Below are 115,563 nucleotides of genomic sequence, written 5' to 3' on the forward strand. Positions count from 1 at the left end.
ACAAAGGACTGGGCATGAATACTTGAAAAGCATTCAAGTATTCATCCAAGTGAAAGCAGTATTCCTGGAATAGAGAAGCACACTCCCTGTGAGACCATGTGGACAAGACGACACACTACTTCAGTGGAACTTTTCGTTTTAAGAGCCACTTCACGAGAAACTTGACTGGATTTTTGTAATCACACCCAATCCACACACACACACACACACACACACACACACACACACACACACACACACACACACACACACACACACACACACAGTCATGTCTCCATGACTTCAGAGGACACATTGACCCACAGACTCACATTGATTTCCTGGAGACTCACTCTAACCTTAGCTTGCCTAATCCTAACCTTTACCTAACCTTAACCTAATCTTAACCTTAACCTAAATGTAACCTTTACCTAATCTTAATCTGAACCTAAACCTAACCTTAAAACATGTCTTTAATGGTTTGTGTCATGGGGACCTGCTTCTTGTCACCATAAGGAAGATAATTTGCCATAATGTGACTGTATGAATAGATATTGGTCCCCACAACATGAGTAATACCTGTAACAAAATATAGTCTCAAGTGCATGCCAGAGAACACACAACCCTGCAACCCTTAAATGCAGTATTTTTTGGACATGGTGCAGTTTTTTGGCATGATTACGTCTTCATACCTTCATACAAACACACACAGACACACACACACACATCCTTGTACTTAGTGAGAACACTCATTGGCATAACGCATACCCTGGCCCCTTACTCCAACCTTAAGTACCACATCTAAATGCCTCACCCAAACCTAAAGCTAATTCTAACCCGAACCCAAGTCTTAACCCTCAAACAGCCCATTAAAAGTGGGTTAGAAAGTGAGGACCGGCCAAAATGTCCTCACTTTCTCAAAATGTCCTCACTCCGCAAGGTCCAGGCCCAAAGTTATTCTCACAAAGAACAAGTACACACTCTCAAATACATGTAACCCTAACAAAATATGATCTCCATTACACACACAAGCCAGGTGCATGGAGGCACACACACATCTCTGCAACCCTGACATACAGTATTTTTTGGACACAGTAATTTTGGCATGGCTGCTTGTGCACACCTTCACACACACACACACACACTCACACGCTCACAGACTCGGCCTTTGTCATTGCCGGAGCCCGGCTCGTTACATCATCCTGAGGGGAGTTTATCAGCGACTGATCAGCAGCAGCCTGAAGACTCTCAAAGACTGTTTTGTCTTCCTTTTACCTGAAACTCCCTCAACCCACAGATTACCTTGCAGCCGTGGGTATTTGTTTACCGCGGCCTGAATTTTATCATGGATGCCTGCCATCGCTGAGGGGAAGTGCTTCACACGCAGTTTATCGGTGCCAGGTGAGTCACAGAGTTCACAGGTAATCCAGGTCTTTACTTGACCAGCATTTAAGGTTGTTTATTCAGTCAGGACGTCGATGCATTATATGATACAGGTTATGATTTAATAATTTAATATAAATGACAAATGGGAGCCCAGGTCTTGTGATTTAGTGCAGTCGTCATTCATCCTCTTGCCAAATATACAGAGGGAATAAATCTGACTCATAGTTTCCTCGCAGCAATATTATATAGACGTGTTTCATTTTTCTGGTGCAGCTGAATGATGGAATCTGCCAAAGCTTTTTCTATAAATAATAACAACTAACATGTGTTCTCCATGAAAACCAGGACACAACTAAGGGAGAAAGTGAACATGCCTTGTGACCTTCTCGAGTTCATATGAGACTGAAACAAGATTTTCTGCTTCAAACAACAAAGCCAACAAAAACAAGTGACACATGAAAAGAATTAAGAGCCTTGTACGATTCTGTATTTGACAAGCAGCTACGGTTGGGTTGTCTCTCACATGTGTTAACACTGTTCAATTCAGTGCTGAGCAGATTTGACAAAAAAGTGAATACGTGGGACCTGCGGTGAGAAAACCAAGAACTTATCGCTGTTCAGGAGTTTATTTCCAGAATCATCGAAGACTCGTTCAACCATTTGGATGAAGAAAGGTTTTATAAGTTTAAATATGTGTAAAACAAGCTAAATATTAGTGCATTATTTAGTTTGAAGACATATGATATTGGAGCCAATCCCAGCGGACATTAGGCGAGAGGTGTCCTGTTCATCCTGGGCAGGTCGCCAGCGTATCTAATGGCCGACATACGAAGTGAAATAACCATTCACACTCACATTTGAATCTCTACGTCTTTTGACCCAGAGACACAGACACACCTGTGAGAACCGGCGTTTGAACCCTTGAGGCAACAGTGCTAACCGCTTTACCACTGTACAGCCAAGCATTTGGATTTACAGTGTGTGTAACTTGAGCAACTAATGAGTCGTGTCCAGTCATCATCTCTGTTTGGATTTGGGCAATTTAGGAAACTTTTGGCTTTGTGACTCTTGATGTGATGGTCGTACATGAGAGCCACAAACTGAGGCTACTAATATCTTGAAGGTTAGTTTTTCATTTTAACTTAAGTATCACTCATGGTCACTGAGAGTAGAACTTCAATTTTCATGACATCAGCAGGTTGACATTTTGATCTAAAACTCGCTGTTTTTTCGATGAATATTACATGTGTCACTTCCTGTATTTTTATTCCACTGCCAGTGAAGCAATTTCCTGCTTCTACATGCTGACAGCATTATTTCATGTGAGGATGTTCTTCTCTAATTCAAACCCCCAGTTTGTTTTTGGCAGATTACAAGGGGGTGTTTCACTTTCACAATCTTGCTTCGTCCAGCTTTTAAGGTTTCACAGCTGGCCAGGTTGCCTCGTCCTCTCATATCTCCGACCTGCTGCAGCCCCGTGAAGGAGATCGACCGCAGTATGATTGAAGAGGGGAATTTTTTCCAGGGGTGGAAATATTAGAAGCGTACACAAGGAGGGATGAAGGAGTTGGAGTGAGGCAGAGCTCACTGGACTGACTCCCAGTCCTCACCACTGTCATGCAGAGACCACACAGCTGCAAAATGTTCCAAAACAGTTGGGATATAGGGGATAAACTCAGGGTATATGGTGCTTTTAATGGTGCGGCAGTAAATTCTACAGTCGGTGCTCAAGCTACCTTCAATTAAGAGAAATGTTTAATGATGTGGACAACCTGCAATACATTAGAAAAAGACACAAGCATTTTTCAAGTGAAACAAGTCCATTCAGATTGTACACCGTCTCCCCCGGTTAACACAAACTTTGTTTCAAGTGTCATTTAGCAAGCAGACAGAGCAATTAAGAGAAAAGCCCCCGAGGCATCAACAAAAGCAAGGTTCTCAAAAGAGACGCAGCAGTGAGGAAACTCGAGACGAGGCGACCATGGCAGCACAACACGCATAATTCGTCTCAGACAGAAAATTCAGGATTCATGTTTTCTTTTCCCAGTCTGCAAAATTTCCTGCTTCACGCTGGATCACGCAGGACGACCACGGAGACGGGAGCAGCCCTCTGGAACTGCACCCCGGCCTCCTCCTCACCAGCACATTCAGACGATGAGCGCTGGCCAACCGCAGGATCCTGGCCGGTCTCCCAGCCAGCCCCGCTAATTAGTCCCCCTCTTCTGAGCTAATTGGCCGATAAAAAATGAGGATGGCCTCTTCACCCAGCCCGAGTGTTGTGCCACCAAACGGCAGCGGGGAGGATTATGCAGGCTTATGAGGCATGGTGACATTCAGCGACAACCACTCCTCCGCTATTAATTTCCCTGTCAAGAGGGTGTCCTCTGCTGTGTCACTTTGGTTTGTTAGTGGATACAAGAAAACTTCAGGCCGGGGTTGACTGTCAGCAACCTATTCTCATTACGAGCCTTTCACCTCCTCACTGTTTTTACTGTGTTGGTTTATTCATTTGAACAGATGCTGGGTCCTGTAGGCCATGAAAGCGTTTCAACATGTTACAGGGAAATTGCACAGGGCTTATCTTTCTTTAAGTGGTGTTTGGTTTTCTTTGCTCTGACAGGACCATGGGTTAGTGAATGTGGATTTCCACGAGAACCCGTTTGACAACAGGCCGTGGACCAGATGAAGTAAAGCCAATGTTTTAAAAGAGAGATAGATGGGTGTCCTGGTGGTCTGGGTTATGAGACACAACACGGTGAGACGGCAACATCCTCGGTTTGATTTTTAAGACCAGCCGTCGACCTTTGTAGGACGTAATACCCTTCCTCTCTTTTTCTTTATCTCTACTCATTTCCTGTTTGCCTCCACAGGTTTTCAATAAAAGGCAAGAAATACAAAAAATATGATGGAAGAAAATAAAGATCTAGAGCTTTTGCAAACTGTCAAAGAGAGAGAGAGAGAGAGAGAGAGAGAAGGAAATAAAGAGTTTGAGTAGCACATATTTAGGTTAAATGAGAAAAACTCAAGTCAATACATAGAGCTGCTCTAAAAACAAATAGGGTTTAACCATCAAAATTTAAATAAACTCATGTAAAATACATAATTTACTCAAGTACTGACGTTTTATACAATTTTTAGATACGTATTTGTCATCATTAACTATTGTTAAAGAAGTATGATGATACGTTTTGGGTTATTTAACACTCAGTAGCATATCAGGTTTTAGTCTTGGCAACATTTAAATTCTACTTTCACGTTGATAAATCTACACATTCCAATAATAACAACTTTTGTAAAGAGTATTTTAATATTTGATATTGTAAGACAATTGTATTGCTAATAGAGACTGGGTGATTAACACAATATTTAATTATAAGTGACAATAAAAATACATATCAACATATTCTTCACAGTGAGGAGGTGTAACACACAACTGATCTGTCTCAGATTGGTCAAATGTTTTAAAGTTCTAGTCATTCTCTGCTCATGAAGACAAATTTAAAACCACAACCTTTCACTCAGAAGCAAATGTCTTAGTCACACATACACGAATGCCAAGTGAACACTGTGGGTCAAAGTTCACCAAAGTTGAACTTCACACGAAGCCATGCTGTGATTTGTGCGGAGGAAGTGAATGTTTTATTCACTTCCTCGCTCTCACAGATGAGGAAGTGAACGGAATGCGACAATTCGCGACTGAAATATTCGCACCTGTACGATCGGGCCCTGAAACAGTAGAGAAATAACAATCTGATATTTTGTCATTCTTTTCATTTCAATCAACTTTTAATTTACCTCGAGAACATATGGGGGTAGGGAACTCTTTTACTATATAACCGAGTATTGGAAATAAACAATGCATTCAAAGACACCAAGAAAACACAGATAAACAGCAAAATCAAGAGCAAAAGTAAAAGCATTAGGAAATAAACACAGCTCATAAAAGCCAATGAATCACTGAAAACAAATGAAAGAACTGCTAAGAACAACTGGAGGTAAAATAAGGTGAGATATAAAAAAAAAAAAATTCAATAACCCTGGAGGGATAAATAGGAGTTGATCTTCTGGTTGTTCTGGATGTTGCACAATGAGGAAAAATGGATTTGCCGAGCTCAGGAAAAACAGCTGGCACCAGATTTTTAAGGTCTTGACCTTATTATGTTATGATTAAATGCTCAAAATTGAACTGAATTGAAAACCTTGTATTTAAGTTCATTGCCATGGATTTGTGTGAAGCAATTGCAACTTTTTTTGATTGGTTCTGTACAAATAAAGTTATTATTATTATTATTATTATTATAAACCAGTCTATTGAGCCCATTTATCGTGATAATTATCATGATTTGCCATAACACCCAGCCCTATATGAGACTTTTAATTAGCCTGATCATAAAGAAGGAACTTTAAATACCTCTTCTACCATTTAAAATCATATAAGATAAGATAAGATCAAACTGTATTGATCCACAGCAGCAGGCAGGTCAGAATGAGGTAGACAAGAGAATACAAAATATAAAGGAGATAGTGTGCAGATGACACTAAAGTGCAAAAGTATATTTCTCTGTAAGAATAAAAGTGTAGAGTGACATGAGAAAACACCAGTGCAGTATTTTGTTTTCTATCCCTGGTGGTGTCAGTGGGAATGAAGGATCTTGAACTGGGAAACTGGGAGTAAACTTCAGCTTCTTCTCCTTCTTCTTCTTCTTTCCCTTCTCCAAACACCGTCTATAGGCTCTTTGACAATTAGCCGGGGATCATTTGCACATGTATGCGGGGTGTGTGGGGTGTGGGGGACTCCGGTTATGAATGGGTGCATCTCCCCGCAGGTCCCGCCTCTTCCGCCCGGGTCTGCGGAGCCAATCGGCGGCGGCGGTGCGCATGGATGGGACGTCGCGTCAGCTGCCGTCGTGTCGGGATTGGAATGCGAGCGACTAACAATCGGAACAACCGAGCGCTCAGTGATCGGACGCCAGGATCCAGGAATCCCGTCGTTTTTTTTTTCCCGAGCGGGTTTTTCCTCACGTATTCCTCCGAGCGCGACCTCCGCGCCCGCGTCCCCCCCCCCCCACCGGGCAACTCGGCGCGGCTGCGTGGCTCACACCGGCCGCGGAGGCTTTTTCCCTTCAACGTGCGCGGAGGTTGTGAGGAAATAAGGAGCAGGAGGAATATGCAGGGATTCGTCCGGTTGCACTTGCGCCGCTGAGCTGCTCCTTGCTTTTCGCCGCCTCCTCTCCGCACGGGACCATGGAGCGATAGAAGAGCGGGGGAACCGGACGAATTCACCCCGAGGATCCGAGCCCGGCAGCGGCGGCGGCCACAGCCACACACCGACGGGGGCTTCTTGAGTTCCCCACACACCGGGGTTATCGTACCTTTCCGTCTGGGAGAGCCTCGGGGACCCCTGCCGCTGTTCATCTCCGAGGAGGAGTTCCCCGGACAGTTTCCCATGTGAACACCCGCTCTCCCCTCGCACGCAGGCGGGCTGAATGAGGCTGAGGGACGGTGCCGCTGCTTATGATTTTGATCCGCGAGGGTCCGGGCACCGCCGAGCCGTTTAGGTGCACCCCAGCCCCGCCGCAGGCTCCCAGCGACATGGTGAAACTCCACCGAAGAGGGAGGAAGGGGCAACACTTTTAAAATCGCCCACATGCACTGGATCACTTGCTGGATTTGGGAACCGAATACGCAGAAGGGGGGTTGGGGATCCGTGGAGGCTGCCGGAGGATGGAGCGGTGCAGCCGGGGTTGGTGAGCGCCTGACTTCGGGCCACTTTACATTTCTTCTTCCTAAACAACTCGCTCCCAGGACACATGCAGGCCAAAAAACGCTACCTGATCCTGCTCTCCGCCGGTGCGTGTCTGGTGCTTCTCTTCTACCTCGGAGGGATTCAACTTCCAGCGGCGAGCAGGAGCCGGCATGACCGCAGCCGGAATGGATACCGGCCCGACCAGCCCTGGCCCCACTTCTCCGACCCTTTACACCCGTTCCTGCACTGGGATCAGACGGACACCGAGGAGTACAACGTGCACATATCTCCCAACCAGAAGAGGGACGTCAACACCAGTGTTTACAAGGGCAAGCGGTGCCGCATGGACTCCTGCTTCGACTTCTCTCAGTGCCAGAAGAAGGGATTCAAAGTTTATGTTTACCCGCAGCAGAAGGGCGAGAAGATCTCCGAGAGTTATCAGAATATTTTATCCGCTATCGAGGGCTCGAGGTTTTACACGTCGGACCCCGGACAGGCGTGTCTGTTCGTCCTGAGCCTGGACACCCTGGACCGGGACCAGCTGTCCCCGCAATACGTCCACAACCTGAAGACCAAGGTGCAGAACCTGCCCCTGTGGAACGACGGCAGGAACCACCTCATATTTAACTTGTACTCGGGGACGTGGCCGGACTACACGGAAGACCTGGGCTTTGACATCGGCCAGGCCATGTTGGCCAAAGCCAGCATCAGCACCGAGAACTTCAGGCCCAACTTCGACGTGTCCATCCCCCTCTTCTCCAAGGAGCACCCGCGCACCGGCGGGGAGAGGGGCTTCCTCAAGTACAACTCCATCCCGCCTTTCAGAAAGTACATGCTGGTGTTCAAGGGGAAGCGCTACCTGACGGGTATCGGCTCGGACACCAGGAATGCCTTATATCACGTCCACAACGCGGAGGACGTGGTGCTGCTCACCACCTGCAAGCACGGCAAGGACTGGCAGAAGCACAAGGACGCGCGCTGCGACAGGGACAACGCGGAGTATGACAAGTAAGTTCAGTCGCTCAGGTCGTGCAAATGGGATTAAAGTGACTTTTACATGTTGCTCTTTGGCTTTTTACGCACGAAGCCGGTGCGTAAAGAGGTGTCAGACGCGGTGTGTGTGTGTGTGTGTGTGTGTGTGTGTGTGTGTGTGTGTGTGTGTGTGTGTGTGTGTGTGTGTGTGTGTGTGTGTGTGTGTGTGTGTGTGTGTGTGTGTGTGTGTGTGTGTGTGTGTGTGTGTGTGTGTTACCTCTATAGGACTTTTATCCAGTTTAAACACTGACCAGTGGACCTCATGGGACCACGGACTGGTTCTAATGAGAAAACTCAATTGCTGAGGTCCTGGTGAAGGTTAGTAGTATGTGAATCGTGGTTAGGTTCTGGTTTGGCATGAGTTGTTGGTCATGGTTAAGCTTATGGGTAAGGTTTTGTTTCGGCTGCTGATAAAGGACCAATTCAAATTCTCCTTCACTGTCTCCTTTCCAACTGGGAATAGGTTTTAACTCCTAAAAGTTGGAACATAAAGAATCACTTGTTTACATTTGAAATCAAAATCTAGATTTAAAAAATCACAGTCTCACACATTAGCGTAGAAATTTGGATCTATAGCAGATGAATATTGAATGACTGTGGGTTTTCTATAATGATCCCTGACTGCAGGTCATAGTTAACCAGCCCTTTTATGTGCCACTACATGACTGGTTTCTACCCTCCACTCCACCTCCTCACTCCCTCTCCAGCATGACATAAAAGATGTCCAGCCAGTCTATTAGCTCCCTGGACACCCCCATCCCCTCCCCCACACACACACACACACACACACACCTTCCAGCTCCCCTCCATGGGAGCGCTGCAGCCTTTCTCCAGGATATGCATGGACATGTTTGATTTTGCACCCTGTGATTAGTGCAAATTAAGTGAAAGTCGACGATGGGAGTTTTTTTTTCTTTCTTCTTCCATGACATTAGTATCAGTGTTGCTGTGACCTTGCCGTGATGTCACGCTGCTTCCCACGCTTTCAGGAAGTTTACGCAGGCTTGTGGTGCGTCGCAAGTTTGTCTGAATTATGAGTCGATTTAGTGCAAATAAACCAGACGTAATGGGTTGATTATCGCTTTCTTTTTCCAAGCGAGAGTGCCAGCGCCTCCACTCGGCTCCGAGGAGCAGCTGATAACCTGTAGCTTCGGAGGTATCCGTTTTGTCAAGGTGGTAATTAATGAGCCCCCTTCGGATCCACCGCCGCACCTGAATGTTTGGTATGTCTTAATATGGGGGGCGGCTTCGTCTGATGTTTACATAGCTGGATTACGCAGTGAACTGTGCTGTCAGGTTCACTGGTCTGTGAGTGACACGGGTTTGATCTGCGTTTATCAACCTGTGGATCCTCTGCCGCTGTAAAGCCTGGATAAACCCAGGCATGTGTTAACAGCACTTCTTGCATACATTGTTCCTAGAGGGTGTGTGTACCTGTCTATACACACAGCACGTCAAGGTTAAGTGAAAGGACGGGCGAGGAGCATGTGGAAAGTGAACCTGCACATCTTTCCATTCTGTCAGGTGGGAAGACAGAGAGAAGAAGTAGTGTGGGGAAGATAAAAAAAAAATGTGTCGGGTTTTTAACCCGACACATTTTGAGTAGAGAGAGCGAGCGACTCTCCTTGAACTTGAAATGAACCCAGAGACCTCCAGCTCCTCACAGTTGAACTGTAATCCCCAAAAAAAGGGAGCTCTAAGAAAACCTCACAAGCACGCACTTGTCCGTCCATTCGTCATCCCTTTTTCCCCTCTCACTCTAACACGCACACTCGTTCTCTCCCTCTGTCTCACTGGATGCCTTGGGCTCGGTGTCACCTGGAGAAGTATGTCATCCATTATCTGACATTCCAGTCATCTCTGGACGGCCCGCCTCCCGCTCACGGTTCTGTTTCTCCAGCCGCCCTGGCCCTTGTTTTCCCAGAAGTGGCCTCTTGTCTCTGGAACATCTCGATGCCACAATCAGCTGATTGACACAGCTGATCACGGCGGGTTCGTGGAAACCAGAGCTTTCACTTCCCACTCTTTCCACTGTGGTGTGTGTGTCACGGTTGATTTATTTTTGATCAATACCGCCGCCCTGTTAGTCATTTCATTTCCAACATCGATAATGCATTTGAGTTCAGTCCCCGCTAAAAGTCAATAAATCCAATTTTTTATTTTTACACAAGACTTTTACAGTGTTTAGCACAGGGTTCCCTTTTGGTTGTTGTTCTAAAACGTCTCATCTGACGTTTTCTTAGAATATGTTTGGTTGAGCTAAGTTACTTTTAGCATGAATCAACACAGTGGAACCATGACGTTTAAAGCATTTTCCCTTCAGTTATGATTTAGCAACCTGTTTAGATTTAATCAAGCTGATGGCTTTCATTTTAATCTAATTCAAACCCCATGTCGGTGCCAGCTCGCGCTTTTCAAAAACCCTGACATAGCTCTCTCTCTCTCTCTCTCTCTCTCTCTCTCTCTCTCTCTCTCTCTCTCTCTCTCTCTCTCGGATAAATGGATCTATGTACGCTGCAGGCCGGTCAGCGCTCCCTTTTCCAGCGGTGGAGGCAGCGCCTTACGGGGACGCTGTGGCGCAGACTCAGGAATGCACACACGTGTCAAAGCAGCTGTTAGCGTTTGGGGAGGGAGCGCTGCCAAGGCAGTGCTGTCTCGCTGCACAGTAAACGTACCTGGATGCTCCTCAGCTCGATGCATCGCCTGAACGCAGAGAAATGGATGCAGTAAAAACCCAGGCCGCACTTGTTTGCAGTCAATAGTCATCTACTCGCTGACCACCAACACACAACCACGCATACACACAGACACACACACACAATGCCGTGGCCGGTGCTGCGTCCAGGCTCATCTTTGCCTCCTGACCTTTGACCCTGTTAGCTTCCAGAGGAATGCTGCTCTGCAAAGGAATGCAGCAGCAAGAGGTGCAGACTGGAAGCTGGTACATAGGCACCTGAACGCACACGTACACACACACACACACACGCTGCCCACTCTATACACATTTATTCAATTGATTTTCTTAGCTGCAATAGCTTTCAATTGGAGTCACTCTGGTCCACTTCCATGGCCGAGCGCTGATGAAAGGCCCCATTCACTGCTATATTATCCACTCAGTTTTCAGGGCTGCAGACAATGATCCTGGAAGAGGGCAGTGAAAGCCTATTACGGGCTCGCCAACTGAAAATGTTCACATAAGGTGGGATTTTGCTGTAATGCGATGCCCTGTGGTGACCAAACCACCGTCTGTGACATTCCACTAATTTTAAATATATATTTGTTGCACCTCTCAATGCGATATCAGTTATGGGAAATCAAGTTGTCCTTTTTTTTCTTTTTTTAATAGGAAGTCACTTTTGTGGTCTGCTACTTCCTATTTTAGCGCAGTCACACTTGAAGGCATAGGTGGTTTTATTTCCCTATTATGCTGCTTTCAGACATGCACCCAAATCTTGATGTGTTCTGAAGTTGTCTGGAGGGGCTGGGCTGTATCTGAGATTTTCCGAAACTTTTCCTGTAAAACTTGGAAGGGGTTTGTTGATGACGTTTCTAACACGTGACGGACACAAAGCTGAAAAACACAAATTATTCAAATAGCTCCGGATGAAAAAGAGGTGTCCTACACGTAGAAGACGCAGAAGAAGATGGCAACTTTACATTCAAGGAACTTTTTGAACTTTTTTTGCTATAAACAAAAAGATTGAGCTTCCCACAGTGGAATATATGTCATGTTCTGCCTCCTGCAGCATGATCAGACGCAGTCAACCTCCTGCTGCATTCTTCATATGTAAGATGCAAACTCCAGAAAATATCCAGACCCAATTTAATGGACATTTTTCAGAGTTCATGTTTGAATTATGATTTCCTATCGGTGATTCTGACGTTCCCTTTATTCTTTCTCTGCGCAGCACAATGACATGGTGACTTCATATGTGTAACCCCCCACATTAAACCCACTCCGTCAGTGCTCCACATTCCACTTGCATGCAGATTATCCTGCAGATACCAAAAGTGCAGCCTCATCTCCTATCGCAAGTCAACTGCTTAAAGTACATCATTATTACTGTTGAGTGTTCCATTAAAGTCCGATGGCACACATTCCTCCTATTTGCTCTTTGTTAAGTGTTTTCTCGGGCTAACGGCGGCGTCATCATCCCCCCCATTTAATACTTAACCAGCTTTGTTGGCTCGTATTGACTTTGTACTTTAGCTACTTCACTGGCATCTGCCGCTCAAGGTCACCCGGGGGACTTGAAAACTGAAAAGAGACAGAGGGAGGTTCAATGAAGATAAGTAGAGGGGGAGATTTAGAGAATGAGCGAGAGAGTCAAGAGGAGATACGGAAAAGATGTCTGTGTTCGAGCGTGCCTGAAAGTAAGCGTGTGTGGAAGGAGGAGAAGAGCAAGTGGGTGTGAGATTGAGGGATAACGGCGCAGGGCGTACGTTGGAGTGTGCGGCACGAGTTGGGTTGAAAGAAATGGAGAGTCCAGAAAAATAATGTGTGAAGTGGGATTTTTTTTTTTCCATTAGGAGTCAATGATGGCAACACACAGCAGAGAGAGAGAGAGAGAGAGAGAGAGAGAGAGAGAGAGAGAGAGAGAGAGAGAGAGAGAGAGAGAGAGAGAGAGAGAGAGAGAGAGAGAGAGAGAGAGAGAGAGAGAGAGAGAGAGAGAGAGAGAGAGAGAGAGAGAGAGAGATTTCTATCCTCCCCCCTCTTTTTTGCATTTCTCTCTTTCTACTTTTCCTCCCCTTGTTTTCTCTCCTCCCCCTCTCCATATCCAAGCAACATGGAAACACTGATGTGATTTGGCTGGAGATGGCTCCCCGCCACATTTCCATCGCCGTCATTTTCTTCAGTGTTTTTTTTTTTTTTCAAGCCCGAGCTGTAGTCGACATTTTGTTGACACTGTGCCACAGAGCGAGAGCTGGTAAATGATCTTCTGGGCCAAGTGCAGAAAAACCAGCAACACTTCCTCTCCACCTTATCTCAGTAAAACACCATCATGAGAGGGACGAGGAGCAATCCCCCGAATGTCAGCCTGCTAGTGGGCTCCCTGGTGGAGGTCTGGAGCGGTGAACACCATCACGTCGCTGCACCTCCACGTTTGGAAGCACAGGGTGTCACACTCCCCGGGTCGCCATTGTTTGTTTGTTTTTTCTGTAGTCAGATTAATAAATCATGAATATTTCATGATAGCCTGCTCCCTCTTAGATAAAGCACCGCGCTCACGATGGAGAATGTTAATGATGTGGAGGATAATTAGTTTGAATGTGGTGCAGCTTAATTAGGACTCTTTGATATTTTGGTCTGTGTGAGAGAGAGAGAGAGAGAGAGAGAGAGAGAGGATTTAAGCCCATAACTACATAAAACCTCTGTTTGTTATTTTATCTGATCAGATTGTCTTTCCATCTCTCGTCCCCTCTGACTTTCACCGTCTCCTTCTCTTCTTAGTTTAATCGTCACAGTTTGAGTTGCTTCAGCTTCATTGGGTTTTGTCTGCGGTCAGTCAGATGGACAGGGGTCAGTGTGGAGTGTTTCCGACTCCTCCACATCTGGGGTTTTCTCAGGCTCTGGTGACAAACTTTAGGCAACATACAGTTTTGGTTTAAAATGCTTTACCTAAGTTTACGCCTTGGATCCACACTACTCAGTTTCTGAGCTCTTAAAATGGAGAACTTGCTGCTTGTCCAGTTTTAGTTTGAAAACTCGAATTGGCCGAAACAGTCGTTTTTAAAAGATGTTGCAGTCGACCACATTTGCTTTTATAACTTTTATATTTCAGAAGCAGAAACTGGTGATTTTAATTGATAATTGAAAACGTGCAAATGTTTGTCAGTCAATTAATCAGTTATTTCCCAAATAATTTCAGCTCTACTAATCTCAGCTTTCTACTCCCAAGTTTACTTTGCAACTTCTTTTCAGCTGTGGGTCTTTGTCTTCGTAGTACATGGGCGTGTGAATACGAGCGTGTGTGTGTGTGTATGTGTGTGCACACGATGACTCGCGTCCTGACCCCACTGTCTGTCCCCTCACTGAGTGACGAAGGCAAAGCCCTGCTCACTGACCCACATTCATTCAGGGATTACCAGCACAGCCAAGCTGCCCCTGACCTCGGAGGTGGTGGTGGGGAGCAAGAGAGGGACAGAATTGGGTGGGGGTTGGACGTGAGATCGACACACACATTGGGTCAGACGGTGAAGCATCCTGCACCCCCTCCCAGGCCAGCTGCCGGGCGAGTAGATGGAGAGAGGCTGATCAGCTGGGAGGGTTCCCCCAAAATGAAAATCGATGAGAGTATTAAAACAGCGGTGGGCCGGGCCCTGGAATCATTTCCTCTATTAAAAGCTGCTCGCTTCCACTCTGGAGGAAAAACTAAAACGGTCTGAAGGCTTGTTGTGCCGGTGGAAACGGTAATTTAAAGGAACGAGGAATAACAAGGCTTCAAAATGCCTTTTACATTTTCCATGACTGTCAGGAAATGTTTAAGAGGAATGACTTCAGGAGACGCAGGCACTGAAGTAAAAGTTGTACACCCCCCCTCCTCCATTTCTCTCTTTCTCCGCCTGTCACTCCTGAAGCTCTCTCATCCCTCACTAGTGCCGGACAGTGATGTAAAGTTTGTCGGCAGATCGGTGAGTGTGTGCTCAGTGTTTAGAAAGCTCTGACAGTGCAGAACAGACCGGAGCGAGGAAAAGAAGCAGATTGGGTCGTTGTGAGCAGAATTAAACTGGACAGGTATGTGACTGGCTGAGGCAGAAAGCGCTGATCAGGGCCGACACGTGATTGGCTTCTCATTAAATCCTCTGCTGAGGAGGAATAAAACGACGGTATGGCTGCTGTCTGCATGGTGAGCATGTTAAGTTCTGACATATGTGGGGGGGGGGGGGTTTGGAAGCAGAGAGATGAACTATTTAAAAAAAAACAAAAAAAAAAACAGGTCTCATATCTCAGCTTTCTCCGTGGGCATGGAGCATGCTGGGACGGGGCACCGCCGCTCTGAGCGTACATTCCCTTCTCCATCATTCCTGCATTCCCACGTTTAGCGGTGGGCTGCGTGTGTTTTGCCATCGGCCCCTTGGAATTTGTGTATTTACAATCAACAAAACGGTGTTTGCTCTATATCTAATTCAAACTATTCTGATCACGGCTGGTTTCCACTTTCTCTAATTGTGACGAACCCACAGATAATTTATCTGTAACATTAGCTCCATAGATCCTTTAAGCATCTTTTAGTTTAACTTTATTATCCTCAAACATCTTCGCCAGATCTTATCAGAGCCGTTTTTCGTGCCAAAATCACCTATTAGATGTCAGATATTAAGATAAACTCCACCGCCTGTATTCAACATAACATTAAACAAGATTAGTTTGCAGCAGGCACAGATAAAGTTCTAACTAAAAGAGGCAGTTTCTTTTTGTCTTCTTGTTAGTAAAGTCAGTTCTAAGTAAAGCTGTAAATGAATTAAATCACTTAATCAATTCCCTCTATGCACGGCCTGGATTTACCAGTGCAGTCGTCTTCCCTCCACCCGACCCCTCTCTCCTCTTCTTGCTCATGTACGACTGGTGCAGTGGTCGCAGGTTTCGCTTTGAGTGAATGAGGCTGTATTTATATGGCCGTTATCTCTTTACCACTGAACTGTGGAGCGCAGACTGGGTCAGTGCGTGAGGGGTCAGGGTCTGGGTGTGTGTGCGTGGTTGCCGCTGGTTCCAGTGCTCCGGGGGATTTGTCCCTCTTCCTGAATGACTCTGCGGTCCCCAGGCTGTGGAGCACCTGACCACAGTTATCTCATCAATGAGGGGCAGTGGGCAGAAACTCTGGCCTATATCTTTCTGCGGCTGCTGTGGACACAGGCGCACTCACGCAGAAAGCATCGTAAAAACACGGTCGTTTTCCTACAGATAAGAAAACTGTTTAGAACGTAGTCCATCGGCGTTGTCAGCAGCTGTTACAGCGCTTGACTCCAGTGAGCACTGTGACTCCCTCAGGGTGTTGCAGCAGGAAAGAGGGAAGGTGCATGGGGGAGTAGCTCGTTTTATGGCCCCGCAGAATGACAGCTTTTATGGCCCCAGGAGGCCGTTCAGCAAACACCTACCGACGGCACATCAATGGGACGGCAGATCTTTGACGTCAGTTTGCACGCTGACCTCCCTCCTTCACTTCTCACCACCACGAGAGCGAAAACAAACACTTAACCCCTCTGCTGGTATTCATATTCAAATAGTAATTGGCAGAATGGGGGGAAATCTGAGTTAGGGCAAAGAGGAGGAGGTGGTGGTGGAGCTGGTGGTGGAGCTGAAGAGGGCAAAAGCTTAAAAAAGCATTATGTCACTGAAGAATGTGTGCATGGCTGAATGTTTGAGGGGCCACGGCTTCGCGCAGAGAAAGAGGGTTTTGTTGGAGCAGATCTGGCAGCCTGGCAGGCTGATGGAAGGGCTCTTTTCTCCGTCTGGTTCATCATGCTTTATGGCTCGGTTTGACTTCCACTCGTGGGGTGTAAAAGTTGGGGCGGCCCCCGGGCTCTCCAAAGGGGTCCTTTTGTGCCGAAGTTTGCTCTCTTTCCAGAGGGAGTGCTTGTGCCTTGTTGACACCGCAGCCTCCCCATATGGTCCCCTTTTTACTCTCTCATGTTTCACCCCTCTCCATCAACCCAGATTCTCCTGCTGCTGTGGCCTCTCTGCCGCACGCATCTCTTTCCCTTTTGGTTTTGAAGCCTGGGCGACAACTGGCAGCAATGGCTGCTTGCACAAGCTCCAGCCATCGACAACCAGGGCCTGGTTTGGCAGATTCCACAACACTTCACGGATCAGCCACTAAGCCAGAACTAACGAAGGAGGAGGAGGAGGCGGCAGCGGCGGGGGAGATGGTTACAAGGGCAGAAAGCATCTGGTCGCACCAAGGAGAGCCTCAGTATAACCAGAGTGTGGGTGCATGATCGACCAGAGAGAGGAAGGAAGGAATCATTCTGGCTTGTCGTTATTTTTCCAAGCTTTGCTGCCAGCTTGGCGTCGCTGCTGCACGGTGTTTATTCACGAGTTTAACAGGGCCTCCTTTTCAGATAAAGTAGGAGTGCACGCTTGTTTTCAGGAGGCGATGTGGGACAGAGTGCAGCTGCTGGTGGTAATGCTGGATATTTTAAATTAACGCCCACTCTCCAGTCTCTTGAACTTCTTCCTGCCTTCCTCTCCTCCTCGGTTTTTCTTTTTCAAACTCACAATTTCTCTCCTCTCCTCTGCAGTCTCAAAGCCCAAAAACACAACTATTTCCTCATGCATGTGGAAAAAACTTGCCACCATTACTTTACATAACTCGTAACTCTGCTCTATCAAAGAGCATCTGTATGATTTCATTACATCATGGGTGGAAAGATTTTGGGGAAAAAGTACATTTCTATCTGTTTGAGTCATTTCCACAGAAATTCTGTTTAGATTCTAGTGGCACTTTCCAGCAGTTGCTCTAAAGGCAGAATCCATATTCGTGTAAACTGTATTTCATTGCTTTTTCTCCCTCCTTGTTTCTTTCTGTATCTCTGTCTCCGAGCCGTGGGACACTTTCCCCGTTTCAGGGGCCAAATTTTTTACCCGGCTTAAACCCTGACTGACGCTGCATCCCTGCACTCAAAAGTAAAACCAAAAAGAAAGTGCCTGAGTGGGACAAGCCAGCGATCCCGTCGAGAATCTGAAGCCCTGAGGTAAAAGGGAGGAAGTATAAAGACGAGATGGGAGGAAATATAGTGTTGTTGCAGAGGAGCATCCTGCTTTGTGGCGCTGCTCGACTGGGGGTATTGTCTTTTTTTTGGGAGGTGAATTGAAGTGTTTATTTCCCCAGAAAGATGTGACACAACAGCACTTTCTTTTTCAAAGTGTCTGCTAGTTGTTTGCTTCTCGCTTGATAACTTGTCCACCGGCTGTCGGAAGAGAGACGGGTGAAGAGCAAGGAGAAGATGCTGCATATTGTCTGGATGCTGTAGTGAAACCATCAAAAGTCAGATGTCCTGCTGCAGATCACAAGTGGACATGTGTGTGGTCCAGTTTGTATTATATTGGTTCTGAGGACACACTTTGAACATGGGCACACGAGGAACTTTACCTCCCATGGATTTGTGTGGCTCTTCAAAGTATTTTCCATCTTTCCCTGCTTTGGAAAGGTTTATAACGGTAAAAACACCAAGACTCAATCTTTCACTGGCTTCCCACTGATTGTTTGTTGAAGAACTCACTAATTGCGTCTGAACCCAGAAGTCTGCAGACGAGCTGGACGAGAGCTCTGCAGCACCTAGATGCCCAAACAGCCTTTTAAGTGTGTTGTAAAATGTGTGTACATATGGTCCACGAGTTCCTTAAAATGAACTTCATTAAAAGAGTTAGCCGTGTGCTCCAGATAAACCAGGGTTGATGTTGCTTTGGCACGTTCTCACAGTCGAGTGTCTGGCACATTCAAAATGCAAATTTACACCAGACGTGATGGTTCAGTTAATTTGAAATCTACTCGGATTCCAAAAGAGCTGTCTTCCTCATTACGGGTCTGCATGTTTGCACCAGCGAGTGTATTCAAATACTTGATTTTCCCCTCTTACATGTGTGACATCTGTAGTGGGTGTCTATAAAGACTGCGGTGCTCATTTAACCAGTTGCTGTTTGATATGCTTAAAGTGTTTTCACTATCATTGCTTCTACATCTGCTGTCAGACACTGATCATCATGCACAATCCATCAATTATCTAAACAGCTTATCCTTTGAGGGTCACGGGGGGTTGGAGCCAATCCCAGCTGGCATAGGGCGAGAGGCAGGGTGCATCCTGGACCTTGCAGGGCTGGAATATGCTGACATTTGTGAGCCCATGTGAGTTCGCAGCTAACAAGCGGGCGTGTTGACGTTTCTAACGTGCATCCGACAAAAAACTGGACGAATACATATTTCTTAAGATGGAAAAGAGGTGCCTCCAAAACCTTGTGCTTTCCGCAGCTGAATTTATATCATTTTAAGTCGTACCTCCTGCATGTTCTCCTGTTGTAAACATGTCTGACCCAAGACAATCTCCTGCTACGCTCTTCATATGTGAAAGGCAAACTCTGGGAAACCAGAGTTCATGTCTGAAAACGGCATACATACCATTGCTTCTATATTGAGGTGATAGGTCAAATTATCCTACGGTTCCCCAGGCACAGATGTGTGTATGTGTGTGTGTCTGTGGGCGAAAGGAAGCCCTTCTATTTGCTAGTGTGCCCGCTCTGGAGTTCGTGGAGTATCTGGTAACTTGGGAGTATTTGCTCACAGCTACATAACTTACTATCTATAAACACCGACTTATATTCTACAGGGACGCTGACTTTTCAGGAGCTTAAGGAAAGCATGAGTTAATAATGTCTGAATATACCTCGCTACTTAGTGTGTGTGTGTGTGTGTGTGTGTGTGTGTGTGTGTGTGTGTGTGTGTGTGGGGCAATCTTCACCTTTGTGTTTTGGTTTTGTGGATTTTGGCCTGTGGAGGATTGCTCCTCTGTCTGCAAAGTGTTTGCACTGTAGCCGACGAGGGGACAGACACAAATTCCGACAAGTATGTGTTACGTCTACTCTGCAGTCTGAGCAGTGTGTGTGTGCGTGCGTGCGTGTTAAATTGTGCGTCTGCATGTGCATATGTGCCTGGCACATGCTGCAAGGGCTGCATGTTTTCCCTTAAGCAAGGTTGTGCTGATTCAGTAGTGTGTCCATCTATCCCCACTTTTTTTTCCCCTCAGTGAGTGTTCTTCTTTTTGAGCCTTCAGGCAATCTTCCAGCCTCTTCCTCCTCGTCCACGTATGCAAACACACTCACACGTGCACGTTTGTAACCCCCCCCCCTTTCCTTCTCGCATACTCAGCAGCGTCTTCTTTGGCCGAAACCCGGCACTCTCTCTAACTGTGGCCACTCATGTGGAACACCCAGAAGCTACAAAACATGAATAATGCATCAGCAAGAAGAGTTTTTAGTCATGTAGCTTTTTTTCCTCCTCAAATTAAGTAGCATGTACACACACATACCTATGCAGCCGTGCAGTGTAGCGCTGCTGCCTCAACCTCGTCGTAAGGATACAGGCAAAACCTGGATTTCACCAAGATTTTCACTCAGCAGCGCGGAGGCATTGCACTTCCTGTACTCTCTCTTTGACAAGCAGAAAATTTCATTTGAATTTCATCCAGGATCAGAGAGTGACCTTAAAGTCCTGGTTTTTGGGCGAACGCTGAGTAAATTTACAGAGTTCACACGGTCTGAGGAGCAGAAGAGATTCATTATTCAATAAATTGCATTTAATGTGGAGTATGAAGTGCGACCGAATGAGCCTCAAAGCCGGCGGCATCTCTGGATGCTGATAAGCTTTTTAGAGGACGACACAGGGGAGGTTTTTGGGAACAGGAACAGACGGGCTACATCTCTCAAAAAATAGATGTGTTGCATTGGATTTCCCAGCTTCTTTTGGGACGGCTGAGGCAAGTAGATCTGAGAGCTCTGTCATTACTAAGTTTGCTGTAGCTTCATCATCGCCCCGCCTGATCTGCTTTGCATTTTCCATTTTCAACCTCCGTAAATAAATCAGGAAATCTCCATCCTCAGACAAATCTTCAGAATCTCCCTTTCTCCTTATATATGTTGTATGAACTTGATCCGCAGCCAATCTTGGATTTTCCCAGGGTTTGATCAGTCTCTTTTCCCTTTTTGATATTAGTGATGAAGATGTGTCCCTCTGCGTCGGCTCTTCTGTCACAGTGTTTCTGCTGCAGTGCTCAGCCATTTTTAATGTGTTTAAGCTGGGAAACTGTGGAGCAGACACTGTCGGTGTTAAGCAAAATCTTTACTGACGGGAACCGACACCCCATCACATCTGACTTTTATAATTTCATGTATCCCACACAGATCATGGTTGTTGTGTTCAGATACTGTGTTACACAAACATCTCCGAGCAGCTGTGAGTTGTTGCTCTGGGCTTGTTGCCCTCTGAGTGTCAGCTGAACGCTAACCAGAGAGAAAAGGCCGCAATCATCTTTATGACACGTTGGAAGTTTGAGGTTTAAACACACGGTAAAAAGCTCCTGCACCTTCTCATTTAACCAGTGCACCAGTATGTGACTCCTTAGTAGCTCCACCTAGCTCCTTCATGGTGTTTCTTAAAATCTAAATGTTCATCTTGATCTACACATGTGTAATGTCTGTTGTGTGTTTTCCTTTATCCCAGTTGATTTAGAAGTTTTGTTAAATCTTATTTGTTTTCACTTGTTTTACGTGACTTTGTTAGGGTCCATTTCTCTGGTGTGTTTTGCAGAAGTTGCTAACTTTGCCCGCAACTAATTATGCAATTTTATACACAAATGTAGCTGGATAGTTTGTGTGAAAGAAAGTACTGTAGCATAAAATGCTATTTGAAGAGCTGGAGGTGTATTGAGAAAATATTGCCACATCATCTGAGACATACTGATGCCTGTGTGTCCTTTCATCCATCTCTCCCCAAAGCATAAGCAGAGCCGCGTTAGCATTAGCTTCACTTTCTGAGCTAATCGGTGTGCAAAGGTGGGATTAGCATCCGTTAGCCCTGTTATCTGATAATCACTTCAAAGCTGCCCACATCCTCTCCAGTGCATTAGACTCTTTGTCAGGTCATATGTTGCTACATCATTGTGCACTCAAGAAACTATGCATTGCTTTTAATGTAATGCATATTTTAGATGTTGCTCTTTCACATACATTGACCTCTTTGAGATATAGGCTGGATGCATTTGTGATTTGCTTTTGTAATGCTGCTTGGTTAAAGCACTTTAGTAAAGACTTTTGATAGCTTCCTCTCTGAGAGAAGTTAGACTTTGATTTCTGAAACCTAAATCCGACCTGATCAGAGTGTCCTCCTCTTCAGGTCAGACCTGATCGCTGTCTAGTCATTGATTGTCTCATAACATTACCCAACGTAACCTTATCAGGGCCACATGTGTCAGGTTGTCACTCCTTATCAGCGTGTCACTACGTGGATGGACGCACATGTGCATACAAATCAAATAAACATGGCCAGAGAATAGAAATCTGGGCTGCAAATGAGTAAAGCCGGTGTGTTGTGCCAAGCACAGCTGGACAATGAAATACAGGTGGCCACGCACGACAGTTTGGAGGTGTGTTGTATTAACAGCTCCTGACTGGATTTATCTCTCCTTCTCTTCCCTTCTCTCTATGGTAATTCATGCAGGTATTTACTGCCGTGATGATGTGCAGATCTTTAGTGACAAAATGCAGCGGGGACCTATGAGCCTCTTTGTCAAATCACTTGTCTCCTCAGTGTGTTGTGTGTCTGTTTTCCTGCTGAACCCTGTGAATGATCCTTTTTTAACTCTGCACAACGGCCAGTGAGGTTTCTGTTGCGGACATTGTCCTGTTGTCGTGATCACATCTGACCCTGGACAATCTCGTTCTTCACATGTGAAAATTCAAACTCCACATTTTCTGTAGCTCCTGTCTGAAAACAGCTTATGTGAGAACCTCTGTCTATTTAGAACTGAGCTCAAAGCTCCCCTGTTAATATTAAAGCACTTCCCATGCAATTAGCTCTTCCCCTGTATGCCTGTGTGGTTGTTTTTTTTTATCGAGAAAGTTTCATTGCGCATAAGAAGCTTGTTCCATAGAGGAAATTAATGCATTATGTTAATGGGTCAGTTAATAGCCGATTGAAGGCAGGAGCACGTCAACCATTAATAAATCGATATGGCAATAAATAAGTGTGTTTCAGTGGAGAGCAGCGGCCGTGCTCTTCACCAGTGTGCGCTGTTATGGTGATAATAGAGAGACGTATAAATTCAATGTACAGAATTATGATTTGTTGTTTAGTCAGTGCACAGATAATTGATCTGCAACTGCTTTGACACCAAATGAAAATGTATTTTTCAGCTTTATTTGTTTTTGTGTGATAAACTGAGTCTATGAGACTCAAATATGAGACATTTGATTGACGTTCTTCATTAGTGTCAAACATTTTATCGACAAAATGATTGATTGATCGAGCGGGGGACAAGAAATTGCAAAATCTATCAATAAGGTGAGCCGTTCTTAGCTGCAGCTCTATTTGTCTCGTTTTCTTTCCCCCCATATAGTGATTTTAAAAATAACCACCTGGTATAAACCATCATTTATCAGTCTGTCGCTGTGGCCATCTTTAATACGATGGAACTTCCTCAATCACTTCAGATTCAGGCCTGTGTTAAAGCTAATCATTCTCAAAAATTTAGCAACTGATTGTACAGTCACCATCTTTATTAACTCCATGTTTGAACACTTAACGCGCCCTTCTTCACGAGCAGAGTCAAGGTCTCCAACAGGAAATTGGTAGCAAAGGTTAGAATCGGTTTCTCTTCCTTGTTAAATCTCATTTCCCCGTCGTGCTGTACTGATTAATTGCCATGAAGCCAATGTACATTAGGATCCATCAATCACGTACCTGCTGCGCTGAATCGGACAGATTGTGACGCAGCTAGTTAATCAGTGTATAGGAACCTGATGAGGGTTTAAACCATCACTTCACTCGTTAAATCACAGGAAAAGTGTTTTCCCAAAAGCTTAATAAGCCTAATGTTATATTTTATTGGCTGGGGGACTTTTTTTGTTAAATTCAGGCGAGGCAGGACACGTCCACTATAAAATACTGCAGTAAAACCCTCAGCAGCAGTGGACGATTTAAGTGTCCCGTGATGCTCTAAATACTGTATCAGTGATTTTCTCATCAAAATCTTTGGAGGGACATTGAAACTTTTTTATTTCAGACATAAAATGTGTCCGATTTGCTGCCAGGATGAACCAACAGTGTTTCTTCAGGACTTGACGCCGGTTTTATATCTTTTCGTCCCCTTCCTTCTCTGTGCCACATTGTATTGCATCTTATAACAATAGCCACAAATATCCCAACTATAAATAGCCTCCAGCTTCAGAAACCCATATCACTTGTTTTTTCTGTGTGTGAAGTCCACATAAGATATGTGACACTGGCAGCCGAGTGTATTCTCCAGCTGCTGAGATGCGGGTGCGGTTCGAGTTCCTCCACACGGCTGAACGGATTGGTTTTTCAGAAATGGGAACGGGAGGTGTGAAGTGGCCGGTCCTCGCAAACAATAGGCGTCGTGGCTGCTGGCAGGAAGGTGAACGAGTTTAAATCGCAGGTCCGGGAGGCGAAATGCCAAAGGAAATGGAGCTGATGCTCTTTTCTGCTGGAGAACCGCTCAGTGTTTGTGTTACGTTGTCACGCTAATCCCGTGGCTAAGAGTAGGAAAATAAACTTTACAGATTAAATCCTGCTTTTTGCACGAGACCTATAGGTCTGCAGCTATAGTTCTATATATATATACACACTGAAAATACCAAGATATTAGTATTTTGTATAGATAATGTAAAGATGGTTGTTGTCTTCCAGGCCAAATTACTAAAGACATTGATATACTTTTGGCAACCACCTCTTATAATGGTTTCAAGGAAAATGACCCAGTGACACAATGTTCAAAATAGTATTGGTTTGCAGCTCCATATTCACGAAAGACGTTTTCAGACGAAAACTACGGGAAAATGTCTGGAAACCTTTGTCAGAACATTCTTCAGACTTTGTCTTTCACATATGAAAAATGTCCGGAACATTCAGGTGAGGGGTGGCACCTGGGTAGGCCATATCTTTATGAAGTCCCGTGTTTTTGCTAACGACACAGGCGCTCACTCTGACATTTTGCCCGGGGGCTGGCAGGAAAAATTCTGCAGAACATCAGGAGCAACTGACTTTGACATCTGCGCTCTCACATACAGCCCCTCTGGAAAATTTCAGTAAAAATATTCACAGCCACCGTCTGAAAACACACCAAAGTAGTTTTTCTTTGAGGTTGTAACATCAGCCCGACTCGTCCCCTCACCTATCCAACCAACCCCTGTCACTCTCATCCCACCTTTTAACTGGATCCTGACTCGCACTTGGTCAGGGTGCAATTATGCGACGGAAGGAGGAAAGTGCGTCAGGGATTGAGATAGCTGAATGGCTCTGATGGTCCTGCCGTGGCCTGACGGAAGAACATTTGTGGCAGTAATTTAGCACATGGATGCTTCCGCTCCAGGGGTTATTGTATCCGTCACGCTCCGCTGCGACCACGCCGACTCCCGCTTGTGTTTTCAGGCCGACCGACTCCCCCGTAAACCCGCTGGCCTCCAACAATAGACGGCAAAATGAGACTCGCCAGACAGAGTCGGGAGGCAGGCGGAGAGACAGGGAGAGAGAGCGAAGGAGAAGGGGGGAATTGTAGAAAGGAAAAGATTAACAGGGTGAGAAAGTGAGTGGAGGCAAAAGAAAGGAATAAATTGAGGCAAGAGAGACGGACGGCACTCACACAAAACACATCATGAACCAATGACCTGGACATAACCAAAAACATGATTATCTCTGCATGTGCAGCCCCAATACAAACAGTGTTGGAGCAGAATCAATAACCCGAAGCTTGGAGGGAATGAAGGGGGGTTTAAAAGGGGGAGGAGGGGGGGAAGGTAAGGAAGTGTCATGGAGTGATGTGATGGGAGAAAGAAATGGTTTGCTGGGACGGCAGATTCTGTCCGGACTGAGCGAGGCCGACCACAGGAGGCCTGCGTGCACACCATAAACAGAGAGCATGTGTGTTACTGAGCCCAACCAGACCACAGAGGCTCGGTCTGCTGCCGACCAAAACACAGAAACTCTCTGTGTGTGTGTGTGTGTAAATATGTATGTATATGTACGCGTGTGTGTGACAGTGTTTGTTTAAAACCACAACATAGCACAGGCAAACAGCTGTTTCAGCCAGTGTGGTCAGCGCCGACCGCAGCCATGTCCAGACCTCATTTAACTTCATATTTTCAGTCTCTGGGGTGTTTTGTGACTTGCACCAGACACCTCTGCTCTGCCGTATTAATTAAGGGATTTCTCAGAAGAGTGCTGTTGATGTAAAGGCCGTGATATATGAGCGGCTTCGGGGACGTAATGAAGAACAGTGCCACTGCCTTCAGCTAGGATGGAGGCGAGGGGAGGGGAGGGCCGAGTCTAGGAGGAGGCTATAAAGAACACACGGGCCAAGATCAAGCGCTGTTGGCTGTAATTGTCCGTCTGCATCATCTTAAAATGTCACAGCCGCAAGATGTGATATATCATCTGTGTTTTAGCATTTCCAAGGGACGCTTGAAAAAAGTTAAAGGAGACATATTATATTCGTTCAGTTTTTCTTCCCCCTAGTGTGTTTTATATACGTTTTTTGCGGATGTAAAAGTTCCGCACAGCTAAAAAGCCCCCAAGTCCACAGTGAAGCTAGCTCCTCTCCCCCACAGAAAACTATTTATTTTATACGTATTTACATATTTTTCTCTTTCTTTCTTTGCACCCTTGGTACTTAGGCTAGGACCAAGAGTTGGTGGAGTGAAGTTTTCTTTCTCTTTCTTCCCTTGTTCCCCGATTGACCAGAGATGGGCGGGGGTGGGATTGTGTCCTGGCGTGGGACTTTCTAAATTTTTATGTTTTGAGCCCCTGGTAAACTGTGCTCCTGAAAGTTGACCGATCACAACAGAGTGGGTCAACTGGCCAATCAGAGCAGACTGGGCTTTATCGGGAGGGGGGACTTAAAGAGACAGGAGCTAAAGTGTTTCAGACAGAGGCTGAAAAGAGGAGCTGCAGCAATGGATAATTTCTGAACCTTTTAGCATGTAAACCTTTTGACGTAATTACACTTAAATTATAAACCTGAATGTTAGTGTTGTTGTGTTGACATTGTGTGTCCATACATTTGGGGGACAGAGATTCTGGAGGGGCACTGAAAGGGAAGAGTTATTTGTCTGTTGACATTTTAACTCAACATCCAACCATCCTCCAGAATCACTTCCTCCACTTTTAATGGGAGAAAGATAAACAGTTTTTACTGGATCTTCTATCTGAGCATGTTTAAGGCTATAATATAACTAAGGCTGAGGAATTAAGCTGAAATGAAATCCCTGACTGCCTGATTCTCATACCTATCATAATCATAATGGCCGGATGAGATAATTTCAGCGACTGGAGGGAAATTTTCACTTTACTCGCATAATGACTATATTTTGGAGTCTGCTCAGTTCAGCTGTAATTGTCCTGTAATGGAAAATTGATTCCACACAGGGTTTGTAGGTGAAACAGGCTGGAATAGCAACATAGAAACGCATGAATTCCCTCGTTAACACAACGCATTAGAAATGCACAGAAAGATTGTTCAGTTGGACCAGAAACATCAGACTGAGTCAATAATTTGATAACGCAGAATTAAAAGGAACCTATTAGCGGAAACTACGATGCTGCATTGTTTCATGTGCAAATTAAGTGCATTATGAAATTGCTGTGAGGATTAATGAGTCCTCGGAAAATGGAAGCAAATGTTTAGCTGTGCCAAGCTGCCAGTCTTCTGCTGCTTACAATGATGAAATAAAAAAAACTCAGGATTTATTTATTTAAACCGCCCCAGTCGGCTCGTTTTCCGCCTCTTAACCCTCCATCAACCCGAGCTTCCTGGGAGGGAAGAGGTGATGGCCCGGGTGAAGCGAGCAGTGCCAGGGACAAATTACTGTAGCTGCGTGTCTTGCGGGAAAAAGCGGAGGTGTGGACTTTGCCCCGGTTGTTTAGCATTTCAAAGGAAGTCTGTTGAGAAGGGAAATGAAGGGTGTGGAGAGGGACGGCAGCAGCGGAGAGCAAGAGTGGAACAGGCCGACATCAAGAGCCCTGACCCCGTCCCCAAGTCGGAGCCTTCTCCTATCGATTAGTTATGCCATGTCACGGCATTGTTCTCCGCTTGTCCGGGAATCTCTTGGTACAGTGCTTCCTGCAAAAGCCCCCGGAGACTTCAGACAATCCTCAGCCCTCCACCAACCCCCCTGTCTATCATTGAGGAAAAGCTTTCTAGCCGGCAGTTGCCAAGAAAGAAATGACTTGGGGTTGGTGGGGGTGAAAGAAAGGATTTGAAAAATGAGAATGTGCGCTGCCATTTCCCCCTTGTTCTTCTTCATCTCACTCTCTCACACACACACACACACACACACACACACACACACACAATCCCTTTTGCCGGCTTTACCCAGTCCGTTTCACCGGCCCATCACTCACTGTGCCGAAAAATCCGACTTTCTCCTCAGTCAGGGATCAAAGCTCAGCTCAGCCGACGTATGAGGAGTCACATTCTTGGGCTTTCGGCTGATCCGCGGGACGTTCCTCGCCGCCCACCGGCATAAAAAACCTGCTGCAGTTGCTGCTGTTTGTCGAAGAGAAAACACGTCTCGCACTCTACCTTTTTTTATTTTTTATTCCCTGACCTCCCCATCAGGTTTTCATGTAAATCATGAGTCATGCTCACAGACACACCTTGGTGGTTTCCAGTAAATGCAGTGTGTGTGTGTGTGTGTGTGTGTGTGCAGTGAGGGATTAATCCCCAGTGGATCACACATTGGGATGGAAGGGATGCAGTGAACTTACCTTGACCTCTTTGGCAAGAGAGGAAGGGGAAGTTATCGGCCTGTAAAATAGAAAAGAGGAATATCTCAGTCAGGAGTGATATAATGGGAGGACTGATGAATACAGAGCGTTTGTTATGATCCATGAGGGAGGGGGATGACTCCTCTTGTTCCACAGCCTCTGTTAAGTCCAGAGCAGATGATATTTATCAAAGGGAGGACGGCTGGAGTTTGGTTTCCAAGGTAAAACACAAGAAACGGGAGGAAAAAATGAGACGGAAAAATGGAAGTCATATGTGTATTTCAAAGACTGACCAATGATCTTCTGACATTTTTTTCTAAATTGCCTACATTTTATTCTGCAGTTTTCTCCCGTGCCCTTCCCCCCCCCCCCAAATGGCTCACCAAGTTTCCATCAAACTATCGAGTGAGTTTCAAATAAACTGAAATGAAAGTCGGGTGCGCTTCCATTTGTTTGGTTAAAAAAATAAATTGTCTTCCCGAACATAACTCCATCAGGAAAAAAACAACTGACATATTTCTCATGTTTTCCTCTGAGGGGGAAATGTGGAAACTTTGAAACTTCATGCATCACAAAGCGGCAGAAATTGGACGAGAAACCTGAAAAGTTTGTAATTGTCGGAGTGGGAGGTGAGGAAAGAAGAAGGAGGAGGAGAGTTTGGTCACATTTGCAGAATGAAACTCGCTGGGTTTCGTTTTCAAATGCACATCCACACTGGTCCGCGGCCTTTATCCATTTAAAGCTCCATTTCAAAAATCAATGTGTTAAATGGTTATCAGGTTCAGTTATCGATCCGACTGCGAGAGGCTGTGGGCTGGCTATAATGCAGCCAGTGGCTTCCTGACGCCGAGTGTGGGAGATGAGGAATGGTTGTGGTATTTTAGTTCGTTTTAATGTCAGCTTGGGTGTTTGTGCAGGCGCTGCCTGTTTATGCCGCCTTGGTGACAGATTGTCCATTTTGCTGAGTATCATTTTTTGGAATAAAACGGTTTAAGTTTCCCAGATCCTTAAGCCAGCGGGGAAATATCTTTCTCTCTCTCTCTCTGTATTTAATCTTATTTTTCTCATCCACAGCATGACATCCAGAAATAGACCTGGACAAAACAGTCTGCTTGCTAACTGCATGACTCAGAGACAGAGAGGGAAGGGAGAGCGAGGAGAGATGGAGAGGAGGCACGATGGAGGGAGACGGAGAGATAGCCTGCAGGAGAACGTGAGAGGAAGGAAGGACAAATCAAAGCAGAATAAAACTGGCCCATCGTGATGAACTCGATATTCTCAATAACCACCTGTTAGACCCGTTACCCTCAGACCAGAGAAAAAGGAAGAAAAAACCTCAGTATTCTCTCCATCAAGGTTGAGTTTATTATCCAAATTCGGGCAAATTACTGGAAAGAGAGAGCAGCTAAACATCTTTGCCGTTTAATTCAGAAACAGGCGAGCCAATATTTTTCTCATTAAGCTCTTTGCCAGCAGCGAGTCATTCACTGGTGTGTTTGTGTGCTTCTCTGCCAGTAAACATTACGGGTGCAGCGACGGCGATTCGCGTTTGGATCTAGAATTAGGTCGACCTCGTGATTTTTGGTGGCGTGTGTAGTTGGGCAATTAGTCGTCAACATGTATTTTCTTTTTCCCTGTATGAACTGTTTTGCAAATCTTAATTCATGCGTTGGTTTAGTGTTGGGTCACCGAGTACCCAGTCAGAAAAAAGCCCTGCGTCTGAACCATGGACGATAAAGATGGATGACACATCTCTACTTCCTCCCACTCTGCAAAAATGAAGCCAAAATATACGATCAAGATATTTTGGCTTAACTTTTGTGGATCTGTCACGTCGTCCATCTTTTTATACAAACTATGTTTTCAGCAATGCAAAGGCCTGTGTTTTCTGAGGGTTTGTTTTACTTCAGGTACCGATGAGAGATGAACTCTGATCCAACAAGTCGAGTGTGAGAAATAGATCCAGAGTTTGAAAACTCATCTGATGCCAAAACGCTGCTGCACTTTACAATATCAAGCAACAGTTCTGTATCTTTTGTTGCGATGACTGTAAAATAAACAGCGATACAGCATTTACGTTAAAACGCAACCAGGGATTTGTTCTTGCACCAATTTGATTGGCCAACGCAGCACCTTGCTGGATGCATTGCGCCAAAAGTGGAGCCTGATTCAGCTTTTTTGATGAACAACCCAGTGTTTCTTTCTTATATTATAATTTAGTTTTGCTGTATCTCAGTTAGACTTTTCTATTTTGACAACTGGAGCTTTGCAGCATTCCGCTCCCTGTTGTGTTTGCACTCTTCTGCTCTTTAACCTGCGAGATAACCCAAGCTGTCTATAAACATGTATTCATGCCACCCAGCACGGCCTAAAAGCAGCACATTTACTTCCAAGCCATTATGGCAGCAGCGTTTTCCCGACACAATGTTGTAGCTCTCGAGAATCGGAAATGTTCGGGGTGTTTGGGCACTAAGTAAATCGCATAAGCATCTTCTTCCCTGTTTCTCGAAGCTGCATGTTAAATGGCAGATGAAGAAGACGACCGAAATCACAATTGCAGGAGAATCGACAAGAGATTTCTAGCCAGTGATGGATTGAGCCCCTCGTGGATCCCTAATGCATTTGTCCATCCTCCTAACCTTTACTCAAATGTGTATACGTGTGTGCATGGGCAGGTTAGTGTGTAAATCCTGGTGCGACCACATATGTTCACCCCTCAAAGATTAAGTGTGAATGCGAGCTTGAAGAACATGTGAACGCACGAATGCATTTTTGTGTGTGTGTGTGTTTGTGTTGCATGAACACCAGGGCGACAAGGCCATATGGCACACGCAGCAGACAATCCGTTCCAGCAGCTCCTCAGAAACAACCGAAAGTGAACAGGTCTATCTTCAGGGAGGGAGCCACAGAGCATTCCCACGGAGCCTCATTAGGGACTCTGGCAGTGAGGAGGAGGAGGTGCGAGGAAGAGGCAACGAAGGCAGATGGCGGTGGAGGAGGGCTAGAACAGAATATATAGGTATCTGGCAGTGAGAGAGCAGAGACAGAGGAAAATGGATCTCGGGGGATAATCAAATGATGAGCATCCGCTGCTTCTCCTTTCTGCTGCATCCAAAACCGTTTGGGTTTTGTTGGCTGAGGGGGGAGAGGGTAACAGGAGGAAGATGGTGAAAGCACCTCTGGGCCTTTCCCTCTTTACATTTCTTACATTCTTAACTGGCTTTCTCCTTCCCTGCCCCATTTATTACCAGCTTTCACCCCCCCCCCGGTTCCTGGTTTGTATGTAATACCCTCGTCTTCATCAATCCACTTTTCTCCTCACACTTTCTGCTGCACTCTTCCCCTGTTTGTTGTTTCGAAGCCGTGTGATTCGATGGCTTGTTCGGCGCTGTGGGATACTCCCTGCTGCCTATATGCTCACTGCTAGATCTCCCGGCGTCTTTACAAACGGCAGGCCGGCGCTCCTTAAAGGGCGAGAGGGGATCAAACACACAGACTGGCCGCATGACCGCTTCACTGCAGAGAGCGAGAGAGGTGAGGGAATGTACAGAGGTGAGGGGGTAGTGAAAAGGAAGGAAGATGGTGCCACCTCGCCCTTTGTTGGCACAGAAATGGTGCCGGGTTGGTGCAGTTCGCCTGGATATTTTGTTTTCATATTTTGTATCATGATCGGAGCGCTGGTAACATGCACCCCCATTTTTAGCGGTTCAATTCCTGCCAATTTGGCGAAACCAGACCTCAGGCTGTTCCAGCTCGCAGAGGTAGAGTGGAAGGGTAGCGTTTACTTTAAATAAATACAGGTTTCACTTGACCCTCTGATCCATCCTCCGACCTGCTGTGAGTTATTTCAGGGGTTTGAAGTTTGACGACAGTCGAGCGCCTTGTTCAGCTCATTTTGTGGCTGCTTGAAGTTCCCACCGGTTCCACACATATCGTAAATACACGCGTGTCTGTTGCCTTAAGTCTATTTTGATTCTGGGGAAAAAACTGAGGGAGCAACGCAATCTGCACATTGTGATTGTAATTTAAAAAAAAGTCGAATAAACAAATCAGGAACAGCCTCTCTGTGGGGACCTGTAATGAGCCTGTGTCTTCCTCTTTGGCCTCATTAACTGCGATCTGCATTCATGACAATATGAGTCGCTGATACACATTTTAAACCCTTTGTCTGCCCGGGAAAACAAATCAATCTGCATTAGGAAAGTAATCACCAAGGCTGTGTCTGAAATCACTTCCCTTACATCCATCCATCCATCCATCCATTCATTATCTTTACCGCTTATCCTTCAAGGGTCACGGGGTTTTGGAGTCAATCCCAGGTGACATTAAGGTGAGAGGTGGGGTCACCAGTCCTTCACGGGGCCAACATCACGGGGCCAACATAGGCTGCTATCTCCTGCTGTGTCTCGTGAAAGACAAATTCTGGAAAATACAGACCCGAAATTTCCAGACATGCTCCAAAGTTAATGTCTGAAAATGGCTTTATCGAGACATAACTTGATGTATGATAGAAACGCAGTAGTTTCCTCCATACTGAGCAGTAAATTGAGATCTCGCTACTCCACACTGGAATATCGTAAAAAATATTGAGAGATTTCAGTCACAGTCCAGTTTTTATTGAGAGTGAAAGACGATGTCATGGTTGCTGCAGCACAAACGTCCCCTCTGAGTTATTGTCGACCTTTTCACTGTGAAAGGTTCGTTATCATAGCAATTTTTTCTCGGCTACAACCACAGAAACCTCCCCTCCGAAACAGATTGACTCTTTAGTCTTAGTGTGTGTGTGTGTGTGTGTGTGTGTGTGTGTGTGTGTGTGTGTGTGTGTGTGTGTGTGTGGTGTGTGTGTGTGTGTGTGTGTGTGTGTGTGTGTGTGTGTGTGTGTGTGTGTAGTCGGACTTCAAAGAGGAGATTGTGTGTTGGAGAGACCAGAGGAAACTTCAGAGCAACGTAGCCTTCACTTTTAATGTTGTGAGAGACTCGCTGCTCTGCCGCCGCTGTCGGTTCTCCAGGACCTGAACAGCGTGAGGCCAGATTGTGTGTGTGTGTGTGTGTGTGTGCGTGTGTGTGTGTGTGTGTGTGTGTGTGTGTGTGTGTGTGTGTGTGTGTGTGTGTGTGTGTGTGTGTGTGTGTGTGTGTGTGTGTGTGTGTGTGTGTGTGTGTGTGTGTGTGTGTGTGTGGTCGGTTGATGGGCTGCAGAGAGCTTCACCCGCTTTGTGGTCGCTATCTCTCTCTCTCACTCTTCTCTGTCGCGCACACACACACACACACACACTAACCTGGACTAATCCTCCTGAGGAAAAGTGGCCAAGCGAGGCACAGTGGGGGGAAGCATGTGGTCAGTATCCTGGATGGATGTATCCTGTTCTCCGCTTCCTCCAGCTCCCCCTCTGTGCTCTGCTGTACACACTCTCTCTCTCTACCTCTCCCCCTCTCTCCCTCTCTACCTCTCTCTTTCCTTCAGCAGACCACAAACAAGGTAAAGGCAGCACCATGCTTCCCATGGAGGTCATTCGTTGGGGGGGGTGCCACAGCTCACCTGGTTCAGCTGTTCCCACATAATTTTTTCTCTCCCCTGCTTCTCCGTGCGGTGTATATGTGAGACGAATGTAAGATAAATGACCCGGGCCGATCACTTATTCGTCCAGTCAATGGGAAACGGGCACAATACAAGGAAAGAATCAGCATCGCTCTGCACAGCTGAATGGAGTCTCGCACAGATGTGAATGGAAGGTGTGAGACGGACAATCGCGGCGAAACAATAGGCGATGGTTTTGCCGCAGGAGGAACGTCAACGCAGGAAAAAGAAAACGGGTGATCGCCGACTCTGTGGCTCCAGTTAAACTGCTTCTGTTGAAGTACTTCGTTCAATCTGCAACTGTTTTACTATAGAAGAGGCTGAAAATGTCAGGTTTCCAATTGATTATTTGTTTGGGTGTTAAAGAAAGAAAGGAGGAGGAGGAGGAGGAGGAAGCCCATAACAAGACGAGCACTTTTCTCTTGTCCTGCATCCTATTTGTTTTGTACGAGTTTGAGATACAACCCTGGTTCTGAAAGAGAAGGTTTACTACCTCGCCCAAGGAGTTGATGTTTTCACTCTGCAGTTTGTTGGTTGGTTTGTACATTTGTAAGCAAGATTACACAAAGATAACTGAATGGATTTCTACAAAACTTGGCAGAAGGATGGGGGAACGGCTCAGGGAAGAACCAGTTACATTTTGGTGCAGATCTGGATCAATAAATAAAGGATCTAAGAGTCTGATGCTGAGTAACAGAGTTCTGTTACGGATACATCCTCCATATATCAACCAATTATTATTGGCCAACCGATAAATCGTTTGGACTCCAGAGTTGATTATTTCAGTCTCTTACCAACAACACATTTTCTCCTGAACCTGGAGCGTTTTCAGACGACTCAAAGCTGCAAAATCCATCAAAAAGCTTTGTGATGAGAGTTGTAGCAACAAATCCACAGAGAATTATCTCCCAGTTTCTTACATCCAAAGTGTTTTAGTGCTTTTTTTTACAGCTTCATAACTTCATTGTTAGTTTTGTGCATGAAAATGGACAAAACCACTGTAAGGAACTGCCCAGCACAAAAGATAAGGTTAGCAGCTATAGCCGGTGAATGGAGCATCCACATATTTCCCTCAGGAGTTAATAAAAAACAAAAACGGAGCTGAAACTAGGTTGAATATTGGGCGTGCAGCTGTCAGAATCATTTTTAATGTGCTAATACAAGGTAGTTGTATATAAACCTATATTTTTGGGAGGCAGGTGCAGTTTTACATCCTCACTTTTATAAAACAGTAGTGATGCGGAGGGTCAGCGGTAAATCTTGGGACAACAGCTGGCTTTTATAATCCACTGTGCTATTTCTCTGCTGCGGCTGCAACTGCTTATTATATTAGGAGCTCCTCGTGTCATCTTTCTTTCAGCAACAAGCAAACCACACAGTTTAGACTCCAACACAACTTTTACTGTAAAATAGGACACAGCAGTTTAAGAGGAAACGAGGTGACCCAACTACTTCACGCTGTATTAAAACCTCCTGTAACTTCGAAAAAAGGTGCTAATGCTGCCACAGATGATGTGATTCCCACCGGGGCCACGCGGGCTAAAAAAAGGATCCTGTGCTGTCAGACACTTTGGATAAAAGCACCCTAAATCTGGTGTTTGAGACTTGAGTGCTAAGAAGTATGTGTGGAGTAAAAATACAAATGATGTAAAAGATGGATGTATGTTAATCAGAGGGATAAATAAAGAGATTTCCTCGCAAGCCAGCTTGTTGGTTCGGGCTATTTTTGTATATTTCATATGTGAAAATGATGTGTTGGTGCGTCTGCATCTTTGTGGGTACAGGTTCTCTAAGACCTTTTCCGGCATAGACATTGACTTGGTCAGGACCATTGCACCTCATGGGGACCAAAGCCTGGTCGTAATGAGGCAAAACTTACTTTCTGAGGTCCTGGTAAAGGGTAAGATGTGAATTGGTTAATGAGAGGTTAATCCCTGTGAACAGATTCTTCACGTGAATATGCAGAATCTGAAGCCCTCTGGTTTCCATTTCTAGTTGGAGTGAGCACATCTGAGCAGGCTTTGGTTGCCTGCAGGTAAACAATCCGTGTGAAGAGCAAAAGAGGCAAAATGCAAAGTTTTGGTTAGGCTGTTCACAATGAATGAATGTCAATGCAAATCCTAATAAGGATCTGTGCAAACCGTGTGTGTGTGTGTGGGTGTGTGGGTGTGTGTGGGTGGGTAGCAGCAGCAGCAGCAGCGTTGCATGTAAACCAGTCCATGCGTCACATTTGTCGGTGTTTATTCTCATGGCTGCTGACAGCCACCACCTCTCAAACAGTCCGGCTGGGGATTGACTTTGAAATACCACTTTGATCTCAACTCCCCCTGAACCCCCCTCCCTCTCTGCCTCCCTCCATCCTTTTCTTTCCTCCACTCGCGGAGCCTCGCCCTTTCATCACGTCGATATTTAAAGCCATCGTCCGCGCTCCCCTCCGCTGGCTGTCGCTCTTTGTTTTTGCAGGTTTGTGTGCATGTGTGTGAGCTGAGGCCGATATTGGTGCTGACAGGTCGTGTTGGCAGGTCCAAATGTGTTGCCGTGCTCAGGTGTCTAATGCGGTGGCTGACAGCCCGCGACACTGGAGGCACCTTTGTGTGAGTTTCTCAGGATTTCTCACGAAGTTAAACTCAGTTTGACGTCTCCTTTGTGTGTTGGTACGTCTCTTTGTGTTTCCTCTTGTTCTGTGTGACCCTCATTCTTCCTTTACACACATTCAGAAAGGGAATAGTTCTCCTGCCAAGTCTATGAAGGCCCTTTTTAAAGCCCCAATCTAAACCCAGTGCTCAGTATCACATTTCAGACTCGGCCGTGATGTGAATATCGAGGCAGTGGTGTCGTACACACACTCACAGTTTACTTTCCTAGCGCTTTCTTCAGTTGATGAAGGTTCTGCTACAAAATTCAAACATTGCTTTTATCTTTCCAGACAGTTTCGCCTTTATCGACAGGATATTAAGTGTGAAATGAGGAAGGAGTCGTAACAACTGAACCCGTGGCCACAGCAGGAGGCCTCTAGTGGGCGCTCCAGGGCACAAACCCAACATTTCTCTCCAGCTGGCTTTTATTGTGAAACAGTCACAGGAAATGCAAGTTAAGACTTGATGGCTGCTATGGAAACCCGCTAGCTCACCTAGAAGCGCGGATTCCCTGCATCCGGAGGCTTGAGTCCTCCAGCAGAGGCCGCGGGTTCGATTCCATCCCAGCCATTTGCTGCCGGAGAGTATTTCCCAGCTCTCTCTCCCTTCTTGCAGTCCACCGTCATTTCAAAAAACTCTCGCTGTTACCATGGTCACCACGGCTAACACCAAATTAAAGTGTCAGGCAGCTAAAAAGAAACCAAACATTTTATCTAAATAAAAAGTGGGAACATTAAAAGCAGATGTGCCGCCCACCGACCCGCCCCGAACACCTTTCCCCTCCACCTCGCTGCACAAAGTCCCGAGAGCTTCGCCACTGGTCGTTTAAAAACCTCTAATTTCAAATGAAACAAACCATTTGAACAGTAAAGTTTTCATTGTGCTGGTAAATTAAATCAAGCGCACCTTAAGCAGATCAGCCCATTTTTCCTGAGCACATCTTTTTATTTCCCGTGCGCTTTTTGCTTGTGCGACTGTGCTCTGACCTTGTTTGAAAGCCTGTGACTCACTGTGGGCTATTGTCAGTCTAATCCCCGCCAGCTTTATTTGTGGGAGCATGTGTATGGCCTCCGTCTGGGCTTAAAGCGACTTAATGCCGCTGAGAGCCCAGCCACTTCTCTGCGTTTGATCCGCTGGTGGGAGCGACTGCACAGTTAAGACACTCAAAGACCACACCATCGTCTTCGGGAAGTCTCACACCCCCGTTTAGCCCCCCCCCTCTCTCCTTCTGACAATGCACACGCACTTTAATTCTAGAAAAACCCGCCTCGCTCTCCTCGCCTTGTTCGTTTCTGTTTGTCTTTATTTTATTTTTGTACAGTGACAACCTTTCACATGCTGCTAATACCACGTCTCAGTGTCTAAGTGCGCCGAACCGTCCCAGCTAATGCTATGTGGTCGGCCGGTTTTCATGACATAAGCAGACGGTGACGGAGAGATCTATAATTTTCTCCCTCTCGCACTCTTTTTTGAGACTTCCTCTCCGTTTCCATTCCGTCGACAGAAACTGGAGCCAGGGGCGATGAGGGAATACCCTGTGTTTATCCCCTGTTCTCACAAAGATGGTGCTGCTGTATTTACAGATTTGTTTGCGTCTGTGTGTGTGTGTGTGCGTGTGTGTTTCTCTGAAAGCTGAATCCATTCCTCTAAACAGAAGAGATTTGCACATGCTCACCTCCGCACACCACAGCCCGACATATACAGCTCCACCATCCCGTCACCGAGGCGGTTGCTTATACTTGCTGAGTGTAGCGTTACAACCGGAGTCTTTTCGCTGCGTCTCTGATGGAAATACCACAACGAGAAAAGTAGTACTAGAAAGGAAGCAGTGTCATCATCTCACGTTACCCCTTAACTCTCTCTATATGCAGCGGCCTCACACGCTTTCTCTATTTTCATCTGCATTCCTCTTTAATTTCATCTCCACATCTCTCATGCTGCTGCTGTCACTCCCTCTCCCATGTGTTTATGTATATATACTGTATATATATGTGTGTGTGTATGTATGTATATGCACTATGTATACGTGTGTGTTGGTGAATGTGAATGTGAAAGTATGTGTGTCCATGTATGTACAGTATGAGTGTGTGTGTGTGTGTATCTATCTACATACATATTTGTAGCTATAGATGTGTATGTACATAATGGTGTATACACATATATGTATATAAATAACATCCTCTCCTCTTTTCTGCTATTCTCCCTCTCCCATGTACATCTCACTGTTTTCTTGTTCCGTCTGTTTTCTGACTCTCTGCCACACACTCATACTCTCTCTCTCTCTCTCTCTCTCTCTCTCTCTCTCTCCACTCTCCTCTCCTCTTTCTCCATATGTTCCAATATTCCCCTCTTTATTCGTCCCACTGTGCATATATCACCGCAGACTTGGCACACCCGGCATAAAGCCTCTTTTCAGTCTGATTACTCCGGCCGTGCTCCAGAGTTTGTTATTCCCCCCCCCCCGGTCACGCTGCCCGGCTTAGCCCCTCCACACCGATTAGTCATTCGGTGTTTTAGCGCTACACGTTTATTTTTAAAAATGCTTCCAAGTTCCCTTTACATTGGCGCTCCCGGCCATTTCTTCACCCATGCCAAGCGGGCTGAGGTTAGAACAGGCCAGATGATGTAATGATGCTGATTTTTTTTCCCAGCGCGCCTACCTCACGAGTCAGTCACATGGAAACAGGTTACGGATGAAGAAAGCGCACACAAGCAGAGAGGCCAATGACTTCCAAGTTCTACATAAACACACATGCTGATGGGGTAATGATGTTGTGTATAGCTCCCGGATGACGGCACACAACACACATCTACACGTATACATACATTAAACATGAATCTAGTTTTACGATGCTTTTATCCTTGAATGCAGCGAGTCAGTCAGATGCTGTCAATCTGCCCCCAGTGTGTGTGTGCGTGTGTGTGTTTATACCCCCGACGGAACAGGCAGTCCACTGTGTGTTGACATGTGCAGTCAGCCTTTAGCTTGTGTGTTTACCCACGACCACAGAGCATGACCATAGGCTGCCGCGCACGTGTTCGTGGCCAGAGCCGGTCACTGGTGCACAATAGGAGCCGAGTTTGTTGGCGTAGGTGTCTGTGACTGTTGGTGTTCCGGGAGACGAGGTCATTAGATCACAGGGAGAGCAGGTGGTCGCCGCCGCCTTCTTTAGCCTCGTTCACCCCCCCCCAACCCCCCCACTCCTCTGCCTGCGTACAGCCGGGGCCCCTCCCTCTCACAGTGGTTGGAGTCAAAGGTCAGGCCAGGAAAAGGCTGCTGGTTCGGAGCCAGTGGCATTCTAGCATTCCTCTGCATGCTAAATCGGAGCCAACATGGCCTCTGCCTGGGGATCAATGGGCCGCAATGTTATTTAAATACAAGGTGACCCCGGGGGAGGAGGTGTCAGGGGGTGGGGGGGTCACAACAGCCGCACTTCTGACAGGAGACACCCTCTGCAAAGAAAAACAACCCTCCTTTCTACCTCGCCCCAGATGACACCCCTCATCAGGAAATCTGTCTTAGCTCATGGCTCTGACTTGACAAGTTATTAAATCATTTACATCCTCACAAAATACTGAGATTTAACACCCCCCATCTCTCCCCACAGAATATTTAAAATTCCCTTCAGTCCCAGCTGAGTTTTTAAAAAGAGACGATGAATTATTCACTGTGATCCGCTTGTCTCCCTATCCAGAGCCAATAAGGGGAAATGACTGAAGCTAAATTCCTCACTCCTGGATCTTCTGTCAGGGACTAACTGCAGAAGTGACCTCAGACACACCTCGTGGTTCTCATTCTTTTTTCATGCAGGTTTTATAAGTCGACTAGAATCTCTAATGTTTTTGATGAAGTTGAGGAAGGGAAGGTGTTAATATCAGAAACCAGGGGCCCTGCATGGGCACCTACAAGGGTTCAAGTGAACATGTAGTGTAACTGTTCTACAGCAAACTGGGGCTATAGCAATGTTAGAGAGTCACACATGTCAGATTCTGATGTGTCAGTATATTGGTACTGATTAAAGGAGACTTGCTTTTTTAGTAGTTTGAGGAAAGGAATGTGTTTCCTGAACATTAGAGCATGAAAACCTTTTATAGTCACATGTCTCCCTCCTTTCGGCACATGTGGGCAAACAAACAGTGACACCGACATCTCATCGAAAGGCTCCCATTGGCTGATTTCATGGGGCCAACCGATAAGCAAGTAAAAACAAGCTGGGACAGAAACAGGATTTTATGGAAGCTTGTAATTCTCACTGTAAGTGATGTTGCTGTCAGTTTCTGCCTTCAAGTGATCAGGTGCTAAGTGCTGCTAATTTCCAAGTTGCTCATTTGTGGTCATTCGTTGTGGTGTTTTTCAGAAACATTTCCTGTGGTTTCATTTCACTCTGTGTCTCTCGCAGTTGCTTCTTTTGATCTGTTCCGTTCTCCGTCCTCTGTAATTTGCTCGACCACGGTGGTTATCGCCGCTCACAGTAACTCTCCAGCTCAAACCGCAAGTGTTGCTGAAAGTCTTAATGCACCGGAGGACTTTTCAAACAGAAAAATATTTAACAGGGCACGCGGAGCAGCGACGATTGAAGATGTCAGAACGGTCTCAGAAGAATCAATCGGAAATAGAGTGAATAAAATGTCACATTTCCTTGAGTAAAGGCAAATAATTATTAAATGAATCCTTAAGTTCTCCAGGCTGTGTCATGTTCGCCGTGTGATTTCAGGTCAAATATAAGAACATGTTAAAGATTAAGCTCCTGTTTCGGGCCGACTCTTGTTCTCATGCACGTGGTTTACGTAAACTGATCCCGAAACACTGCAGGAGAGAGGGAGGAACAAAACCAAGGACCGAGGTGTGCGTGCGTGCGTGTTTGTGTGTGGAGGGCAAAGCAGGAGAGCTGAATGATTTATAGAGATTGATGGCCCGCTGTGCCCGGCTGGAGCAGCACTGCAGTCGGGAGAATGTCACCGGGTCCTGGTGGAGCCGAGTATTTATCTCGTCGTCTTCATTTGTGCTGATTCAGAATCAGCAAACAAACGTGCTTCATAATTAAACCTACACACGAGGAGGATGATAAGTGGATTTTGAAAGATTCCTATCGGCCCTTTTGGGGGATGTAACTTACATCTCAGTCTCTGTCACATTTTGTGTTGAGTTCATCAACAGTAATTTTGGTTTCTAAAATATACATATATACACAAAAAAAGTATAATTCATAGTTGAGACTGGGTATCAAATATTATCTGGTGCTCAAATCTTCCTCTTTTGGTAACAATGGTTGTACTTGTGTTATAATTGATCTAAATAAATAAGATTTGAATATTAAGTAGAAAAATCAGCTGAGTCATGTTGGGAAGGCGACAGGCTGTTTCCTCAGGCTGGAGATTTTAGAGGAGCCTGTTGTAAGTGCAGTTAAAGTAGAGTAGAAGTTGTTTCCTGTTTTAAACCTGTAATTATGATTTTTTTTAAATATTATATAAGAAGATTTTTGTATTATTAGCTATTTATGTTCCTCAAGATAAGGGAAGTGCTCAGAAAATTAGTTTGGGCACTATTTTGATTTCAATCGATAATTTCTTTAGTTTTTCAAGCCAAAATAAATTTCAATATCGCCAATTTTCAGCTTCTCAAATGTGATTTTTGGCTTTTTGTTCATTTGTTTTTGTGACTGAACTGAATATCTGTGGGTTTTGGACAAAAGAAGATTGAAAAGATCCCATTTGACCTGAGAAAACTGTGCCCGACCTTTATTTTTGCTGTTTTGTGAGATTTTACTGACAAAACAATGACTTGATTGTAGTTGAGAAAATATTCAGCATCATTAACAAATCTCCAGTATTATATAAACCCCAGTGTTGAAATGTTTGAAACCATCTCTGCGTATGAATAGAGAACAAACTGAGATCTGCTTCTGAATCATTGGATATAAATGCAGATGGAGCGGCTGAACTCAACCAACCCGAACAGACCATATGTCCGTCCTGCTCTGTGCTTTAACTCTGTTCCTGTGGATGAGCGGCACATTGATTTAAGACAGAATGACGGCGCAGCCACTGACAGTCGAACCCCACGTCTCCGATTCACTTGACTCCCACACGTTTCCAAATCTCAGCCTCTGATTAATGTGACTGTTTTAAGATGTTTAACAATCAGAATAATTAATCTCAATTTAAAGGCTGCGTCAGATACGATCGTGATTATTTTGACCTACAGCAGGAAACTTGATATTTCACCCTCACTGATGCATTACTGTCCCACAATCAGTAATTGTAGAAAACTAGTCATGATTAGACACAATTACTTTCACAGCTCAAGGCAAAATGCAGAGACTGATGCAGTTTGATGAGTAAAAAAGAAAAAACCGTGGAGAGTTTCCAGTCAAACACTGGAAGCTGTGTGATACGGAGTCAAAACAGGGACTAGTGATGTGTGTCTTGGTTTCTGTCCATATTAGGTTTTCTGCTGGCAGGCTTCTGCATGCACTTTTATTTATTTTTTTCATTTTTTTAAGTGGATTTGTGTATCTGTTGGCAGCGTTTTTTTTGCAGAATGCGAGGGCTTTCATCGAGGTGTGTGCGGCTTGATGTGATGCCGGGCAGAGAGCTGATGGCTCAGTGAGGCGTTTCATGTCGGAGTTAATGTACAGGAATATGGGAGGATGATTTAAGTGCAGCAGACAGACGGGGCTTGTAGAACGTCTCATTTCATCGCAGGAGGAGGAGGGGGGAGGTCAGGGAGGCTGTGGGTCCTTAAAAAACCTCAATGTTTTCATTTCAATTTATCAAATAAAAGGCCTTTAAAAAGTATTACATTTTCTTAAATTCAGTTTGGATGTGTCTATCTTTTTGGGCGCATCATCGGCAAAACTGTCTGAACTAGAAAGGCACTCAGTAGAGATTATACCTCCGCCAGCGGCCAACAGTCCCATTATATGAAAACAACACTTTAGGTTTCTCAGCTACACATTAGTGGTAGTTACAGGTTTGTAGCCGCATTCGTTACCACACAGCGGCTGAAAGAGGCCGACACGCCTACGAAACCACAGTTCAATCCACTAGATCACGTTCTTATTCTGATCTGCACAAAAATATAATGCAAAATTAATTCCTGGATCTGCCCCTGATCCACCAAAGTAGTGTAGCTGTAAACTAATGCCTTTCCAGCCAGCTTTCCTGCCTGCCAGCTTATGAACATGGGGAAATGCAACTTTAACGATAAGTGACTTGAAAATGTCGAGTACTCGTGGTCGTTGAACCCATAACCTGGAAGTGCTCACGTGCTGTGTCTTAAAAGTCTAATGGACTTAATGTTTTTTTACTTGGAACAAATATATTTTTACTTAAGGTGTGTTTCCAAATCAAATGTTGCCCCTTAAAATTCATCTGAAGTGGTTTTAAAAGGGTCTTGAATTTCATTGTTTCTAGCAGTGGACACCCTGGGAGGGGGGGGGATTTAAGGGGACAGAAGTAGTGAAGGTCGTCTCTCAGCTGAGACCTTTACAAGATGTAACACATCTCTGAGAATCATGTCCTGCTCAACACACACACATACATGTGCAGAAGCACACGCATATTCAAACTGGCACCTTTGGAAATGAAGATGGATGATGAGCACATTGGCTGCAAGAAGCTCAGGAGATAATGTCGCCACGCACACACACACACACACACACACACACGCACCAACAACAGCTTTTACAACCACCTTCTCAGTTTACACAGATTATATGAGGCTCGTTTCATAAACCTCACACGCGGCCTTATCTCGTGTGTCATGTAAAATATATATTGGCTTTTGATCCTTGTTTCGCGGCTGCATTAAACCACTTGGCTCATTACAGCCGGAAGCTCCGACTGTTGTGGCGTCCTGTAAGACAACACCGATATAAAACCCTGATTAGACGAGCAGCAGCAGAGTGGCTGCCGGAGCTCAGAGCCATAAACTGGAAGAGCTAATGTACGTTAACCAGGACGTAGGATTTTGCTTTGGCCCTTGGAGCAACACACACATGCAGGGAAAGAGCCCAGGAGACAATACTGTTATTGGGAAATATTTAATTATGGTTTATTGACCAGTTAAACGGCTCCAACATGCAGATAAAAAAAAAAAAACGGTCCTCCTGTGTTTATAATGACCATAAAAGTGAATTTAAATGAAACACAATTTTATTTATTGAAATAAGAAAAACATAAAGATGCAGAAATGTACGTTTATGAAGTGAAATGGCCAAAAATATTAACAGAATTAAAATGTTCAAGTTTAAAGCGTGATGGGTTGTGGTTTTTAACTCTTAATTTATGAGCAAAGAATGACAAACAGGAAATGCTTTCACAATGTATGAGCAATATATAGATATTTATTGAACTTTTGTTGTATTGCTATTGATTGTACTCATATTCTGATGATTCTTCTTATTGTTTTATTTCCCAGCCAAAGTAAAGAATAGACTCTTTTTTTAAATCAGGCGTCAGTTTCAGCAAATACTCTGGTTTTGAGGAATCGGTATCAAAAAAGGAAATATTCAGATGAGTCTATCTTTAAAAATGAGTCAAATATGTAAATATAATCTAACGTATAATAAAGCACACGACTGTGCAGTGTAGTCATTAAACAGAGCAGTGCTGCGTGGGCGCTTCATATATACAATAAGCTAAAATTGGCGCGTATCAACGTGTACAAATACATAAATTGGCATCATAAACACGCACACACACTCACAGGCAAGGCAGTTATTAATCACGTCAGGGGCTTGTTGTACTGACGGAGCTCCGCTAAGAGAAATGCTTTATTAATATCAGCCCTCGAGCCCCTTAGGTAGCAGAGGCACACACACACACACACACACACACACACACACACACACACACACACACACACACACACACACACACACACACACACACACACACAGACTAAGCAGCATAAACTATACAGGCATACAGAACATGTATACGAGGTCACAGAGACATTACACTTTGAAAGGGAACAAACGCACACACTATATTGCTGTGCCTCTTATATAAATCGATCTTGACCTGCTATACTCCCACTCGTTCATGCATAGAAAATGTCTGTAATCATCACACACACACACACACACACACACACACACACATACACACATATAAAGGTGTGAACGCTGCGAGTGTCTCTACTTATTTATTTATTCACCCGCTGCTTCTATCCAGGTCGAGTCATCTCCAGCAGTTAAACGCAAACAACAGCCAACCTCCCCGTCTCTGCGTGTGTGAGGATTGACACCTAAACACACACACACAGCCACAAACACACAACCACACGCACACACACACAGAGTCAGTTGCTCATGGTGGTAAAACGCATCGTTGCTGTAAAAGCAGGGGAAACTTGGCGAAGCTTTGATTTCCTCTGATTCTCGTCTCATCGGGATGGAAGCGCTCTTCTCTCCCATGACGTCGACGCTGTTTGTCTGCCTCTGCTGTTTGATGTTTTTATAGAAACTCTCCCCACGGAAACTCACTAACTGACCCCCGCAGGAAGCCAGGCACACACACACACACACAAATTCTCAGAATGAAGTGAAAAGGAAGTGTGTGATTGGAAAAAAAAGACAGGAAGTGCCCAGCTTAACTTCCTGTTTGCAGGGACTATTGTATTCCGAAGCAGCAGAGCACGCACACGCACACGCACACACACACACACACACACACTCACCCAGAGAGAGACATAAAAGCCGACAAGATAAAGATCAGCCTCTTGCTGCCAAGTTCCTGCTCACAAATAAATAGATGTAAGGGACACAATAATTAAGTGTCGGAGTTGATACTACATTCAAAAGGCCTCGGCCCAATTTACAAATTTAAACAGACTTAGATGCCGACTCTGTTTCCTTCAAACCTGTGTGTGTGTGTGTGTGTGTGTGTGTGTGTGTGTGTGTGTGTGTGTGTGTGTGTGTGTGTGTGTGTGTGTGTGTGTGTGTGTGTGTGTGTGTGTGTGTGTGTGTGTGTGTTGATTTCTAATTGTTGTTCCGAGCTTCTCTTTGTTGCGTGGACAGAATTTCTTGTGGGGAAGTTTGTGTCCAGTGTATCTGTGGTTGTTGATCCTTGAAGGCATCGCGGCGCACGTTGATGCACACCAGTCAATACAAAGGGCCAATCAGCACTGAGGCCTGTGCTGCTCTCTGCTCGAAAACATGGATTTCCAGGATATTGTTTAACTGTCAATTACACAACCGTAGATCCGTTTTTCAGAAACACATTTTTATTCAGTGTGTTTCCGTGAGTTTTTCTCAAGTCTAGAATGAAACTACAACCCCCTCAGGGTGGCAAAATAATGGATGTTTCAATCGTTTATTCATTTATACACTTGATTCAATAATGTATTTTATCTTTTCAGCCGCTTACCTATTACTTTACAACTATTCATCCATTATTCTTATTTTACTACTTTCACATTGAGCCATTTCTCAGTTTGTTTTATCAACAGTAGCTCAGCATCCATTTGCCCATAACATTTAGCTGTGTCTTTATATAAAGATGGACGACATGACGGCTCCCCAAAAGTGCAGCCAATGAGTCATGGGTCCCTGGTTCCCCCATGTTAGTGGATGGGACATGGAATGTGTATATCAGTGGGAACCATACACAGCTGCTCCATATGCTGTTACTTTTAAGTAGCTGTAAGTCTAGTTTTAGGCACTTTTAACATGTGGTTATGCACTTAGGTGTTATATCTGAGTCAATATGAGGATACATTATATTTACACTCCCACACAATAGTGATAACCAGCTCTTTCAGAGGTGACACCACTCACAATTGACATTTAGTGTGCAGATAATTATTTTTTACCCTAGAATTTATAGTCTAGACATTCACCTCAGGCCCGGGAACGATCAGACCTGTGGGAAGTGTTGTGACTTCCCCACAAGTGTTACTGTAACTCACAGCGGAGGAAGCTGTGGTTTTTAAACGTCACATGACACCGGAGCTCGATCTGCAGCTCAACAGCCGCTGCTCAGCGCAGAAGAAACGCAGTGAAAAGGCCACGCGGGTCAAGAGTGACTAGAAGCTGAACGTGTGCTACAACATTTCTGGAACCAATTAAGTGTTGCGGTGTTCCACTCTGCTTTACAAGATAAGGGTACGAGGAAATAGCGTTGAGCCTCTGTTGCTGTAATTTCACCCTAACCCAACCATTTAGATGTAATGGGAGGTAAATCTGCCCCCAGTATCTTCAGTGTGAACAAGGGGGATGAAGTGGAAGACTGGTTAATTAGCAGCCTCGTTATCCACGCCGGTGCTGAGCTCTGTAGCGGAAAGTCTTTGTACAAGCAAACAAACAATAATCAAAGCTCAAAAAACACGAGGCTGCGCGGCGTTTCATTAGCAAACCATTAAAGTTGTGGAGCTTCAACACGAGCGATAGCAGCGTAGTTTCAGAACGAGGGAGAGAAACCTCAGCCTCAGACATTAAACGTAAAAGCCCTAAATGTTGATGTGCACCCTGCAGCACACTATTATCTTCTGTTGACAGGAAGCAGCTCTGGTGCTTCGTTTGGCTCATGGAAGCCTCAAGGCCAAAATGCAGCGGAAGCAATAATGGACGTACATAATTTGACATTTCTTTGATATGCTTCAAGCGGGAAATATGAGGCGTCAGCAGCACTGACTCTAGCTTCTATACATATATAAACGTTTGATGTTTTTGTATGTGAATGACATCAAATATGTTGCATGGTCACTAGCAAAGGTTGTGTTTGTTAGTGAGGCCAAGTTGTGGACTAAATACTTCATGTACTGAAATATGTCCTTTGATTGCGCAAAAAACACATTTTTAGTTGTGTTTCTCTGTTAAGAAACTTGGCACCACGCGCTAAATAGTAAATGGATTACATTTTATATTGTAGTATAGGTCATAAATCCCGCCTCCTCAATGTGTTTTACTAAAAAGTAAAAACACAGCTCAAGTAAAATTTCAATCTTAAAGATGGTTTCTGCCATTTTAGGTAGTTAGTTGGGTAGTTTCTTCAAAATGCCCGTTTAAAATGCTCTACCATACACATTCACCCATTCATTCATATATATATATATATACAGGGCTTCCATATACATCACACATCATTCACACACTGTTGGCACAGCTGTCAGGAGCAATCTGGCAACATAAGGGGACTTCGGCATGCAGACCGGAGGAGCCGGGGATCAAACCTTCTGGTTAGTGGACGGCCCGCTCTATCTCCTGAGCCACAGCTGCTCAAATCCAACAGCCTGTGGTTAGACTGTTGTGTGCACACTATTGTGTATCTGTCAACACACGCACTGATACAATGAGCCAATTGTTAAGGCCTTTTAGTGGTTGAGAACTTTATTACTTTGTTGTATGAGGAAAGTTTTTTGTAGGTTTTCTTTGCACTTTATAAATATTCTGTCATAACAAGTTTTACAAGGACAACAAAAGGACAATTCAATATTTGTTTCAGCAGCGTCTTAAATCAAAGTGACGTCTGCGATAGATATATTGTGACCTCCTGGGTGAGAGGACACAGAAATACTGTACTGCTCTGAATGGAGATGTACAATGTCAGTCAAAGGGCAACATGGTAACTGAACTGAGTCACCACTTCCCCCTTGTTAAACTTCTCCGGTTACGATAATTTCACGGTGCTTTGCAGCTAAAGCAGGAAATAATCCAGTTAATTTGAATCTAATGATAACGTGTCTCGGTGAGAAAAGGAAAATATTAGCCCGGGCTGATGAATCTGTGTGTTTTGGTGCAGCAACAGGCCTCTCGGAGCATTTGTTCACATTGCTAACCGGCTTCCAGCAGCTCCAGCTCTCTCCTCTCTGTTTGTTCTTCCAGTTACGAGTACATCGCTCTGGTCTGAGCTTTTACTGGAAAACACCTGTTTATGGTGAGGATGGATTCCTCTCTCTCTCTCTCTCTCTCTCTCTCTCTCTCTCTCTCTCTCTCTCTCTCGCTCTCACATTGTGCAGCCCACGCAGACTTTCCTCTGCGCTTTGACACCTGAATGTGTGCAGGTTTTTATGTGTTGCATTATGTAAAGAAAGTGGTGGGTGGAAGGAAGCCGTGCAGCACATCAGCTCTCGAACAGGCACCTATGAAGACGAACGCACACACAGCCACACACACACACTCTCTCACTTGATGCCAAGAAGAAGACAAAATGTCAGGGCTGGTTGTGGGAGACAAATGCTGGTGCTGCTGTCGGCATGGCGACTGCTCTGGTGTAGGGTTGCGGCAGGAGCCCGCCGCGCTTAAATTCACTTAAAATGTCAAAACACCTGAGGGGGGTGAGGGCTGTGCCTGGACCTGACAACCATCAACCTTTCTCTGCCTCACACTCTGACAAAAACTGGTTGGAAACCTCAGTGATAACTGTGTAACCTTTTCAGTAAGCACTTTGCCCTTTATTTGTTTTCAAATCATATTCTTTTCTGTTTTGCGTTTCTCCAACACGAATTAAGGAGACGCACATTCCCCCTCGGGACACTTTCGGCGGTTTGCCCGTGAATAGTGTGACTCGTGCACCTCTTTACCTCCATCCAGCGCTGAACCCGCCCCCCAAAGAGCCTAATAAATACAAGCGTGCGCATATTCCAAAAGAGCAAGACTATTAAGGGTCCCAATAAGGTTCCTCTAGGCTTTGTTCCGTCTAATATATTCCCTGCATATTAATTGACAGAACCTAGCTCAATAGTTACTGCGCCCGGCTCTCGGTGGCGTGGCATTTAACAAAGCCTTGAAGGAGACGCTGCCGCTCATCGTTCAGTGCCGGGTGCAACTGTTCCCGACGCCGCAAAGATTTATGGGAGTCCTGGGACTGTATATAGGTTCTGTGTAATTTTGTCACAGTGGAAAATAATGTGTTTATTTCAATTTTGGGAGAAGCCTGGAGTTTTGTGATCTTTGTCCATCCAGTGTCAGAAGTCACATTTTCTTATGTGATGTTAAACTGAACATCTTTGTTTTTGGACGACCAGCTAAATAAAACCAACTATTTGAACGTGCCACGCTGGAATCTGAGGAAATATAAGGATCGTGTTCATTTTCTGAAACTTCATACACATCATCATTAATTGAGAAATCAATCTGCAGATTGATCAATAATTAAAATAATAATTTGTTGCAGCCCCAGAGTGGAGATTAATCTGTGATATATTCATTTTAAAATAAATAATTAAACTAATGTAATACCAGATTTGAAAAAAAAAGACCCATCTGGTTGAAAGTCACAAGAGTGCTCTCTGTTTAACTTTTAGATTTCTAGTTATTAGAAAGTTCAAATTCCATCGACTAATTGGAAAAATATTTATTTATGATTAAAAAAGAAGTTAATTTCCGCCCTGAAAGTGGTTCAGGTTGATCTGTTTTACCATAAAATGTTAGAAATGTTTATTTATTTATTCACGGTCACATCTTTTGAATAACTTGCTTCATCAGATCAATGTTCACAACCAAAATATAACAAACATTTGCGTAGCGTTTGCCTGCTCCCCCAGCCCTTGCATACAGTAAACCAGGTTAAATACACGCAGCAGAAATCCAACAACACTGCATCTTGTCGCGGTGCCTCCCCCTCTTGTCATCTGATGGGTATGCTTTAACCCACATGAGGCCACGATCGCCGCCTCGGCCGAGCTGACTCTCTTTACTTGCTTCCTGTTTTAACCACGGGAAATTTTCCCGTCGCCGCAGGCCCTCTGAATGGCTGACTGCACGTCTGACTGAATGGCTGCCTGGCCGACTTTAAAGGGACTTTCAGACCTTAGTCGGCCGCTAAGTGTGCTCAGCTTACGGTAATTGGTGGGCTTACGGCTCTTCATACCAAGGTTGCTGTTGCCAATGCCGACTCCCAAAAAGACATTTAGGAATATTTACAGTAAAGAGCAATTGGTCCCTAGAAAGACTTCTGGGAGTTTGGCAGAGTGAGTGTGGAGTAGAAGGCTGAATATTTCCCTGAAGAGGTTTCAGTGTTAAAGAGGATCCCCAACATTTAAAAATCTATAAAATATGACTGTAATTATTGCCCTTATTGATGTAAACGAAGAAGACTCTGGGTGCATGGCTGAAAGGCTGTGAGAAGATGAGTTTCTGCTCATGTGCTCTGGATCCAGTTTCCACAGGAAATCTGTCAGACTGCTCCATGACGAAGAACAGTTTTAGATTCAGGAAATACTCAAGTATAACATGTTGTGTTTACTGCACCCACATGTTTAAAGTCTGTTATCAGAAGCCGTTATAACATCTTATCTTATAATTAACATTTGCTTGCGTGGTGTAATTGCTCTAAAACCACAGTTTATCAGATTTCAAACCATTTATTATTTTATTTTTGAAGGGAATTCGACGCTGCCAGTTGAAGCAAGTTACTTTGGCTGCAGCTAATACGACAGGAAATACTAAAGTTTGTCAAATATGTGAAGCTGAATCCAGCTGTTTGGTTTGATACAGACTCATTTGTACTTTAGTTTCGTTTAGCTGCTGTAGTTTCTGTGTTCAATTCTTTTATATGCTAGCGCCACGACTCGTTCTCAGGGCTTTGATCACTTTGATCCAATCTGAACAATTACTGGATGTATTATCATATCATGGTCTCAAGAGGATGAACCCTACTGACTTTGGTGATCCCCCAACTTTTGTGTTGCACCACCAGAAGGTTGGAATTTGTGGATCAGAGTAAAAAACATGCGATATATTTGATGAATTGCCTTGAATTTTGAAGTTATTCAAGGTCCCCTGATGATACATTCCTATGACTCTGATTGTGATCCCCTGATTCCATTACCCATCATCCTCAGCTGTACTTTGTGTACAGCGCTAATTACCAACGGTTAGCTTGCTAACAAACACAGAGTGTATGAATCCGTTTAACAGTTTGCAGCCACAGCACTATACTGTCCCTGTCCTGAGTTTCTTCCATGCACATGATTTAAAAAACGCAGGTTAAGCCGTGCAAGGTAATAATGAAATGTTAAGTCCAAGAAATCAGGTCTTCAGCAGAAATGTTGACAAGGTTTCTCTTAATCCCTTAAACCTGTCAAAGGAAACCAGTTTCTGATTCTGAAATGTGCCTGCGACCCGAAAGCTACGAATAATGAGATTGTGGAGAGTGTACAACCGCACTCTGTGATGCTCGGGGCACAGTCGTCTTTGCTACAGGAAGGTAGACTGCAGGAAGAAATGTGGATTTAAGTCTAAAAAACACAAAACTTAACACATTGTATTTTCTCTGGTTACCATCTGGGGAGTTTTAGCTTATCCGTTCGGGGCCATGCTGTGCTTTCCTTGCAGCAGACTCCCAATCTACTCCCGTGTTTGACCCGTGCCTCTGGGTTTTTCGATGTACATTCCCTCGGAGGATAGCGAGAGGAGGAGTAAATGTGTACTTTTGGACGTCTGCAGACAGGAAAGGGAGGACAGAAAACGATGCGAGGTGCGGCGAAGGGTCACATCTGTCACGCGGTGCCGTTGTAAGAAGACCCACCTGCTGGTTTCGCTGTTTCTTAATTGGGGTTTTCACCACTTGCTGGCTTCCCAAAGGGGGTGTTTCTGTCTGTTTGGTACAAGCGGTGAGGGAGAGGAGGATGGAGAGCACGGAGAGAAGGGAGGTTAAAAGTGCAGAAGTCCAGTAGGAGATTATAGGACAAAATGAGATGATGAAACGACCACAGGGGGAATGGAAGGTAAGAGTAAAAGGGGAAGAAAGGAGGAGAGGGTAATAAAACGAAAAGTACAACATTGAAGGAATCAAAAATGAAGCCGAATATGGCCTCTCCTCTGTCAAGAGGGGGGAAACGAGAGGAATGAAGAGAAAGCAGAGGAGAGGCTGCTTTTATCTGGGGCGGTTGTGTGGTGGATTTGTTGAGGCAAACTCCCGGCATCAACCTGTGTGAGCCGAACAAGAGGGAGCAGCTTAACTCGCTGTAGGAAAGGTTACAAGTGCTGAACTCACACACTAATCAAGCTTTCTCCTTGTGTTCTCTCCCTCGGTTTGCCTCCCTGCGCCACCTATCACCCACTCCCATCAACACCATGAAGGTAAGAAAACTTTTTCCTCTTTGTGTGTGTGTGTGTGTGTGTGTGTGTGGGGGGGGAGGTTGGGTGGGGCGTGAGAACTGGCAGCGAGGCAGAGGGAACGTGCCCAGTGTATCAACGATGCACGAACGCGCACACAAACAGCTCTTAAGCATATAGCGCACATGTGTAAATAAGAGGCAGGGTTCTTTTCACACGGACACCGTTGTGCCTCTCACGGACCGTTTTTTTCAGCCGAATGAATAAAAAGACACTCTCGTCCTCTGTCCTCTGCCAAAAGAGAGATTATCTGCTCAGACGTGAAGAAGACAGACAGGGAGAAGGACTCCTGGAGGCAAAAAAGGAAAAACGGATCAAGTGGCAAATTTGTGTCTGTTTCAAAGCCGAGTGGAAATGTGACATCTTCCTGTGGGTATTGTGCATATTTTTAAATTTCACAGGGAAGTGAATAAAAACATTTTGGGGGCATGTTTGACATGTTTTTGACATGTTTAACCAACTGTTGTGGCGTGCTGACGACTGGAGTATGTCATAGCTGTTTATAGCCTCCAAACATTGATACAAGATGTTTTTATGCCTCCACGCCAACATCAGCTATTCAAGTTGTCGGCCTGTCCGTCCGATTATCTTTAACACGATAGCTCAAGAGCTCCCTCCTTCAAATTTGGTAAAAACACTCAGTTTGACTCATGGAGGAACTGATACGAATTTTGTGGTCAAAGGTCAAGACGGCTGGGATGTAAAAAAAGCTTTTTATTGCCTTGTGAACTCGATATCCCAGCAACACCTCCAGTGATTCCTTTCAAATTTGGTACAAACGTTCAGCTGAAATCAAACATGAACTGATTGGATTTTGGTGGTGAAAGGTCAATGTCACAGTGATCTTCAATGATACCTGTTATCTCAAATCTGCCACAAGGTTTTCTCTTCGAATTTTGACCAGTTGTCACTGTGTCAGTGAACTGATTAGATTTCAGTGGTGAAAGGTCAAAGGTCACAGTGACCTCATATGAGTCGGTTGAGGCAACTGCTCCATGACTGAAAAGTTGGACTAACAGCAAAGAGTCTTCCATCGACACACAGGTTAATAAAGAATAGTGAAAGTAAATACTTGTATGATATTAAGTACTTGTTGCATATTCAGTTTCACCTGCAACAATTGTCATCGCTGCTTCCTCATACTGCCTCCAGACAGTCTCTCGTGCGAGTTGAAACCGTTTGTCACTGTTTGAGCTGAGTTGGAGCTGACAGGTGACAGAACGCTGGTTCACCGGGTCATTGTTCAGAGCTGTGGGGAATCAACAACTCCAAACAATATTAAAGCCTTATTTTTTTCTTTTTGAGTGGGGGGGGGGGTCTTTGTTGTGAAATTCAAATTGATTGCCTCTGAAAGCATGTCAAACTGCAGCGATGCTCTTGAGGCTCACTGGGAAATCCCAAACCAAAGAGCATGTGTGTGTTTGTTCTCAAATCGCAGTCAGGAAGTACCGTGTGTATTTTTATGCATGTGCTGTGTGTGGTTTGCAAATTAACATCCTTCCGAGCTCACAGAGGAAATGACAGGGTCCTCCATTAACATACCGATTTGCTTACATGCCCACACAATGGTGGTAATATATACTGGATTACTGCACATTAGACTCATGCATGGTTACCTTCTCCCACTTGTTTGGGCAAAGCAGCTCCGACATACATTTACATATCAACGACGTGTAAAAGAGAAACTGTTTCCTGCCCGGAGTTAATATTACAGAGGTGCTCTGTCACTGTCAAAAGATCAAAACAGTCTCTCCCATCCCACCATCCTGTCCTTGACTTCCTGAACACGACCTGCACTCGTTCTCGTCGCTCCTTCCTTCTCCTCTCTCCTCTGTGGGGTGTGTTGTTGTTTACAGCAGCCGGTGGGGGGGTGTTTGGTTTCCTCTCTGCGGATTGTTTGCAGACAAACAAAGCAGTGAAGGCCGCCCCGCTCTCCCACGCCGCTCGCTGGAAACATGTATTTCTAGCTGTTGGTAAAGGCTAATTTTCAAAGTCATCGCTATTTTGTAACATTTCACCGTCTTCCACAAACACTGCTTTCAGAGGAGACTATGCTACGACCTGCAGGGCAACTGACAGCGGAAGGCGTCAGTTCACTAATTCCAATCACATAGCTGACTTCTACACTTCGGCTGTAGAGGAAAGTAAAAAGTGAAGATTATAACGCAACTGACCTTAAAAAATTCATAAAAGGCCGTTTTACTGCACATCCAGTATAGAGTTTGGCTTAGGAATGCCATTTTCTCTCCGAATCTCCAAAATTACCTAAGCCCGACATGAACCCGATGTTTTCCTTGATGACACATGAACTAGCCAACGTGACCGAACCCAGCCATCATTCCAAACTTTTTGTCTGAACCCGGCTCGTCAGGTCCCGACAGGCTCGGGTCGGCAGTCCACTCTCTGATCCAGTATCCAATAGTGTTTAGTAAACTTGCCAGCAGGTAGTGCTGGCGCGAGCTCGGCCACCACCGTTCATGGAGTCTCCTTTTCTTCCCCTGCTCCCCTAACTTCATTCCTTCCTTTCCTTCCTTTCTTTCCATTGCAGCGAATAATGAACTTTCCCCCTCTTTCTTTATCTCCCCCTCACACTCCGTCTCCCACCCTCCCCCTGCTCTCCCCCGGTCCCTCCTTCCCTGTTCAATAAACTCCCGACTTCATTTGCCATAGTGTTGCAGCAGGCTGTTTGGCAGACCCGTCGGCCCTGTCGCACAGCGCTGATGGTTGAATGCAGCGCACCGAGCACACTGCCTGCATTGTGCTTCTGATGAGGCCCTACATCTTAGTCACCCGAGAGCCTGCGTGTGTGTGTGTGTGTGTGTGTGTGTGTGTGTGTGTGTGTGTGTGTGTGTGTGTGTGTGTGTGTGTGTGTGTGTGTGTGTGTGTGTGTGTGTGTGTGTGTGTGTGTGTGTGTGTGTGTGTGTGTGCGACTTGTGTGTGTGCGTACCTGATGGCGAGGGGCACGCCTGTGTGCCCACATTGTGGACTTTTAACACACAGATGCAAAAACACCACATTGTGCTCAGTTTAGCACCTAAACAGTTGCATTTGCCTGCCAGTCGCTGCCACGGGGGGGTTATGTGGAGATATTCATTAATGCCTGTTGTAATAAGATGTCGAATGGTAAACAGGAAGGGTCCGGGTCTGATCGATACTCAGGCCCGGTGCTGAAATACATCCGTCACTCTCCATCTTTCACTGTATACCCTTAAATCGCTGGCCGCTCCGTCCGCTCTGTCGGCCAAGTCTCGACAGAATAACTCTTCTTGCCCCATTTAATGGTTTAACTACTTTAAAGAAAAAGGCCACGGCTTCCTATTGTCTCTCACTCTTTAATCATATTAAGTGCCGGGCAGAGAACGACAGCTTCATTTTTTGATGCGCACTAAAACAAGCTTGGTATCTCCAGTGCTCAAGTGCCCACTCATCATCTTGTGTCCTGTTGTATCATAGATGCTCATTCATGGCCCAGTTTTGACTCATTTCACTCACACACAAGCACAAGCACACACACACACACTCTTATTGTCTTGTCTCACTTCGTATGGCTCTTTTTTTCCTGTCCTACACACACACACCCACACACACACACGCACAGAAAAACCTTCCCACTTGATTGCTTTCCCATTTTTCTTGCCGAGAGATTTATGGTTAGGGGAATGTTGGAGACAGGCTATTACCATGTCCTGTTTGAACTCATCAGTCAGACAAAGTGGTCGCGGTGGTAGCAGCGGCGTTCGCAGGGGCCTTTACCACGACACACTCCCTCCTACACGCCTCCCCTGCACTCGCCCATGTTAACCCTGCTTCAGTGGCTGCCCGGTCTCCCACACTGCCTTGTTTTTCATCAGCATCAAGGCAGCAGCGCTTTTCTCTGTTTTTCCTCCGTTTGACTGGAGGCTGGACAGGAAGCGTCGCCATGCAGAGAATCAGACGTTCCTTTCTTTTTGCTCAACACAAATAACTCCAGAATGTTTCATCTTTAGTGACTAGACCTGAAACCATGAATCAATTAGACAACTAGTTCTCTTTAAATTAAGATTAGCAAAATTGATCAATTAGCTTTTACCGCAAGATTAAAATTCTTGAAAGTTGTCACACAACAACACATCACATAGATAAAAGTTGGTTGCAGCTGTTTACGTATGTGGTGTGTGAGTTGTAGCATGTGCAGTCTGACTGGAAATGAGTCTGTCAGTGTTAGTGCGGCACTCTTCTGAATAATGTGGAATGATTACTAATTAATATGCAGGACCTCACGTGGAGAACTTTGTAGAACAGCCAGACAAAAAAATAACAGAAAAATCTGCACAATTTAATTAAACAAAAAGAAAAAAACCCACCTACAACAAAAAACTACCTTTGTTTGGCTCAGATTGTTGAATTTTTTGTCGAGGCTGTCAAACAGGCATGTGTGCTTTTTAGGCTAGAGGAATATAAATTAATTAGGGACCATGGCAGGGCTTGTGCTCTTTTATTTTCCGCTTCCTTCTGCCGCCTTTCTTCTTTTCTCCTTACGCAGCTTTGTGTGAAACACCTTTAGTGTTTTTATTGGTTCTTTGCTCTCGCTGCTCGTGCCCTTCATCGCTCTGTCATGCAGATCAGTGTAAACAAGAAAATGATGCTCAAGTAGGTGCTGCTTCTGGGATAGTACTCGGGGAGGTGTGATGTAAAACGTCCTCGCTGCTTCCTGCAGTTAGAGGAGCAGGGGAAGAGTTTATATTGTTATTATATAGGAGGGAAGGTGTCAGTCCTCCAGTGTCGGAACTTCCTACTGTGGGCTCCACTGCTGAGGGACAACGGCTGTCAAGTCCTCTCTGTTATGTGAGGATGTCTCTTCATTTCCACTGTAACACACACACACACACACACACACACACACACACACACACACACACACACACACACACACACACACACACACACACACACGAACGCACTGTCAAGCCAACCTGTCCAGTTCCTATAAATTTAATTAGAAGTGAGTGTGCTTTGGTTTGAGATGTGTAGAGAGGAGACAGCAGTCAGCTGCACTCGCACTATTGTGTTCAGTAGCTGGGGGGATATCTCACTAGTGCCGGCTCGGCCAACACAAGTAATGAAGCCCACTCGGCTCACTGGATCACGCTGACATTGTTAGAGCCCATACATTTCTTTCTTGGCCCCTGTAGTTCACAATAGGTGTCTGGTTTTCTGCCCGTCCTGTCGTAAGAATGTTAATATTGTTTTATAAGCCTCTGCGGTCGGCCCCGTGCCGGCAGGCCTCAGTCTTGGCCGGTGGTCGGTTATCACCGCCGGGTTTTGCCTGAGCCGAAGCCACGGCATCCGTTTCACCTCGGCACGCCTGCCACCATCCTGAATTCCACACTTATCTACAGGCAGCAGAATGGGTCTCAAGGGACAGGAGAGAGTGAGGGATTTACTCCCCGACGCTCGTAAGCCAGCCCCCTCCCGACCAACGCACAGATGTGTTCAAGGAGTGCGGCGTTAGCCAGTGGCGTAGCCATGTATGTTCTTGAGTACATATCAAAGCCTCCCAGAAAGCCTCGTTCTCCGCCCTCGTCCTCTTTCTCTCCTGTCGTCTTTCCTCTCCCCCCCCCGACACTCCTCTCTTCGCTGTGCATTGGAGGAAGGCTGTTGATAGGGGTGTGTGCCCACTGATAAGTAAACACTCTCAAGGGGTTTATGGAGAAAACACTGCTGAGTATTCCCCACATTGTGCCGTGAAGCTAACTCCGGCACATCCGGCTGTCGGCTGGTCGGCGTAAACAGATAACCAGACCGGTCCCAGTGCCACATTGACTGGTAAACAGCAGAATGTGGCGAGGGGATATTAGGGCGTCCTGCTTAGGAACCTGTGGAACAGCTGAAGGCTTGTTGTGCTTCAGTCAACACAAGAGCTGTTTGTCATCCCTCTGGAGGCCTCATCTGAGAATCAGGGCTTCCTGACAAGTCACAGTGAGATAGCGGGAGAAGGCTGGTGAAGGGTGGTGAGCGATGCCAGATTGGCTTTCCACTGCTGCTTCAAAAAGCTTGATAAGTGCAGCGCAGGGACAGAGCGGCTGTTAACAGCAGTGTTACAGGTGTCATTCATTCGGGCAAAGGACTGGTTCTCTCTCGGAGTGACTCTCCAAATCAGTGTCATAGCTGTAATCCGGTCTCATCTTATTTGATAGATGCTTCAGAGCGATGACTTAAATCTGAATTTCAAGTGCAGTAATGTTTGCACTTGACTTTCAATGTGCCACCTCTGCTCTTTTGGAGCTCGGGGCTTCCATCAGTTACTTGTTTGGTTTGCCATCTTTTAGACTGGTGTTGCCACTCAGACTGCAGTGCCGAGCAAACAGTCACACCGAGACCACTTAAAGGAGAGTAGGTCCACTTCCACACACATTGTGGTGTAGTTGCATTCAAAACATTACCCTCAGGCAACGTACAGGGATTCACTGAATATGATTGCAAGGGGTTCAAACGGGGATTTGTTGTGTGCTTGTCAAGCCGTGTGCCAGTTAAGCAATAAAAAATAAATGCAAGCCACACAACATCTGTCCCCTCATTGTGTTATTATGAAACAAGATGTCTGATTGTGTTGGTGCCTGTCTTTAATTATTTTTCACAACCGAGGTCCAGATGCAGCCTGACTAATAACGCTATTAGCAGAGATGCACTCATCCAACTTTTTCTCTTTAACTCCGGGTCTTTTATCTGCTGATACTGAGAATCTATCCCGTAAAATTCTTCTTTTACCTCCACCAGGGAGGTTTTTGCTTTCAGGGTCTGTTTGCGAGATTACTCAAAAACTACTGAATCGATTTCCATGAAATTTTGTGGAGGGGTGGATACAGGAATATATTACATATGGGCGAAATGGGGCATGCAGGTATGCACCCTCTCAGCGCCCCCTCTAGTTCCCCTTCTTTTTAAATTTGTAATGTCCCTCACAGTGTGGAACACATCGGGATAAATAAGCCTCAGCCTCATGAATGTTGTGGCACTAAAACCTTGATTTTTAATTCAATGTTGCTTTCAGTCAGTAGATAAAAGGTTTTTTCCCATGAATGAGTCGACATGTTCAAGTTTAACTCTCGGTTCATGTAAACTAAGATTGATTACGAGCCATCCATCAATTATCTCTGCTACTTGTCCAGTCTCCAATTAACCGAACCCCAATCTGCATGTCTTTGGACTGTGGGAGTACCCGGAGAAATCACACATACAAACTCCACACAGAAAGGCACTGGCCAAAACTGGGATTCAAACCAAGAACCACTGTTCCACTGTTCCGCGAACACAAACAAACAAGAACTCAAAGGCAGCCATGCATGGTTTTGTTTCGGTGGTCCAGACCAAGTGAACTGACCTACAGGTGAGAAAGTGACCTCACCACCAGGATGCTCTTTGCAAGTCATTGATAATCAGGTCACGATCCACGAGGAAGATTTAATATAAACTAAATACCAAACCGATACCATAACAAAGCTGCAGCTCTTAATCACATCCCAGCTCCCAGCGTGCGAGTCCCACTGCCTCTCTGGAGGAAAAGGAGAATCGTGGCACAAATATCTATAGGATGCATTGAACAAATGCCGAATAGGTCCCCACAGGACCCCCCGTCGATCTTGTGTCCCGCTGTCTGGGATTGTGAGTGCGTGTATGGGTGTGCGTTAGTGTGCCCCCCCACACCCACAACCTCCCCCCACCCCCAACCCTCCCTCGTTGTTTATTTCCTCTCTCTCTGTCTGTCTCCTTGACCGCCGTGCCCTGCTCGTCCCTTCCACAAAAGCACTCATTCGTCCATCTCAGCCGTTTCCCAGCGGAGGTCCGTGGGCTGAGGAATCCCCTTCAGACTGGGCCTTTATCTGGAGCCGTGCCAGCGGTAGGAGAGGCCTGATTCAAAAAGGACCCTCTGTAGACCCGCTGTCAGGCACAGAGAGAGGCAGACCTGATGGATATCTGAGCTTCTCAGAGAGGCTGGCACAGGGAGGCCCAGGCCAGCCAACAAAAACTGCTGGCCTCTATCACATTCTCCCACTCTTGTTCATTCATTTCCGTCTGCCTGATTCCATCTTTCTCACCCATCTGTTTCCTGTTGTGTTGTTCTCATGGTGCGTCGAGCTCTTATTCAACTTTCATAACTCACAGGCAGTTGTGCTAAATCAAACTTCGTTAAATTATGAAGTTGATGCAGAAGGTTGTTGAGAACCTACGTGGTGAGTTGGAAGAGAGGAATGAATGAAAGTGTGTTTTAATAATGAGCTTTTTACTTGAATTGTGGTCAGCGATGCTCCTGTGGATTCTACAGTTGAAGGTTATGTGAACTGTCCCGGGTTTATCTACTGTACGGCGGATAAAAATATCATCCACCAGGGATGTTTAAGAGTTCTGTGGCTGCGGTTAAAACATTAGCAATGAAACAATGTCCTTGATGAGCGATCTGGTTTCGCTTTGACCCAGTTTCAGTGTTGCCTTGTTAGAAATCACGAACGACGCCTTGAGAAAACCACATTTCTTTCTGTTTTGTTGGTTTCAAGTGGCGGAGAAGTGACAGGCATCCCTTCTATTTTACATCAAGTGTCGGCTGAATGATGAGCCAATTAAGCCCCGCTGCCGAAGTAGTCTGATTACTGGAGCTTACCGTGACGATACGGCCTAATTCGGCTGTAATGAGCGTGGCTGAGGAGGCTGGCATTACTCACTTTAAAGCCCTCCCTCAAACGATGAGCTCATTCTGTGTGCTGTTGTAGCAGAACCTGGGCTTTCACAGATATCTGCCAAGTCTATAAAAAGTCATTGTTCATCCCCCAAAAGTCGGTGTTATTGTCATAACACGGTGAATCATGGAGCAGGCAGCACCCACTGCGTCACGGCGGAAAAGCTGACGGCCGGCTTTAGAAAGCAGTGACTGCACACACGTGGAATCCGAGTGGACACACACTCCGGAGCCTGAGCCTTTTTATTTGATAGTTTTAAATGGATTATAACAAATAAGCTCATTGTACAACATTGATGAATTAGGTGGCTGTAAACCCTTTACATAAAGGGACACACTGATGAATGAGCTCTTTGGTCATATTCTTGCATTTTCTCAGTCAAGCAAATACAATGAGATGTAGATTCAGCTATAGAGGTGACTCCTCCGCTTCTTTATCTTCTACTTTATCTCTTACTGCTGTTTTTAACCCCTCAAATGTCACTGTTTATCCTCAATGTCTTCTCATTAATTTAAAGCTGCGTTTAAGTTGATCAGTGAATTAATGTTTGAATAGAATTAGCAGGTAATGGAATAACCATGTAATCTATTTTAAACACTGGAATTTGCAGTGATCTCGTCCCTTGCTGCCCTATTGCCTCATGTGAACCAAAACTGCTCAAGACCCATGTTAAAGAACCGTGGACGCACTTTATTAGATATAATATTAATACTATTTATAAAACCTTGTTTGTGGTTCATTAAGGACTCCAGGCTTTTTTTTTATGCCGTGGTAATAAACTTGAGACTGGACTCCACCTAATCAGCAAAGGCCAATATCCTCTACTGCTCCTCAGGTATCCATATACAACAGCACACACAGCAGTGTACAAATATTGGAGCACAGATTAATTTCCTCTGCCATTCCCGTACACTCCACCCCATGGTGCCAGGAAGATGATAGGCTACCCCCCCCTTGAACCTTCCATTCAGTGAAGCAGTTTTCAGACATGACCTGCGGGTGAAGTCCAGAGAATTGCGTCCGGAGTTTACCCAGAGTTGTTTTTCCTTTTCACACATGCACAACACAGCGGGAGGTTCTCTGCACAGACACGTTCACAGCAGCAACGGATCCTCTGCACTGTGCAGGCGAGAGGTGGAGCAGCCGGGTAGTATTAACTCCACCGGCATCCCATGGCTGGTATCAACTGATGCTTTGCGTTGCCCGAAGAGCTTATGAGGTGGAATACCTTCTTCGACTTATTAGTGGTGAATCAGCACAGCTCAATCACAGGTTAACTGTTTTCCCCTTTGGATCTTAAGCAGAGAGGAGACCCACCAGCAAGTCTTAGCATTAATCACAGTCTGTCTTCAAGGCCTTTGCTGGAGAGATAGCGGAGAAGACCTCTGAGTCTCTCGAAGCAGAAGAGGAAAGCGAGGCCTCGTGGGGCACCCTTGGGTGTTTTCGCGCACCCTAATTAGTCCTGTATTAGCCTGAAATGTTCCCAGGCTTTCTGCTCAACCACGTCCCAGTGCTAGAGTCTCAATCTCCTACTGCGTTTTCACTATATATCTTCCCTGTCCCCAGTGGAGGTGGATTTCCAACACAAATAGTCATAAAGACGACTGATGATATTTCAGCTCGCAAAGGAAGATGAAAGACCAACTTGCGAAAGAACCAGGCCAGCAAATATTTAATGTTAGAGTACCTACAGCTAAACAAGGCTTAATGTCAGTTATCGGCTTCTAAGCTAACATTTCCCCGAGCATTTTTCTATCGTTTGGCTTTTAGTCGGATTACAGGAGAAAAAAAAAACAAGCAAAGTGTTGTTTGGTTGTCACCGTCGTCTTTGTGCTGCAGAATCTAACCAGCTGCTGAGCAAACCTTACATGTGTTTGATGTAAGAAAACTGCAGCAGCTACAGGACAGCTTTAATCGAAGTTATAGATAAATCAAGTTGAAAAAACACGAAAGGATAGTTCCGCTCTTCAAAACCTATTTATTTGCTTTTTTCTGATAATTAGATGAGAAGAATATCACTCTGCATCTTATGAAAGTACCACCCAGGAGACAGTTAGCGAGGTTAGCTAGCCTGGCCCTGCCCAAAGATGAAAAAATCTGCCTACAAGCACCTTTTAAGGATCACTAATTAACATCGTTTGTTGTTTTTCCCCTTAAATATGATGATGAAAAGTTGCTCTTCAAAACGTACGTCCTTCATAATATAGATTGAGTGAGCTAGGCCTTTCTGCCACCTCCACATCTCAGGTTACTTCAAAGTTAGAGATTTTATCTTCCTGGCATCAAAGCTAACACGTGTCGCGCTCACTAGAGTGGAGCTAATGCTCATGTCAGATTGCTTACGGAAACAAAACTAGCAGCCATTAGCGTTATAGTGGGCTGCCATTAATGCTACATTAATTTAGCTCCTCATAGCAGGGCCATTGTTAGCTTCTGGGTACAGAGCAGAGTGGAGAAGATTTTTTTTTCTCCCCCCCCCTCAGGCATCTAAATATAAATCCGTGTGACCTTTTTATTTCCCCAGATGTTCTGCTGCAAAGTAGATTGCATCAGCTTTCAAACTGAGTGTCACAGCTTTATTTTCTCTCATCTTGTCTGCTAAATTGCTCTTTTTTCATTTCAGACCCAACCGAGGGCCATTTGTTCCACTGCTCTGGTTTTCTAGCAAAAGCCAAAACGAGTATTTTACGCTTTGTTTTATTCAGATTTTTTTTTACAAAAAAAAGGCGCAGCTGCCGTTGTTTCTGAAGTACACCAGTTTTTGTGTAACCAAATTTCCTGTTGTTGTCTTGAATACCCTGAGGAGAAAGGCTGTTGTAGTGTTCCACTTCCACTCATTAGCTGTAACACGCAGTTTATTGCTGCATTTCTCTTGTCGCCACAAGACCTGTTTTTCTTTCCGTTTTCTCACGAAGCTTCCACGCAACACTTGGCAACACTTTATTGTTATAGTCCGTAATTTCCGAACGATTTCCTAATATTTTCCACGTAGGTTTGCCAGGAATAACTGTCGTTTCTAACTCTATATGGAGAATCTGGATTTCTGCTTCATTTCATTTTTATTTTTTACAGAAATCGTATTCCTTTCTAATGTCCCCAGCTTTACCCTGTCCACCCACCTGTCTGGAGTCTGAACACACGCTGCTCATTATCCTTAAAGGCTCTAACCTGCTCTATTGTACTCTCCTGTACCTACACAGACCTCTGTAGTCTTGCACCATGCTGTATGCCGTTCATTAGCAAGCAGCCGGGCACCCCAGGCCTGCATATCTTTGAATATTCACTGTAAGCATATTGAATGGGCCTCTCCAGATAACTGCCAACGCTCACTGTCAAAAACATGAAAGACCACCATGTGCCTGTGTGTATATATATTGACCCACGCTGTGCAAAATATGCAGCTGTGACAGAAACTCGACAGAGGCAGCGGGTTTCAAAGCAAGTGGCTCCATTGTGGCTCGTTGTAGTGCGAGGAATGATGAGGGCCTTAAGGTTGGGGAGAGGAGAGCGCGCCTCGTCTCACACAAGCAGATACTCGGTGCTCTCTGCGTAATTATCAAGCCTCAGGAAAGTGTGTGCAAGCATCTAACATCACCTACCGCTGTACAACTCCCCTCAACGCACTGCACAGTATATATACACACACACACACACGCTGCACATGCCGGTTGGTCCAGGGGGCTCGTCTCTAAGCCGCCAGTAGGAGGAGGGCATGTAGATCTCTTGAGCGCTAATTAAATGTGTTTAACCCAAGGTCGTTCGTAGAGCCGAGCGAAAGACACAGGCGAGACTCGGCGAGCAGTCCAGACTCGGCTCAGGGAAAGAGCGAGGGGAAGAGGGAAAGATACCAAACAAGGCGAAGAAACAGATTGCGAGTGAAGGAGGGGGTGAATAAAAAAGGCTTAAGCACGTTGTAAATGTTTTATTGGGCTCCTTTTGAACTACTCCATCTGAAGGCGTGTGCGTGTTCGTAAGTCTCGGGCGAGCACAGCGCCTCTCCCACAGATGACCCACTTAACATTGAGGAGGTGAGCACCAGAGATGACCAGATGGATACGATGGAAACTTCCTTGGATTACGCTGCTGTCTTTTTTGTGTTCATTGTGAAAAATCCACCTTTTTTTGTTTGCTCCCAACAGCCCAAACTCCTTTTTTTTCAAGGGTATTACAAAGAATAAATTAATCACATTATCCCCACTTCTAATTACCGCAGCATACAGGGTTTTATTCTTAACGAGGGCTTGGAAACAAAGTCAATAAATTAAGACTCTAGTAAGTTGAAAAATGCCTAAAGCCCAAAGGTGATGATCTACATTTTTTCCTTTTTGTGTGTGTTTCATGTCATATTTAAGAAAAGAAAAGCAGGAAATCCGCATAATTTCAAAGCTGGAACAAGGAAATGTTTTGAATTTTTGCATGATATTTATTTTTGGGATTATTATTATTCATTTTTTTCAAGTTATAGTGATTCATATTTCAGACCTGGTTGATTAGGCAACACCTGGGCTTGGCTGAGAGGATTCATAATGACAAAATCACATCTTTCATTAAGCAGTCAACTAAATCATAATTGGATGTTTATTCCACATTATATGAATATGTGTGCGTGTCCCTCTTTGCATTATTTCTAATGCATCTCTATGTGCATTTAAGAGGTGTGAATCCTGCAGGAACATTAGACTCCACCAGTAAGAGTTATAATAAAACATAACTCTTTATAGATATATAAATAAGTAATAGAGATAAATAATATATAAGCTGCACTAATTGATATTTGTAGATGAACACATTTACATATAATGTAAAAGCTGCTACTGGTAAAACAAGGATCTATAAATAGAGTTGCCGAAGATCCAGGCGTTTTAGTTAGGAACTGGTGGAGACCAAAACAAGAGCAAACAATATATAACTCCAAGCACACGGTTCCGCTGCCTTGTGTTTTCTGGATGTGGCGTTCGACACTGTGCAAACCCTCGGGCAGCCCCCAACACATCTGACAACAAGGTTTACAGATTTTTAGAGAGTAGACAGGGAGAGGGAGAGATTTTTAAAAAAGTGAGAGGAGAGGAAATAATGAGCAGGGATTCAGGAGTTGTTGTGATAACAGATTAAATCAGCTGGAGCCGTGTGGTTTGTGTCTAGTTGTAATTGCGCGGCGCTGTTAGTGGGTTAAACAAAGCACCGTGTCCTAACTAGCTGTATTCAACCATAATGCTATTGTTATGATTAGCAATACCATTAGCACTTATAGCGCTCGCAATTGAAATCTCGGTCGGAGGTAAATCCATTACTGACAGATTAAATGGTGTCGCAGCTTCTAAGATATTTCTTTTCCCTGTGTATGTGTATAAGTGTGTGTGTTTGTGTGTGTGCACAAATAATTCACTGAATGAATATACAGTACTCTAATCTAATACAAACAATCTCACACGTCCCATATGTGTGTGTGCACATTAACGAAATTGCTGCCTGAGCTAAGTGAGGGAAACATGTATCAAACAGCAGTGTGTGTGTGTGTGTGCATGTATGTGCATGTGTGTATTACTGACTCGTTTGCCAGACGGAGGTCCATTTGTCGCGGATGGTTAATGCAGCAGCAGCAGCGGTGGTGGGATTGTTATGACTTTCAGGAAGTAGAAAATGTGCCATTGCCAGAGCGGGTGACTAACAACACAAAGCTGCTGCCCCGACGTCCCGTTGGAGAGAATTACATGCTTGGATTGGAGATGACATTCTCTCACTGAGTCAGATCAAAGCAGCCAGTTTGCTCTCCTCCTCCTTGTTGAGTTTAAGAGAAGGGACGCTCCCGAGCATATTTGTGTGTTTGTGTGTCTGCAAAATAAGCTGTTACTGCTCTGCGTGTAAATAGATAAAAAAAAAAAGTTTACCCTCTTGCCACGCTGCACTGTGATAATCTGCTACACATGCAAGTTGAGGAAGTCACGCTGTAATTGCTGCTTACATTTTCTCCCTTCTCCTCGCCGCTCGCCCTCGCCTGTGCGCCTTGGTATTTTGTACCCATTTGTCCTCTCCCTCTCCCGCCTCACCTTACCTTTTAACATTTATGTCTTTGAAATGAAGAGGCCGGAATGCTCAGTAACTGAAGTCATGGTTCTGTGGCAACAATATCCCTCTGTTACAGGTACAAGGGGAGAAGGGTGGCTCTCTGCTCCGCTGCACTGCAGAAATGCCTGGGAGCGGCGCTTCTCACTGGGAACGGGAGTGAGGGGAATGGGAAAGAGGCCCCGTTACACCTCACATTAAGATTTGTCCTGTTCCCAGATTGTATTCAGATACGATTAATCCCACATTCCATTTGTTCCTGGCATTAAAACTGTCTCTGCGGTATCGGGGGGGGTTGCTCTTTCCCTCGCGAGACACTTGTGAATGCCACGTGTAAACTGAGACAGGAGGCAAGAGACAACGGGTTTTTTTCTTTTTACCTTTCCTTCTCTCTTCGATCTTTGAGGTTTTTTTGGACACAGCAGCGCCTATTCATTGCTGTCAAAGTTTTCTCATCTATTTTTGGGGGTTGCTGTTCACCTCTGTTGTCCTCATCACATCCCTGGGAAACAGATAGACATGTAAATATATATAAAGGCGTTCACAGAAGAAAATACACTGAGAAAGTCTGATCTCGGGAAAGATCCTCGTGGAGAAAGGCGGATAGAAGGACGAAGAGAGATGAGTGAGGAATGTGAAGGAATGTCCCGCGTACTCCGGTATTCAATCATCCTTAGATTTCGAATGCTAAGACAATTCCTCTCATCTATACGCTATGAATACTGCTTTTCTTAAAATGGCAATTTTTTTTTTCTCTCTGGGTTTGAAAAGCTGTGAAAAAAATCAGATTTATGTCAGATTGATTTGTGGTAGTGTTCAAATATCTTTTTCAACATGTTGCAACAGGTTCACGCTGCAAAGCCTTTATCACCTTGATCAGTGGCTTGATTACTGTGAGTCTTCACTGTTGACGTGCGGATCTGTGCCACTGACAGCACTGACCTTTGAGAAGAAGTTGTTGTGATACATGTCAGTCAGTTCAGTTTTATCCTGCACTGTTATAAACTGAAATTAAAAGATTCCTCGACTGGTTTAGGGACAGAAACTCTTTCAGCTGCAGCTTCGGAAATGTTTTTCTCAGCCTTTAATGATAATAAGATGAATATATTCAGAATTTTGGATTGTTAGTCGGATGATTTGAAGATGTTGGGCCCTGAAAAAAACAAAGCATATAATTGAAAGTAAGAATAGTCGATGACAACAATAATCATGACTTGCAGCCTTTCTTGAGTCCTTAAAACTCATTCAAGTCTCTCATGATGACTAGTTAAGTTTCAGAACAATAGAAAATACACATCTGAGAACTTCCAAGGCTAGATACTGCTCTGCAATTTGAATATTCAGTAGTTGGACCTATTAAAAGAACATGCGATTTGGTTTTCACAATGTAAAAGGCACCATTATCGCAGCCTCAGAAGGAAACTGCTGGGTCATTTCAATAAATCAGAGACTTGTGACTTTGCAGTCAGTGATGAGACAGAAATGGGTTTTGCAAGTTGAGACACGATTGAGAAGGATCTTGTTTCTCCACTAAGAACTGTGAATTTCTACATAATTTTGGACCATTGCTGATACGATAAGAAACACAGTGAGCTCAGACATTAGCAAGTAACAGCGAAGCCAGTTTGCTGAAGTAATCCTTCACGCCTTTTAGAGTTATCACCCTCTCTCACTCTCTCTCCTCTGTCAGAATCATGACCGTCTTTTTTTTCGCTCGTCCTCCGTTTCAGCTGTCAGTCTTGGCTGTTTGACAGATTTTCATCCCCGGTTCGTTTCTCCAGTAAAGAAACCGAACTTGTTTTCACTCGTCATGACTTTATTTCCTCTGTGGCAGAGAAAAAGAAAAAGAAAAATGCTGCATCGGCCTTCAGAAGCTCCTGCAGGTGGAACTGAGCAAACCGAACTCTTATTGGGGCTGAAAAGACTCATTAAAGACGGACTGGAAAACACTCACAAGTCTGGCAACATTACAAACAACCAATAATGCAACGCTTCTCTCAGACGAAAACAAAAGCTGAAGTATAAAACACTTGTCTTGTCCTCCAATATAAGAACGTCATATACTCAGGGCCCTGGTGGCACGTTGGTTCAGTGGTTGGCACATGGTTTGAATCCCTGGGTTTGCATGTTCTCCCTTTGTCTACGTGGGATTCCTCAGGGTTCTGTGGGTTCCTCAGTCCAAACACAGGCAGATCAGGGTTAGATCAGCTGGAAACTTTGTCCATATGTGTGAATGTGAGTATGGATGGTTGCGATATGTTGTTAACTTGTCCAGGGTATGGATGGATGGAGAGAGTAGATACAATACATATACATACAATACAATATCGTCAGCACAGCTTCACACCTGGGACCAAGTCTAACAATGGCTGAATATCAAGTGATTATTTAATTTCTTCATTAAAATCAGTGAATGTCCTAAGCGTCCCACGTTTGCCTTTGATAGAAAACCTGTTGCTTTCTTGAACTCGCTGTGGTTGTGTTTGCGGAGCCATGACAACAGACATGTCACAGCGTTGACAGTACACACGGTTATGAGATGGCCCGAGGACAACAGCCACCTCGCGTGCAGTGTTCTCTGTGCTGTTCTTGTGCGAGGATCTAAGTGAAGCCTCTCTGAGCAGAGAAGTGACACTTATGTGATTTCTAAAAAAAATGACCTTCTTACATCCTCTTTTTTTGGGGGGGGGAGGGGTTGTCCTCCTCCAACTTCAAAAAGCACAAAGCCTATACATGCAAAAAGGTACAACACTTTATCAGATCCAGGGAATCTACCCTGTGACACGGCAGCGCATGTTGCTAGGACACGATTTATTGACTCAAACTTCTCAACACTTACATGTACACACACGTGTCGTCTGCATATTGTCAAAGTGACAGCTGAACACACACAGAGACGACTCAGACAGCTTCTCTCCCTCTTATCTGTGACATCTACAGCGTTCGGTTCACTCGCTGCCAAAGCTGCGAGTCAAACCTCTCACCACAGAACTCGTCTCTAATAACTCACCTCTTTTCATTTCCTCTCCTCTCTTTTCTTCTTTCTCCTCATTTCTTTCTTTCGTTTTTCGTTTTGTAACGCCCACGCCTGCTTTTAATCTTCCCAGACTTTTTAATGGTTTCAGGTCCAGTCATCTCACAGATGGCAATTGTCTGTGTTAAACTGAGGCATGCGAGTGAGTGGATGAGAGAGTTTTCAGAGAGGATTTTAAGTAGCACCTTCAACCACTTTTATATTTTTTATAAAAGGTTTTCCACCAAATCCATAAATTGGCTTTTGGCCCAGTTCCATCTCCTGCTCTATTCCCCTGTATGCTTCTATAATGTAGGCTGCAAATATTACTCTTGCTGCAGATATTATTCTTTTGCCAAATGTGTCAGGCAGAAGGGATTTAGTGTTGGGTTTCAGCGTAGATGAGCCGTTTTCTCTCTCTCTCCTTCTTTTTGTTCTTGGAAATGGTGCCCAACAGCTCCGATAGTTTTTCTTTGTGCGTCGGAGAGATGAGCCCATTTCTCTCCCGTTGCACGAGGCTTATTAGTTTTCACTGTCAGCCCCCTTCTCCTGCGCTGCTAGTTCCTCTCTGTTGGAGCAGGGCCTCTGCTCTCGACCGCAGCTCATGATTGTCTGTGCAAAACTATAAAGTGATTCCTCAGACTTATCGCATTATGTGCTGTCCTGAAATAAGCATTATCTCCCACAGTGGGTCTTTATTCGAGTTGCCGTGCAATTTTGACCAGCGGAGCCGTTCCTCGACCGGGGAGGCCGAGTTGTTTATGAGCTTATAACCGTGATTAATTTTCTTAAACGTAAGGGCTTTGCTGTGAATGCTAAGTGGCTGTGGTTGATGGCTCCAGATCAGTTTGTTGGAAAAGAGCCCTCAGTGTATACGTGCCTCTCAATCTCGTGTTTCTGTGCGACGACCTTGTGGCCACAACACGCCACGCTCCACGCCGCCCGGTGTTCTCTGCAGCTTTTGCTGCTCCAGATGAATTGAACACAGAGGGACGTCTCTTTTTCCTGCGTTTTCTTTTTTTGTTTTGCTCTCGTCGCGCCTTTTGTTGCTCGTTTGTTTTCTTTGCAGCCTCATTTGTTCGTCTCATCACAGCTTGTACGTTCAGATTTTCCTGCTGAATCTCTGCTTTCCCACCCCCCCTCCCCTCCTCCTCTGCTCCACTCGTCTCCCACGTTGTTCAAGCCAAAGTTCCCACAAGCCCCAGGGCCACAGCTGTAGCTTGGCCGTGTCTACCCCTGACCTCCCCGTGTAGCACCGCAGAACAGCTGTTCCCTGTACACACACACACACACACAGACACACAACCACACACACCAGCCAAGTGCAGTGCTCCGGGGGAGGCCTGCAGTCAGGGCAGTAGGTCTGCACTTTGGGTTCATCATCAGCGTTTCCATACACACAAACACACACACACACATGGACATATGTGGTCTGACATGAACATGAGCTCTCTCCACTTTGCACAGAAACAGAGAGATGTTCTCCGTCTTGCATGTTCATGATAGCACGGAGGTGTTTCCACACACACACACACACGTACTGACATAACCCCGGTTCGGCATGCACAGCTCCTGCAGACAGCACACACCCTCACGCAGACAGCACAACTCCACCAGTCTGCCGATGTCTAAGACACCAGGACCCTCACAGAAAGGCTTAGTCCTCCCTTTTGTCTGTCAGGGTGGGGACCGGCCTGACCTCCGACCCCTGTGCCGTGACCCCACCCAGCTTTGGAGCCTAAGTTCGGTCATATGAGAGCAGGGTAGGCCCTGAGAAGGTGTGTCGTATGACTGACACGCAGCGGTTGTAGCCGAAGGGGCTTTTAGTTGGGACTTAATCCTTTTACACCCTAACTAGCAGGTATATGCAGGTTTCTTTTGAATGTGGATAAACCCGTTAAAAAGGCGACTCCTTTCCCATCGCCACAGTTGATTTAATCAACAGACTTTACAATAAATGGAAAACTGCTAAGAATTGAAGGGCTGAGCTGAATGTTACACCATCAGTCATGATATTGTTAATTTCAGACAGTTTCTTATGGCTGCTTTGTGTTCGGTTCAGCTAATTTTGGGGAAATGTGAAAAAGCAATACCCACCAGTATTGAAAATAATTCAAACAAGACCCAGCACTGAGGTTTAATATTAGGCCTCACGTGCACAAACCGAGTTGCCAATAATGGAATTCATTCACTGCTCCCCACTATACTTATTTGCTGTAGCACAATATTGCACTATGCACTTGCACCGACTCCTCAGTCATGCAGACACTCAAATGTTGCAGGTCAGGGGTCCAGGCCGACAACAGCTACATGGAAACTCACCTGTAGAGAAGCTCACACTCACACACACACACACATATACACAGACACACACACACACAGAGATACACAGCGTAGCCTCTGCTGGCTGGGAGTGTTGGCTGAATGTGAATGCAGACCTCCAGCTGACATCTATCCATGATTAATGAGAGAGTCCGGGTGAAGTTTGGCTCCTTAATGAATACAGTTTGAGAAGTTGAAAAGCCTATCAATATTTGACATGTCTCTTGAATATGTTTGCATAATTGATGCAGGAATCCAAATTGAATCATAATTGCATCATTGTGAGCGTTTCGTCCTCTTTCTCTCATTATTCCTCTTGTCCTTTTGTGTCCCGCTCCCCGAGATATTTTCTCTCAGGACCAGATATTCTCCCCCTCCCCGTCACCGTCATTTTCTCACACACATGCACACACACACACACGCACACAGATGGGTGCCGACAGACAATCAATGTGATCTCGGGGTTTGACTGACACATGGCACTGATGAACCCACTAGGTAGCATATCGCTTTGCTTGCCTCTCTGCTTGTGATTGACATCTGTACCTCCACCGCCACACCTCTCTCACACAAACACACGTACACACGTACACACACACACACCCTGGGAGCACGAACTGTCACAGACATCCTGCTGCTCTCCAGTGTTGTGCGATGCTGACACACTCTGTTTTTGATGCTGGTGTCAAACTCACTCTCACGTGATTGTGTGTGTGTGACAGAGAAAAATAAAATCCTCTAGATATCACCTTTATCTATTCAAGGACGAAGATGATAACTGAAATACAGATACTTTTCATTGTATATCATTAAAAAAACAAAGCCAAACCCACACTGTTTTATTACACTATTGTAGTCGAGACAGTAGAAAATCCATCGCCTGCACATAAACATGTATTTTTATGTTTCTGAGGCTTGAGGAAAGAATGAGCGCTTCTTTTTTTTGCCAGCGTGCGGCCAAGTCGGGTGGTTTCACTTTGTCTCACGTTGGCGTAAAAAACATCTTTTGTATGAACAGAACAAAAATGTCACTTTTACCCCCCATCAAATGGAGAATCGTGTGAAACATAAATTCTTTGATACTCGATTCTGGAGCTGAAACAATTTGTGCGACTATTTATCTCTCAATTATTTAAGTCATTCTTATTCTTATTCTCATTTTACAGTGACTCGATTATGAGGATTCGATGCTTTTTGTGTCATGTGATAATAAATTTAATATCTAAAAGTTTCGGGGCTTTGGTTGGACAAGTTGTATGATGATGTCACCTTTGGCGTAAAAACTTGTGATTTTTAAACTTTTTTACATATTTTGTGATAAATTATGAAACAGCAGATTAATCGTAGATGCAGAATAAAATGTAGAAATACAAATGTAGAAATCCAAGAAAACTTCATGGGGCTTTCAACCGCATCTCACTGTCTTCGGAAGTAAACAGAAGTAGATCAGTTGCCATGGCGATGGTTTGATTGTTAATAAGTGGCGAAATCTGGACACACGATAACTGGTCAGTGTGTATGCAGATGTGACCACCAGTCATCATACTGTATATGAACTGTTAGTGATCAAACACAGACGCTTCTGTACTCAGGGTGAGTCGGGAATGTTTTAACATTACGATAAGAGAAGTCTCGAACACACTGGAATGTGTGTTTTAAAAAAGCACTGTGTCTTTAAAAATCACACTAAAATGGTCACGTCTGCACATTCCTGCTACTAAAAAATGTTACATCACCATTTCCTCTTGTAAGTGTCCTCTGTGGACACACGCACACACAGACACACACATTCTTTTTAAGCTAAGTCTAAGTTTACATCATCGCCTCTGGGATCAGCTAATGTGACCCCAGCAGCCCTGACGCCAAAACTCCACAATGCTCGACCGTGTGTTTGAAAATAATCCTGCTTCTTCAAATTCCTGCGAAGGCGACATTTCAAAGGGTCTTGATCTTGACTGATGACAGTGCATCTCTGCGTCCGACGCCGTGCGCCCACCCGTCCCTTCACTGAGATGGGTGTGGCCCAGCTCTGGGTCGCATCTGAGCGTCATTGTGCTGCAGGGACTCAGGTGGCTCCAGGAAAAGGGGTTTATATTTTGATTTAGAGGAGTCTTCAGAGTGAATGCATCAGAATGAGTTTGCAGACAAGAAATTAGACGCGATTAGGTTTCTCCTCGGCTATTGGACCAGAGCCGGGCCGGTGTTTGTCGGCAGATGGGACCCAGATAATGGTTGGAGGTGCTTGAAAAATAAGGGTGTGTGGTAAAAGGATGTTGAGGTGGTTGCAGGATTGTGTGTGTGTGTGTTTGTGTGTGTGTGGTATTTAGAGATTTAAGATTTTAGAAAATGATTTGTCATGCAAGAGCCTGCAGCGGCCTTAATGTGGATGGAACCAATTTCAGCTTTACTCTCTCTCTCTCTCTCTCTCTCTCTCTCTCTCTCTCTCTCTCTCTCTCTCTCTCTCTCTCTGTGTGTGTGTCAGATGAAAAGACATCTCAGTGAGGGGTAACTCCAGCCCTCCTCTGTGCTCCTCGTTTCAGTGGCTCTGATGACAAAATGTGTCAGTGTTTAAAAAGAGGCCGCCGCGGTGCATGTGCTGACATGTCTAAATCTGAGACCGCCTCGCACATGTGGATACACACACACACACACCAACATGCGCACAACACACGTACGGACACACAAACTAATGTGCACGGCGAGGCTTCCCGAGGGCCATCTGGAAGTCCAGAGCGAGGCACAGCTGGTCCCCAGTGAACATCCACTGAGTCTGGAGCCCCTCATCTGCAAGATCACACAGAGAGCCGCCAATCACTCACTTGTGCATGTGTGTGTTTGTGTTTGTGCACGATTGTCGGTTGTAGAGAAGCAGTCATGTAGCTGCCCAACAAAATAAATTCCAGAATTATTCCCGGATACGTGTGCGGAATACGTGTCGTCTAGTTTGAAATCGACCTCACTTCCGTCCTCTGGAGGGTTGAGTGTGTGTCTGTGTGTGTGTGTTTGTGTGTGTGTGCAGTTGGGGACTCTGACTACTGCGCAGACACTAAATGTAACTGAAAAATTGCCTCCATCTGTTGGCAGTGGAAAAAATCCAAGAGGACAAATTGAAAAGATTGCAAGGATAAAGCCGTCATAGTGAATTAGTATCGCGGCAGGAAGACTTCTTGTTATCGGAGTATTTGTAAAATATTCAGGCTTACATGTGCGAGGGTGGGGGTGGGGGTAGCAGGGATTGTAGCTGGAGGGAAAGAGCGATGCTGCTGACTTGAACCGATTCCAAAGTTTTGTGCGAGCGTGCCGAATGTGAGCCTGCATGTGTATGAGCCCTATCTCCTCCAACATTTCTCTCTCTCTCTTTTTTTGAAAGTCTTATGTGGTTCACACCCACCACCTGCAGCTGTATTTGCTGCCCGGCGCTCATTTGAATGGTAATATGGATCCAGTGCAGCAATGCAAACTAGTGTGACATCTTGGAAATTCCTGACGCCGAGTTACTTTAGAATTCAAGCTCGCAACGTCGAGTTTCTGGGACTTTCCAGGCAAATGAAATCTGGTTAATTCACTGGCGGCTTGACGAGCCTTGATATGCGGCCGCAGTGACGGCTGCAGCTCCCCAGCTTAGTCAGGGCCTACAAACATTTTCTCAATGTAACAGGTTTAGTTTTGGATTTAATGTTTGTAAAAAGTGTTGATATTTGACTGTAGTAAGTCTGTATTCACGCACAGTGAGAGCGAAACAGAGCTAGAGAGGGAGAAAGAAAAAGGAGTAAAAGAGATATTAGCACGGACCGATCAGTCAGCGATTCCCCTCAAGAAATTGTACCTGACGGCGCAGAAAGACCTGTCACATTAAGCCCCTCTTCAGATCTTACACGCAGATAAAGAAGTTGAAATCCAGTCAAGATGGACGTCCGAGTGCGACAGAACCTCTCAGGTGCGTCTCTGGTGAACGCTTCATTTTCTCACCCGGAGCCTTGTACTCATCGGTTCACTGGCACCAACATGCACGTTCTTCCTCGTGCAGCTGATGCAGACCGGTGCTCGGGTGTGTTTGTTTTGTGTGTCGGCCACACCTGCGTTAACAGCTGGCCCCTTGTAATGCAGTCTCATCCGGCTAATAATGTTACGGGGTTTATTACAATCTGGATGCGTTTGCTTTATTAATTTATTGTTTGATGCTTTGAGGCGGCTCTGGTGTGATGCTTTGTTTGAATCTAATGGGTAATTTCCCAGCGGTGGATTTTGTCATTTTCTTTTGTTGCTGACCACATTACTGATAAAAGGCTTATATCTGAACTGATGATTCTCTGGTGTGAGGGGGTTTACAGGCTTAACTTTAATGTCGCCAACTGAATTGGAGTCTCCATGGTTTCAAATCAAAAGTTACAAACATGTCTGATATATTTACTGTTTCAAATCGGGGGAGACTTGTGTGGTAGGAAAAGAACAGCGTTCACAAACCTGAAATAGCCGATGTGAGCTTTAGTGAATGTTTTATATATTTATTCAGTCAAATAAAGGTCAGATAACTGTCTAGAAAACATTTTTTAAAAAAGCTTTTAAAACAAATTAGAAAAGCAATTTAAGGGATAAATGTAAATGTTCACGTGTCCTCTTGAGGCACCGTTATCAGAGGTAGTACTTCAGCTACACAGTCGTGTTAACATGCACTGGATCAGTGAGCTCTGTAACTGGTGATTTTTTCTGCTGCCACATAATCCTACATCTCTTAAATGTGGGCCAGCGACACCAGTCTGAGCAGCCACCACCAGGTCAGTACTGTTTTATTTGTCGTGCTCCGCAGTGACGTACACGGGACTGTCACTGTGCAGGAGAATCTTCACCGTCCTGTAAGTGGGTGTAATCAGGCTGTGGACAGACCTCAGGGTCGTCACGGGTTTGACCACAGAGAGCCTGTTTGTTTGTCCGCGCAGACCTCTGGGTCGTTCCGTGCTAATTGGAACTAGCATAAGCTGGCTAATGAGAGCTAATTAGGCTAATGAATTAGTTTCAGAGTGCACAGCAGACGTTATAGCCGAGGAGGAGGAGGAGAGAGATGGAAGAAAATGGACAGGCGCACATCTGGATGCACACATACAGATGCTGACGCCTATTTTTCTACTTAGCTGCAGGGTAAACAAGTGGAGAGGGCGAGAGCGCGCACACACACACACACACACACACACACACACACACACACACTCCAGTCACACACTACTGATTCTCCTCTCAAGCTCATATTTGTCACTACACGCATGTGCGCACACATTATCATCCTCAAACACACACTCAGAACCATATGTGAAAGCAGCTCCCGCACACACACACACAACACACACACACACACACACACACACACACACACACACACACACACACACACACACACACACACACACACACTCTGTCTCAGTTAGTCAGGAGCCAAAGATGCCCTCTTTTTACCCACAAGCCCACTTAGCCCGCACATCTGTCGTAGTCTCTTGGGAACACGCACAACAATATGCTTCAACTTAGACACTCGTGTTTATAGAGAGTACGAGGCTCCCGTTTAATTACTGCTGGAATCTGTACTTGCTGTTTTTGGGACGTATTTACCAGACAAATAACCACATCTGTGGTTTGACATTCGTAATTAGAAATAACTTTTGACATTCTTTGATGCACCGTCACTAATGCTGGAAGTTCAACCTTGTTCTCGTGTGCAGAACATAGACTGGAAATAATGACGGGCGATGGCGTCTCCACTTCTTCCCACTATTCGAAAATTAAGCCAGTCGGGGTTCATGACCTATACTGCATCCATCTTGATATGCAATCTATGGTGAAACAAATTATAGTTTTCTTTTATTATAAATTTACATTTTGATCGGCCAAAAGTTTTTACTAGATGTTTCTTTTTCTGTTATGCAACGACATCAATACACACACACACACACCCTGCAAAAATACAGTAGAAATAAAAACTCTTCCCTGGATGGATTTTCCAGACACACAACACACACACACACACACACACACACACACACACACACACACACACACACATACACATACATACACACACTCACTCACACACTCAGGGACACTTCTGAAGAGAGAGGTCGGGGAGGCTAATGTAACAACCGCCTCATAAGAACACACTCGGGCCAGTTGTGGTTTTGTGTTTTCATCATCTTCGGGCTCCGGGTTCAGGGGACGTTCAGGGAACCAGTTTTCAGAAACCTCCACAGAGTTGGTGAACGAACAACTGAAAAAAAATCTGCTACTACTTTCTGAATTTAATAAGAATGTAAAGCCCCAATTTTTCATTGCTGCTATGCCAAAAACGTCCTGTTTGAGCCTAGCAACAGTAACTAAGGAGTAAGGCCTCGGCATAAAGGTCAATTGAATACTGCAGTTTTTCATTCTATCACTACTGATTATTATCTTACTTCGCCCACCACCGCTCACGAGGGAGCAGCTCGGGTGGCTGAGGCCAGAGACGGCGTCTGATTCGACCCGAGTTTCTTTCAGCCACCGCCAGCGTTACAGCCACACAGTGTGTTTATTACAGAGGAAACACACACTCTCTCAATCCCTCTCCCCTTTCACCCCCTTACCCCCCGTCGGTGCGGATGAAGCACCAATCCCGTGTAATTAAGTTGCCGCAAATGAAGGCACTTAATGACAGGTTGTCACGGCAACGGGGTAGGATGTTGCCATCGGGGCTGGTGGAGGAGTCTCTCTCTAAACTGCTCCACAGTTGTTGGACGTGCTGACGCGTGCACTCGAACGCACCGCGTCACATTCATACGCATACAAAACAAAACGCCGGCTCATTTCCACCGGGCTTTATTATGTGAAGACTTGTTTTCTGTCGTCTTTATTTCTTATGCATGCTGACTTTGCTTCCTCCTGTTTAGGGTGCGTCCTTCCAGCAGGCTACCACTTTAACCTTAATCAACACAGCTCGCTCCGGTGTCACACACACACACACACGTCGCTAAAAAATATATATAAGCAGATGTAATAATGCCCCGCAGGCTCAGAGCGCGGCGGTGGCGTTTCCTCAGCCAGCTCAAGGTCACATGGACCAAAAGAAAACAGAGCGAGAGCTGTTGTTAGACAAGGAAAACAGAGAAGAAGAGAAGAAGACGACAGCAGAAGCGAGCTGTGGCCTCTGAACCGCAGACTTCAAACTAGCAGCAGGCTCAAAGGAAGGAAGAGGAGTGAAGAAAGGAAGAGAGAGGCAAGAAGAAAGGAAGTGAAAGTGGGTTTACATGGCAGGGGACGTCCTCGTCGGGGGGGGGCTTCTCCTGCGACCCCCTCGTCTCAAACAAACCTCGAAACCACCAACACCAGCTGCGGGAGGGAATATTGTGTCTGCGAGGCAAAATCTAGGGTTGCTTAGGTTTGCGTCTGCTGCTCTTTCAGGAGAAACCAGCAAAGGAGCCTCCTGTAAACCTGCAAGATGCTGGAGACACTTAAACGTTTTACATTATTGATTGTTTGGTTAAAAAGAAACACGCAGCAACATGAGATAGAAGATGGAAGCAGTTAGATGAGACATGTGCAGGGCTTCTGTGAGTTTAATCCACACATTGATATTCAGTGCCATCAGATGCTGTTGCGCACTTACACACACACACACACACACACACACACACACACACACACACATACAAACATGCACAATCAGGCACCGACCGTGCAGACAGCTGGTGTGGAAATATGGGCTAAGATAGCTTCTTCGTCTCCATCGACAGGTGATGGAACGTCAATGTGAGGGCGTGCAGCTGTCGCTTGTTTGCGTTGCATGTGTGTCAGCGGGTCTGTCGATCTGTGTGTCTGTGTGTGTGCGTGTGTGGCCGTGCACGTGAAAACTGCATTATGTGCTGCACAGAGTGTTGTGCATGTAGATGTGAATGAGGGTGGGATTTTATCACAGCCTGTCACGTCCCTGCACTTCATTAGAGCTCGGCTAAAGGAGAGACAAGGCAGCATCTCGCCGGCAACATCAGCAGTCACCGTGTGTGTGTGTGTGTGTGTGTGTGTGTGTGTGTGTGTGTGTGTGTGTGTGTGTGTGTGTGTGTGTGTGTGTGTGTGTGTGTGTGTGTGTGTGTGTGTGTGTGTGTGTGTGTGTGTGTGTGTGTGTGTGGCTTCACCCTGTCAGCTCAGTCCATATTCACAGGCACACAGAAGGCAGCATCAGCAATCACTGTCACACTTCTGTACAAGCTACAGTACACTCACAGCATCATCAGTAGGTGTGTGTGTGTGACTTTGTGTGTGCGCCTTGTGTAACCTTCACCTTGTATAGACTATGGCTAAATGAAAAATGATTTTCTGCCTCACCAGTCTCTTAACCCCCAACCTGTTCAACCCTCAGGGCTCATTATTTCTATTTTATTCTTTAACCAAATAAATAAACAAAGTAAAGTTTGCAATTATTGTTGAATGAATGTATATTGATGTGTATTGATTTTTAAAGAAACACCTCAACTCTTCACAGAGGAGGTTATGTTTTCACCCCCGTGTGTGTGTGTTTGTTTGTTAGTTAGCAGGATTATGCAAAAACTACCGAACTGATTTCCATGAAATCTTTGGAGGGTTGGGGCATGACCCAAGATTCCAATAAATGCAATTTGGTGCAGATCCAAATAACAATATGTTAAACATTTGTTGTGGATCCAGATAATGATCCACATGCATCTGATCGCAACACATATGGTGATAAAGTGACCAATCAGCCATGGTGGAGGTTTGTGATCTCTGAGTTCTCTTCTAGTTCTTCTTTCGTGTTGTTTTTTACAATCTATTAGAGACTCCGGTGCAAAAATTAATTCTTCTTCTCTGCTTTCTGCCAATTTTCACCTTTGTCGGTCTCTCAAAGCACATTCTCTGAGCCATCATTGTTTTAAGCAGCTGTTGTTTACTTTGTAATGTTGTGATCGGTGTCTTCGTGCAGCGGGAAACAACTTTCCACGGTGAAAAGAATCATTTCTACCTTTTGCATTAACGGACTGTTTCATTAAAATAGGTAAGAAAAAGAAAAACGAGGAGAGAAAGTAATTAGACGTCAGACAGCAGCCTGGTTCTGTTCTGTTGACTGACATGTTGACTCTTTCTGTTTGGTGATACTTATTAGCTCGGTGTTTACATGGGAACGGCCGAGAGGAATAACACACACGGGATGTTCTCTTGATGTTCACATCTAGAGAAAGAGAGCACGAAGAAATGGAAATGGAAGAAGAGAGGAGAGAAAAGAAAGAGAACGAAAGAGTGAGACTGGGGGTTAAAAATGACATAATGTGGATTCAGTGAAGGAGAAAGTAAATGTCTGTATCATACAAGAAACATCCTAATTTCTAAACATGTATCTCACACGGACGCACGCACGCACGCACACACACACACACACACACACACACACACACACACACACACACACACACGCACGCACGCACACACACATCACCATCACTGTACTTGAGCACACAAACTGTCAAAACATGGGAAAGCAGCATGCGTGCAAAAAAGAACACAATGATACACAGAAACACACTCTCTCTGTCACACACACACACACAGACACACACACAGACACACACACACAGAGGCAGCGGTGTGGTGGGAGCAGGTGTCGCTCTCAGCTCATTACCCCTGGCAGGGTTGATCACTCTGTTTGGAGAGCAATAAGACACACCTCGCTGGAGAGATAGAGGGATGAGGGGGCAGCAGGAGGAGAGGGAGCACAGCATCCTCCTCCTGCTTTAGGAGATAGAGGGATGGAGAAGGAGAGGAGGCGATGTGCAGTGTGTGAGAGATGGGAGGAAGGGGAGAGGAAGGGGAGGAAGGGGACAGGATGGAGTATCGTGCAGCGAACGAGAGAGGAAAGACAAAAAACTAAATTATAAAATGGATCTTATTTTCTTAGATTAACTGCAGGCAAACACAATAAGAGCATTCACTCAGTTTTTAAATAACTCAGTTTAGCCAAATTGATTAGGAATTATAAAATTAAGTCAAATAATTGAACCTTTAGTTGTAAGTAAGTATAATATAATATAATAGTAATAATACTGAGGCTCTTTCACTCTATCTTTCGATAAATGGGATATAACGTTTATTTGGGTTTTTGTCATTAAAAGTGCGTGAATGAATGTGAAAGTATGAATTTTTCCCATATTGTGAAAGTGACAATCACAAACTCCACATGCTGTGTTTGTTCAACCGTGATACACAACCACCAACATCACAGCAGTTAGCAGTGATGCGTGAACTGCGTGTCCCTCTGATTACACACGTTGTGTCAGCGCGCGGCTCTTGTTCGTGTCCTTGAGCTCATGGTGTGTGTCTGTTGTGTCTCTGCAGGTACGACTACAAGGAAATGCTCCACAACTCCACCTTCTGTTTGGTGCCCCGTGGCAGACGACTGGGCTCCTTTCGCTTCCTCGAGGCGCTGCAGGTAAACAAGACGCGCACACACACAATATAAGAAAACAACGCACAACGGTATAAATTCATGCCAACCAGTGGAATATAACGAGGAAGAAATTGAGCCACTTCCAACACTCAACCTCCCACATTTGTTTTAATAGTGCTGTATACCTCTGTCATTAAAGGATCCCTGAATCATAAGCACCTTTATGGAGTCATTAATACAAACAAACAAGACCGGCACTGGGAGGATTAGCTGCTGCTCTTTGCTTCCAAACTCTGTTTTATAGAAACACTGGAAGGTTTCGGAGGCTGCGGGAAAAATGTAAATGTGTCAGAAAACTCTTTTTATCTGTTCATTTGTTGTTTAACAACTGTTTTGATCATGAACAATTATCATTCTCTCATTTCTGTGTCGCTAAGCCCAAAGCAACACTTTGGAATTCACCATTAAAGAGTGAGAATAAAGTGTAAAGTCCTTCGTCCCATTTGAAATCAGTTTGTTTTAATGTCACTACATTGAATTTCCACTGATGACCAGCAGCTAATCACCTTCTACAGTGCTGAACACTTTGAGTCCAAATTGGGGAAGTGTTTTGTGGCTTATTAGCTGTCTTGTAACTTCCATTTTGTATTTGACCCTCCCTCCACTAAAGAGGAATTGTTTGCAGAAGGAGTCAATAAACTGTGTGAATCCTAAAGTGCTGCAGCACACTAGAGGGTAATTGGGACCATTTTAGACCCGATTCCAACAATCGTGGGGGCGTTCCCGACTGGAGGTCAGTCGCTGCCGATTATCTGCCCAAATGATCCTGAAGCTTGGGGGGGGTTTACAAAATCTAGATTCTGGACATTTTCCAGACTTCATGTCTCTCAACGACCCTAAGTGTAATTTCCATTTTCTGGATCTGCATCTACCTCCACTTTACTCACACTTCTCATCTACGTATTCTCATTTACTCACTCCTTTGTCTGCACTGCTCACTTCTGCATCAGCTGCTGCACTGTCCTTTACTTCTCCTCACCACACACTGCTGCCGTCCACAGAGGGCACTCACACAACTTCGCTTATCTCACTATCAGCTGCCACACACACACACACACACACACACACACACACATTGCCGCACTTCACTCAGGAGGGAAATGTGCCCCTCGTCTCCTCTCTCCACTCGTCTGACTCACCCCATCCATCGACTCACACCATCTAGAGGAAGACGGAGGGCGAGTATTTACAGGCTTTGGCGTTTGCATGAGAAAGCAATTCCTAATAGAGGTCAGGCCTGTGTGTTAATAGTGTGTGTGTGTGTGTGTGTGTGTGTGTGTGTGTGTGTGTGTGTGTGTGTGTGTGTGTGTGTGTGTGTGTGTGTGTGTGTGTGTGTGTGTGTGTGTGTGTGTGTGTGTGATAGCAGCAGAGCCCAAGGGCCACTTCTGGTTTAGCTGACACCTTTATGACCTGGGAGTGACAGGGCCGTCATTACATCAAACTCCCACCACAAACACACACACACACACGCTCAGTTACACACACACACACACCAGCCGTTTTCTCTCCCTCTCCTCTCATCCCTCCATCTCTCTGCCACTCCTCTGCCAAAGGTCACATTCAGCTCCACGGCCTCTCCCCTCTTTTCATTTGTCATTCCATCTTCCATCCACTTTCTTCTTCTTCTTCTTCTTCTGTTTTTTCATCTCTTCTAATTCCCCCGCTCTCATCTCTTTATCATTTCTCCTGCACCGAGTAATTAACTCTCCTGCACCTGAGGTCACATTTTATATTAATGTGTCAACAGGTGCACAAAGTGACATCTAGTGCTCACATCACATTTGGTCTGAAAACAAATCTTTGGTTTCCAGGCTCGTGAATGATTCAGGATCAATTTTATGAATCAAACAGAATCAGAAAACCGTTTAAAAATCTTTTTTTTTTGTGCTTCGTTCACAAATGTTAAAGCAGAGTGAGTAAATGTGTTCTGGTTTAAATAAATCCACACATCTGCAGCTGACGACCAACTTTTCACTCCAGAGCGTTCGACTCTGATCTGCTCTCCAACAAATGGCTGCTAATTTTCTGCATATTTATATCTGTCATCATCATCACACCGAACATATGCCGCCCGCCTGCTTATCAAGATTATATGTTCAAACTTATTTCAGTTTTTTATCTGATTGCTCAGCTGCTGTGCGAGCCTCATGTTTGATGTTAAATTTGTATCTGGCATTTGCGCTTTAGTTTATATTTGAGCTTATATTTGTGGACTGTTCCATGGGATGAATTCTCTACTTAATTAAAGCTTTGACTATTTAATATTTTTATATCGATCATATTAACATGTGTAATGTGAAAGTTGGCCCACTCTACTTTTCCTGTCAGATCTATTCATCATTCTTTGTCTTTTAGCTCCTTGTTTTGGTTCTAAAACCCACAACTTTTCGTTAGTTACGGTCCATAGACAGCTCCAAAATCTCCCCCTGGTGGCTTGCTGTAGTATAGGTCATGAACCCCACCTCCTCCATGTATGTGGATGGGACATGGATGTTGCTATAGAGATAGTATAAAAATGGGGTGAAATACTACTACTACTAATATGACTCATGACCTTGATACCTCTGCTCTACTCCAGCATCCCTTTTAAAATCAGAGGTGAAAGATGGTGGCATCCTTTTCAGGGGATATTTTTGGTTTTATTTCCGTACAATGGGAGGAAGTGGAGACGCTCAGCACCGCACCACAGACACACACAGTTGGCGACTAGCCAGCGGACCTGGCGGAACACTTAGCCTCTAAAGGGCCCTTACGTTTGTAGCCAAAATGAAACTCAAATGACAACAAGCATTTGACTAGAAAATAATGTCTGCAAACACAAGATATAAACTTAACAAGGGGATAAATGTGTAAGTGTTGTTGACAAAATTTATACTGCTGCCCTCTAGTGCCCAAAAACATCAATTAATACACCTTTAAATATCTAATCCAATTCTGACAATTCAATTAATAGTAGGAAATTTCTGTCATTTAGAATTGGTATATAAATTTGTTATAGTTAAGTGTGGTTACATTTGATTGTTTTTGAAGCAGCTGCTTTTTTCTCTCAGTTGTTCAAATTGAGCCCTCGATGAGATTCCTGCTGTGAAACCTCATGTAGCTTGTAGATGATTAAGTTGTCGACTTACAGACATGAGATTAAAAAACATCAATAATCGCACTGCGGACTGGTTTTCTGTATCATGTCTCCATGTTGCGCCAAAGACGCTTGAAATAAAACATTATATTTCCACCTAACGGGGGAATTGAGTGTAAGAACAGTCATGAAAGGAGCCACGTGTGTCAGCTGTGACAAAGCGAGTCGATACGTAGCAGCACAGGCTCGATTTGGCTGGAGCTGTGATGTTGTTTGTAAAGGATCATGTCCAAACTTCACTCTGTGTGTGTGTCTGTGTGTGTTTGTGTGTTTTCCAGGCTGCGTGTGTGCCCGTGATGCTGAGTAACGGCTGGGAGCTGCCTTTCTCCGAGATCATCGACTGGAACACAGCAGCGGTCATCGGCGACGAGCGGCTCCTGCTGCAGGTAACAGCCCGAAGACGCTGAACCACATCACCTGAGAACCACAGCAGACAAACAGCAGCGGCACCACAGCTGGGAATCGAACCTGTTTTCCTCTGGCTGCTGACACATTAAACACACTGCAGTGGTTGTCTGTTTGAAAACGTCACTCAAAATCCTCACATTGTTTCACGAGAGGGCAAATAAACCGAGTGGATTTGGCTGAAATTGCTCCAACTTCATGGGGGGGAAAGTAATTATATGCCCATTAAATCTTAATTTGGATGAAGTGTGTAATAATATTGTTTGACATTGAGTTTTATGATGTTTTATAATGAGCAGCTCGATGTGTGCAGCCTCAAACGTGGCCGAGAAATCCTGTGTCTATTTGTTTTACTACAACATTATGATTTATATACACTCACAGAGCACTTTATTAGGAACACCACACTAATAACATATAAAGAGTCAATGTTGGAAATGTTCCTTTGGGATTCTGCTCCACGTTGAGCGACCGCATCGTTTCTGCAGATTTGTTCATGCAGCCGATCTCCTGTTTCACCACGTGACAAAGGTTTTCCACTGGATTCAGATCCGGTGCCTACGCACAACTCTTTGATATAAAAATACTACAAAATCATTCACCAAGTGGCTGCTACAGCATTTAGGCTTTTCTACCTCAAATACTTTCTAAATTAATTTTGTCATTTGCTGAATTCCCTTAAATATAATCTCACCTTCCTCTGGAATTAAACTCACATAGTTTGATTGTCGTTTTCAAGGTCATGACGTAAATCTTCAGGGAACAACTCGAGCCGATATTAGGGAATAACGATATTGGCAGTGATTCCTTAGATGTCATAATCAAACCCTTATGACAAAGAAATTGAACTGAGCTTTGATTTCTGTTTAACTCTAAACTTTAAAGTTTGTAAAGAAAACACAAACAACTAAATAAATTGAACTTGAAGCTGATTCCGATGTGGCTCATATAAGTCATGATTTATAGGCAAACTTAGCCAGGATGTTCAAAGACCTGAAAGAAAAGCAACTCTACTCGCAGTTTGTTTATGAAACCTTGAGACTTGACTCAAACTTTCCCTCCAGGACTCAGAGTCACTCTGTAGAATTGCATTGGGAACATTTGAGACTTGGATTTGACCCAAATCACCTAAAAATAGTTGTGGCCACTGCTCAAACAAACTGCAGTACAGTGTCTGCTTCAGCCGACAGTTCCCATCTGTTGATGGGAGTTTCCTGAGTGTATCCATGGGACCAATTTGAAACTTCCTGCCACCACATTTAAGTTCCCAGATCAATCATTTAAAAACCAGCTTCCGTATTTACTGCTGACTGACTGACTGTTTGTCGTTTCACAGATTCCGACCACGGTGCGCTCCATCCACCAGGATAAGATCCTGTCCCTCAGACAGCAGACTCAGTTCCTGTGGGAGGCCTACTTCTCCTCTGTGGAGAAGATAGTGCTGACCACGCTGGAGGTGAGGAGTCAAGACACACACACACACACATGCAAACACTCGCCCTTCTGTCCTCTCTGCCTGCCTCTCTCCTCCTCCATCATCAATCTTTCTCTCAGAGCTGCAGTGTCGCAGCAGACTCTGCAATCTTTGCTCTATTCTCAGGCATCACGTTGGTCTCTCGGTGCGAATGTGTCGTTTATAGAAGAAAACTGAAACTTCTCACAAGCTGCTTCTCTGTTTTATTCAAAGTGGATTAAAAAAAGGGTGTAACACTCAAATTGTGACCCTGGAAACTCCACATTTCACAATATATTAGCTCATATGATGGAGTGTTGTTGATGCAAAGGGGCCAAGATGTTCCAATAACTGAATCCTCAGAGACCATTAGGATTTCTTGTTAAAGTTAAGTTAAACAAGTTAAATTAAACACAATGACCACGAGATGCAAAGTGATAAAAGAGAGACACAGAGCAACGGGAAGCAGATGAAGAACAACCACAAAATACTGGATTTTGTGTATCTTTCAAACTGGAGTCCTATATATGAGAGGGGGGGGGGCGAAGAAGTAGTTCTGAAGACTAAACAATGAGAGGAGAGAGAAAAGCAATGCTGAGGCTTATTGGGGTCATGCATGAAGATGAAGATTAAAACAGTAAATTAAGACAATTCTGCCAAAAGTTATGTTGTTTTGAGAAGTTTTAAAAGTTTGGATTCATTCTTATTTTTCCCACCTGATGAAATCCATCCAGCTTTACTTGTTGAAACTCTTCACTGCCGCAGTTCAACATCCACGGAGGCTCGCTGGTTGATTCTCAGAGTAGCTGGAGCCTCCCTCCCTCCTTCCTCCGACCTCTTATTGTCATGTGCATCCACCCCGTTAACAATAACCCCCCCCTTAGGGAATTTGTGACTGGAAAAACAATTCATCCGTCCGATCCCCATCCCTCATTATTCAGTTTAAACAAGTGGTTTATAGATGCAGGGATAAAACCTGGGTGCACCGCCGGTGTCTCGCCGTGGTTACAAATGTCTTCTCTCTTATCCCATCACGCATTTAATTTCCTCTCCGACCGCAGCGCTAAAGCCTCGGAGCAAGGCTCTCCTCAATGCTACCGTCTTATTTACTCCATAACCTCCCAAATCATACATCAAAATTTGACTTTTACACACACACGCACACAGACACACACACGAGCTTCTACGCCCTCAAACACACAGCGCACGTATTCGGTCGAGGCTTCGGTGTCTAGAGTCTGTCTGATTTTTGCCCAGCTCTACATCTCCGGTCTGTTTATCTACCCCTGTCTCTCAAACACACACACACACACACACACACACACACGTTGAATCAGATACACATCCCCATATGTCAATGTGTGTCAGCCCAGATCCGCATGGCACCACCCAGCCATAACCCTGCTGACATGTCACTCCGCACTAAAGAGCAAGGTGACATGGCGAAAGTCTGTACCGTGTGTGTGTGTGTGTGTGTGCGTGTGCGCGTGCGCTAAACACTTAATCCTGACTGACTGTCCTGTATAAAAGAGCGAGGGGAAGAATGTTGGGAGAAAAAGGGTGAAGAGGAGAAGGGGTGACATATGTAAATGGTGTTGCCGTGGCAGCCCCCGAGATAACGAGCGACATGGTTTATTCATCCTGTCGAGCCGGTACCCCCCCACATCCTCCTCACAGATCTTTAATGATAAACACACTCACACACACACACACACACACACACACACACACACACACACACACACACACACACACACTCCGATATCTTGACAGATAGAATCTCCTCACACACACTCACAAACACACTCGCGTTTTAATGACTTTCCAGATCCACTCCAAACTGCGTGTGTGTGTCTAAGTGTGTGTGCGTGTCCTTATGTGAGACGGCACTCGTGATGGAAACACAACTCCAACCTATCATGCGGTGTTTCCCTGTCAGGAGTCAGACACATTTCGACCAATCACAAGGTCAATATAGCCGGATGTGCGGCGCTGGTACAACTATTAAACTCACCTATTAAAGGCGAGCTCACAGTGTGCTCGCGGTGAAGCAGGATTTATCTATCATGCTCTAATTGGTTGATTGTGGCTGTTCTGAGGCGAGATTGAGTCGTCCATCATGTCCCGACTGAGGGCCGCCGACGGGGGGGGGAGCTGCAGCCGAGCGAGCAGAATTGCCCCTCATAAGGTGTAAAGGACTCTGGGTTTTTAAGGTGGCGGGCACTGTTTTTATAGAGAAAGCCAACGGATTTTCCAGTTAATCTGTTTGTCCGAGGCAAATGGTTATCAACTCCCCCTCGGGGACGAAGCTCGGGAAAGTAAAAACAAAGCCACACTTGGCTGTTGTTGTTTTTTTTTCTCCCCTTCCTCATGTCCCTGCCACCAAATGATGAATTTACACGTGGCTTTATCAGCGTTATTACATAAACTCCCCTCCGGCTGTTATTATTAACTTTTCACAATTCACTCAGCTATTAGCTGCGCACCCATCGCTCACCTGACTCTCCTCACGTCTCTTTATATCTCCGTCCTTTGAGTTACAGAGCCAAGTCCGGCCGTCACCTCCCGACTCTACAGCCGCCATAAAACACCACCGCCAACCTGTGTCTGTTTTACTGAAGCAATTTAGCATGGCTCAAGGGCACGGCAGCAATATCTCTTTCTCTGCCCCTCTGAGCTGCGTCCAGGGGAAAATAGAGTCCGCTCTCACGTCTCCTGACCGTTTGACTGACTTCTCAATTTGGGCAAAGAGAGAATCAGGGGCCGGACTGACTGACTGGTACAGCTGATGACTTTTTGTTCTTGTCAGTGTAGCTGAACTATGAAGATGCCTTTACCTTACTTGCTTCAGACTTTTAAATCCTCACTTTGCCTGTTCTGCAGAGGAATAGAGAGTAACAGTGACCACCCACTTTTAGAATGGCTCCGGTTCCAGGAGTAAATTTCCCATTGACGTTTCAGAAAATCCTCATAAAAAGACTTTTAAGTCTGGAACCAGGCCGACCAGCTCCGAGATGAATCATGGACATAAAATGTTTAATTCAGAGCAGAAAACTTTAAAACAAAGGTACAAGACTGTGTACACAATTATTCTAACAGCTGATGATTTGTGGGGTTGTAGTCAGCATTTCCTTGGTAATCATGGCCGTCGCTTCTACACCTGAGGATTGTGGGTAGTTTAACAGATCTTTTTGATTTTGTGGAATTTATGGAACGACATTACCAAGTCATTAACATAGGATATTTCAATAGAAATGGAGCAGTACTTGCTGCAGAGAAAAGTTCAAGTCAGATGAAGCGAGAGCTGTAATGTTTACATCTGTGTTTACAGCTTTTCTGCTTTTGTTGGTGTTGCATCTTTCCTAGTCACACTCCTGCCCTCTGTAGTTCACCTTCGTGCTGGTATTCATGTGCGTCCTCAAAGGAGGAGCATAAACATGGCCCCATTCATAAAAGCATCTCTGCTTCACACTACCAGAGTTCATAAACTCCACAGGGGACCTTTAAATTGATAAATGGTCTGAAACTCTGCAGCACGTTAATGTGACATCCTGTCCTTGAAAGTGTGTATAAATCAAAGCAAAACCCTCTCACGGTCTCATTTGTTGTCTAATGTGTGTTCACTTTGTTTGGCTGCGTGCAGATCATCCAGGACCGGGTGCTGGAGCACGGCTCCAGGAGCAGCCTGATGTGGAACAGTCACCCTGGGGGACTGTTTGCCCTTCCGCAGTACTCTGGATACCTGGGAGACTTCCCTTTCTACTACGCCACACTGGGTCAGTAACACACACACACACACACACACACACACACACACACACTAACACACAGTACAAAGTGCGGTTACATAACAACAATCACATCCCTTCACACCAGTGAAGAAATGAACTGCTCCATAACGGTTGATCACAAAAGTTTCTCACCATCCATCACCCTGCGGCCAAATATTTTGTCACAGTGTTTTGTAGGGGAAGCCAGTTTGTGCAGATGTTAGTGCAGCTGTGATTGTGTGTTTGGACCTTGTCCGGGCAGCAGAATTATGGCCTTTACCCCCCGATCGACTGCTCTCCTCCAATGGCTGTATCTCGCCGCAAATTCAGTGGAGGAATGGGCCTTTGACGGATGTTTGTATTAGTCCTGCTGACACACCAATCCGTCCATCATTGGTTTTTGAGTCAGCACTGTTACTGCTGCTGCTGCAGCGCAGCCAATTCCTCCTGCTACGGTTCAGCAGCGCCGAGTTCTCCCCTGCCACATGTCTGTGACCCGGGAGCCTCTCCATCCCTCACTTCTTCACTCCATCATCATCCAGCGCTGCCAGGGCACCGCAAACATCCACACGCACGTTCCTGCGCACGCAGACGGGCACGGTGCAAACGTATAAGCTCAGTTGATGGAGCACCCAGGTTGGAGCGCTGATATTTAAATGGATGGGCGCGGTGACAGGCGTGGATTACTGCGCCACGCCAGGTTCGTCAATGAGGAAGCAATTAAACACGGATGAGTTTCCAGGAGACAAGGCTGCAAGTGTCTGATGGGTTTACACACACACACACACACACACACACACACACACACACACACACACACACACATACACACGCACACACACACTTTATATTAACACTCGAAGACTCACGGCAGGAGCAGTGGTTGTTTCTGTTGCTTCAGTTAAATGAAAGTTTTATTCAGAAGCTGAAAGGAGCTGGATTTTGGGGAGATTTTGTGATGAAAAGAAGAGTTTAGAATAATAAAAGACTCATAACAGTGTAACTCACTTTATTAGGGACACTTATAACTTTCTGAATAAAGTTGCAACTGAATTTGAGGAAACTTTAAATAAAAGTGCTCCAGCACATTTAATATACATGGAATAAAGATCTTGTGGGTGCAGGAAAACATAAGGAACATTTTCAAGTACATGCAAAATCTAGATTCAGCTGCAGGCTCCTGGTTTTGTTCATTGTCTGATTATGAGCTTGTTCCAAATGTATTTATATCTCAGGTGTTTAAAAAACTCTGCAGACTCTTTACTTTTTCATTACAAATCACCAGCTCCAACTTTTCCAACTACTCCTCCTCACAGAGGTTGCTCAGCGGCGTAAAGGAGACTCGTCTAATGCGATCTCCTCGGCGCCACGCTTTGTTGCTTTGGGTTAGATTAGATTTAAATTAGGAAAAGTTGAACGTCCTCTATGATCCGTCTTGCTCAATATCTTATTTCCTGCTCATTTTCAGCCTCAATTAGTCTTTTCTCACATCAAGTCAGACCGAATTTAAAGTCACATCAGCAGTTAGTCGTCTGCTCGCCGGGCTGCAGATCCAGCTGAGGAGTTTACAAAATGAAATATATCCAGTGATCAAGAGATTTGACATTTTCAAAAAACGTTGTTGAATATTTTAAGACCGGCTTGAAACACCTACATCCCTGACATTTAAATCATCTATATTTTTGAACGGCTGACAGACTCATTGCGAGAAACATCTCTCACTGAAAATAGATGTGAGGAGTTTGGAATCAGCGCCTGCAGTTCTCGTCTGGCTTTATTCTGTTCAAAGAGCCTGATGCTTAAACGGGCGGCTGACAGTCGGCTCGCCGTGTTCCAGCCGCCGTCACTTCCTGGATGTGTTTAAAAAGAAATGCTTTAATAATGATTGTTGTGTCTGTCGTTGTGTTTCAGGCATTAAACCGTACCCCAAGTTCACAGCGGTCATCCACGCCGTCTCCCCACTGGTGTCCCAGTCCCAGCCCATACTCAAGCTCCTGGCATCTGTGGCCAAGTCCCAGTATTGTGCACAGGTAAAGCGCATGTGTGTGTGTATTTATGTGTGTGTTTTGTTTTGAATACCCCGGTGGGGACCCATGGGATTACATGTCACTGTGGGGACAGATATTGAGGTATTAGAGTGTAAACTAATAGAGCCCGATCCAAGCCACATGTTTTCCCCAATTACAGACATGTTTAATATAAAAAATCAAGTATATAGCTTCTCAAATTCTTTGTTAGGTATTGACACTTGCTTTTAGGGTTAGAAAAAGGTTTAGGTACAGTCTTACCTCTTTAACCCTAAAAACATGTGGGTATTCCTGCCATATAGAAGCAATTGACTCCCTTCTCATCGCCAGAACAGGAGTTTCCCTTTTACGTTCATGATCGACATCCTGAACACACTGATAACCGAGGTGCTCTCTCACACCGCTGTCTCATCAGCTTAGCGTGTTCACCGGGTGTCATGTTCCCAACTCTGCTGATCGGAGCCAATTAAAACCTTTTTCATTCGACCTGGGAGTGAGAGCTGATGTTATCTGTTCAGATTACAGACAGAAGCCAGGTGTGAGCGGGTGTTAGTGGGTTTATTTTTTTGACCAGTTGAAAACCAGCTCTAGAAATCACTAGTTGTGATGGTTAAGAATCTTCACAGTCCTCCACTGATCTCCGCCTTGTTTTCCAAACCTGCAGCACATTATTCTGCTCATACGGCTGTTTTATGATCACATTTTCAAACCAGAGTAACAATAAAGCTCATCTTCCATCCTGTGTGTGTGTGTGTGTGTGTGTGTGTGTGTGTGTGTGTGTGTGTGTGTGTGTGTGTGTGTGTGTGTGTGTGTGTGTGTGTGTGTGTGTGTGTGTGTGTGTGTGTGTGTGTGTGTGTGTGTGTGTGTGTTAACTGTGGGGGATTGAATTAGAGCGACATTTTGCCGCGGTGCTACATCTGTCCCTTCAGGACAGCTGGAGATGCTGTGTATTGATTCCCCAGCTTGCTCCTTACCAGTGCGGGAAATGAAATGGAATTTCCTCCCCGATGGCTGTTTGTGTGTGTGTGTGTGTGTCTTTGTTTGTTCATTTGTTTGGCCAGCAGAGAGTATGAGTAAGCGAGTTTGTATTTTGTGTAGGAGTGATGTATTTCCGTGTGAGTGTCGTGTTTGGACATCCAGTTGTGTGATCGCGTGTGTGAACGGGAATAATGTGGTGATGTATGTGCATGTGTGTTTAATGTGGGCGGGATGTTTGTGCATGTTTGTATTATGTGTCTGTGGTTGTTTATGTGTGTACATGTGTGTGTACATATCCCTGTTGTTTGAACATTTCTGTGTCGGTATGATGATCCCATCCTGATACTTGTCTGAAATATATTGTTATAAAAGAAAATTTCTTAAATTGTAACAGGACACAGGATCTCCCATAATGCAATTCAGTACCACCATCTGTTTATTTATTTTTTTTCCTTTCCTGCCTCACAAATGTTCACATCTTACCACGGAAGCTGGAAAAGCTTCTCCACATTAGTTATTTAACTGTTTTCACAGACTGAGTGGTTCTTCTCATCACTATTAAACTGACTTTACAGTGTAGAAAAATGGTGGCCTGCCCCTTTAAATCTTCACCACACACACACACACACACACACACACAATGACTTGAGCTAAATGAAAAGCAGCTTAAAATCCAGCAAACATATTTTAACTTTTCAGTTTATTATATAACAAAGAATCTTCACTAAAGATGCAAATTAGCTGATATGGAGCCCACATGGACAGAAACATGAAATGAAAACCATGTGACACTGTTGAAAGCTGCAGGCAACAAGCAAGCAAGTGGACATTTTATAGTTAATCTATAATTAAATATAGAGTGATAGAGAGATAGATGGATAGATAGAGAGATAGAGAGATAGACAGATAGATAGACAGATAGATAGATAGATAGATAGATAGATCGATCGATGGATCGAAAGAAAGCAGGATTGTGCAAATGGGAATGTTTACGAGGCTAATATTTATGAGTGTGTGCTCAAAATGACAGCACCAAATAAAAATCTGGCTCTAGTGAATTTGAATGTGGTTTCATTAGAGGACTGTTGGGCCTGGCCGGAGCTATTCGCTCTGCTCCTAGTTCCAGCTGTGCCAGGAACATATTTCAGTGGATAAGTATCGAGGGCTGATATCCAGCTGTACGTCTCAGGGGGAAAACCAAACCATCGGCTCACAAATAATCCAGAAAACACTCTTCCTCACAGCAGCAGGCTGGATGAGGGGAAATCTGCACCGTCTTATTTTTCAAAGACGCTCTTTTGTGTTTGCAGCCTTCAGTTCCTGCACAAAGTGGAGATCCAGGTACAGCAGGCAGGGAGGTTTATTCCTCATTGTACAGACAAGAGGAGATGGAAGGGGGGGGGGTTTAGAGCGGATGACGAAAGGGAGAGGGATATAAATAAATGAATGGAAGAGAGAGAATGAAAGAACACGGAGGGCGGAGGAGGCTAAATTGGACGCAAGAAAGCTTTTGAGGCGCATTCTGACACTGGCCCTCCTGCTGCGTGTGTGTGCACGAGCATCTCGAGAGGAGCGTTTCCTTTCCACTCGTGCTGCACACACACATATCAACAGTTACTCCACCACACACACACACACACACACACAATGGCTCCGTCAGCCCCCGGAGAGGGCTGGTGAGCTGACAGAGACACCATCTGTCTTTCTAATCAAACAGGAATAGAAGCATGTATTGGAATAACGTGTTCCTCAGCTGTGAGTGTAGATGTGTGTACCTGTTGTGATCCTACAATGACAAATACTCTTTTGGCCCAGGCTCAGCCTCATTTTTTTGTTTTGTGTTTTATCTTTGTTCGGACAATGAGAGGATGAATGTGCATTTCGAGGTGTACGTCGTTCCGTTCAGCCTCCTCGTCCTCAGTGTCTCTCTCTCACACAAACAGCTGCTGCCGTCACATGGGAACGCGGTAACACAGACATCCAAATGGCTCCCGGCTCGTAATTTGGCAGGTCCAGTCAGGGTGCAGAGTCCCCGAGGGGCCGAGCCGCTGTGTGTGACGCGGTTAATGTCAAAATAATGTGAGACTTTATTGATCCCTGCAGGGAAATTCCTCTGGTTCGCTTCCATCAGGGACGTCGGGAGCAGAATCTGTCTCCTGTACAGTGGGACAGGGATGGATCAGTTTCTTCTGACTACAGGACTCTCTCTGTTTACTTATCACCAGCCAGGAATCAATTACTAACTCGTTTTAAAAGGAGAATCATGTAACAAGTTTCCTACATTTGCAACAATTTTTCAAATGAGGACTAATTAGTAAGTTTAACTGGAATGGTCCTTAGTAGAGAGCAAGGTCCATTAGTCCCCTTATCCTATTTGGATCTGCACCAAATCGCAAACGCTCATAAATATCAGCCCCCTAAACATGCCAGATTTTTTTTTAAAATCAAGTCCCTTTAATTATTAAAGCTTCGCGCCGCCTCTCATGTTCGATACAGCTGTGATTGGACGATTGTGTTTTCCTGGGGACGGAAAGCGGCACCTAAACTACATCCGATCTAAGATGCATGAGAAGAGCAGGCTGTGTAACGGGTATAAGGTCAGACAGGAGTCGTGTGTGTGTGTGTGTGTGTGTGTGTGTGTGTGTGTGTGTGTGTGTGTGTGTGTGTGTGTGTGTGTGTGTGTGTGTGTGTGTGTGTGTGTGTGTGTGTGTTTCTCATCAAACATTGATGAAGGCTGCTGCCGCTGTGCAGTGGGAACTTCATGTGACATTTCCATGTCGACTGAGTGGAAGTCACATGGTGTGTGTGTGTGTGTGTGTCCTCGTGTAAAACATCATCTGATTAGAGACGGAGGGAGGAGAGCTGGAGAATGTGTTCGGCCACATGTTGTATCATGGTTACAAATACAAGCCGATGGTTTACGGACTGAATCCCACAAACCGTTCTAGAAGCATAATTGAATTTTTTATCACTTTCGTTGCCCTTCCGGCTCTTTACCAGCCGGTAATAAGGTGACATTTGTGGCCCCGGGGCCACGTAAATGTCACATGTTCTGTGGGTTGATTCAGCAGCAAGCTGAGCGTCTGTGAGCTGCGAGCTGTTTTGCTTGGAGGAAATCAAATCAGCTGCGACGCAGGTAACAAGACCTTTGTGTTTCCTCCTTACAGATCATTGTCCTGTGGAACTGTGACAAGCCTCTCCCCGCCAAGCAGCGCTGGCCCGCCACCTCAGTGCCCGTCATCGTCATCGAGGGGGAGAATAAGGTGAGAGACGCAGCACGGGCACTCGTCCGCTCAGGTCCTGACATGAACTGTGGGGAAAATTGGGTCCAGACATTTTCCCTTTGAGTCAGACAGATATTTGTTTGTTCTTAAGCGAGATTACTCAAAACCAAGTGAAGGGATTATAACAGAACCTGGTGGACGATTGCAGGAGGGATCAGGGAAGACCACTTGGGCCTTGGAGGAGCTTTTGGGCTCTACTTTGTGCCATTGTAGTTTGTTTTTTTTCAGTTTTCTGTCTGTCAAAAGTTGGAAATGTCATCAACACACCCACTGTTTACCGAGAAACATTCTCCCGCTGTGTTCTCACGGACTCACTCTGACATTTTGCTTGAGGGTTGGCAGTAAAAGTTCCAGAAAATGTCCGGTAGCAACTGATTTGGACATTTACGTTCTCACGTGCATCCCCCTCTGGATCATTTCAGCTAAACGTTTGTCTGAAAATGACCTCAGAGGTGTGACATCACTATCACTTGTCATGAGGCCTCTCCTCTTGTACGTGCTCTCAGACTGTAAAGCTACTGTATCTCTGCACATTCTGCTCAGTCTCAGAGTTTCTGGCAGTTAATGGGTTTCGATTTGTGCTGCACTGATTCCATTAAAGGACATTTTGTGTGGTTTTAATTAAAGCTCAGTAATGGGAATAATATACTCTGGGAAAAAAGCGTGACTGAGAGGCTAATGCATATTGTTAGGAAAGATAAGGAGGCAGTAATCTAAGTGCATATGCACGGTTGCATTTATTTATTATGTCAGCGTATTTACTGCTGTTTGTTCTTAATGTTAATCGTATAAATATCTAATTAAGTGAAGAAAGTGACAAAAAATCTCTCAGGAGAAATAATTTGCAGTTGAGTTGTGATATTCACAACAAATAAACCCGGCAGACGACTTTCATTAGTTTGAGGTTTAGTTTTATCCTAATGGTTTTAACTTATGATCCTAACATCATCTTCTGCAGCCATTTCAAAACCCATAATTACTAAATCTATACTTAAATGTGTGTGTTACACGGAGGCAGCGAAAACTCAGTCTCATTACTTAGCTGATTACTTCTTCAATAAATGGATTGTTTGGTCTGTAAGATGAAAATAATGACATGGAACCAAAGGTGAAGCCTCTAAATGGCTTATGTTGCTGGACCAGTGCTCAGATATTTGTTTCACGGTGACAAGAAACGGAGAAAAGCAGCAAATAGGAGATTAAAGTGTGAACAAAGGTGTAAGTGTGACTCAAAGCTTCGGGAAAAAACTGTGATGTGTGTCTCAGTTTCAGTTTCTGTCAGTTAACCCTTCATCCACACAGACACGGAGCCCTGAGCGACGAGCGCGCCTCACTGGCATTTATTATGACAGCCTTATTAGCTCTTTACGCTCAAGTCTCTGGCCTGTGAAGAGGCGTCTGTGTTTTCTCTGACTTCCCCGTGACCCTCGTCTCTCACGGGTCAAAGGTCAGATGTGGACGCACAGGCTGATCCGAGTCGGTTCGACAATTTCCAAGCTCACGTTTGAGGTTTTGTTTTTGAAGGAGGAGGACTCATCTGTATTCCGACACATCAGACTTCTCCTCTCGCTCGTGACGACTTAACTTCACCTGCCAATCAGAGGAAGTGGTTTTCACATCAGTGTCAGTCACCCGGCGGTGGGCCGGGTTCATGGTTTACCTCTCCCTGTGGCTCCGAGTGGTTTCCTCCGAGCTGTCAGTCAGAGCAGTCGGCCTCCGTGTCGCCTCGTGTCCGTGAAAAGCGAGCGGAACAGGCTTAGTGGTCTGATGTGTGTGTGTGGGTGTGTGTGTGTGTGTTTGTGTGTGTGTTTGTGTGTGTGTGTGTGTGTGTGTACCAGGCAGCCTGTGGTTTGTTGTGGTTGCGGCGGGTTCTGTGTTTACCGTGGCGAGCCGAGCTGTGTTCCTCTACCCCACAGAGGGAGCGAGAGAGAGAAAATGTTTTCATTTTTCCTGCCTCTTTATTCCTCTCTCTCTCTCTCTCTCTCTCTCTCTCTCTCTCTCTCTCTCTCTCTCTCGCTCGCTCGCAGATGTGTTTCTTTATCATTTCATTTTCCCTCCCCTTGAAATTATGAACATTTCTCATTTTTAATTTATTCAGTCAAGAGTTCAGTTTTGTTTTCTGTGAATTTAGTTTCCAAACTGAAAAGTCAAAATTCCTATTCCTCTAAGCTGCCAATAAAACCTGCTTTAAAAATTAGAGACATAACAACAGTCTGGTTAAATGTAGTAAGACTCATGACAATATACATATCTGTGTGTAGGCATACAGCAGTTTGAGATTAATGTTTATTATGTAGGCACACGTCTGTTTTAACTTAATAAATGTTTATTAAAACGATAGATGTTTTTAAAGATCTCCGGAGGAAGAAATCAACATGTTAACATTTTTAGCATTTTTGCCTTTGGTCTTTTTTTTTTAATGGGATTTGTTGACAACACAAAACACATAAAACAACACAAATCTTCTCTTTGAACCAACACTCGTCTCTTCTTCCCTCTGTCATCCGTCCTCTCTGTCTGCGGCACAGTCGCCCAATAAAAAGAAATGCTCTCCGCCTGTAGTCACAAACCCAGCAGTGTTTAACATGGTTCACTGTGGCTGGTGGTCCTGCTCCCGTCCTCCCTCCCTCCCTCCCTCCCTCCTCCCTCCCTCCCTCCTTCCCTCCCTCCCCCCCCGGCTCCGGAGCTGCTGTCCCTTCCAGAGGAGGTGAAGTGCTGCAGGCGGATTCCTGCTGTAAGAGCTCACATTCCTGGAGAGCACCAGGAAGCCCCGGGCTAATGTGTCGCACTTGGAACATTACAAACCATCTGGGGCTTTAAAACACCGGCCTCTCGTCCTCTCTCCCTCTCTCTCCCCCGTTTGTCTCTCTGTGACTCTCACCCACACCTGCCTCCTGTCGTCTCCTCTATTCTCCATTACACATTCTGCTGGTAAACAAGTGGAAAACACTGAGTGGAGAGATTGTTTTGTTCCTCTCTTAATGCCCGCAGGACATTACAACAGTAATGATGAGAGGGGAGGGTATCTCCTCTCATTTCCCCCTCGCCTGTAAACACAACTGTCACTCACACGCCGCGGCCTTCTCTCCCCGTCAGAATATGAGCGACAGTCGAAGCTGCTGTCGTTGCCTGTGGAGTCAGCTTTAACAGCCGTGCCGGGGCTGCGCTGTGTGTGGGAACAAAGGTGGAGACACAGAGCACCTATAGAAAGACAGACCGTGTCCCATCTGAAGCCGTTATGACTGTGTTCAGGCTGCTGTGGTTTGTATCGGCCTGTTATCAAATTGTTTGGTTACATGGATTTAAAAGAAAGATGGACGACGCATCTCCACTTCCAAAAAAATAAAATGAAGCCCAAATATCCTGGATGCTGCCATTTAGAGCCAGAATCTCTACTGAGGAGCTGCAGTACCAAGGTGTCGCCACAGAGTCAGTCTGTTGTCTGTGGTTGGGCCCTTTTAACAAGTGGGAAAACGTGTTGTTTCCTCCTGCCAGTGGGTGGCGCTCTAACTTTATTTGAATGGTGGCATGTAGATCAAACATGCATCATCCATGAGGGATCATCAAGGTCTTAACGAGTTCCTGAGCCAGTTTGAAGTGGATGTGGTCAACCTGCTTTGAGATATAAAAAGAAGTATAAGAATTGTAAGAATTACCTTAAAGAATTTTCTTCTTTAATATCTGTTTTCTGTCGCTAATATAGCAACAGTCAATGTTTTACTAAACTGAATTCAAACACCATCTTTTTACGATTCCAAACTAACTTTGGTCTGTCGATAAAAACGCAATTTGAAGACGTCACAACAAAGGAACAAAGTCCCGATGGATGTTTTTTTTTTCTCCACACTTCTATGACGTCGTTCACAGCGAAGTGTGATGAAGGTTAGAACCGGTCACGGTGCGGTGAGAGATAACCGGCTTCACACAGCTCGTCGGCGAAGTCGCGTGTTCTCGTATCTTTCTCGGCCGTGTGTCGCTGCCCTCGGCGGCAGGAGAGAAGAAGACCTGTGGAGAGGGAGGTCACCCTGCTGCACACAGTCCCAGGTGTTTAGAGAGAATCTATATGTGATGTATTTTCAGTGCAGGTGATGGTGTTTTAAAAATAACAAGTACGCTAGCAGAGGTCTGACCTTAAGATCTGTGCTGAATAACTGTGTGTGTGTGTTTACATCCATTAAAGCTTTGTATGCATCAGAAGTGTGTGGGAGGTTGACCTCGAGCACAATCCAGTTTACGATGCACTCGCTCTTCGTCAACGCGAAAGCTGCCGTTTTTTAGGTTTGTTTCTTCTCTCATCCGAGCGTCTTTCGTCTCGGCAGCACACCGAAGACTTCCTGTTTGTAAAGAGACAGGACGTTCATCCCTCCGCCCACCGGGCCCCCGGCCACCGACGCTCTCTCCACGCTTCCACAAAATGTTCAAGGACTGTCATGTATTATACAGTTTGGTTTCATCCACCATTAAATATACATTCTGTTTTTCGACAGCGGAGGAGAAAATATAAGTCAATTTGTGCCGAGGTGTCTGTCTGCGTCTGTGTGTTGATCTAAAACAGACAACTCTGTATCAGCCTTCCATCACAGCTGAGGAACAACAGGGAGCAGTAAAGAGCAGGATATTGTCTTTCCCCCTCCTGCTCTGTGAGCTGCTGGTTGTTGACGGTGTGGCTGCTTGTTGTCTCCCCGGAATCCCGACGGATTTGCAAGGAGACATAAAAAATGCATCCAGTTGACAGTCGAAGCAAAAAGAGGTTTTTGTCGGCAAATCTCTCGATTCACCGGCGGCTCTTCTCTCCAGCTGGAGAACATAAGATGCGAGTGGTGGAGCTCCGCCTTCACGCATCGGTGATCAATATTCTACTGAAATACTTTTTTGTGAAAGGATCACACGCAGCGACCTCCTCAGCTCGACTGTTTTAGCCTCTTTCAGCTCGTTGTTTTGGTTTCCAAGTCTTTGCTGATTTTGGATTCACTCTCTTCGCACCTTTTTAAAAGGAGCACTATAAATCATCTGTATCCTTCCAGCTTAGCATCAAAGCCAAAGTTGGCAACTAGCTTGTGAACATGGTGGAACATGTCAACGAGTAAAAGATTTCATTGTAATGTCGATATCTTTATTGTTAGGCGCTAGTGTACAGCTTGTTTCTGCCGCCCCCCCCCCCAAGGGGCCACATTGCAGGCTTAAAAAGAAAACCGCAAACTGAACAGAAGCAGCTTTTGAGTCAACATGAAAAAGATGATTTTATAATGAATCCTGCTCCATCATGTTCAGTGGAAGCTGTCGTCTGTGTGATTCAACATCTCCACACTGAGAGTAAAAAAAAAAAAAAAAGAAGAAACGGAACGTCAAAGATTTGATTTGATAACAGAAGCTTTACGCTCCACGTTCGCTCCTTCAGCCACGTTAACGTGAACCATCCAACCACATGATCATTGATTAACGCTGTTTGAAGAAGGGAATCCGACTGTTTTTCGTTTCATATTACGCGTCTGCCGACATGTTTTTTAACCCCTGTCCGCTCTGTGTCTCCCCCTGCAGGTGATGAGCAGCCGCTTCTTGCCCTATGAGACCATAGTGACCGACGCAGTCCTCAGCCTGGATGAAGACACAGTGTTGTCCACCACAGAGGTATCGTTTAATAGAACATCTTCCTCTTCTGTCTCAGGAGTTTTATTGTCTTGAGACAAAACAAAGTTCCAAATGCAACTCTCTGATTCTATTATCTATTTCTCTTTGTCCCTGAAGTTTTTAAGTTTTCGCTCTGCAGCTTGACTCTCAAATCACTTGAGCCTGTAGCTTTTCCATCTTTTTCTCATCTGGCCGTCTTTCTTCCTCTCTCTCACCTTCTCTGTCCATCTTCTACCTCCATTTGTTTGTAATCACGCTCCTTCTCTCCGATCCCCTGTTCGAGAGCAGCCCTGTTATGGACATATTTGTTCCACATGCTGTCGGGATTGTTGCTGGGGTTTTTATTTTTTTCCCGGGGACAGGTTTTGGCGCGGCACCGTGGGAAGCCAGATGCCGCTTTGAACAGTGTTGAGTTAGATCCCATAAAGGCTGTTTGTGCCGAGGATCAGGATGGCGAGGCAGAGGTGGCAGTGAAGGGGAATCCCAGCTCCGAACAAAGGAAAAATCTAATCTACCCGTTTTTCTCCGATACAGACAATTTAGTCATGAACCCAAAAAACAATTCCCATAAGTGTTGGAGGCCAGTGCGAGATAATTTAGCCAAAAATGATTTCTGAACAGTCTCCTCATCGTTTCACCTTTTCCATTCATTTAAAAGTTGACTTTCGTATCGTTGTTCATTGCCTTCCACCGAGAAGAAAATCTATTCTGTTGTTCTTCCTCACACTTGAAGTAATATCCGTGTTGAATTGGAACTTCGGTAGAATTACCCCGTTTCCTTTTGACTTATAATATCATTCCACTATCTTCCTTCTTAAAGAAAAAACAGTCGCAGCTCTTCTTCTTCTTCTTCTTCTTTTCCTTTGGGACAAATAATCCTGGCAGAAGGAGCAGATCAAAAATGATGTTGATTATGTTTAATGGTGGATTCCGAGTGAAGTGTTCGTTAATACAAACAGCCTCTCAGTGTATTATAGTGTTGAACTGTGTGGTGTAATGTTTGCGGAGCCGCTGAGGCCTTTGTGATGTTTTCTTCCACTTATTTGATTGAACGCTTTGATCGCAGCCACAGAAGTTTGCTGCAGGCAGCTGCTTAGGAAACACGGCTTTGTGTTTGATGAGGTTTTGCCTCTGTTGTGTTTTCACTAAAGTGTGTTTGAGTGTGCACTTCCTTTGTTGGTTCTCCCTGTAATCACTTTATTCTTCTCTCCTTTCCGTCTTTTTATACACAATACCAACTATAAATAGATGCAGTTAACTCAAACATTACGTATTTATCTCAATTTCATTTGTCCGCGTTTTCTCCTCCGGAGAATCGACACAAGTTTTATCCTGTTTGTTGTTGAGTTTACAAATGTTTTTCATTTTGGAGTTCTTCTTTGACACAGGCAGGGCACGTTAGGTTGTTTTTAAACACTGATATAAACAGTTTACAAGTTGTAACTAAAAGCCTGATTGAAGGTTTATTTCATTCATTGGTGAATACTTTGTTTAAACCTTTAAAGAGAACAAACTCCCTCCGGTTTGTGTTTGTTTGTATTTGTTCGTAGTGAAATTATAAACGTGGGAAAATCATTAATGAGTTATCGTGTGTTTAGGTGAAATAGCACACGTGGTTCAGATACTTTTAGGCAACACTACGTTATATTGCGTTACAATAATCCTCTTATGAAGTATATTTGTAGTTTTCATATTTCCTCATGTTTTAAATTGCATGTTTACTTTTACAGATGTTTTCATTCTCTAATCCTGAAGCTCTATGAATCAAGCCACTATAATTTATAAACCTGTTTTACAAACGGTTGGAAAGTGTTGCCCGTCATCCATCTAATAACTGTTATTATCCACATAGAGTAAAGTCGACCTCTTCCTCTGCACAGGTGGACTTTGCCTTCACTGTCTGGCAGAGTTTTCCGGAGCGAATCGTGGGTTACCCTGCACGCAGCCACTTCTGGGACGGCAACAAGGAGCGCTGGGGCTACACGTCCAAATGGACCAACGACTACTCGATGGTGCTGACCGGGGCGGCCATCTACCACCGGTACGACACCATGCACACAGATCATCCTCTCAGAGTTCTGTGCGTCTGTTTACCTCCGTGTGAAATATCTGCGTCGACAGAGTCAAACCCTCTGTTTTTGCCTCCTGTTCCGTTCCGCTCCCGTTAGAACGGGATCACAGCTCCGCTCGACTCTCCAGTGTTCGCTTGTCTTTCTTTTGATGCAGCACTTTGATGCAGTGATCTGTAGATTATGAAAGTAGGTGTGATGTTCGCCGTGGCACAGCCTCAGGAAACGGTGTTTGTTTCTTACCGGGTACGTTTCATCCAAAATGTCAATTTGTCAGCCGCGCCGTGTTCCTGCGTTTAGCGGAACTACAGCCCTGTCAGCTTTAATACGGCCTCACTCAGCCGTGATGGGATCGGCCCATTAATCTGACGGCAGCCAATCGCTGCAGCCCAACGCTTAATCGCTTTCAATACGTCCGTCGTTCAATCCATTCGGCGACTTGAGGAATGAGTCAGTTAGTGAATTGAGTTTCATCCAATGACTTCAATCTGAAACGTTAAGGTGTCTAAAATTTGGGATACGTTTAAAGTAAGTTGCACAGGTTGTTTTTGTGTGTAGCCGTCTTTAAAAGTCTGATGTTTTAAGGTATTAATCTGGAGTACGGCTGCATCTGACTGGTTTTTATCCCAAACATCCAAAATCCATAGATATTTTTTAAATATTAAGTGCAAAAAGAAGAAAAGTGGAAATATTTGGTGTCTTTTATTTACATTTGATTATTTAAATAGCTGCTAATTCACTTCTGACTGATTAATCATGTGATTGTTTAATCTCCAATCTTGAAAATACTATATTTATCTTCAGTGAAAATGTTTTTTCTTGGGTAGAAATATGAGTTTCCAAAAATCGGGAAAAAACTTTTTTATCTTATCACAGATGTTTTTAAAAAGTGAGTCCTCGCGGAAACTTGGTGCATAAACAAACTTCTCCTGGAAATGAGATTTTAGTCCTTTCACCTTTTGTTTTTTGCTTATCTTCTGTTTTGGGTCCCAAGTAAACACAGGGATATATTTGAAGTTTTGCATATGAACATGATTAATCTCCTGTTTGCAAATTTTGTGGACAAAAACAAAACTTTGTCTCCAAATACCACAACCCTCATAGTGAAATATCTTCCTGTCAGTTTGTCCTCTCTCCTCTGACTCCTGCGTGTGTCTTCTCCTGCAGGTATTATCACCATCTGTACACCAGCTACTTGCCCACCAGTCTGAAGAGCATGGTGGACCAGCTGGCGAACTGTGAGGACATCCTGATGAACTTTCTGGTCTCTGCCGTCACCAAGCTGCCGCCCATCAAGGTCACACAGAAGAAGCAGTACAAGGAGACCATGATGGGACAGGTGAGCGTCTCCAGAAACTCATTTTATGATTATTATTTAGCTGACAAAAGGGAAAGTAGAGAAATGAGTTCTGCATTAAACCGGATCCCCGGAGAACGAATCTTTTCACAGAATATTACAGTCGCCTATTTGATTTTCTTCTGCTTTTTATAAATATATATGCAGTGATTCAGGCTGAAACCGGTGTTTGTTTACTTCCCCGTCGTGTGTGTCGTGGCCTTTTCAGCTGAAGTGAACTCTTGCAGCTCTGAGAACAGCATGAATTATTCTCTTGAAGTTCCTTTGTGCGACCCCGTGGGTAAACACGACAAGTTACTAACAGCAGAGAAACAAAAACACAGGAAGGAGTCGTGTCAGTCTTAAAGCCTCGCGATCGCTATTCAGCTTCCAGCCTCGGCAAATAGAGAAAGTGAGCCAGCTGATGATTTATTGAGAAACGTAAATGTCACTAATGCTTTTCTCTTGTCTCGGTGGCTGATGTAAGATTATGAATGGAGATGTCACGTCTTTCTCATGTATTTTAAATGTCTCCTGCATCATGATCTAAAGAAGTAGATGAGCTCAAGTAACCTTCTCTTTACTCCACCGTAAAACATTAAGAATGTGTTAGTTAAGATTAATTTTGGAGTTGATGGTAAAGTGTTAAATTGTTGATATTTAGGCCGTTGTTTTCTAGAGATTTTTAAGGGCTGACACCAATATTAGGAAATAAAGATTTCCAGATACTGATATATTAGCTATTATGTGTTTATGATTCCCAAGATGTCGTGATCAAACCCTTTTGGACTAAAAAATACGAGTGAGGTTTGATATTTTAACTATAAACTTTATTATAAATAAAAGAAAGGTACACCCAAATACATATAACTTGAACATCTTTTCTGCACTAAAATAAAAGTTTTTATATCGACCTTTATCTGCAAACACAGAAATCAGTATCTTGATTTTTATTTTAAATGGTGGTTACGATCGTAAACTGTAGAAACACAGCAACTTATAATCCTATCTGTGCGTTTATTTCCTTCATAAACACGAATAAAATCAACAATCGTTCTCCTTTAACCCTGAAACTGCAGAAACAACCTCTGGGAGACGATTAGAGAATCACTGAATCACTGATTATTCCTAATATATCGACAACATGACACTAAAACTCTTCTTCTCCTGTCTTCTCCTCCTCTTCTTCACGCCCACCAGTCCTCGAGGGCTTCTCGCTGGGCCGACCCGGACCACTTCGCCCAGCGGCAGACCTGCATGAACAAGTTCGCCAGCTGGTTTGGCGCCATGCCGCTGGTCCACTCCCAGATGAGACTGGACCCCGTCCTGTTCAAGGACCAGGTCTCCATCCTCCGCAAGAAATACAGGGACATCGAGCGGCTCTGACAGGACCGGCGCCCCCTGGGGGGAGACCCCACGCAGGGGGAGGCGCGAGAGACTGACTCAGTGGAGGGTAGAAGCGGTCGGACTATAGCAGGATGGACGGGGAGCGACTCGGCTCTGTCTTCCACTCAGCACATTGCCAATGACCACGGCGCCGCGGCTGCCAGGACTTGACGCGGAAAGGGACGAACAGGAAACAAGCAGATGGTGTTTGGATTTGAAAAACACAAACAAAAAAAAAACACAAACACGGACCGACAAAGAGGAAGTACACAAACCGATGGACAAGCCAAACAGTGCTGTATGTTTCACACGCGTGCAAACACCCGGCACACACACTACTGACGACGACAACCAACTGAATAGAGTATTTTTTTTGTACAACATGAACAAGGGCGACATTGACTCTCCTGCTCTTTCGGCACATGTACAGGACGGTAGAAGAGGGAAGGCGTTCACCATCGCAAAACCACACCCACCCCCGCAAATCCTACTGGTCGCCCCTAGCAACCCCCCGGTCACCTGCATCAACATATAATACTGGACTCGCTATCAATTCCCCGGTTTTCTCGCCTGGGAAACCCTGTTCTTCACTTGATTTAACGTCATCTCGCTCAGTATCACTGTTCTTTTTCCTTCGCTGAGAGGTTTCGAATCGGAGCGTCATCAGTTTTTAATATTTTCAAGGCAGTAAATGTTTCACTGCTGGTCTTCACAGCCGTTCTCTTCTGATATTCTGATTCTCGGCTGTCGACACACGTCCTCGGGCCTCGAGTCTGAAAACATCCTGTCTGTCTTATCTGTGGCTCGGGCCTTGATCTGATGATACGGCTTTTATAATCCTCTATCTGCTTCTCTGTTATCGCTCAGATAAGTTAGAGAAACATCTCGTTTCATATCCCATTTTCCTCTCGGACTCGTACCCATGGCAGTTGTACTTTTCTTATCTGTTTTTGTCCACTTTCATCATCTTTTATTTCCCCCCTTCAAACTCTGTAGTTTCACTCTTCTCTCTGTGCATGTATGTATGTATGTGTGTGTGAGTGAGTGAATGTGTGTGTGTCTGTGTGCGTGTTGTGTGCACAGAGCCTTGAGAAGTTGACTCATCCAACCATAAGCTCCGGCAGAGAACATTTTCCCTCCGTTGGAATGAGCGAAGTGAACATTTCTGGATGAAATGGAGCAGAACGCTGCGTGCGAACACAGACCTGCTCTCGGAGAAGCAACATTTCAGACCGTCGCCGGGTCTTTAGCGTTTCACGGCGGCGCTGGTAGAGAGAGTTTTAACGCTGAGCGCATCAGTGCCATTCTGACATCCGGGGTCTGCCTTTAAAAATTGTTTATTGCACATCACGTCGCCCACATCCGAGGCCTGGACGCTCTCCTGGTTAAACATTCTAGTCTCCTCTTCCCCCCCCCGCCTCGTCGTGACATATCAGAGAAGCTCAGAGCCATTAAATTGACAAAAGGTTTTCGCCTCCATTTGTCAGACAGAGATATGTTTGGGCTTCAATTAGGTAAAGCTATTTCATTTGGAGAGCAGCTTTATTCCCGGAGGACAAGCTGTTGATGAAACGCTCTTAACAACATGGACCATTGTGTTGTGAAAGCAGTGACCCGTGAATATGACCTCCTGGTTAATGCTAGCCTCGGGAGGACGGCTTGTTTTTTTAAATCTCCCCCTCCTAAAACACCCTTCAATTCATTGGTGCTTTCCTTTTATTTATAAGCGTCGCTTGCATTTCGTCGTCAAACCGCCTGACATTTTGCACCTTAGATGTCCTCAGCGATATCGGATCAGATCAAAAAGTCTCGACGTTTTTTTAATTGAACATTTCAAAGAGAGAGAGCGAACGGCTGCTCCGAGCACGTTCACTGTTAGTGGCCTTTTCTGTGAGGCAGACATTCAGCATCGACGTCTCAGCCAAAGCTTTTAACCAGCGTGAGCGCGTTCATCGGTGATGTTCGTCCACATCGTCAATATCAGAGTCACCGTTTCAACGAGCGTTTTATTTTTTGATTTCTTTTTGTAAAATGTGTTGTCAAGCCTTTGCAGTGTTAACAGAGGTAACGCTCGTGCTTTTGTGTCCAAATACTGTCACAGGTTCACATATCACATCACATGTTTGTATTTACATTCTGGGAAAATTTTATTTACGTATTTTTCTTTTTGCCAGCAGAGATTTATCATCTGTTTTAAGTTTCCGATCATCTACACGATCTGATTCTGGGGGAAAAAAAACGTTCTGCATCTGGTCCCGATTTCAGCTTCACAGAACCATATTGTTTGAATCCATATCGAGCCTTTTTATGTCTGATTGTTGAATCACTGTTGTTGATCATCTCAAAAGAACCACATCCCCCAGCTTTGCAAAATTTAAAACACACACACACACACACACCATCCATTTCAAATCCCCGCGACTCTCAGCACTGTACATAGACATATTTATTTTTTGAAAGAAAGAAAAAAAAAGACTGTACGATATGAGACGCCGTGGCGAGAACATACGACTGATCCTGCATTGCTGAGGGGAGTTAATGGTATTTATTCATTTTTATTTTCGTCACGCTGTGCACATGGATCCACACAGATGCCGACACACAACTCATGTTACGTTTCACTCGGCATTGGTTTTTCCAGGGGAAACGTCCACCACGCTCGCCTCACTCCCCCCCCCGAGTCGCAGAATCGAGGAGTTCTAACTCCCGAAAAGATTTGCACACGCCACTGATCTAGAATTGGATCGGTCCGCACCATGTTGGCTCTCCCCGGGAGTCAAATTGCAAAGTCCCAATAAAGACTACGCCAACTGAAACATGGAAAATAATAAGCAGCTGGGTCCCCTTCACCAGATGGAAACATTTTTAGACTCTGCTCTAACATCTCCCCCATGCTTCACAATAATGGGTCTGGGGCTGTGACACAGTCGTATTTAAATTGCCTCTTTCACAGCTTGAGTTTCAGTTCAGATAACTTGGCAACAGAAAGTGTCCCATCTTTCCGCTGGCGTGCTGCACAGTGCATCACCAAGTAGAGTGAGTTGGGCCGCAGGGGGGGAAAACCTCTGCAGCCACTTTAAACGCCTGCCATTTGATCAGGAGGAACATTATGCAAGTTATCATTCTCCAGCGCCGACGCAGGGTTTAACCCAAAAACGTTCCTCGCTGTCGGTGTTTCTAGCGACGGCTGCATTTGTTCTGGAAACCAGCGTGTTCTTGATTTGTGCCTTTTTATCAACATTTGAGTTCTGGACGTGCACGAGCGCGGTGTGTGTGTGTCGCGGACTGTTTCCAGTAGACGGGCGGCGGTAGCACCACGTGCAGGGGCCCCGGGGGCGGCCCCGCCTTCATACACTGGATGAGACACGGCTTCCATTCTCTGATTATAGACGCCCCCCTTTTCATCTTTGTGTTTGGACACTGTTGCTAAGGCGACCACGCATGACCACTTCCCGTTGGGGATTATTTATCAGTGATTGGCTGCATCACATTAGCAGTCGGCAGTAATATCTGTTGATCTGTGCGGACTGCCCGATGCCTTCTCCTCCCTCCTACCTTGTAATTAACAGAAGACTTTTATAGAGGTCACAAATGAAATAGATAAATGCCAATTTTGTAAGAATGATTTATAAAAAAATAAACTCATATTTGATGATAACCTGCTTCTGTTTTTGTCCTTTTATAAACAGGCTGTTTTTTACTTTAACAATGAAAAAGTGTTGATTATATTGCACAGATATTGTTTGTTTTCTGGTGTGAAATTTGTTTGCTGCAGTTTATTCAAACCGAACAATCCTGGATTATTAATTATTCATTCCTGATGAACCTTTCACAACAATTTCAAAACGATGCTCAACTATTTCTTTTAGAAAATTCATTTTAAAACGTGATGGAAGTAGCTTATTAACACCTACTTAAACTTAAATATCCATATCTATTTTTAAGACCTTTTCAGACCCAAAATTTATATTATTATTACATTTTAGACTCCCTGCGGAAACTCTGATCTTGAAACGACACGAACCAGATGAAACATCGCTGCTGAGTTGAAGGTTTTGCCGCAAATCTCAAAATTTGGTCAGGAGCAAGCAAATAGTGGAAGAGTTGAGCCAAATAAACTGAAGGTTTTTTTATTTCATTTTCTCCAGTAATCAGTCTCTTCACCTACATGAACTGTGAGAGTGAAGAAGACAGACAATTTTAAAAGTTGCTTAAAATCCTTCACAGATATAATCCAGAAATAAATTACAGAATACTTCACTTAAGTGTCTTTCCCAAACGAAAAGTTGATGTGTATTAGTGTGTGTTCTTGCATAAGTGTTGACATCAGAGTGTCACCCTGCACACTTGCTTAATCATATGCAACTGTGTGTGTGTGTGTGTGTGTGTGTGTTGCGTGCGTGCGTGAACAAGCAGTCAGCCCCTGACCTCAGCTGAATGAGAACACACTGCATTTATAATAATAGTGTGGCGATGCTGCGCCGCCCTCGGAGATACAGTATAATACCCGGCCCTGTATTAGACCACCGAGGAGGGTTTATTAGTCACAGCATTGATTTTTCCTCTCTGCTCTGCTGAAAGCCTCCTCGCTGCCTCCGTCCTTCAGTGTCTCCCGCGAGGACAAAATCCTCATAACAGCTCAGGTACGACCCCGACGTCGCCCTGAATTATTAAAAGCACCCCGATCAGACGCTGGTTTTCTCATACGTGACCTCATAGTGGTGTCATGTGACTGCGCGCGCAACATAGACCGTATGTAAAGATGGCCGACATGACAGCGACCAAAAAGTGACGCCAAATCAGCTCGACTGCCCCCTGGTGGCATAAGCCCCGTCTCCTCCATGTTAGTGGATGGAGCATGGACCACATTAAAGTTAAATATTTTTTCCTCAATGATTGTTTCTGTCATTTACGTTGGTTCTTAGAACACTGATGTTTTTTTCAAGTGTAACTTTGGTTTTGATTTGTTATTTGATGCATGTTTATTTACAGTTTACAGTGAGTCCCCAGGATTTAGCTCACGTGTGGAATGAAGCTCTTTGTGAATTCAACACTTTAAGTTGTGACGTGTAATTTCTGTTTCCAGGTCTGATCGCTACTGTTTTTAAAAGTTAAAATACAAACCACAAACCAAAAGCTCCTCCACGTCGAATTAACTGGATTTGTATTTTTTTTAAAGTCCATAATTATCAAGAATCTTGACAGTAGGAATAGGAAATAAGTAAAAGAAAAAAAGTAGGAAATAGGCGTCAAGGAGAACTCGCACTGACGCAATTTTGATCATGTTTTTTAGGTTTTAGAAATCAAACATTTCATCTACTTTCACAAATCTAAGAGCATCTTTTATCTGTGTTAACACTTAGTGAAGCTCCTGAGCTGTTCCAACATGTGAGGAGTTGCCAGGAGATGTTGTTCACTAATTACAACAAGCTCATTTAAAAAAAAAAAAAACAGCACTGGCAAAGAAAACACAAATTAATTATCTTCTGAGGGATGAAAACAAAAGTGGATGTTCTCACCTCATAAACCAACCGTGACCTTCACAGCCTCACAGACACCAGGAGGGAAAGAGCCGCTTTGAAAACAGCGGAGACTCGGATCC

At 44.8% G+C, this 115,563-nt stretch overlaps 1 protein-coding gene across 1 annotated transcript; it reads left to right on the top strand.

Annotated features, from left to right (window-relative positions):
• Positions 1-7,033: 7,033 nt before the first annotated feature.
• ext1b (exostosin glycosyltransferase 1b) lies at positions 7,034-113,619 on the top strand. Its single transcript, XM_035182760.2, has 11 exons — positions 7,034-8,119; positions 84,378-84,471; positions 87,904-88,011; positions 89,367-89,486; positions 93,127-93,259; positions 95,165-95,283; positions 99,426-99,521; positions 105,081-105,170; positions 107,051-107,211; positions 108,407-108,578; positions 109,776-113,619. Exons 1-11 carry the CDS (start codon positions 7,176-7,178, stop codon positions 109,959-109,961), a joined length of 2,223 nt encoding a protein of 740 aa, XP_035038651.1. The 5' UTR covers positions 7,034-7,175; the 3' UTR covers positions 109,962-113,619.
• Positions 113,620-115,563: the final 1,944 nt, after the last annotated feature.

This window comes from Hippoglossus stenolepis, chromosome 17 (genome assembly GCF_022539355.2).
Source record: "Hippoglossus stenolepis isolate QCI-W04-F060 chromosome 17, HSTE1.2, whole genome shotgun sequence".
Lineage (NCBI taxonomy): Eukaryota > Metazoa > Chordata > Actinopteri > Pleuronectiformes > Pleuronectidae > Hippoglossus > Hippoglossus stenolepis.

Bases quoted from the DNA above. Each gene is read 5' to 3' on its own strand.
- ext1b (XM_035182760.2), top strand. From the start codon at position 7,176: ATGCAGGCCAAAAAACGCTACCTGATCCTGCTCTCCGCCGGTGCGTGT. The intron at 88,012-89,366 runs GTAACAGCCCGA...GTCGTTTCACAG, and splicing joins ACGAGCGGCTCCTGCTGCAG to ATTCCGACCACGGTGCGCTC. The intron at 108,579-109,775 runs GTGAGCGTCTCC...CACGCCCACCAG, and splicing joins AGGAGACCATGATGGGACAG to TCCTCGAGGGCTTCTCGCTG.